At 39.4% G+C, this 102,777-nt stretch overlaps 8 protein-coding genes and 1 long non-coding RNA gene across 61 annotated transcripts; 8 read left to right on the top strand and 1 right to left on the bottom strand.

The window, feature by feature from the left end:
• Positions 1-4,018: 4,018 nt before the first annotated feature.
• Positions 4,019-5,776, top strand: gnrh2 (gonadotropin-releasing hormone 2). Its single transcript, XM_032513638.1, has 4 exons — positions 4,019-4,130; positions 4,777-4,922; positions 5,046-5,129; positions 5,529-5,776. Exons 2-4 carry the CDS (start codon positions 4,788-4,790, stop codon positions 5,565-5,567), a joined length of 258 nt encoding a protein of 85 aa, XP_032369529.1. The 5' UTR covers positions 4,019-4,130; positions 4,777-4,787; the 3' UTR covers positions 5,568-5,776.
• Positions 5,777-6,343: 567 nt separating this feature from the next.
• Positions 6,344-13,976, top strand: zmat1 (zinc finger matrin-type 1). Of its 2 annotated transcripts, none has more exons than XM_032514124.1 (7): positions 6,344-6,482; positions 9,306-9,412; positions 9,518-9,601; positions 9,916-10,051; positions 10,236-10,529; positions 12,149-12,239; positions 12,448-13,976. In XM_032514124.1, exons 1-7 carry the CDS (start codon positions 6,344-6,346, stop codon positions 13,427-13,429), a joined length of 1,833 nt encoding a protein of 610 aa, XP_032370015.1. In that variant the 3' UTR covers positions 13,430-13,976. The 2 variants fall into 2 exon arrangements, with proteins under 2 accessions (XP_032370015.1, XP_032370016.1); XM_032514125.1 differs by lacking the exon at positions 6,344-6,482 and adding an exon at positions 6,509-7,304 and having other exon boundaries at positions 12,448-13,429.
• A 3,102-nt stretch (positions 13,977-17,078) lies between these two features.
• Positions 17,079-21,779, top strand: cd8b (cd8 beta). The gene is made up of 7 exons (XM_032512887.1): positions 17,079-17,292; positions 18,534-18,890; positions 19,910-19,996; positions 20,248-20,334; positions 20,477-20,510; positions 20,632-20,683; positions 20,831-21,779. The coding sequence occupies exons 1-6, from the start codon at positions 17,244-17,246 to the stop codon at positions 20,639-20,641; spliced, it is 624 nt and encodes a 207-aa protein (XP_032368778.1). The 5' UTR covers positions 17,079-17,243; the 3' UTR covers positions 20,642-20,683; positions 20,831-21,779.
• A 6,126-nt stretch (positions 21,780-27,905) lies between these two features.
• Positions 27,906-30,233, top strand: cd8a (CD8a molecule). Of its 2 annotated transcripts, none has more exons than XM_032512885.1 (6): positions 27,906-28,169; positions 28,455-28,781; positions 28,874-28,990; positions 29,080-29,187; positions 29,410-29,449; positions 29,981-30,233. In XM_032512885.1, the coding sequence occupies exons 1-6, from the start codon at positions 28,025-28,027 to the stop codon at positions 30,030-30,032; spliced, it is 789 nt and encodes a 262-aa protein (XP_032368776.1). In that variant the 5' UTR covers positions 27,906-28,024; the 3' UTR covers positions 30,033-30,233. The 2 variants fall into 2 exon arrangements, with proteins under 2 accessions (XP_032368776.1, XP_032368777.1); XM_032512886.1 differs by having other exon boundaries at positions 27,932-28,317.
• A 1,133-nt stretch (positions 30,234-31,366) lies between these two features.
• cast (calpastatin) lies at positions 31,367-68,306 on the bottom strand. Of its 50 annotated transcripts, none has more exons than XM_032512849.1 (36): positions 62,218-62,351; positions 54,414-54,464; positions 48,598-48,666; positions 46,188-46,319; positions 45,746-45,856; positions 44,102-44,233; positions 43,410-43,547; positions 42,986-43,030; positions 42,810-42,902; positions 42,608-42,688; positions 41,896-41,934; positions 40,936-41,022; positions 40,651-40,722; positions 40,441-40,572; positions 40,293-40,352; positions 40,064-40,168; positions 39,806-39,922; positions 38,862-38,954; positions 38,653-38,772; positions 37,821-37,940; positions 37,620-37,724; positions 37,350-37,466; positions 37,142-37,234; positions 36,540-36,653; positions 36,340-36,444; positions 36,061-36,177; positions 35,502-35,615; positions 35,265-35,372; positions 35,075-35,179; positions 34,873-34,965; positions 34,621-34,665; positions 34,383-34,517; positions 33,394-33,480; positions 33,064-33,093; positions 32,668-32,773; positions 31,367-32,564 (listed from the first exon to the last, which is right to left on the bottom strand). In XM_032512849.1, exons 4-35 carry the CDS (start codon positions 46,296-46,298, stop codon positions 32,675-32,677), a joined length of 3,123 nt encoding a protein of 1,040 aa, XP_032368740.1. In that variant the 5' UTR covers positions 46,299-46,319; positions 48,598-48,666; positions 54,414-54,464; positions 62,218-62,351; the 3' UTR covers positions 31,367-32,564; positions 32,668-32,674. The 50 variants fall into 50 exon arrangements, with proteins under 50 accessions (XP_032368740.1, XP_032368738.1, XP_032368725.1 ...); XM_032512847.1 differs by lacking the exon at positions 62,218-62,351 and adding an exon at positions 56,483-56,633; XM_032512834.1 differs by lacking the exons at positions 54,414-54,464; positions 62,218-62,351 and adding an exon at positions 68,105-68,306.
• A 1,668-nt stretch (positions 68,307-69,974) lies between these two features.
• On the top strand, positions 69,975-72,792 carry LOC116687458 (uncharacterized). The gene is made up of 3 exons (XR_004331548.1): positions 69,975-70,457; positions 70,687-70,773; positions 72,462-72,792. It is a non-coding gene; the product is annotated as an uncharacterized LOC116687458 (long non-coding RNA).
• Positions 72,793-74,215: 1,423 nt separating this feature from the next.
• pcsk1 (proprotein convertase subtilisin/kexin type 1) lies at positions 74,216-88,422 on the top strand. The gene is made up of 14 exons (XM_032513927.1): positions 74,216-74,790; positions 76,165-76,269; positions 76,371-76,493; positions 79,470-79,616; positions 80,669-80,745; positions 81,513-81,601; positions 82,340-82,512; positions 82,797-83,009; positions 83,179-83,279; positions 83,375-83,608; positions 84,777-84,934; positions 85,026-85,159; positions 85,277-85,438; positions 86,190-88,422. The coding sequence occupies exons 1-14, from the start codon at positions 74,380-74,382 to the stop codon at positions 86,616-86,618; spliced, it is 2,556 nt and encodes an 851-aa protein (XP_032369818.1). The 5' UTR covers positions 74,216-74,379; the 3' UTR covers positions 86,619-88,422.
• Positions 88,423-89,635: 1,213 nt separating this feature from the next.
• Positions 89,636-92,691, top strand: LOC116688117 (globoside alpha-1,3-N-acetylgalactosaminyltransferase 1). Of its 2 annotated transcripts, XM_032513928.1 has the most exons (3): positions 89,636-89,893; positions 90,712-90,774; positions 91,121-92,691. In XM_032513928.1, the coding sequence occupies exons 1-3, from the start codon at positions 89,860-89,862 to the stop codon at positions 92,053-92,055; spliced, it is 1,032 nt and encodes a 343-aa protein (XP_032369819.1). In that variant the 5' UTR covers positions 89,636-89,859; the 3' UTR covers positions 92,056-92,691. The 2 variants fall into 2 exon arrangements, with proteins under 2 accessions (XP_032369819.1, XP_032369821.1); XM_032513930.1 differs by lacking the exon at positions 90,712-90,774 and having other exon boundaries at positions 89,686-89,893.
• A 4,123-nt stretch (positions 92,692-96,814) lies between these two features.
• On the top strand, positions 96,815-100,875 carry LOC116687608 (RNA polymerase II elongation factor ELL2-like). Its single transcript, XM_032513108.1, has 4 exons — positions 96,815-97,041; positions 98,135-98,196; positions 100,520-100,561; positions 100,752-100,875. Exons 1-4 carry the CDS (start codon positions 96,868-96,870, stop codon positions 100,873-100,875), a joined length of 402 nt encoding a protein of 133 aa, XP_032368999.1. The 5' UTR covers positions 96,815-96,867.
• Positions 100,876-102,777: the final 1,902 nt, after the last annotated feature.

Here is a 102,777-nt window from a genome sequence, read left to right as displayed (position 1 = left end):
GTCGGTGTGCAAAGAAAAGAAACAGAGTAACCAGAGAAAAGGAGAGAAAGAATTAACAGTGACTCAGAAAGCAGAAGAGAACAGTTAGAAAAGGAGAGACAGAGATGGAAGGACAGGTCCAAAACAAAAAGGTAAAACAAGTAGTGAGAATTAGGACCAAGAGCAAAGAGGCAACCAGAAAGTATTGGAGGAAAGCAAAGAAAAGGTCCAGAGCTATGCAAATAGACGGCTAAATGAAATAGACCCCCCACCAGAAAGTCCTCTGGACCAGACTGTTGAGGAGCCTACTTCAAGCAGGCGTGCCCTTGCAGCTGAGAGGGAAAGGAGAAAAACCAGGAAAAGACATTCAACGGAGATAAAGCATTGAAGAAAAGTTTAAGAATTAACAAAAGAGCAACCCAAACTAAGAAAGCAGGAATGGCGGAAAAAAAAGGGCCAGGAAGAGCCATTGGCCATGTAGATGGAGGAGATGGAAGACGAGTTGGGAGAAGTGGGGGACTCGGTTGAAGAAATGGAAGATTCGGTAGATGAAATGGAAGAGAAGACATTGAAAGGTCCTGAGGGTGCTATTGTTGACATGACTATCAGCAGTATTGAGACAGGGGATTGGCTGGCAGTGGTGTATGATGATCACTGGTGGTTGGGAAAGTCCATTGATCTAGATATAGAACGCCAAGATGTGAAAGTTGAGTTTATGCATCCTCGTGTTCCTACTGCCAATTTTCACCCAAAACATGGGAGGAGGGATGTCTGTTTTTGTCCAGTGAAAGATTTCATTTTAAAACTGACAGGGACAGCTTGTCCCGTCCAAGCAAGCCGGACCAGGGAGCTCTATGCCATAGCCCCGGATGTTATGGACTTCATAGAGCGTAGGCATGTTCAACACCTCTTGTCCAATGCCCATGTCCCACAGGTTAGATAAAGTATTACATACATTTCTAATGCTTGGCTCTAAACTGAAGGCAGTTATGAAAGATAAAATTCTCTCTATATATTTACTTACTTGTTGAGAAAAATTGAAGTAGAACTCATAGAACTTACAGTACCTACCTGAGACCCTATAGAAATAAGATTAATTACCTGTCTCAACCGATGTGTTAAAGTATAGCTACAATTTCAACAGACATTTCAACCGGTTTACTTTTACAGAAACACTGACGTTATGAGTCTTAATTCTTCACTTTTAATTTTTGCAGTGAGCCTTTGGAAGGAGTCAGGAAATAGATGGGGAGAGTTCTAGATCCTGTTATACTTCAATATTTGTACATTAACACTATTACATAACTTTCTTAGTTAGTTCTCAGCTTATTGTGTCCTCTTGCAAATCATTAGTTAGATTTAGTTTATAGATGACCAATAGAGGACCTCCAGATACATTTGCTCTTTTCTTTTGATATTAGGAACATTTTCACATTTTCATGTGTGCCTTAAATATCCTGTCACCAGATACTATAATACTTGTTTAAAGTTGGATTTACCTTTCCTTGATACTCTCTCCCTTTGCCATGTCAAAACTAGGTAAAAATCTTTAATCATTTGATTCTCAATTAGTTTGTCAACACCGTCAGTTGTGTGTCAACACCGCAGTTGTGTCTCACACCGTAAGACGGAGGTTTTTCATTTTTATAAAAAAATGTGAGTTTCTTTGTTCAACTGAGTGTGTTCATACTTAAAACATCAACTTATCTACATGCATCAGTGTCTTGGTGTGCACAAAACTACTGATTGTAATATTAAAAATGAAAAAGTGAGTAAACTAATCAAAGTAATTTAAAATGGCAAATTCCAAAACATGTCAAATAATATTAAAGTGTATACATGCAATTTATCAATTCACCTTGATAAGACACACCATTTCTACCACTTAAATACTTTACAGGGTTGTTCAGTTGATCAAACACACAAAAAAACATATTGTCAGGTGTCGACGGAGTTGACAAATGTCAAGTTACTAAGTGAGTAATGTCAATTTTATGAAAATTGGCTAAAAAAAAACCCTGTTCCTTTTCATGGTATGATAGATGAGACCCGGTGTTTATGAAGGTATCCAATTCAAAGTAATGTAGTGTAGTTTTTTGGTTTTCCATTTCAAAAGTACTTTTGTCCCTAATCTCAAGAATCAGTGATAATTATATAATGCCAAATGGCCTTTCTAAGCAAGATACTGTTCAAACCTAATAAAGAGCTTGACATTTTATAATTTGTATTTCTTATGTATTTAAATGTAATGTTTAACACAGGTGCAGTTACATTACACCTTTTCAGATAATATACCTTCAGGACAACCTGATCATTTCAGCTCAGTCTACAATGAAGACCAATGGTACAGAAGTACAAAATAATTGCTAATCCTGTACCTAATAGATGTATGGGTTTTCAATAAGTGTTTAACCCTTCACCCCTGATCAATTAATTACCCAGAGTACATTTTAGGAAACGTTACATGTAAATTAGGGTATAACCCTATTGAATGAACCTGTTATTATTTAGTTGGGCGGGGTTTTGTAAAAGTAGTATACCAACTCAGCAACACTGCTGTGATATTTCTAATTATAGACAGAGGGATAAAAAGATATCCAGTATAATCCTAAACAATGTGATTACAATTGTTCAATTTGGCATTTGCTGCTTTGACTTGGACAATTCTTTTTTTATTCTGTCTCTTGTGAGTCCCTAAGCGTTAAGGTGAAGTGACTTTTAACGTAAGTGCAATTGTGAATCACTGACTACTCCTTCAAGATGGAAGGATTGAGGATAAGGAAAACTTTGATCCACAGGTTTCTTTTACACATTAATACATTATTTAGTGTCAAGCTCAATCTGCAGAGGCCCGTATGGAGGACATCAAGAGAGGGTTAATTCAACATGCGTACCAGCAAGAGATTCACACCAGTGTGTTTATTGGTTAAAAGCTTGAAGACATTTTGGTTGAATTAATGCTGTGAATTCTCAAGACAAAATACAAGGCGACAGGATGGTCAGACCTCTGATATTAAACTTTCATGTGCAAGAAAACAAATTGCCGATAACAACATGGCCACCTATGTAACATTTGTAAAGGTTTATTCACAGACTTCTGAAGGTAATTGCTCTTGCATCACATTGACAGGTGGCCATGTCTCAACACTGACTCATCCTGGAGTCATCTCGCTTCAACCAATCAGTGGCCCCAAACAGTCCTGTGTCACAACGCTCAAGCTGGCCGTTAAACCAAGTCAACAGCAACATGTCACCCTGTCAGCCACTTCCTGAGTAAGAACTGGCTCTGCATCTAAAATAGCTTTCCTCATCAGTGGGCTGGACAGGAATCCACTGTGTTTGTTCCCGTGTCATCAGATGCCCCTCACGGAAGGGTCAACAGGGTTGAAGGGAGGATGTGGTGGGTCACAGTGGTCAAGACAGGTGCAAAAAAGAGGAAATTGTAAAATGTAATGAGTTTTACATTCTGACAAGCACCTACTGTGGTTTGAGCTGAGCAATACGGTGAAATACTATCGGACTTACATAAATGTTGGCAGGGCCCAGACTATAGAAGCCAGAAACTAGGCTAATAAACTTACAGATAACAGTTTCTTAAGTTATCTGTAAGTGGCCCTCTACTTTTACTCTATGCATTAAATAGCACTTTTGAGACATTTTCCATATTTTAGTTTCTTAAGTATTTGCTTTAATGTATCTGAGAAATTATGAATGGTCCCGTTTCTCATTATTCTTCAAATTGAATGACTTAAATCTCTTATTCAGCCAGAGTGAAAGTATTTGGACATAGATTAGGGTGATGAATGTAAGCAGATGAGCATCCCGGGGCTGTCAGTGCTGTTTGCAGGCGATAATTTGGATTGGCCATGTCTTTTTGACCTCTTGTCCCCAGGGACCGTTCATTTCACCACTGGGAACAGAGGGACCAAAGGGGACAGTGATGGGCGGGGCAATTAGGGAATGATAATGGAAATGTGTTTTGGGAGGGGTACATATATTGAAGAGGAGGATGTGTTTGAAGACAATCTCTACAGTAATACACTTGTAAAACTGTGAGATAGCTTTAGCTACTGACCAACTGAAGGGCAAGCAGAGTGAGCTTCTGGCAGGACGTCGACGGACACCTGTAGCGATAAGGTTGTGAGACTAAGGTAAGGACACTTACTTACACTTCTATATAGTTTTACTGTACTCTGTCTGAAATAGACATTGGAAATATTAGAATACATATTACACTGAATGTTGGAGACCTGAAGATTTGATATGTAAAGAAGTAGTATTTTAGTTCAGCAGATTTACATTTGTCATAAGAACTCCACGTATCTATAATTATAACAGCATAACATTGGGGAAACTGTCTATTTAAGGCAATAAACGATTAAAGACCCTTAAATAATAGCACATGTAACAATGTTTTTTTTTTAGCAAAAATGCAAACTTGCAAGAAAATAATTCAGTCTAAATGTTAAAACTCATAGCATTATTGTATCTTAGCCGAAGTGTCTTAATATTGTTGCAAAATAATTAGAGCTTTGTGGTGACAGACACCTCTGCTCTATTTACAGTATGGTCTAGTCTGTTGAGTTTTTATTGCAGGACAAACTATATCAAGGGTGCCTTTTCCCTTCAGTCTTTATGCTACACAAAAGCTATTTTCCAAATTTGAATGATGGACAATATAATATGGTATTTAAACGCTTTGCAATTTGATTTTGATTTTCTAAGTTAAATACCAAAGGATCAAAGATGATAGCCTCTTATAGTCAGAGCCAATTGGGTGTCCATCTTTTCCTTCAGGTGAGAATACCATGTGTGTGTCTCGACTGGTTTTGCTGCTTGGGCTGCTGCTATGTGTGGGGGCTCAGCTGTCCAACGCCCAGCACTGGTCCCATGGTTGGTACCCTGGAGGCAAGAGAGAGCTGGACTCTTTTGGCACGTCAGAGGTCAGGATCGGTGTTTGTGTGCCAGTTTTCTCAATCAGTGAACATTTCCCATTAAGATTGAAGATATTCTGTACATCTTTACTATTTTCTCATATTCCGGATCTCACTCTCTCTGTTTCTTAGATTTCAGAGGAGATCAAGCTGTGTGAGGCAGGAGAATGCAGCTACTTGAGACCCCAGAGGAGGAGTATTCTGAGAAACATAATTGTAAGTGAACTAATGGTACACTATTCAGTGCTGCATGGATGCAGGTTGTTTAAATAAAACTAATTTGAGCTGCCTAGTGTCCTACTGTAATCAAAAGGGGCATGTTAAACAGTTATGGTACAGCAGTAATTAGCTGATCAATAGCTTATGTGTTATTTACCAAATATAAAATCCATGTCAATATAATTTCTTTGATCAACACATGATCAGTGTTTTTCATATACACATTTGGAACAAGATAATATAATCAGATTATCTACTCTACCGTACAGGGAATCTTGATCTGTTTTGTCTTTACAAGAATGTGTATTCCCACAGACACACAAAAAGTTGACCTATAGCTATTTATTAAGTGTATTAAGCATAGTGCATCTGACTCCCATGTATTACTCTTCACAGTTGGATGCTTTAGCCAGAGAGCTCCAGAAAAGAAAGTGAAAGCTTTCCAGTCTACACTGCTTTTCTACCTGGTGACCTTCTTCTTCAGCATCCTTTTCTTGATGTGAAACAACTTTATGTTGATCATCTGATCTCTTCTATTTGTAATGTTTTCAGTTAAGTTGTTTTCCAGCATACATTTATTTCCCCTGTGGCAAACAAATGTCGACATTGTAATGTCCCATAATAAAGTATGTATTTTGATATGAACTTTTTTCATTTTTTTCTATCCAAGATTGTATATATGTGTATAGTAAAAAAAGTAAAGGAACCTTAGATGTTATAGAAGTAGCAAAAAAATAAATAAATTATGATGGATGAATTTCCTTTAGATGTTTTAGTTTCAGGATCCTGGTATTGTGAATGCTGGCTCAGTGTCTTGGTTTACCAGGACACTTGAATAGAACAAAAAAGGCCTATTGACTAAAAGCTCAGTTTATTATAGTTTAAATTGTAAAAGTATTTGTTGTTTATCAAATGGGCTACATTTTGATACTTTTCAATTTGTTTTTTTATGGTGATACCGTAGGCTACATTAAATAAAACAAACTGTAAATACACAGTACCAGTGGTTTTATAGGCTGTGTCTCGCAAATTGTCATTTTGTATGACATTTAAATTATATTTTCTAAGGATTATCCCAGTGACTTCAAGAAGAAGATTATCCATAGATTTATAATTCATCCATGCTATAGGCAGAATTTTCCTTCACAGCAAACACAGAGCCAACACAAACGTGACGTCACTGCGCAAGAACTAAACCGCTAGGGCAAAACATGGACGGCAGAAGTGTCTGTACTCCGCTGCTTGCGGAGTCAGACGCTCAAAATAACACTACTAGTACCCCTAACGCGGCTTCTGTCACAGATGCTGACAAAGTAATAAACACTAAAATAGATAGTACCCAGGTTAAAGGTGAGTTTTGTCTAGAACGTGAAAATGCAGCCGTATAGTGTCCTCTAATGCCGAGACAACGTTAGCTTTTTAGCTAACTGGCTAGGCAGCTCGAGAATCGAGTGAGCTGATTTAGCTAGCTCCTTAGCTAAATGCGCTAATGTCAACTATATAACGTTAGCTGTAACCTTAAGAGTTTGGCTCCATATTTTAAATCGGTTCGTGCGTACATGACTCGTAAACGCTATCGCCCACGTAATCCTTAGACCACCCTAAAAGTGAAACCATACAAAGTCAAGAGGTTGCTCGTCTTCCGAGGTCCGGGAATAGTTGTCCAGTTGCTAATTGTCTTGCGAACTAGCTAGTGCAAACTCAGCCCCAACCCAAGCAGCCTTTTGGTTTAAACTAATGCCAGTCACATACCAGTGGTTAATGTTAGCTAGCAGCAAGCATGTTTTGGTAGCGGAGGCCACACAATAACTAGATATACCATTATGAGTGACATTCAATTGGAGATTCTCTTGGCAACAGCTGGTCACTTAACTCGAACTAGTCAAAGCAATGGACTGCAATACACCTCTATAGGCAAAATATACTGTCTAAAAGTAGTAGAATATAGTAAAAATATATAATATTCTCAGGTTGGTGGTGAGTTTGAAGGATCTCACTCTGACGTTAAAATGGCAGTCTGTCCCTCACTTGGTGGTCTCGCTTACCAGTAGAACACTAAAACTATAAGGGTATGAATAGAAAAATCTCCTATTCAAACATTGTACACATACGTTAAGATACAGTACCCACAATCTCTGTTCTCTTGATAACTGCTACTGTGATTATCATTTGGTAAGTACAGTATTTGAAATGTATCCGCAGACATGAATATTTGGGGCTTTAACGGTATATATCAAAGTGTGTCCATGGCAGTACTTTGTTTATTTGAGCTATAGATATATTTTACATAGCTAGTCTACAGAGGAAAATGCTGTATGTTAGTGCATAATTATTGTACTGCATTACATTGGAGAAAGTTACAATTCTGCCATCACACTAGTATTTGGACTCAAGATATTTTGAAAGTATTCCATTTTCATAACCTCAGGTAAACAGCAAATAGGGCTGCAATGGTCATTTTCAGTGTTGATTAATATAACAATAGTTTTTGATAATTGGTCAGTGATTTATTCAGGGAAAATGTGTATCAGAAACAAATATATAATGTACAATTATATAAAACAAAAGCAGGCACATCTTGCATTTGTGACAGTACAAAATAGTGTTTTACTGAATAAATTAGTATAACAAGGTCATTTATTTTTTATGACTGAGTAATCAACAGATTTTTTCAGCTGTATTTACAAATTTTCAGTCACCACCAGTCATGTCCTATGATTAGCTCAATACAGCATATCAGGTCGAACCGTACAAATTATGAAGGTGTTTTAAGGTATTAATAATTGGCAGCAAGCATGTAAACAAATTGAGTTTTACATTAAAATATCAACTCATAGTAATTGATTTCATTTTAATATAATATCTAAACATGAAAATTCACCCTGCATAGTTTTGGAAAGCTAGTCAGACTCATTACCAATTATTTCCCCATACAGTTGAGCAATTATGAATAATACTCATCCATAGTGTTGTTGCAAGATGTTACACATCTAGTTTCAAGTGAAAATTAGCAGAGTACAATATACTTTATTGACGCGATCATGGCAAAGCGGCGGACCTCTTCCTGCATGGGAAGGCTGCATAAATGCAGAAGTGCAGTGGAAAATAAGTATATATCAGACATTGATTAGGTATAATTAATACAGTCAAGGATGAAACCACAATTGTCTCACATGTTAGCAATGTGCTACAAGTGTGTTTTTGTTGTATCGTACTCTAGGAGAGGAAGTGTTGAGTTGGACTAATAGTAGCAATTTATATGGCAATTTTGGAAATGTATTGATGGAAGGACATAGTTTACTGCTGTCCCAAATACTCCTTTTGATAAAAATATGTTATATATATATTATATAATGTTATACAATACATAACATCTTGCTATAAATATGGTCTCAGGGGATGGGTGCATCTCTTTCTTGCCGTTGTCATGTGCAGTATTCCTGGCCTACAAAGGCAAGGCAAGGAAGCTTTATTTGTAGCACATATGCACACATACAGCACATTTCAGCAACAGGGCAATTCAAAGTGCTTTAGATTAAAACGATAACAAAATTAAAAACGAGAATAAAAGTTACAGTACATTATATGAAATGAAACATTAAAGAGCAGTTAAAAACAGTTAAAAATATAAAAGCAGATGAAATACATGATTTTAGGCTGCTAGTATGGGACAATGTATAAGCCGTTGCTCTATTCATGTTATCCACCCGCAATCAGGATTGCTTTTTAACTCTCTATATGCTAATATAGCTTGTCATACAGTTTAACAATGCAACTTCAGTATAAGAAATGAACAATTATTTAAAGAAATGCATCATCAAAAAGAAACTGATTTTGAATGTTGAATGAGAACTTTCTCACTTTCTCATTCAGACAATGAAAATTGTAGGAATTAGCATTTATTTCTGCAGCTTTAATTTTTCAAAAAGTAATTTGTCTTCATATTTATCAAAATAAATAAGGCACAAGAGCACCAGTCTGATTTTTATGTAGTTTAACCATATGCTATCTAATATAGGTTAGCATTATATAGAACTGGGTAAGTGAACATTGAATGAACAAATAACTGTAATATAATATGTTTATTATATAGCCTGTTGTTTATCATGTTCAAATAATCTTCCATTTTATTCTGGCTCAGTTGTAACGGTAACAGTATTTTCTGCCACACAGGAGCCACGAGTGAAGAGGAGCTACTAAAGGCTCTCCTCACCGATGACTACTGCCATGTGTGTGAGGCTGTGCTGCTCTTTGAGTCTCAGCGGGTGTCCCACTATGAGGTGTTTGCTACTTTCCAGGCATTAGTCATGGAACTGCGGTTCAGTTTTATTGCCCTCACGAGGTTGGAGCCTTTGTAATAATGTCTCCTGTATCCCCGACTGCAGGGAAAAAAACACGCTCAGAGACTCAAGGTGTACCTGCAGGCCAAGAGAGGCGAAAAGATGAACAAAGAGTCCACAGCACCCCAGGTAAGCTCTCATTTAGACATTTTACACTTCACTTGTAGGTGTATTCTTGAATCTGTAACATTAAACAATGACAGAAGAATTAACATAAACCATAATGGTGCAAGCATTTCATGGTAAACATAATAAGGTCCGTAGCTTTAGTGATATCCTTTATAAAAAATATGTTCACATAAGAGTGAAGTGCACAATGAAGATCTAAAGGATCTTCTAAGACATCTTTATTGTTCTCTTTTCATTGTTTTGTTTTCAGTTTACATACTTTGTCAGGAAGCATATATCTGTCTTTTGACAAGGCTTGTGGCTGTTTTTTGCAGCGGACAATGACTACTGATAAGGACCATTTCTGTGAGCTGTGTAACATGGTGTTTAGTTCCCACGTGGTGGCAAAATCACACTATGAAGGCAAAGTCCATTCAAAAAATCTTCGTAAACAAGGCATTCAGCCCCCAGGCAAGTGTGGGTTGTGTGATGGACATGTATTGTAGTGATCAGAATTTGAATATTTACATGTTTACATAAAGAGTATAAATTAATAAATTATAAATTAAAAGTAAATTGTGTTGACAGTATGATTTAACTCTGCTCAAGTTAGCTCAAACCCAAATTAACTAAAATTGTTGATTTCTTGTTGCAGTTATAGACAGGTACACAGAGGTGCATACTTTACCAAGTCTGACTCGGGATCCTGAGGATGCTGACCAGAAATCCGCCCCAAAAGGTACCATGGAGCATCTTCTGGAACCAACAGCCACCACAACTACCCCCAGCAACGAGGTTGATCTGAAGGACCCTAACAAGTACTGTGCCCTGTGTGCTGCTTCCTTCAACAATCCCCAAATGGCTTCACAGCACTACAATGGACGAAAACACCAGAGGAATCAGGCTAGACAGGAGCTGCTCAAAGAGCTCAGCGACGATGTCCAACAGGGTAACACACACTCCTGGCTATCCGCAAAGCAGTAATACAAAGGGCATCACACCCCAGGAGTCCGGCGCAAATGCACACTCCACATAAAACGCTACATTACATAATTTCCAACAAGATCCACAGAGAACAATGAGGGCAAAACAAAATCATCCAACTGTTTTACCCAAAGATCCTCAGGTCCAGCTCAGCTAAAAACACATTTGTCGTTTGTTACAGAGGCTGTTTGTAACCGTTAGGTTAGTACAGTTAGGCTACCGACAACGTTATCTTTGCGTCACCTGTTCAGGTGATTGGATGAACCATCTGTCTATCACAAACGCCAATTATTGATTTTAATGAAAAGTTGTTGTCACACGGTGTTTGGTGTTTTAAATACCCAATGTCAGCTTCCAGGCGGCGCTGCCGGGAAAGCACTAGAATTAGGCAATGGTTAGGGTGAGGAGCCTTGAAGTCAATGGTTGCAGCGCTACCTGGAAGTCGACGTTGGGGTCTTAAAATACCATCAAGCTTGTCACACATACACTTCAACTACACCTGTGGCTGCCATTAGCTGGGCCCTGATTGGTTCGGCCTGCTGCTGTTCTAGAACAAACGCATTATTTGAAGCCTTTCAAGATGGATTTTTGTGTGATACGTGATCCATGATTCTCGCTTGATCTCATGATATCGTAAGAGTCCTGCTACCAAGCGTGGTAAATGGCTATATGTCAATGTCCTTCAATCTATCTGAGATGCTCGGAGACAAGTAAAATTACGGCCCTGTATTACCCACTGTATATAACTGAGTTAGCGTTATGGGGAGGTCATGTAGTTGCGATGAAGGTTTTGCTCAGACAGAAAATCCTTTATTTACTGTAAGAGAATATGTTACGGATGCATCGTTGCATTCCAAGTGTTGCAGACAGTAACTTAGCCTGGATGTATCGTGAGTTAGACCGGGTATCGCTGTTACTGTGTCACAAGCCAAAGTATTAACAGATTGTTGTAGCAACCAACCTAATAATAACTGAGATTAATATAGCGCATTTCATGAAACCAACGGAAGCTTTACACAGATACAGGGGGACAAGGGAAAAAATATATATAGGCCAGCACAAACGAGGACCAAAAGGAATAAAACGTCCGCTCTAAATTGAAGGGGGATGTAATTTAATTAGGTACAACCACATTTTGCAATCTAATGTTATTTTAAGAATGACATAGACATTACATACCTGAGGGCCAATTCGGGGTCAGTTTTGAATAATTTACTATCCAGTAATGGTCTCTCCGTCTGTTAAAGAGTACGGCCGAGTGTGACTTGGATTTCACCCGTCTTCTTTTACTTTCAGCTTTTAGTTATTCCTCGTTTAATTTCCTTCTGTTTTGTGATGGCCCTGCCCCAGTATCAGCCATAGCTACAGCATATAACTTCTAAAGTACAATTAGAATACCATTAGGCCTATATAAAGAAATTTCCTGCTACCCTTTACCTGGCTGGATACACTAACACAAGCTTTTCTGGTACATCTGTGACCCATCAGAGTGTGTGTTCTGTAGCGCTGTCTACCTGCCATAAATAATAAAATTTGATCATGGATGTTGTCTTACGTCCTTTCCCACCTCTATGTTGTTTACAGCCAACTCCCTGATGTGTAAGATGTGTAGCGTGCAATTTAATTCGGTGGAGATGTACCAGGCCCATGTGCATGGAAACAAACACCAGATTAGGTAAGATCAATATTTTCCTGACAAACACTGTCCACTGCCGTTGTGTCTTCATTTATACTGCACTTACCATGTAATCACTGCTACACTGTACTTCAACTTGTTTTTCTACATCTTTGGCAAAATTAAAGCTCTATTAAGTGACTTCTTTGATACTTACACCAATCAAATAGCATAGCAACCTAATTCCTGTTTACATGTTCTTGACTAGGGAGAAGAAGGTTGTTGACCTGTGCAAATCCCAACAAAAAGACTACAACACATTTGCAGACGAACTGGCAGATTACATTCAGGTTCAGAAGGTGCGTGGAATCATCCCCAAGGCCAGTCAAGTCCTCCCTCTGGGTGACACTCAAAAAGAGGATGATGAAGAGGAAGAAGAGGAAGCATTAAACAAGGGGGATATCATAGAACTGAACAAAACTATGCCCAACCTCCCTCCCGCCTCTCACCCTTCTCCTCACCCCCGCCCCAGTTGTTACTATACAGTTGAAGGGTGGTGTCCTCCATATCAGGGCCCTGCCTGGCCGTCCCGCGCCTGGGATTACAACTGCCCACCCCCAGTCCTCCCAGGCTCAGACTCTCCACTGTTCACTAGTCGGCCCACAAAGAGAAAGAGGCACAGGAAGCAGTCGAGCTCCTCCTCGCATACTACTTCATCATCATCTTACTCCTCCTCCTATAGCAGTAGCACAAGTGACAGTGAGGACAGTGAATATAGACGCAGAGGAAAGAGACGGATTAGAAGATCCAGGAGGGAAAGAGACAGGAGGCCAAGACATGAGGACTCAGACAAGGAGGAGAAGAGGAGGAAGCAACGAAGGAGGGAAAGAGATAATGACTCCGACGAGAGGAGAAGAGAGGAATCTGGAGAGTCAGAGCAAGAGAGTAGGAGAAAAAAGCGAAGAAATCACGGCGAGCGGAGAAGGCGAGAAAAGAAATCCCAGGAGGAGGACTCTGCAGCGGATGGAGGGGAAAGGGTGATGGACAATTTAATGCCAGAAGACTCAATGGGCAATAGAAAAGAGAGTGACGTGCATATTCAGGCTGTAATGAATGTTGAGCAGGGGGAAGATGGACAGGACAAGCCAGCCAAACCTAAATACAGGAAAGAGAAGAAGAAAACAAAGGAGAAAGTAGACACTAGGACAGAGGAGGAGAAGCTGTGGGATGACTCCATTCTGGGCTGCTAAACTCAAAAGGCCCTGTTAAACTTGGTCTGTTGAACTGCTGACATTTAGACATTTAAGTTATCATGAGCATGACTTTGAAAATCTCATAAACTGTCTGTTAAAATAATCTTTATAGCAGTTGACAAACAAGTTTTTACTATCTGCTCTGACAGCCCCATAGTGTTGTCCTCCATAGATGTGCTAGCTGGCTAGCCATGTTTAGCCAACTTATATTTGTAAGGAATGAATGGTTTGAATTTGGAGGGGTTTCTTAAACACATCCACAACTATAATAACTTTATTTTTCACTATGACACTTATTAATATCTTAGATTGAATTCATTTGCACATCTTTATTGACTGTTGGCTGTAATATTTAAAATGTCTTATTTGTTCACTTATCTTTTAGATTATCAAGTCCTCTTGACATCTTAATACATCAATATGTTGCTGTATTTGTGCTTCTGGCAAGGACTTGATAGATTGTGATCCCTTTAGCAGCCTGTGGTTGGCACTGTTGAGCTTCATTCAGCGTATCAGTAAAGCAAATAAAAGCCATTTGATGTTAGAAGCTTAGTCAATTTTTTTTTTTTTTTTTTTTTAAAGCTGTCTGCTTTCACTCAGAGGCACGCACTGAAAGAAGCCTATCAGAGTGCATCTCTGATAGGCTAGACAGGTTGTATGTTGTAAATAATGAAATGATAAAATTATAATAAGTTGTCTGTTTCACATCAAAACTATTTTTGAAAAAATGAGAGTTGACATTGCCCTAGTCTAGAGTGCATTGTCTGCATGTGCATGTGTTATGGATGTATTTGCACATCCAACCAGCTCACAAAGTATTTGGGGTCAGACAGGTGCAAATGTTCAAATGAGGACAGCTCTTTACAAACTAAAAAATGTATGTTCAGATGCTGTCTGTGAAGAATCGAACAAAGGCAGTCTTACGGTACTTAAATGTGACTGAAAAAATAGGTAAAGTTGTTGCAATTAATTCCTATTTCCATTTGTCTTCTTGACTCATAAGCATCCACTCAAAATATAGCTTTTTATTTAGAACATATTTCTAAATACTGTTGGTCCTGAAGAGTCTAAAGTAGTCTCACAGTCTATATGCCAAGGCTGGACCAGCCTCTGTTTGATTTTATTTATACTTATGCTTACTGTTTTTTGGACCACATAGCAAAACTTGATCAGTAAGTGCTGCGCAAGTTTCTATCTAAGGCAGTTTCAGGAATTGACAGAGGGCTTGTTTGGCTATGTTAAAAACTAGATTTCCAGGAGATTCAAGATTTAGGTTAGCACTATAGACTGATAGCAGACTAAAAACCTGCTGAAATAGGCCTTCATGTCTTTTTTGTTTTGTTTAAAGGGACATTATTTGCTTAAGATGTGTTACACTACCTGGACTAACTTTAAAGTCTGGCATTTGTGTGGTTTATTGCTGTAGGTCAGATATTTGTCTGCATTAGGATCCTGAGAGCAGAATGGTACACAATATGTGGCTTTTTGGAACAGGAGAACAGTGTCACACAATTCAAGCTGAAAAAGTGTTATTTCAAAAACATGCATGCAGCATTCAGACCAACAAAGACTTGATAGCTCCGCGATGTGTGATGAGCAGCTCTGAAGCCCCCTGAGATCTCCTGTTTTCAAAGAATCCTGCGGTCTCGTTCCCTGTCTTGCTCGAGTCTCCGACCCCCGTAGAGCTATATGGTACCCACATCCTCTCCCTTAAGACCCCCACCAGACCGTTCTACACACTAACCTTTTATGCACACAAAAAAATCCACAGAAAACGCTCTTAAGCGCAAATTAGGTTTACAATAAAACAACTTTGTCTATCCAATGCCTGAAAATCCTCTTTATTAAGGAAGGTTTGAGGCTAATCAGACATTTGGACAGTCAGTCCTCATGAAATGCCAATAAATGGGACATATTACTTTTAATGTGGAGTAAAGAACATAGAATTAGGTTTTTAAGTAAGATATCAACTGCAACAAAATCTTCACTGCCTCCCTTGACACTACCTCAGTAAGTCATTGCTGTTCATAAATCGCAGTATCGTTCACATATGGTGCAGGGTCGATGAAAAGACAGTGTCAGCCTCAGTCTTTGGAATAGCCACATAAAACTGCTTATTGAAAAATGTATTGCTACACTATCTACTTTATTAATCGATTTTTTCAGTTGTTGAAAAATTCATCAAGACAAATTTTGTTGATCAGTTTATTCTCACTTGTGCAAAAAATCCATTAATGCTGCTTTTCTCTGTTTTATATCCGTGTAAGTGAAGTGCCTTTTTTGTATCAGACTGATATTTGGCAACAATTTGAAGACGTCACCTTAGGCTCTTGGATATTGCAATGGTCACTTTCACTGATTTCTGACATGGTTAATCGATTATTAGACAAATTACTCAATGCCCAAAGTAATTTGTAGTTGCAGCCCTAACAGACTCATTCCAAAGTCAGGTGTTTCTAAAAGTCTTTTTTTCATGTCTCATATCTGTAAATGGGCGAATGAAATTGAACTGGCTTGCATGCTTAACTGTACACATCCATCTGTCACCCCTGCGTTATCACTAAAGACTGAATGAACACAGTTTTGCTACTTTTACGACACAAAAAGAAATGAGTTGGGGACATTCATTGTCAACTGGAGAAATTAATTCGGTCAGTTTCTTTAGAATTCAAGTTGAACTGAAAAATGCCATATTAAATATTAAACATATTCAGTTTGTTAAACTAATTGAAAAATATGTTCAGTCTGTTGGAATAATTCACTATGAAAGATGTCACTATTGAACTTTTGTCAATAGTTTTTTTTTCCTTAATGAATTGAAACAAATTTTGCTTTTAACAGAATAAAAGCAATAATATTACTGCAAATGATTTGTTTTGACAAAATGCTTTGCATCAGTTTGTCACACAGAAATGTAACAGGGTTACGCTGTAGTGCTTTCTTAATTGTGTCTTGATACACTTTATACCCCATATTTTCATACTATGCAAAGTTAAACAAGTGATAAGAAATAACTATAAAGCTGCATACACACACTTACATGCACCAGTGAATACCTAACAATAATTTACAGAGTTGTGGATTAGGGTTTGTTTCACTGATCCTTCGCTCCCAGTACCTGAAGTCTAGGCGCGGTACATTGGTGTACCTTCGCCGTGCTCTGCTGTGAAGCTGCATATGTAGAACTCTGCTGAGCTCTAGGTCATGCACCTGGGCAGAGGCCACAGCACTGCAAACGTCTGCTCTGTGAATAAACAACTTTTTTTATTGCTTGATATGTGGTATCATAGCTCTGATGGAACTCACAATTTCAGCTGTTTGTCATGATCACTGTTTGTTGAACGGCGTCTTTCTCTTTTAACAACCCGCATCTCTGAGTGGTAAACTTAACTTGTTGGGTATATATGGTATGTAGTTTTTAAGCAAGTCAAGAATGTCAAGACATAGGATTAGCATTGCTATGTCAGGTTTTATGCACATTTCAAATTTCAATTTGTGTGTGGTGTTGTGTGTGTGTGTGTGCGTGTGTGTGTGTGTGTGTGTGTGTGTGTGTGGTGTGTGTGTGTGTGTGTGTGTGTGTGTGTGTGTGTGTGTGTGTGTGTGTGTGTTAGTCCCTTGGCTGGTGTACGGCCCTGTCTGATAGGCTCTGTGTGTGTAACACTGGGGTGTTACCTTGACAACTCAGGGCCCTGTCAGCTCAGTTCCTCCCATCACCTCTGACAGATAGATAGCAGGAAGAGAAAGGATCCGCACCGTCCCTCAGCAATTAGTCAAGCTACACAGCTGGTACACACACTTGGGACCGGACAAAATGATTCCACTGGCATGGACACTGTTGACAGTATTGCTGTGGACATCAGGTAAGACCACTAAGTTTCTCAGATGTTTCGGAAGCCTCAAGCATTCTGAGGCGTTCTCGACATCATAACTTAGTCAGGGGCCTGTAGCGAGGGATATGTTGTCGTCCACTCTCAAACTGAAGCTGTCTGATGTTCTTACTTAAATCCTGTCTACATTTATGAAAGGCAGTCATAACCATAGTGCGTGCTGAATGAGGAATTTTGTTTTTAATAGTCCAACAGATGACACAGAAGGTTTAAACAGACTAAGTACAATGCCGTAGCTTTTATGTTAATTTGTTAGAACTGTAATGCTCAAACTGCCAGTTAATATAATTTCATACATCAAAATTAAACAATAACTGCTATTAGTTTTTGATCTTATGCAACATCAATGTAATGCGTACAATCTGGATTAAAGTTTCAGTGATGATAAATTATGAGGATAACAATACACCACCTTTTTTTTTGCTCTGCGTTAGGTGTTTAAACATTTTTTATTTACATTTATTTTGTTTTAATATATATAGCTCTATCAAGGCATTGCCATGGATTGCATATTTGTACTGTATAGGGCAACTTGTTGGATAAAGATTAAATCAATTTGGCGTGTTCTTGAACGTCACACAATTTGTGCATTCCATACATGTTGGGCAGAACGAAATTATCATCCAAAAGACGTAACAGGGAGCCATGACCTTTCGAATAATGGAAGCTTTTGCATTGCTGGTTACCTTTCAGATATTTCATAAGACTAGTGATTGCAACAGGTATTTGCCTACATACCTGACTGAAAACAAATCAAATGCCACATCAGTCTTCCTATTTAGCAATTTCAAAATGTCACCTTCACAGAGTTTAAAATATGTTTCTTCATAGTTTGGCTTTATTTCCATTCTTGCAACACTTTTGGTGATAGTTGCGTTTCTACGCTGTATTTCTAGTTATGTTTGTTCACTCGCTTGTAGCCCAAGTACTTGTCTCTGCTTTAACTTTACAATACGTTTTTATTTTGTTAAGTAGGATAGACTGCACATGCACTGTTGCCTAATGCTTTTCCTTAAACCTTTCTAAACACCAAATAATGGACAAGTTGGCTTGAGACATCCCAAAAAGTAACTTTTTCTGAAAAAAATACACAATTCTTGGGAGTTTGGGTGTTTGGCCATGACTTTGTTGTTGTGTTTTAGAGCCCTAACTTTATGAGTTGTACAAGCATGTGCCTGTTGAAATCTCAAACATCCCTCTGTTTCCACTCCTAGGTTCGAGCCATATCCTGCAGCAAGAACCCGTCAACAGACTCTATCCCAAGATCCTCAGCACAGAGGAGATTGTGTGTGACTGCGCTAACATCGCTAACATGTCCTGTGACTCTGTCTACTGGTTCCGCAGTATTTCCAACCACCGCAGATCAGAGTTCCTAGGCAAATGTACCATTGTACGTCCTACATATGGGGCTAATGTGGACAGCACACGATTCAAATTCATCTCGAAGACCCTGTCATTTACGCTACGCATCATCAATGTGACAGAAGAGGACACAGGGATTTATTCTTGTGTTCTCAAGGGCAGGAAAAACATAGAAATGTGGAAGCCTGGGACTCTTCTTCTACCGGGAGGTTTGTATCCTGAAATCTCAAGCGCTTCATTTACAGTAATCAAATATAAAGTGAAATATCAAGCTGCTGTGAGAGTTTCAGTGCATCTGTCTAAATTCAGGTGGCAAGCGAGGACTACATATTTTGGAGGCTCAGTGCAGATCTATACCAAACCTCAGCATTTGAATCTGTTGCTCCATGACATTGGGACTACAAATAATTATGTGCCGCTCTGCACCATGTTGAGTTCATCAAAGGAAGTTTGTCTCACGTCCCCCTCTTTTCTTAAGTTTTACAGTATAACTCTCCACTACTACCTGTATACTATAACTCTATGATGTGTCAACGCGGTCTCACGGCAGTTTGTGAAATAGTCACGTTATTTTACATATATTTTATCTATTCGTTTGTCAACACGGACACGATTTTCTCGTTTATTTCGTGGTGGTCACCACAAAATGGGAACGGGGTCATTTTGTGAACTGCCATGAGACTGGGCTGGATGTGTTTATCCTTTTTCTCCAGATTTATTAGTTCCGACCATAATCTTGGAGCTTCCTATAGTTTGTCTTGCAAACCTTGTGTGCAACTGTCCTATACAACCACATAGACTCAGTGGACGTTCTAAAGAACCCCAATAGCACTCAATACAGTATCTGCTGTTGTTGCTTTCGTTAAGAGTTGTACACATGTAACAGGCCTTTCCAGATGATGGATAAAATAAAAATGACATAGTTACAATAGATATATCATTGCTATTTAGATACGCATGTAGAGTCTATTCATCAATATGTGAATATATTTTAGTTGAACTGTCCACAGCCCTAATAGGCCTGTACTGGAGAGTCACATGCAGGCAAACGGCATACATCATGTATTTGTTGAAAGAATTTGTTGATGAGATCCTTGTCAGGATAGTTTTTTATGATGGGAAAATGGGGACAGGTCAGAAATTACTGGGTTCTCCTTGATTCTCTGTCTTTACACTCTTGCTTGACTGCTGTTTAGTCATTACTTGTCTTTATGGCTTTATCTGACAGTGACCCCTCCAACATTACCTCCTAAGACAAACCCCAAACCACCAGTCAAGTCAGTCTGTCGCTGCTCTAAGAAGAATTCTTCACAGGGTGAGTTATTAAGGATTTTTCATTAAAGGAAAAATAACACATGTATGCACGTTTGTGGTGGTGCGTAATTAGTATGATGCTCTGCTGCTTACAAATGTGGCGTCATATGTGTCTGATATATGAGCATTTTTGATTGCAATGATGTAAATACAACCGACTGTACTAAAAGAAGAAACTGTCTAATGATTGATTATATCACCTGGTTACAATGCAACAAGTTATGCATAAAACCGTGTATATGTTTGTTTTAGGCTGTGGCTCCTTGGTTCTGTGGCCGTTGGTTGGACTTATTGCGGCCATCGCTTTAGCTCTCATCTGCACACTGTACTACTTCAGCCGTGAGTAGTCCCTGGTCAATACAGCACATTATGCTCCCAAATGGTTGTTGAACAGCTTTGAAATGTAAGAGTTAGAAGAAATATGTATATTTGGTTGTATTTTTGAGTGTTTTCTTTTGTTTGTACACATTTTTGCTCACAGGGCTCCCCAAAAAATGTCGGCACCACTTTGTGAAGTAAGTAGATCACTACAAATGGTGAAAAGATCAGTTATTTTTTGTGTATAATGAAAAAATAATAATTTCTTTACATTTCATCCAATACTTTAATCTCTTTTTTTTGTTTTTCACCATGAAGGAGGCGATAGATGACCCACACTTCTACATCTACAGCTCATATCTGAATCAAAGTACGTACCTAATGTGTGTCATTGTATTTATTTATGTATAAAACATTTACCAAAACCTTTTCAAGGTGCGTTGGTTTCCAATGTTTATGCAGTGTATGAATATTGAAAATCTCTCACATCCACTAACACTTGCCTCTGTGATTGCAGTAGCTGGAGTGCTTCACCTGAGCTAACGTCCAGAGGAGCACGAAGAACATGAAGATCTCCTCCGCTAACAACATCCTTGTGCTGATGTCAGTTTTATTTACAGCAAAATGTGCACCAGGCAGAGAAGAGTTATATATTTCAAGAACAGCCACCATGTAAAATAGTGTTAGGGAGTGTGAACTGGTTGAAGCAGAGGTGCCAGTTCGCCTCCTGGGCACTGCTGAGGTGCCGTTGAGCAAGGCACCAAACCCCTAACACCTTACGGCTCGGGGCGCCTGTCCATGGGCAGCCCCGTCACTCTAACATCGCTCCATTTAATGCATGTGTATAGTTCCTGTTTGCATATGTGTGTATATTTCGGGCCTGGGTGTGTGTAATGTGCATAAAAAGTGAGACATTTGAATTTCCCCCAAGAGATAAATAAATTATGTCTTCTTCTTCTTCTTCTTCTTCTTCTTCTTCTTCTTCTTCTTCTTCTTCTTCTTCTATTTACTTTATTTTGTTACATATATTACAAAACAGCTCAATAGCTTCACCACGTTTAATTTTTATAAGCTCTGTGTTGTAACTTCCAATCTATAATACTTTTTGATTTGTCAATATGCAGATGACATCATCATTTAACCGGGTGTTTTTTTAATTTCAGCAGATCTATGATCTGTAGCTTTGGGTTTTAGATTATTATTATTATTAAACCAAAACCAAACTGCTCAGTATGTTTTTCTCAAAGCCCACACCTAATTTGTTTATTTATATACAAAACACATAAACCTCTAAACAGCTACATGGAAATACAATATATGTTTATTTGCTTTTAGTTATTTTTTCGGTATTTATGGTGTATTTTTGTCATTCATAGTATTGTCAAGCGTTTTGTTTTGAACTACACTGTAAAGGGGGTTTTCTGTGAGCATAATTCTGTTTAATCAATAAAATTGTATATTTTCAATCAAGTAGTGACGCTTCTTTTTATAGGCAATAAAAGTTATTGTATTATAAACAAATTCTCTTGTAACAATAATTCAGTACCTTGTTACATCCAGATAAGTGCCAAAAGGCAAAGTTAACCACAGATTAGTAAAGCTTTGACATCTTTCCTCAGGGACACGTTTGAAAGAGCAGCAAAGATCCAGGTAGAAACTCGGGGTCAGACGCTCTGTGTGTCTCCAGTGACAGCTTTGACTTGTGCTCAGATAACTAACAAGTCCCGTTTCAAAATGCTTGCAATATTGCATCGTACGTGTAAACATTTTCTGTTCTATGGAAAAGAAGAGAAAGAGGTTTGGAAGTGGGTGTTGTACATCCATTGTCAATATTGTGTTTGGCGGAAGTTGAGTAGGTGAGTGACAGGGTTTGGTTTCTTCCTTTACCTTTGATGTGTAAACTTGCATCACATTCAGTTTCTGCTAAACTGCCTCCAGTATGTGCCAACATGCCTAATTGTTATAATCCTAAATTACAGGTGACAAAGTCCTTTTATAGCAAAGTGTGTGCTGTTTCGCTCTTGCTTGCTCGCTCTCTCACACACACACACATACACATATGCACACAAGCAACACACATGCACACCTGTGCGTTCAAGGAGTGTGAAGAAACAACTGAGTTGGTGGTTGTTCGGGTCTCAGGGAGTGTGCGCGACCCTTTCCTGTGTGCTGGAGGGAGAGAAGAGACAGAACCGTGTTCACTGAGATGCTATCGCTTTGCTCAGCTTTGAGCTCTTCATCTAGTCTCTGAAACAAAAAGACCACAAAAATACCACAGACCGAACCACAAGCATTGACAGAGACACAGTGAGACAGAGAGAAAGACAGAAAGAGCTTTACAGTTTTTCAAATGAGTATTGTTCAAAAATAAAACTGAAAACTGAAAAAGACATCTGCTGTTGCAGTGTGTTTTATTAGCTACAATAAAATATTACAAAATGATATTACCAAACTGCGTTAAATTACAGTGTACATGGTTTTAACTGTGTATGTGTGTGTGTGTGTATATGTGTGTGTGTGTTTCTTTGTTCATTTTTAAATCATAAGTTACTGTTGTAGTCAATTATAAGGACAGTAAAGGAACACGTTTAATGGATTCCTGTAAATACAACATGGGTTGAGTTAAATGAACAAAATCAAACAAAAAAAGCTTCATCAACACTCATTTTCATGTAAAACTGTTTACTACATGTCTTACCACCAAGATAACAAGCAGTTACAAGCTACACTCTCAGTATAACACAATATGATGCACCAGCACCACAAAATGCAGCCTCCAAAAAGACGATAAAGGTAAATCAACATTTGAACAGTTTCAAGAGAATGGAATATTACAACTTTTATGATGGTAGGATTTTGTTTCATCATACAATTTGAGTTATGCCAGGTTTCCCTAATGAACTAACAACTGCATGTATAGTATTTGATAATCATTCTGTGTCGATGCTTCAGAAAAGAATTCTTTTGTGTTCTTCAGTTCCAGGAAACATGAACGAATGCAAACGTCAGCAGTGGATGTGTAGGACGTCTAATACATGTGATTTATTTCTTTATTTTCTGTTGCCAGAAAACAGCCGAAATGACGGTGTGCGTAATTATAACACAAGACTGTATAAATGATATACATGCAGAGACGGTAAACTGTACACAACATATTTTGTAAACCATTTGTGTGTGTTGTAGCCTGCAGCCTTCTGATAAGTATATTCCACATGTGTGGTACTACGTTATTTGTAGTTCTTCATTTTGTAAGTATGTACATATGTATATATATTTAAATAATACTTTTACATATTATAGTAGATAAAAGCATTTGTTAACATGTTACATCCTTAGAGAAAAACATGCTGTATGTATGTTAAATGCTTGTTACTTTTTATATTTATCTGTATTTATTTATTTCTCTGTGTTGCTGCAACAACCAAATGTCCTCTCTGAAAATCAATAGAAGCTTATCACATCCCTTAAAAGTTTAAAATGTTAAACAAAAATACACCCTAAACTGAAGACCAAATACTTTCTCTAAAGGTATTTTTGTTTGCTTAACACATGTCAATTCCTCTCAGAGAAACAGTACCATAAAAGACAGAGGAGCACAATATGTGGCAGATGTTTAACTGTGCATAATCAGATGTAAATACAATTTATTGTAAGCATTTTTCATTTTAATGTATAGTTATATATAACAAAAGATACTTGTGAATTCATCATGTGAGACACAGTTTGACATAACAAATTCCAAATAAATAAAGTCAAATAAAGGTATTGTAAAGTGCGGTTGCCATAGTACAAAAAACAATATTGCAGTCTAAGTGACGTTAAAATTAAACTGAATATATAATTAAATAATATAGCAAAAGTAGGTAACCATAATATAAATTATATTTACCTGTGACCATAAATAATATTGAAAAAGTAAGTACTTGCAATGGAAAAATATATATACAGATAATAAAGATAAACAGAGAGTGTGTGGAGTAATATATATATATATATATATATATATATATATACATATACATATAAAGATTACATAAAAGACGTATCAGATACATCAGTGATACGTTCTGTAAAATGCAAGTTTCACAGTTAAACAATGAAACAAGACACACCAGCATGTCAAGGACACAAACTGCACATGTGAATGCACAGCAACAATGTTGATTAATACAAATACAGTGTGGTGAAAGCCTGCAGACAACATATTGTGCATATGCAATGTCAGCTTGTGCTTCATAAGATCAACTTTCGTATATATTTTAAAGGTTTAATTTGTCACACGTTTAACAATTAAAGTCACAAATTTAACAAGATGAGTACCCTGCACACAGCATATTCACGTATGATGAAACAGTTAATTATTTCTTCTGAATAAAACAAGCATAACACATTAAACTTTTCCCAAATCCCAATTCGACATATTTTCTTCTTAGCAAAAGGTAAGTATACACATGGAAATTCTTTCCAGAAATCCACATCTACAATCCTAACAGTAAGATATGAGCAAACATGTATTTGTGTACAGGCACCTGCATGTGTTCAAACTTCCTCCATTTCCGAGCTCTCCATTTTTACTTAGTCCTCTTGTTGCTCTTGGTTTCCTTTTCATAACTTCATATGCCATTATGCCAGGAACCGCCAGTACAGCAACAGAGCAGTGACAGGTCAATAAAAGTAATGAAGAAAAGGTGAACAAGCACCAGGAATTGATGTTGATTTACTGGTATTAAAGGTATTGCTATTTTCAGATTGTAAAGAAGTCTCTACTAAATGTATTTGAATGTCAATCTAGGCAATGCTACTGTACAGAAGTAAAGTCTTTCTCACTGGCTTTCCCCGGTCACCCACTACACACACTCTCACACACACACACACACACACATACACACACACACACACAAACACGCACACACACACAGATGTCAGTTTCAGGTTGGAGACCCCCCTGTGTGACTAAGATAGGGAAGCCCATGCTGGTGTGTTTGAGAGTGACTCAAACCTGAAACAGAGAAATGGAAAGGTGAAGTGGGCTAATTGACAGCTCTTTGACTGGGTCTTCCCTATAACACAGAGCATCAACAGAATCCCCTGCTTACTGACACCTGAACCTGGTTTCCATCATGGTTTCAGTTGAAGTGAATGTCAAAATAATTGATGAATAACAAAAACCAAAGTTTAGTCAATCTGCCTCTGCATTTTGAAGAAATTGTGTGGCGAGGTGAAGAAAATGCACTATAGTACAGGTAATGAGACACAATATTGGCTCTCTCTTTCTGTCATTTTAAGTCTCCCTCTGTTGGTTTCTCTCTGTCTCTCTCCTCCCACCCATGGAACAGATAAATCGCCCACTTACCATTACCAGATCGGTGCATTTGCTTTCCATCACTGAACAGGAAATAGGACGGGCTCTCAGTTCATCTGAAGGGAGTTTCACTTCCCTTCCACTGTTAGACAAACTTTCACATAAAGTGACAGATAGCGTTCTGCTTAATTGTTGCTAGGGTAGAAGGGTAGAATGTACGTTGTTGTTGAAGAAAAATGCAATTTTACAAACTGGTTTTTATTTACATCCCTGTTGGTTATGCTAACTTTTTACTTACCAGTCCAATACAGCTTTACATGGGCCACAAAAACATCAGGTGTCCAACATGTCCAGTTACCTGAACCTGTAATGTAGTCCCTTCATTTAGAAGGTAAATGCATGCATGCAAAAAAAAAATAGTTTTCTACTTTGGCGCTCTTGCATCTTCAAACTCTGCTTTCATTTTGATCTTTGTAAATGATTTTCTTGCACTATATTAACTGTACTGTATTGCAGTGAAAAAATCTGGCCGCAGGCATATGAAAATACAAACACAACTGGCAAAGTACTCAAATCCTTTTCTGTGGTACAAATGTGGTTCCTGCTACAGTATTTGTCTCCAGGACCACATTTTGCCATGACACACACACACACACACACACATACACACACAAAACAATGCAAGTGGAATGGGTAAAAAGCTGAAATCAAATCAAAATCAAAATCAATGCCAAAAGCATTTTATTTTAAATATTTTGAGGGCCAGTTATTGCACTTCTCTGCACAGCAGTTGTTTTCCATTAGCTTTTTTTTATCCCTCAGCTGTCAAAGTTAAAACTCTGCTATGACATCACTGGTTGGGATGTGGCCAGTAATGCAACACACTTTGAAGTTTCAGGCCCTGCAGAGCAGAGCAGCAGTTTTGTGACTCATGATTCAGTGATTTACTGTTTAATCAATGACAGAGCCATAAATCCTAATTGTGCTGCCATCTAGTGGTTGAAATGTACCTCGCTGCGTTGACGTTGTGCTCCGTTGCCACTGGAATCCGTTGATTTTCATTCTTTTCGCTCGGATGTCCGTTAACTTAGACTTTTTCTGTGTTGGAATTTTAAACTCCGATGGATTTATGAGGACTATGGTTAACTGCTCCTCAGATCTCTGCAGGGTAAATCCAGACAGCTAGCTAGACTCTCTGTCCAATCTGAGCTTTCTGTTGCACGACTAAAACAACTTTTGAATGTAGGCCTACACGTGTTCCACCAAAACATGTTCCTTCCCGAGGCTATTTTACAGCACTGCAGAGGAGGGTCTGGCAAAGCAAGACTAATTTCGGACTGCGTTACATTGCGTTACACTGGGTGTCGGGTGTGGTTAGCTGTGCAACATGGATGAAACTTTTTTTGATTAGCATGCCACTGTCATACTTTTAGAAAAAAAAATATTAAAGTAGATGCTACAATTTGACAGATTTATTTCAATGCGCCAGACAGAGGGATGTAATCAGCATAACTAGACTCTTTAAACACATAACATCCCAAATGAATAAAGGTTCAAAATGAAATCTACAAAGTGAAGTTAGAAACCACTTGAAGCTACCTAAGTGTAGACCATTTCTTGATGTCCTACACTATTCTGCCTTTTGTGTTCTGAACCAGGAAACCACACCACACACAGCAGCAGGCAGGGACCTTAGAGCACATCTATTGTCTTTCTGCAGTCATTATATCAGATCAATTCAATTTTATTTATAGTATCAAATCATAACAAGAGTTTTCTCAAGACACTTTACAGAACGAACAGGTCTAGACCACACTCTAGTCTACACACTAGTTTACAAAGACCTAACAATTGCAGTAATTCCCACAAAGATCAGTGCACATTGTTTAGGATGTATAGCATTGTTTACCGTGTAAATCCCTTTACTGGTATTACTTTTCTGTAACATTGCTTGCAGTTGCCTTTTAGATTTTATTTGATTATTTTAATCTGCCACTATACTTTACCATACTTTTAATCTGTGTAGATCCATTATCTGCCTCTACAAGACGTAATTTCACCAGAAAAATCAAGGTTTTTTGGACTTCAAAAGGAAAATATCAATCCCTTCACAGCTCCTCCATGTCCCATCAAACACCGGAGGGAGGTCAAAGTCAGCAACAGAGCAGTGAGTCCCTGAAGCTCGAGGACACTTCAACAGGCCTAAATTGCGTAAAAAGACACCGTGATATTTTCACTTCCTAAAATTCACCATTTGATTTGTGCAGAAACAGTGTTGAGTTGTGTTTGTGTAAAGTGGGTTGCCACACTGACTCTTTTTACGCTTCCTACCTGCATCCTTCTCAGCCTACATACTGTGTACTGCTGCGTTTATGTGTCAGTAGCTGGTGGATAAAGTTGTGCTGTTCAATGCTTCAAACCAGACACAAAGGTGAAGTGCAGATCGGTGGGCTCCACTTCAAACATCTTGCAGACCACGACCATGCTTGCAGGAGGTCTCTGCAACACTCTGCTGCAATGATCCCATTTGACACAGCAGAGAAGAAGGTTACAGGTGGGGCGTGGTTTGATATCTCACTGAATTATCTCATAGCAGGCTCCAACAAACACCACAAAGACGCATTTAGCAGTTATTATCGTTTGCAACATTAAAATGGACCAAAAGTGGAGTCAGATTCTGGTGATTCTGGTGTTTTGTCAAAGTAAGCTTAACCTGAATTTTGAAGATTCTTCACTTTCGTGTAGCAGCTCTGTTTCTTAGTCTTTGGCTGTTTGGTTGCCTACCTAAATAACGGAGAGGTGAAAGATATAACTGATCCTATTTCATCACATCTTTTAGGAATCACTTCAGGAGTTGGTGAAGACAGAACTGTAAAGGAAGGGGAGCAGGTTGAAATCACATGTATTCCTCAGGAAGTGGGCAGCATAGTCGTCTGGTTTCGAGTTCTGGACACGTCTGGCATGGAATTCATTGCATCTTTCAGCAGCAATGGTCTCCTAAAGTCACCCGCGGCCTCCTTTCCTTCTACCTTCAGTCAGTCAAAGATTCAGCAAAATATCCTAACATTGAAGTCTTTCAGCAAATCTCGGGACAGCGGCGTTTACAACTGTGCGTCTCTCAAAGCCAATGAACTGAAATTTGGTGTAGCAACCCGACTGGTCGGAGGTGAGTTTTGTTTCGTACATTTGGTCTTATGATGATCATATGATGCATGTTTTTCAGAATCACTTTCTATCACATCGTTCTTCTCCCTTCAGAAAAAGTTGAAGTCGCAGTAGTGGAAACACCTAGTGGAAGGGCCTCTGCTGTCACCACCGAACAAAATCCATGCACAACTGCTGCGCCATGTGATTGTAACAACATTAACAAGCAAGGTAATTGTTCACAATCACAACTGTGTGTAGTGAGCCCTTATCATCTTCATATGTATGATGCTGGTGGTAAATGAGCACATGCTTTACAGGGGAAACCAGTCCTCAAATGTTTTGTACTCCAATCATACTGGGCCCATTGGCCGGCGGCTGTGGCCTTCTTCTTCTAATCCTCATCATCACCACCGTGTACTGCAACCGTAAGTTCATCGGATATCTAAAACACTGTTGCACAAAGTTTAATCTGCAGTCAATTCATGTCTTTGGGAAGCTGAAAATTATTAATTATTTTTATTTTAAGTGTTTCCCAGAATTATTCAGTCTTTTTTCAGCTTTTCTTGATTTAAAACTTGGATGATTTGGCTGTGATGTGTGTGTGTGTAATGATTTGCAACGTGTTTAATGACACTGGTTTTTTGTAGACATAAGGACCAGGAGATGCCCACACCATTACAACCGAAAGTAAGTTATTTATTTATTTTCTTTTAATCTAATATTGTCTTTCAATCTAGGGCTGTTGCCAAACTTTTAGAAATACTGAGGTCAATAGTCCAAAATTTAATGAAACGTTTTCAAGGAAATTACTCTTAAAGTCACAAGTTTTTCATGGATGTAGCAAACTAAACTACTTGAAACTACTGTCTGAACTTTGTGGTTCTTTTTAGTATTCTTCCTGGGAAATTGTAAGAACTTACTTGCCCGTAAAATTAAGTGTTTTATTTCAGAATGCTGCTTTAAAGCATTTCCAACACTGCCAGGAATATTTGGTGGAGAAATACTAAATTCTTTACCCATTTATAAAATCCAGTCTCACATGTCATAACATTTTTTTATTAAAACATTATGGAGTACATAACCTCAGTGTAGCTACAGCCCTGTGTTTCTTTTGTACTTTCGTTTTGACAACAGAACTTAGTCAATGAAATACATGATTTATTATTATTATTATTATTGATAATAATAATTTTAAATACCTTGTTTTATCTCATATAGACCACGGTCGGGAGCTCATGAAAAACTAAAAGTGGACAATCGACATGTTTAATCCGAATGGTGTAATTTCATGGACACTGCTTTAAATGGCAATTACATTACAGGCTTGTTGCAGAAATCTTTTTTCATCTTTTTTCAGTTTAATTACATTTCTGGTGAACATGTTGCTGCCAACTTAAAAAGGCTCTTTGTGAAGTGTTTAAAACGGTTCAAGGTTTCAAATTATAAAACATCTTCAAAGCTCTTAGCCGGCATATATAGTTTTAACATTGTTGTTTTACGGCTGATAACGCGGCGCTATCACAATACGATTGAACTCTTCTAATGAAATAACATGAAATGAAGTAAGCACTGATTTACATTTATTTTAAACATAATACAAAAAAATGTATATAATTATACGGTTTATAAGTATTTGAATTAAAAAATCTGAAATTATGAATTATTTTGAGTAATCAGAGGAATGTATGTTGAGTGGATGAGTTTAGTCAGGATACGGATTTGAAACCATTTCAATTTTCACTTGAAATTCAATAAAAGTGATCAATTGTATTTGCATGGAGTGTTGCATGGAATCCATCCTATTTTTGTTGGTAATTTGGTTAAAAAGAAACCAATACTTTCTGAAATAGACATTTTTAAAGGGGGTTTAATTTGACCCAAGGACAACAGGAGGGTTGTAAATATTTAATAACCACTTAAAAAAGAAGACATTGCTCTGATTTTATTTTTAGCTGGATAACTTGAAATGTTAAAACATTTCATTTAGTTAAGCTTTTGATATATTATTTAATTTTTCAAAAATGTCTTGTAATTCAAATGTCTATGGTTTCAAAGTTAGGAGGAATTGTTTTTCTTTTGTAAAATTGGATGTTCAGCATTTTAGAAATATCCCACTTTCTGAGTTTTTGTAACTTGAAAGATTTTAAAACTAAAATAAAATATATTGTCACTCAATAAACAACTAATTGTATTTGTCTTTATTCACGTTTCATTTTACATGTATGTAATTTTGTTTCGCACATCCAGCCCAAGCATTTGCATGACCCATCGTCATTCAGGGTCTCGGCACAGAAATATAAAGTTTGAGCGAAAGACATTTGTTTTGTTGTAAGCCCCCCCCCCCCCCCCCCCCCCCCCCCCCCCCCCCAGTAAAAAGGAAGTGGGCTGCTACAACTGTATGCAGAGTGAAAACACATTAAGCTTGGAGAATAGTTTCTGTTCATTCTAATACACACACACTTCCCTTGCACCTTTAAGAAAACATTATTATCATTATTATTATTATTATCATTTAGCTTTCCTTTACATTAAGGCAGTTCATGTTCGGTAAAAATTGTAGAAATCAGACTCGACAGATAGCAACTAAACCATTTACACTTTATAGATCTTATTTTATTGAATTACTCTTCCCACATCCTAAAATACCTCTCATATCGTTTGACTCACATACACACACATAACACCTTTGACATGAAAAAAAAAATGGGGGCCAGTACATTGCTTTTTAACTTTACAGTTGAAAGCCCTTTGTAAATTATACAGTGTTGTCTTATATAGAACAAAAAAATCTTTTTTTTCTTCTTCTTTTGTTTTTACAGTATACAAACAAGGGCAGTTTTAAAAGCTTGTAACCACCTTGGTTCACTAAGTGCACTTCTGGACACCAGCATATTTTTGTTACAGAAAGTCAAAGGCATTTGCAAGGGATGGATACAGAATTAAGCAGAATACCTCCTGAGAACCCTCCACATATTTAATTATGTAAACTATGTATTGTCCAAAATATAAGCAAACTAAGCTGTCCACTAGTGTCTTAATGGCATCTTACCACATCATGATAGAAAACTTGGCTTTTCTGTGTACATTCAAATTGCACAAACATCCCAATCCTACACCCACGCCCTACTGCTCCCACACAAGCTGACGGTCACCACTGGTCCAACCAACGCCACAACACCACAGAGCTTAGATTAGCAGTTTGTTGTGATATTAGTGTTTCATTGGAAACCTTTCAGCTTTAATGTAGATACAGGAGTCTGACGAGGAACGCCTTCCTTCCCTCAGCATGCTCAACACATCAACCAACAAAAGTAAAGATTTTCACTTGACTTAATCTTCTCTCATTCCCCAAAGTATCCCTCCTTACTTTACACCCGTTCACCACTCACTTTCATTTTCCATTTTGTTTTATAATCTTTTCTTTTTTTCCAATGACTGAAACCTATACCTTCTCTTCCATAAATACATGTGAAACAAAAAAGGCACCGCATGCAGAGTGTGTGTGTGTGTGTGTGTGTGTGTGTGTGTATGTGTATGTGTGTGTGTGTATGTGTGTGTGTGTGTGTGTGTGTGTGTGTGTGTGTGTGTGGTGTGTGTGTGTGTGTGTGTGTGTGTGTGTGTGTGCGTGCGTGCGTGCGTGCGTGCGTGCGTGTGTGTGTGTGTGTGTCTTATGGGTATGTCTAGGTCTGTCTTTCATCCAGTATACATTCTTGACAAGTTAGAAAAATAAAATCATTATCCAGAAAGCAGCTCCCTCACTGATGCGTCCCTGTGGCCGGGAGGACAAATTCTGCCGACAACCTGCAACATTTGACACATTCAGCAGTCAGTGGAAAGAGGTTTATTCTTATCATGTTGAGAATCTTTGATCAGGTACAATTGTAGAATAGATTGCAACGAACCTTAAGTGGTTTAGCTCTTGCCTCCCTTCTTTGTAGATGTTGGCACAACGTCTGAGCTAAGTTGATCTGATAGCTGGTCAGCGGCAGACGGCTCCTCTGCATGGTGTTTCTGAAGTACAAGGTTAAAGTTTAGCTATACTACACGCTGTATATATACAAGGAAAAGAAGAAGCAGCGTCTTTGCATCAATAATTCTATAAATTTAATGCAACTACTTTGTGGAATTAACATCAGCCAAAGCAGAGACAGCAGAAAGCATCACATGCAGCTTTGTGCAGGCTCCACCGATGGAGATTTTTTTTTGGTTTAATTACAAGTGCACCAATTTATTTTGGCCAGCATCGTGTATATTCAGCTGCATTTCTTTGTAAGTCTACATGCAGCAGGCAGTTTGCTTACTTTAGACTTTGACTTTGACTTGCTCTTGCCCTGTAACAAAGTTGGCACCTTGGTTAGGCTCAACAACTGCTTGTTGCTCCATGGGGAGGTGACCACTGATACAGTAAATGCTAGTAAACAACCTGCCAAGGGCGCCATGTAACAATGTGACTAAAAGTGTGTAACATCAGTACCTATAAACTGCCGTTAGATAGTTAGTTGTTTCCATTAAATGTCAAGCTCTACATTAACAATTGGTTTTCTTTCATTTTCTTTCAAATTTTAGTGTACTGGTAATTTCATCTTATGGAACAATCTTACATCCCGATCTCACTCGGATCTTTCTTTTACCTTTGGTTTGTCCATCTTAGATTTGAACTCTGGGGCATCTGGGAGCAGGGTGTCAGACAGGGAGTCCAGGACAGTACCAGTCATTTGCTAGGAAAGGAAATAAATAGATACACAAATAACTAAATAAATGATAAACAAACATATTAAACATGATTAGTTCAAAATGCATTCATGCACTGAACACAGTTGTTTTAAGCTTTAAAGTGTAACTTTTTGATATTAATGAATGTCCGTTACATCCAAGCCACTGCCAAATGTGTTGCTACGAAGCAAATTAAGACTATCAGCCCCACACAACTCTCTCGGTATTTCTCAATGTGGCTATGTTCAGAAGATTGTATCCTCCGGTGCCTTTCCGGCGCAGAAATTTGAGTGAAGATAATTACCTCTTCTGAAGAGTATATCATGTTTTTTAATCCTCTGTGTCCTCCTTGGCTATTAGCAACTATGTATAGGGGGGTTGGGGGCAGTGCATGATCACGTAAGACTTGTGTCATATGGACGCTCTGACAGTTTTGTCATTACTTAGAATTCCTCACGGGGGCGGCAGAAACTATGCACTATAGCTTTAAGTCACAATCTGAAACAGTTCAGCATACATAGTAAATGTCCAGCTTGCCACTTTCAATTGCTAATTTGATGTGCATTGCTGTTCTGAAGCCCCAATGTTGGTAAAGGTTGTATCTAAAGATAATCCAAAGAAATCCATTTGTTTGAGGTGATATCTGGGAAGTGCAGTACTGAAACATGACAGAAAAAGGCACTGCATAGCACCATCATAGGCCTTGTTCACAGCAGACATGTTACTGTCCTAGAAGGAACAGCACAGCTGGAACTAAAAAATATTGTTTCCCAAGAAGCCATTCCAGCGAGGCTACACGCAAAATGCCAATTTTCCCTAATTGAAATGTGACCAATATTAGTTACCAGTTACTTTTCTCACTACAACATGCCAAAAGGTGTTGCAGTTTTTTTTTTTTCTGTGCTACCTTCAGGGGCCTTGAATCCAGGACAGGAGGATCCAGCTTTATGGTGCCAGCAGGGGATGTGACTGGGGGAACGGTGGGAGCACTAGAGAAGTCACTGGACAGCACGTCCAAGGCTGCTTTTTCATCCATAGCCTTCTGCGGAAAGACAGGAACTTAAACCATCTGCATGTTGTATACTGTATCATTTAACAGTGCATGTCTGTCTAATGTCATAATCTGTAAGTGTGTGCATTTTTACCTTCTTGGGTACAGCAGCTGCTTTTGCCTGTGCTTCTGCTGTTTTCTTTAAAATTAAATTGATGAACATTAGACACACAGTAGAATTACTACTACTAACAAGCATGTCCCAGTAAACATTCAAACCAACAACCTCACACAATATTTTTGCCCCAGATTCAAAGTTAGATACGTCAAATCTAAACAAAAATGTTATGCACTTCCAACAAATAACTCCCAGCAGAACTGACGACAGTAACAGAGAGAGTAATACCTTAAGTTCTTTCTCAGTTGACCGATACTCTGGTGGCAGCGAGTCGTCTCTCTCCCCCATCTTAATCAGCTTCTCTTCGACAACCTTTTTCTCCTGCAAACAAACATACAAATCAGCTGAAGTCACTGGCAACTTTTTATCAAATCACAAATTGAAAATATTCTCTACTGTGCTGGCTATGCTCTTGAAGCACGCTGGCTACCTTGACAATGTCTTTGGCAGGAAGTGGTGCAGGTTGAGGGGCGGGTGTGATATCCTTCAAGGTGTCTGACAGAGCATCCATGGCATTGTCTGCTCCCCCGGACAGCTGAGTGCACAAATGCAGACAAAAAGGTTTTAATGTAACTTCAGGGTTTTTGAGAGTCCAAAAAAAGGCTTGAGCTGGTCTTTACCTCTTGAGCAGTTTTTGTGGGAACACAAGCAGCGGACTTCACCGTCGAAGCAGCAGTGGAGGAAACAAATTCTGCCGCTGAGGCATTCAAAGCAAAGCCTGCAGAGGGCTGAGGGAGTGACAGAATAGAGTGTGTAAAAACAATGTAGGACTCTAAATGTCTAGTTGCAAAGAGGTATATGTGCATCATATTTTATTATTTAGAGCTGCAGTCAACAGTGCTGGTTCCAGAGTGTACCTTTGCAGGAGGAGCTGAGGGGGTGATGCCAGCAGCATGGACAGCAGGAGCTGATGAAGAGGTCATGAAGCCTTCAGACAAAAGGTCCAGAGCCTCACCAGTATCCATGGTGGGCTGCAGGAGGAGGGGAGAATGAAGTGATGGGAAATGATGAGGACCTCTGATTATAATATATTCATGGGACACAGTTTTAAGGTTAAATATGGCTGAGATATTTGCCTTATCAGTGCACATAATGGTTTTTTTTCAAAACAGAAAAGAAAAAAAGTCAGTGGAGAAGAAGGAACTTTTCTAACAAATCACTTATACGGTAATTTGTCTCCCCTAAGTTGTAGGAGCAGGCCAATTTTTGAGTTCATCCTTATTAAACCGGTATATTTCCATTCCTCTTAACAACTTGATTTTTTTGGGCACTCCCTCTCTTCATTCATTCTCTAACTCGCTCAACAACTGCTGTGCTCTCTCAACCCTCTCTTTATCTCTCTCTCACAGACAGTTAGAGATACTCATTACATATCGTGCATTCAAGAGCCATAAAATGAATTTGTCCGAGTCTCACCTCAGGTTTAGGAGCAGGCAGATTTTGGGGTTTGTCCTTATTAAACCTGTATTGTGGAGGAAGTGAGTCCTCCCTCTCGCCTACAAACACACCCTTCTCCTTCTTGTGTTTGTCCTCCTGTGAAAAGGAGGATAAACAAAAAGGAACACACACATGGAAATAAACAAAAGAATGGAATTGATATAATTTGGGTTAGGGTTAGGGGTTAGGATTATGGTTAGTTCGTGTTCGTGTGTGTGTTTATGCGTGCGTGCGCGCGCGCGTGTGAGTGTGTCATACCGAGACAATGTCCTCAGGTCTGAGTTTGGGGAGTTCAGGTTTTGGTTTGTCTACGGGCAACGTGTCACCGAGAGCACTGAGAGCATCCAGAGACTGAGAGCCATCCTGATGAGAGAACAAGAAGTGTGATAGTGTTGATGGTAAGCTTAAGCTATTCATAGAAAATAAGTGAGTTAAGTAGAAAGAAGCCAAAGCTTTACCTGTGGGGCTTTCTTTGCAGAAGGAGGAGCATGCGCCTGAACTCCAGAAGCTTTTTTTGGTGCAACAAAATCTGCAGAGAGTACATCCAGAGCTGACAAATCCTCTACTTTGGTCTGAAAAACAGAGACAGCTTTCAGCTACAACAAAGTGAAAAATTTAAAAAGCACAACATGCTGTTTCAAACAAAGTCTTAAAAATGAAATGTTAGGTAATGCACTTATTTGGCTTCTTGCTGAGAGTTAGATAAGAAGACCAATGCCACTCTCCCTCTGTGAGGAGACCGTTATCTTAGCTTAGCATAGACTGGAAACAGAAGGAATCATCTAGCCTGGCTCAAAGTGTAGTTTTTACACACCGGTTTTTGTATGGGCAAAAAAAAAACTAAATCTAACATGTTAATCAGTGATCTGGTCGCTGGTAGGCTGATTTGTTTTACTTTTGGACAGAGCCAGGAAAGCTGTTTCCCTGGTTCCATTATTGATCCTAAGCTAATACAATCGGCGACTGGCTGTAGCTTCAGTTAACGTACAAACATGAGATATTGTCTTCTGACTAAGCAACCCAAAAGAATTTTGCTACAGGAACTGAATCTACAGTGCACCTTAGCTGGAGCAGCATGGACAGCAGGAGCTGAGGAAGAGGTCATGAAGCCTTCAGATAAAAGGTCCAGAGCCTCACCAGTATCCATGGGGGGCTGCAGGAGGGGAGATTGACAGATTAAATCAATAAAATGCAATTAGCATTTATTTAACATTGTTAAGAGTCAAACACCCTTAAGAATATTGAATTGATTTTTTCCCCAGTCTTACTTCAGGTTTAGAAGTCGGCAGATCTTTTAGTTCTTTTTTATTAAACCTGTAATTTGGAGGAAGTGAGTCCTCCCTTTCTCCTACAAACACGCCCTTCTCCTTCTTGTGTTTGTCCTCCTTTAAAAAAGGAAAAGAGGAGGACATAATATTGCCTGTTGAGTCTTTCTGTGAGGAGCTGACACACAAATGTTACCAATAAGCCAACAGTAGGAGGCTTTCTGCAACAAAACGCTGTGTGAACTCAGTGCCCGTGAGTGTTTGTGCTCCTACCGAGACGATGTCCTCAGGTCTGAGTTTGGGGAGTTCAGGTTTTGGTTGGTCTGCTGGCAATGTGTCACTGAGAGCGCTGAAAGGATCCAGAGACATAGAGCCATCCTGATGAGAGAACAAGAAGTGTGTTATACTGGTCTGTCAGTTTAACTATTGAAATAAAAGGTATCTCCCATTAAAGAGTGACAAGACATATCTCACCTGACCAGTCTTGATCTTGCTGTCAGTGGCGTCCTTTCCAGGAGCAGTTTTCTTTACTGGGACAGGAGCAGAAGGCGCAGGCCACACAGCCCCAGGGGGAATTGCACAGGACTCAACTTTCTACACCAGACAACAGAGAGCACATTAAACTTTACATTAATGGCTATCCGTAGCTGTATTTGTAAATTTTACAATTATATCTGTGACCAGATTTATACTGGGAGTGGATAAGGGCCTACATCAGAAGTTAGTTAACTGCCATGGATCATTGATCATTGATCTAAACTGTTGTGCTACCAACTTGGCTCTTTATGTCTGCTGATCCCTGACTGAATACTACTCTTATTATCACCCTCAGCCGTACTTTGTGATTATTTCTAAATAGAAAACGGTAGCATTCTAACATGCTAAACTAGGATTGTAAACATGCCTGGTAAAATTTATACCCTGCTTAACACCAGCATGTTATCATTGTCATTGTGAACATTTGAGCATGCTGATGTCACCATTCTGCTCCAAGAGCCACTGTGCCAAAGCACAGCCTCACAGAGCAGCTAAAACGGCAGTAGACTCATAAAGCCTTTTTGTTTTGGGCAAATCTGCATCCTGCTTTATTGCCACAAGTTCCTGTTTGCACCTGGCTTACTTTGATGCTTTTGAAAAAAATCAGAATGAGCCAAGATCTGAAGTAATCTGAAGCTCCTTAAAAGTCCATATGATGGACATTCAGTCAGTCATATGTACTTTTATCCTCAATGGACAAAGTTTTGTTTTGGATGATTAAGACCAGCCAAGAGATGCTTGCAGGGAAGGAGGCATGAGCTTGCTGTACCTTGGCAGTAGAAGAAGTAATTCCAGCCTCCAGAGAGAAATCATCCTTGACTTTCTCCATCTTAGCTTTTTTGTCAACAACAGGCGGACACACAGACACAGGAGGAACTGCAGGGGCTTTCTACAAAAAACACCAAAGACAACATTTGCTATACTATTCTTCAATTTACAATTTTGTTTGCAGTCACCAGTAACAGATCTACAATGTACCTTTGCAGGTGGAGCCTGGACAGCAGAAGCTGTTGAGGAGGTTGTGAAGCCTTCAGACAAAAAGTCCAGAGCTTCACCAGCATCTATGGTGGGCTGCAGGAGGAAGGACACAGAGGAAAGAGAGAGAGATATATTGTATATCAATGTTCTATACTACTGTATTTGTATCACAGTGATACATTAAAAAGGTACAATATGTAATGGATTTTCATAAAAAAATATGTAAACACTGATAAAAAAATTTATCTTTCTCAATCATCATTTAAATGGCCCACTATAAATGTGTGGTGGTTTCTGTATCTGTGGAGACCCTGCCCGCGGCCTGTATTTAAAAAAAAAAAAAAATTGTCAGTCGGGATGTTTTGGAGGGTCTACCTATCCCCAAGCCAATAACCAGGGGGGTCGGACTCGGACCGGGGGGGAAAAGGGAACAGAGTACCCAGGGCCCTCATGTAACAAGGGCCCAAAAAGATGCTAGAATGAATAGCTGTGGATGTGGGAAGGGGCCCATAGAAAATGCCTTTCTACAGGGCCAATAATTTTGTGCTACGCCCCTCTCTATGACAGCGTGCATGTTGTGCAGCCCTCTTTTTCCTGACTGCCGCTTTGCACCTTAGCACAGACTGACACAGACACAGAGAAACACGGACGGATGAAGCTCTGCATTCACTCATAATCCAGCACTGTGACACCTTCCCGCGGAGGGGTGTGTCTGTGTGCTTGTTTGTGCTTTAGACCATAACCGCCGTGAAAATACAGTTCCATTCCTCTTATTAACTGATTGTTTCGGCGCTCCCTCTCTTTATTCATTCTCTAGCTCACTCAACAACTGCTGCTGTCTCTCCCTCTCTTTATCTCTTATCTCTCTCTCTCACAGACAGTTAGAGATACTCATTACATATCGTGCATTTAAGAGCCATAAAGTGAATTTGCCCGAGACTCACCTCAGGTTTAGGAGCAGGCAGATTTTGGGGTTTGTCCTTATTAAACCTGTATTCTGGAGGAAGTGAGTCCTCCCTCTCTCCTACGAACACACCCTTCTCTTTCTTGTGTTTGTCCTCCTGTGAAAAGGAGAAGAATTCAGTAAATGTTTCTGGGTGGAGGTGAAATTGTTTCTTGACGGTACTGTCTATCCAAGAGGCAATCAAAGGCTGTGATAAAGTGTGAGAACAAAAACAATGTGTGGGTGTTTGTGCTCCTACCGAGACAATGTCCTCAGGTCTGAGTTTTGGGAGTTCAGGTTTTGGTTGGTCTTTTGGCAATGTGTCACTGAGAGCGCTGAAAGGATCCAGAGACAAAGAGCCACCCTGATGAGAGACAGGACAGGAAGTTAATCTACTAATCTGTCACATATTGTTTCAGGACAGAAACAAGAAAGGAAAGGGACATGGTAAAAAGTATCTAGTCCACTTAAACTCGTGTAAATCTCACCATCTTGTCTTTTTTATCTGCAAGAGGAGCAGGACACACAGCCACAGGAGGTACACTTTTCTACAACAGCCAACAGAGACAACGTTCAAGAACAACAACTTTTTTGAACAACCAAGAAGGAAGAAAAGGAGGTCTGAGCTTACTGTACCTTGGCAGTGGCAGAGGGAAGCCCAGCCTCCAGAGAGAAATCCCCCGTAGCCTTCTCTATCTTGGCTTTTTTATCAGCAGGAGGAGCAGGACACACAGCCACAGGGGGAATGGCAGCAGGGATTTGAGATTTCTGCAACAGAAACCTGACATTAGATGATAAAATTCTTAGCTCATTCAGTCAGAGACTTCATAGTTAATTTGACTTTACCTTTACAGGAGGTGGTGCAAAGTTAGCGGGGCCAGCAGATGAGGCACTGACACTCTCAACATTGTCCTTTTTCTACATATTTCATAAAGAAGAATACAAGAAGGGAATTTGTTAGCCTACTAAAAAAAGCACATTAGTACATAAGTACATTCATGGGCTCATAAGGTCTATAATAGACATGCCCATCTGGAAATTGTGAGTATGAACTGTTGTCAAGACAGTGCATGGGGAGTAAAGTTGGAGGATGGACTAGCAGCTGAGTGCTACATGCTTGAAGACTCTGACCTCTTGCTTTTTGGGTGCAGCTGGAACGGCTGAAGCCATGAATCCATCTGAAAGAGAATCCAGGGCGTCGTCTGTGCTCATTGGTTTCTAAGATAATGAAAAACAGAGTGAGTCACCACCAGATAAGAACAAACTACCTAGACGTATCAGAATTTTCAGACTAATAATCTGATTAATTTAGGAAAAAAATACTCATTGGCTAAGCAAACAAACATTTTGTTTAGCCATGTTTAACAGCAACATGATTCTCCACTAGAGGGCATGCCTGACCAAGTCAAAGGCAAAACAAAAGTGCAAACTAATGCAAACCAGATGGTACGTACCAGGGGAAAGACAGACACACCCTTCACATTCCATTGAGTCAAACAATCACTTTTGAAATTAACATTAAAATTTATGAAAATACACATTTTACACATAAAATCACTCTTATTTAGCAACAATTATGATAAACATCAAAACACAATAATTAACACTTGAAGAAAGTATTTGGGGGATCATGAGACAGAGCTAAAGAAGCTTCTACAAAATGGTAAAGTGGGATGAGGCTATGATGCAAATGTGGGTGTGTTGAGGGTGAGTAAATAGTAACCTACGTATGGATGGATATCAAAGTGTGTAACAGATGTATCAGCGTGTTAGCGCCTGGGCGTGAAGCAATGTAGTTGTGCTTGTTTGGGTTTGGTCGGACAAGAACCAACGGGCTCAAATACAGAAGGTGGGTCCTGTGCTGTTTGCTGAGACAACAGCCACCAGTGCAATGTAACATTCCACACTCTAGAGGAACCAGGAGATCATACAGTGGAAACAGTGCTTCCTGAATGTGTGTGTAATGCGACTGCATGCTCATTTGCTTACACATGTTGAAAAAGGTTTACAAAGATTGAGATTTGTACCAAAATTAGCATAATGCATGAGGTTGTAACGCCACCAAATGTGGGTTATGAAAGGTTAACTTACGGGAACGTCCTTGGGTTTAACATTTGCAGGAACTGGAGGCTAGAAAAAAAAGACTCATTTTAGATTGAAAGAAAAGAAATGAAATGTAATTCAGGAACATATTACCAAACTACCAAAAAATCCCCAATATTGTCTCCTCTAGTGGCATCTGGCCATACAGATAGGTTTGGTTCTATGCATAGAAATACAATTTTATTTCTATTAATATCAAAGAAATGAAACCATAAAATAAAAGGGTATGTCTATGGTTCTATGTGTCCAGGTTTTGAGATCTATATCTAGGGCTGAGTTTCATTTGAATTGTATTTACAATAGTTGTGCCAATATAATACATACGTTAAAAACAACATTACAGCTGGAACTATCTGATAAAATGCTGAGTAAACTAGATGAACCAGGCTTTTAGTGCCAGCTTTTTGTACTTGAGTTTTCTTTTTTCAATGCTAAAGACATATTTCTGTTGGTACCAAAATCTTGATGATATTTGACACTCAGCCCTTTACATCTCCACCCTATAAGGGGGTGCATGTAGTTTGTGGTGCTCACAGCATCAAAAATTAAATTTCAAAACTTCCCCAATACTCTACTTCCTACTGAAGAAATAGTCCTATTATGTACGTATTGACAGTTAATGGGACAAAAAAACACACTCGGCTGGCGGTTTGGCAAAAATAATTAGTGAAGAAGCGATGACAAGGCAGGAAGAACTGACCATATTTTCAAATCTGTAGCCTGGAGGCAGCGTGCTCTCTTTTTCTCCACACTTCTGATCCTTCTTAGAAATGACTTCATGCTGTGACATATGCAACACAAACAGTTACTCAGAGCAGATGCATGCCGCAGCTCAGTGCAATCACATACCTGCTCAGTTTACATACACACACACACACACACATGCGTGCACACTGCTGTACCTCTTTGACTTCTGGCCCGCTGTATACGGGCTGTTTGGGTTTAAAATCCTCAGCTGATGGCAGTATGCTGGCCAGGGCATCCAATGGATCCACCTGCGCATGCAACACAACTTAGCACACTTGAGCAAGCAACATGCTTTTCAAATCAAACTCATACAGCTTCGCTAAGTATTTACCTCTTTGGCTCCTTTAGCTGTTGCGGGAGGAACCTCTACCTGCACCTGCAACACAGATCCAGGATCAGAGCATTGACCTCAAGGATATCAATCATGCAACACATGGACATTGATAGCGTGGTATTTACAGTTTGTGTGATTGTGCTAATACTCATGAAACTGCTGAGTTGACTGAAAATTCATCAATGTGCGTCGAGCCAAACCTCACTTTTGAAAATATTATTCATCATATCACCCAAATAGACATTTTCCCTAAATTTGACACCAGTCAAAAATCTTACAAGGCCCAAATGGCACAGTAGTGGTCTATTCAACCAGAGCACCAATAAAAGCATTTTAAGAAATATATCCATTGATATTGGACAGACAGGAAATACACCAAATAATGTATCAGCCTCCACCCGTTGGTTTCAGGATCGTCTACCTTCGTTTGTGTCGGTTTAGCTTCTTTCTTCCCCTGCACAGATACATTTCCAGCTGCAGTCACGGCAACTGGCTCTGATGTTTTAGCAGGATCAACTTTATGCACATCCGCTTTGACGGTTGTGGTGGCAGTGGCACTCTAAAATACAATGCATTTCAATCTATTATAAGCAAAGTACATGTCAAGTGAAAATACAGGTCCCCTGTACATGCACAAAGTCGGTAAAACACCCAAAGAGACAAAAGACAGGACAACGAGTGACTGTTTCCAACAAAAGTGATCCTCCACCAGTTTGATGACAGATTAGTTTTAGTGTCAGTAGTTGATTGGCAATGAAACTGGTGCTAGAAGACCTCTTCTCTCCAATTGTTTCTCCCGCTGACTCATTTCTGATGTGTGTTGAGACGTGTTGCAAGTGGACAAGTGTGCACTTTTTGCAAAAAAACAAGTTAAGGCATGTGAAGCAAAGGGCTGCAGAGTAAAGAACACAAGTCCTTTATTCTTCCCAACTGGTCCTCTCCAAGCAAACCGCATCCAAAGCAAGTATCTGAGTGTTATCAGGCAAAGAGAGTAATAAAAACCCGAAAAGAGCCTGCAACACAGTTGAGATGTGGCAGAAGGAAAGCCTTGAAGAGTACACCTTGATGGAGTCACGATAAAGCGTCTGAGAAGCCTGTAGCAGTTGAGTCTACCTTGGCTGTGCTTTTGGGTGACTCCTTGGGTTGGGTCACAGCAGTGGTCGCTGCGATGCTAGCGGCTGCAGCCACTCCACCAGCAGGAGATGGACCTGTAGCTGGGGCTTTGACTTGGGAGACAGCCGCAGTCTACAAATATGCAGCTAAATGATTACTCAAAAACACAAGGATGGAAGATTCACAGCACTTCTAAATCCAGTAAACATATTGACAAGAGATATGGACGACGTTTTAACAGTGTTTAGCAGCAGGACAGGAGAAAATGTACAATGATCTCTGGTCAGATCTGCCAGTGTATTCTGACTAAAGCCAGAATACTCACTTCAAATCTGCTGAGTTATTAACCCCTCAGGTCTAGTGAGACATATCTGACCATTTATCAGTTTAATTGGTTAAATTATGGTGCTTTTTTTGTGGTTTAGCCCTTTGAAAACAAATGTTGTAGCCTATAGTTACAGTACTGCTGACCTTTTTCTAATGTCTAAAGTGATTTTTTTTGGCCAATAGTCCAGTAGATAACAAGAGCCTTGAAACTTATCAGCAGTGTTAAGATGTATAAATACATTGGGCGTTAAGATACATATATTCGCATTGAACCGTTGGGTATGAGGCTTTCGATTAGGTACGCATTACAAACCGAAAGATTCGTTGGACCAATCCAATTTAATTTGGACAAAAAAGAGCTTTGGGGGAAATATAATGTTCTCAGTGCCGCTGTACACAACAAGGCAGCCCACATGACATAACAGACAACGTGCTGTCTGCCCCTCCCACTTACCAAGTACTGACTCTAGAGGCATAGTGAGAGAAACAAAGGGTCTCCACTGTGCTTTAGGCCTACAACTGGGTTTTTTGTTTACATTTTGGGATTTAATTTCTGAGTGAGATAGTGTGTGGGCCCACAGAACATTGTTGATGTTCACATGTTAAAGATGTATTTGTGATGCATGATTTCAGAGAGAATTGAAGATAATTACGAGCAACAACTATCTTTGAGTTTATTAATACTGGGTGCTATTATTTATCTGCATTTATTTTGTAATTGATCCAAAGGCATAATGTTTTGTGTACCTTTTTACTAATACCTAACTAAATTGGTCTTATTGTATTCAAAGTACTTGGTTGTTCATTAAAGCCAATTCATGTTTTAGAACTGTTTAATAGGTCATTTTATTATACTTGCTTAATCTCATTGGAGTCACCTAGTCTGGCTATCACCAGACCAAGCCAAGCTCAATAGATTTTTAGATTGAGCTGCAGGGTGAAATCAAATCAAATCAAATTGCCGGCAGAGTGGGCGGGGTTTATCCAGTCTAGTAGTCACCCACAGTTATTTTTAATTTCAGAAAATTGACCCATTGTACTACATAGAGAAGATTTACATAGCTACGTAGGGCGGGTGTTACTTGTGAATTTAAAAAGGCTGTTCTTAAGCAGCTGACAGGCAAATTGTGTTTGTTGGAGTTTCCCACAAGCACATGGCTTGACCAACAGGGACTCACAAGACATAAACAGCAACACAACCGCAATAAGAATTAGGGTTGATAAAAATTAAGGAAAGCACCTGCAAGCTGCCTAGCTTAAAATGATCAGCAGTAATGTAAATAAAAAGAAAAGCACCGACCATGAGAATACCATTACCTTTGACATCCCTTTAGGACTGCCCCTCGCCCCCGCTGATGTCATGTCAACAAAGGTTGCCCCAGCGGATGGCATATCAATAACAGTAGCACCTGCTGGCGTAGTGTTAGTCTACAAACCAAGGAGCCAAGAAACCAAGAAAGTCATGGGAAAGTTATTCAGCTTCACAGTCTGTGATGAGCATTCATCCCAAGCGTGATGATATGACAGCTCATTTATGTGATACAGCAAGTGTTCAGCTTCTGAAAGGTCAAGATGTTTGGGGGGCTGAACCAGAGAGACACAGAGGAGGTAAAAACATGTTTTTGCCCAGATGAAAAGAAGATGAAGCCAGTGATGAAGAGATGTGAGCTGTGTCACAATGAGGACACGCTCAGAGTGCAGAAGAACACCAAACAGCCAAAAGCCCCATCCACTTAATTTAGTTATCCAGTCCGTCTACCTGTGGCTTGGCTATTCCTGCTGTCCCAATTGAAGCACTTCCTCCTGTTGTGACACCACTCTGTGTGGCTCCACCTGTTGCTGTGGTAACCAGCCCAGGCTTTGTAGCCATGGAGGATCCTGACGATGCCTTCTGCAATGCATCGAGTGTGCAAAAGTTGATTATCTACCTTTATTACAGCTCACTGGATGCTGGATATATACATACATACATACATATATATATAAATATATATATATACACACATATATATATATATATGCATACATATATATATATACATACATTATATATATATATATATATATATATATATATGCATACATATATATATATATATATGCATACATATATATACATATACATATATATATATATATATGTTTATGGTAACTGCTAATGTATTTACAGTTTCATGACTAAATTAAATACATTTTTAAAAGGGGCAATCCAATATAACGATTTTACACACTGATGTCAGTTTACTTGTCCTGAGTACTACTCAGTCTGTGTAAACGGCTGTATAATGTCTTCTGTGGCTCCAATGGAAGCTCAGAAAATTACCCTGCTGACATCCCCTTGACATCATCAGGATTATCTCGATTTGGGGCAAAAACACACTTAAAGGTTTTATACAAATTTATAACTGAAATAATCTGTTACAAACTAGGGGCAATATGTTTGATACAGGTGGATGTTTGCCAGCCAGGGAGCACTGAACCCATTTCTGCTATTGGTTGCCTTATGGAAAATGTAGGATGTAGTGATTCTTCTACAGCAGTCTGACAACAACCATCTGACAATTATTATTTGGACAGTTTCCTGTAACAAGCTGATTATTTGTTATTATATTATCCATAGAATAGATATTATATACTTAATTAGTAGTAAATAATATTAATAACTTAATCATCAGCATCCTTGTGATGATTAAAGTTAATAATCAGAGCTCCTGATCATTTTCACCATAGAAACATCAAGCTGCTGCTCTACATAGTAAGCTCGTTGAGCGAGTTGTTAATGCTGAATATTTTTAAAATACGATGTCTGTGGCGTATGTGGTGATGTCAAGCCAAATGACCTCTATAATGTAGATGTGTGTTCCCGTAATAGGCTGTTTTAATCAGGACCACAACTTTTTACTTGAATTTAATATAACTTGTGTTAGCAAGCAGAAGCTAAAAGACCAACCAGAAATGGAACAGGCCATACATGGACATTACTAAAATACTTTAAATCAGAATATCTTCACCTATGATGCTTCCATTTTGAACATTCATTTTAGATCTGTACTTAACTTTATGGAAGTGTAACATTAAATCACTGTAGTGCCCCTTACATTGAAAAAAGAGGAAAAGATACTTCTTTGGATGGCCTTTATTGATGCACCATACATAGTGGTTGTTTCTATGGCTCCACCGTATGCACATACACTGCACTGCTCATTTACACCGCTACTGATACGTGAGCAGCTGCATTCCACTATGGCAAAGTAGGAATGAAAAGGGGCATCAAGGTCTATCCTAGTTCTAGCCTTTAAATAACTTGGTAAGTTTAAAACATGTCTTTGTCTCACAATATACTATTTTCTGCACACAGACACTTTTTAAAGTTCAAATTTTAGCCACAGTGCTGCCCCAGTGTGTAATTTCCCATAGGATGCCCGGTCGTCTGGGTGCAAGAGAGGCATGCATGTAACACAACAGCATCGACTTCTGTTGTGTGGGAGCCGATCCCACCACATTAATCAATTGTATGAACCCAACCCACATACCTTCCAACTTAATGCATTATAGACCAGTTTGTCCTGTTGTTGTCTGCTACTAATTGCACTAGGCAAATATTTGTTAAATTACAGTTCATGCCAAATAAAGTCTTTGTTGAAGTTTGCCAAGGGTTTTCTAGCGACAGAATTAGTGCTGGTATGTTGAAAAAGACCTGTAGTCATAAACTGTTTCATAGTCAAAATTCATTGTCAAAATTCCTGAGTTCTTGATTAACATACTGGTGAATTACTTTAACATGTCCAGTTCAATTTAACAAAGATTTAAGAGCTATTGTAACATTTGGAAATTACTCCAATCCACAACCCATCAAACGGAACATGATGGTTCAATCACTTCAATCTATTATTTAAGAGCAGTATTAAGGGGTTAAACTGCTTCCCATTGAGAAACTGGGTGTTACCTCTCTTGTGCTTATATGGAAGGAAACGGAAAGTTTTCTTTTCTGTGTTCTACTGCTTGGCCAGCTTAACCTTTTCCGTCACTCTACTTAAAACTACTGAAAACATGAAGCTGGAACAGGAGATAGAGTAACAATACTACACATAGTCCAGATAATGAGTAGGTCAGAGGTCAGGCAAACAACAATACACTGTTACAGGGCATTGAAGAGAAGTGTTGGATACCTCAAACTGTGCAGGCTTCACCGTGGGGACCTGGGCTGCCAGTTTGGGTGTGGCCTGGCTAGGCTGTGACTAGAGAGAGACAAATAGAGAGAAGAGAGAGAGAGAGAAAGAGAGAAAGAGAGAAAGAGAGAGAGAGGTTACTTAAAATCTACCAAGAAACCAGCATAATCATTTCAAGATTTACACAGAGCAATGTTGGTTTCACAACAGCCAACATTTGTGGAGAAACAAAACACACCATGCAGCTCATTTCTGGATGGAGAAGAAAAACATGTTTGTCAACACTGGTTTAAACTTTCACTTTTAAGGAAAAGATAGAGAAAGACAGAAAAGGACAGAGATAGAGAGGTAACAATATATTACAATGCCCACCAACACATCCATCATACTGCAGTCAGAGGTATTTGATTTAAGTGCTACGTACATTCCAAACTGAAGGGTGTGACTGTTTGACACCAGAGTGCAAAGGCTGAGTATTGTTGTTGTTGTCTGCGGTCGCCTTAGCAACCAACAACAGTAACAAAAAATGTAGGATTCACAAATTTCTCTTAAGCTGACGTCAGAGAGTGTACAATTATCATTGAGATAATTCCCATCAGTCTAGAAAGAGACTCAACGAGGTTAGCCCTTAAATTGGTCCAACCAAATGCAGCCATTTGGCAAACTTACATGGCAGTGATCTGTGCTGCACTGCACTTCCTCACACTAACTAGTGCATCAAACTGTGTCAGTGTTGCTGTCATCTCAGACTTCCGCTTGATAAGATTTGAGTTTTGTTTTAGCTGATGCTATTTTTGGTTCAGTCACAAAAAATATGCTAAAGATCCAATTCATCTGTTAATTGGCCTGGTCATCAAACTGCTGCCACAAACAATATTTTTTACTCAGAAAAGATACATATAAAGTTCATCAGGAAGGATATTATTAAGTCTATTTTTAAATGATGGTAAATTAAGCATACAAGCTTGGTTACTTTACCTATTGGAAGTGTCTTAGTTAGTCTGTTACCTTTTCCCGCTTTGTAGTTTATTACAGCCATTCCTAATGTTTTATTGTTAAGGTGTATCATACAGTTTACAATCTCAATATAAAAATTAAAAAAAGCATTAAACCAGCAACCTACTTTTACAGACAGTAGTTAATTTGTTTATTACTGTAACAGGTGCAACGATATAAAACAAAACAAAACAAATCTAGCGCATTGACCTCATTCAGGGAACAGGGGACATACTCTTTTCTGTCTAAAGGAAAGTCCTCACTCACAAGGACAGAACAATTACATAACTTATATTTATTTGCAGTGTAAAGGAGGGAACTACAAATATTAAGTTTACATTTAACTGTATTTATCATTAATATCATTATGTGTAGAAGGGTGTAAGGGTGTAAGGGTGTGACGGTTCACAAAATTCACGGTTCGGTAAGAGACATTGGTGTCATGGTTTGATACGTTTTTGATACAGCAAACAGAAAAGAAATGCCAGTGAAACTAACTTGACAGCTGGTGCTGTGGACAATTGGATCTCTATTTGGGCTTTTCTTTTTTGTACAAAGCGACAATTACGGTCTGGTCTAAATGGGCCCTAAGAATTTTGCTTAGGGCCCCAGGGAAGTCAGGACTGGTACTGATCATGCAATGTTGTGGGGTTATCTGGATATTATCACACAGGCTGTCAGTCACTGCACTGCAAAACATCCTGTAATTTACTGTACATGTTACATCATTTTGTGTGTGCCTTATAAGTTTCAAATTAAAAGTATTCTGGACAGGTGCAGTAGAGCCCCAAGACAAGAAACTATGTCTACCATTTATCATTATCCCATGTCTACGCACCTATAAGTCTCTGAGTGAGTTAACCTGTTAAGCCAGCTGTGTGTCACGTTTTACAGTTACACTGAGCTGGCAGGATGGAGGGTAAAGTCAAGTTATATGTCTGTGAATGACGACAGTGAGTGAAGGTTAACATAGACGAACAAGAGCTGGGACAAGACAGAGACAGAGAGCATTGTGAATTACACCGTTCTGAACCATTGGCAATCTGGGACCTCTAATTCAGAAATGACTGCAACTAAGTCAATGATTTTCTCACACACTGATATTAGTGTACATTTAACACAACTAAGATCACAACCCAGGTTTATTAGAAGGAGAAGGAGTGAGAGGACCAATATTACAGCAAATAAATATTAATTAACAATTGCTCCTACCTGTCCTATTTTAATTCCTTTTTTTCTCTTTTGACATATTTTTTTCTGTTTAGAAATAATTATTATTAGACTGACTGTTGGAGGGTCAACATAATGCTGTTTAGAGAGAGAATAAGGAGGAAGTGGCAAAAAGGAGGAAGTGAGGGTCACAAGCAGCCAGGGCATCCCATGTCATGTTGCTTCTGTTAATGCAGGAAATTTTGATTAATGCACATGCTAAGTTACCACAAAAATAACCGAAAGAAAGGAAGCAGAGTAGTGCTGCATGCTGGGTGGTAATGCATGATAAGTCAGATGTGTTTTGGAGGTCAAATTTGTATGTGAAACAAAAACCTACTAGCTAAGGTATTTTCATTACAAAATTATGAAACTAATGTTGGAAATGTTTTAAATTATGGAGCATCAAGTCTCACATTGGAACATTGTATGATCACACTAGACCTGGATAATGCTCGAATTCTGATAGTGGTGCTATTATACAATTATTTTAGTATTAATACCAAAACATTACTTCTGTTGATACCGTAAATTGATGATATAAACATGTGTTTCTACAAGACGCTTTTTATTGTTTTCATTTGAAGCAGTGAACAGTGCAACATAATAGGAAATGCTGCTTTATTTGCTGAGTTAGATGAAATGATACCTTTCTGTATGGTAAATATGAAGCCACAACTGGCAGCCGGATAGCTTAACTTAGCATAAAAACTGGAAACAGGGGAAAACGACTAGCCCGGCTGCCCTGCCATGGGTACAACATCGACATCATTTAAAGATACACTGAAGCAGTCATTTAATTTGAATAAAGGGCTTGTGGTCACAGTGGTGTGATACCTTCTTGACATAACATGTCAGATTACTCATTGGAAATAAATATATCATGTCCCTGTGACCAAATGAATGACATCATTACTTACTTTGCTCTATTCTTTACCTTTACAGAAAAGCTCTTGAAGACCATTTCCAAACTTAATTTTGAATTTGCAATGGATTATTTGCTATTTAGTCATATGAGAGCATGCATGCCACTAACAATGTGCAAGACCCAAACAATGGAAACATGTGTTTACCTGCTGATCTCAAGGTAATGTGACATTGCTTTTTTAGTTTTTGACCCCCCTGCATTAATTAGCATCTACTGTAAATGCATTTGCATAACCTTCAGTATAGTCTCGCTTTGCCAGACCTTCCTCCACAGCACTGCGAAGGAGGGTCTGGCTAGTCCACACAGCATTCTGGGATGGGAGAAAAAAACATGCTCTGGTTTATTTGCATGTCTTTAAACAAATGGCTAAGCGCAACACAGAGCCCCGGTGCCTCTGTAAAGGAGCCTCAGGAAGGAATTTGTTTTGGTGGAACAATGTATACGTTCAAAAGTTGTTTTAGTTGAGCAACAGAAAACTCAGATTGGACAGACAGTCTAGCTAGCTGTCTGGATTTGCCCTGCAGAGATGTGAGGAGCAGTTTACCAATGTCCTCATAAATTGGCTGGAATTTAAAATTCCAACAAAAAGAAATCATAAGGTAATATACATCCAGTCGAAAGAAGGACAAACAGTGGAATTTCCAGCGGCAACAGAGCAATCCCGGAAGTTGAAGTTCGTGAATAGGCTTTCTTCTGGGAGGAGATCTACTTTGAAACAAAACAAAGAATAAACGTCTCCCCAGAGGCTCGGTCTGGCATCAAAACCTTTGTACAAGTCCCCCACCAGCCCTGCCTTCAGATGCCACATAAGAAAAGACAGGTTGGGCAGCACATAAAGCATATCATCCAGATATACTTTTCCAATAGGCAAACAATTATTTAATTCACTGCCTATTAGGGGAACAATGCACTGTATAACAGACAGGAGGGGCACTACAAAGTGTGTTTACAAGATGACTCTTGCTGTATCAAATTATAAAAATTATCAATAATACATCATTTTAGAACAAAGTTTTCTCAGAAAATGTATATGCTATGCCTATATACGTTATATGGATAACGGTAAGAAAAGTAATTAAACTGTAATCAAGTTTAGTTAAGAATTTATTATCTACTCCTTCAGTTTCAGTTGTATGTCTAAAGCTAAATCTGAGGGGTTTTTATGACAACAAACGGAACTCTTTGCTCACCTGTGACCCATCTAAACACTTTGCAAGCTTTCTGTGTTTTGTAACTCCATACTGCAGCATTCCTACATTCCTCATGCAGGCTGTTCCCTGCTAGATAACAGACCAGTCCCTTGACCGACAAAATACAAACAGCACACATACAGTATAGTGCAAGCTAAAGCTTTTAGCACATGCCTCATGTATTTTGTTATTATGCTTCCATCACCTCTGGGAGAATTTAAAAAAAGAAATCTAAAAGCTGGCCCTACCACCAGGTTATGCTTCTGCTCTGTAATATTTATCACAATCCCTAAATTTAGGTACAGATACCAAAACAACTAGTGTTTTCCTACAAAACAACTATTTTAATTTAACAAAAGAAGCCAAAGTTCTGAACTTATCCAATGTTAAATGATGTAACACAACCTTAAACAAAAGTACAAAAGTAAACAAGGCATTAACTCTCATCATAAAAATTCAATATCAAGGGTTGGGGGAAAAAAGAAAAATGCTCATAGGTCTGTTGTTAGTAGCCAATGAAATGATTACGAGGAACTGACTTAAACCCCACCCACCCACCCTAGACCAATGGACCCAAAGAGTCAAAGCTGTCACTATTGTAAGGAAAATATATCAGCAGAATTACAATTCAGGATGGACATTTATTTAGAGAGGTGGTCGACTGACATACAGTATACGGCAATTGAATAGTGTTGAATTAGAACTTGACGCTTGGAATTAGGAAAGTAATCTCTTACATCTTGTGTGTCCGTGGTGTCGATTTTTGTGTATATAAGTGCATGTCAATACTACCTGTTTTTGTAACATACTGTGTGAGATGCTTTGTCAAAGAGCTTGTTGTAATTAACGTTCAAAAAACGTTTTCGCTACTTCACTTTTTTTTCCGACATTTGGATCTAAGGACACATTTAGATTTGTAGCAATAATGTCATGAGGTTTAATAACCAGGCCTACCCATGAGGCTTAGCCATGCAGTAGCTGTGCCATCAAAATGTCATGCTAGCTGCAGCGTTTGTTGATGCATTCTAATAGCATAAACTGTTTAAACAAAAACGGGGGTCAGATTTAGTCAGGAAGTGCATTAATAAATACCAACTGACCATTGGATTTGGACAGAAAATCATTAAGACTTTGTCATCATCTTTAGTTTTTCACAGAAACCCACATTAGGGGAACAGAAGATAGCCTCAAATAGTACGTGACTTTGGCTTTGATTTACACATCAGGACTTTTCTCACACGGCCAAGATGAAGAGCCATACATGGGGTGGACAAAGTAACAAAAACACTTTACAATCTAATGTATCCTATTAAACCCCTGCAGCAAATGTTACCTTTATGGTGCTATTGCGGTGTTGCAGACACTGTAATTCAATACTGCAGATTGTATTGTCACTATGCTATGCAGCATGGTTCAGTGTTCCTGTTATTCTGTCCAGCCCCTGTACAATAAACATGTGAAAATGGTAGACATTTCACACAGTTGTAGGATACATGGTAGAAATTTTGTCAGGGTAAGGCAAGGGGCCGATAGTTGCCGTGTATCTGTTTTTTAAAGGACATATAAACAGCAGTTAAACAGAAATCACAGCTGGCAGACACATAGAAAGACTGTGAACTAGAGCAGTTGTAGACTGAAACATATAAGCACAATGATAAATATGAACACATACCATTGATGATATGTGCACAGAGAGCCTGTTGTATATTCTCAATCAATGGCATTACAAGTCACCAGGATTTTAAGACCATGTCCGGCTCATTCAGATGTACAACGAAGCAAGTGATCAAACAGTTTATGGGACTGACAGCGAGACGGAAACTCTGTTCATCAAAAACTGAGAAGCCACACAGCCAAGTTTTAAAAAATCTGACAGTGAGACATAAATCCTAAAACCCAAAACCCACTTTATTTGAGCTACTTGACCATATCTCCTGTGGTGAGACACATGGTGACACCAACACTCACACCTTCTGCATACACATAGACTAAAGTCACAAAGCTTTGGCTTTTGTAGCAGCAACCAGTGAGGACAACACTGAATGACGTAGTTGGGAATAGGACATCATGGTAACATCTTGGTCATTCTGGGAGAGCTATGGTGCGTGTGATCAAAATAGACAAGATTTCAGAGTGTGCATGATGGCAGCAGAGTGCCATTTGAAACCACTGCTGATTTTAAACTGGCATTCATGCAGGTTGACACATCATCTAAGATGAAAAGTGTCGACACTCTCCAGCTTTGCCGCTTGAGTCCTTGGCCAGTTTTAGATGGCTACGATGCCATCCGGGGACCCGCTCCCTGCATGATTCATTTAACTCACCAAGTATTTGTTCAGTCAGAACTAAAGAAACAATGCAGTATATCCAGGCATTACCTAGCAACAGTTTTCAAAGCAGTAGCTTGTGCCTGTAATGAAAACTGATGACTAATGCTGGGCCCCACCCAACAAGCCACAAACATGTAGACCGTCAATATGGCTGGAAGCAGCTTCTTAGCTTTAGCTATGATTTCATTATAGCACTGTCAACATGACTAAAGGGTCAGTAGTAATAATACGGATAACCTCGGCTCAGTGGGGGAAATGATGAAAAATGCAGTCAGTGTTACAAGTATAAATGTGGAGCAGAGGTCTAAAAGTACCAACGAAGCTAATTGCTGTCGTCTGACTAAAGTTCCAGTGCAGAGCTGCATAAAGAGTGAATATTTTTGCTGTAGGGAAGATCTTATGATGAGCAAACAGAGAGCTTGGTAAACTCAAGATTGATGTTATGAGTCACATCTACTGTCATATGCTACTTGTGCAAACATTGTGCTGTTAATACGTTTTACAATCCCATGAAAGACAGAAGAAATAAAAAACTTTAACAGCACTGTACTGGTTTCATGTATTAGTTTCTCACATTGTACGCTGCTTCATTCCGTGCAGGGTGAATATACTGTATACTGTTACTTCTCTCTAAAATATATTGTTGCAACTAAGAAACCAGGGTAGAAGCACATACAGTGATCTTCTATTTCACAGCTTTTGTTCTATATTTGTCCATCATGTTCACACTGACGAACATACTTTAAAAAAACAAATCCACAATAACCAACAAACCCTAGTTTATAGAAGTCTGGATACTGTTAGATCATTTTGTTTAAAGCCCCATTAGGAGTTGTCAGATCCTGATGCCGTATTAATTATTTTGAAACATTAGTGCAGTGCACTCACAATATATACAGATGATTATTTATTGTTTATTTTGTTGTAACCTTGGCGACAACTGCTCTCTGGGTCCTTAAAATGATACCACTAACAAAGAGTTCTTCAGTCTTCTGCCAACTCTTTTCTTAACTTGACACGCGAAAGGCAGCAAACCTGATCACCAAAAACTGCTCTCACACAACTACAACATGGCGAACTGCTGGATGCCAACACATGAACGATAAGCCTCCAACCATCTGATTTTAACCACAGCAGTAATTCGAAAGGTATCAGTCAGACAGGAAGCCCTTCCACACACAGACATTTACAAAAGTGCAAGCATGAAGGGGAAATGCAGTCCAGATACATACCATAGGTCTGGTTGTGAGTGTGTTTCCTCTATATATGCTGCTGTGTATACTACCAAGATGCTCTCTTGAGGCTGGTTTACCTGATATTCTTGCTGTGGAAACACTTTGTGTGAAGCACTCGCATATTCATACACACACACATGTAAACATACAGAAAAACTTGCTGCTCCTCCTTCATGAAAGGGGCACAACAAGCCTGTGCTGCTCTGGCTCCACCTTCTCAGTCACAAGGCAGAAGAGCAAGTTCGGTCAGATTGGACAGTCGGACAAACAAAGACCCACCCACTGCTCACAGCCTGCCAGGAAAAATAACCAAGTCTGCTTTGGGGAAACTTTGGGCTGGGTCGGGGCAGGCTTTAAGAGGAGGGATGTTGCAGTATGATAACAGACAAGATGGCGTTCACCTAGATATTCACAGTAACAGTTACAGGGAGAGTGGATGAAGGATGAAGCTGTGATGATGAGGCAGAAGTGGATTTGCTGCAGCAGTCTGGGTGTGCCTGAGAGACTCACTGCTTAGGAATCTAGACTGCAGAGCCAGAGTGCGTGAAAAACTGTAAATTAAAGAAAGATCCAATTGGGCAGAAAACATTCAGACATGTTTTCTCTGGACTTTCACAACTTTTAGTAAATTCATCTTTGTTCAAGTAACCCCTGAACAAAGGAACAGACAGTAAACACAGCTTGTGGATGGCAGCCAGAGGTTATGTAAGAATTTTATAAAAACACAGTACTTTTCAGATTAAGCATAAACCACAAAACATGTCAAATATGTTAAAGGGTTGAGGACTTTGGAGAAGAGCACCCCCCTGTGTCTAAAATACTCATAGCACTTAGATGAAAATGAATAGAGAGTTGTCTGAAGTCATCTGAAACTGCTCTGTGGGCTCACTGTGTCTGCCAACTTGTGTATCAGTCTGTTGTGTTATGTTGAATGGACACAAGACTGGCCTATACTGTATTTGTGCCACAGGCCTTTTGTCTCTGCACTAGAACACTGCCATAACTAATGCAAAGCAAAGGAACAATTTGAATATTACTCAAACTGTCCTTGGTTATGCATTTGTTGTTTTTTAAAACAAAGAAACAAAGAGAAGAAAAAACATTTCAGTGTTGTTTTGTGATATTTGCGCTGGGTTTAGCAAATAATTTGGCATGGCATTTATTATTTACATCACCCCACATTGAACTGTTAAGAATCCATATTTATTCTCTTGGAAGCATTTCTGAACATAAATAAAATTGCTTTAAAGGGTAGCTACGATTTTTCAACCTGGACCCTGTTTTATACTGTGTTTTTGTGTCTAAGTAACTTATGGGAACAACAATCTTTGACATTGGTCCAGTATTAAGTATGCGGTCGCCAGCAGCAAAGCTAGAATGTAAGTTAATAGAGCAACTGTTCAGCTTGTATTTACCAGTTCTACTTATCTTGTGTTCATTTAAATTACAATTGATCAATACTTGTCATTATAGTTATTACTGTAAAGTCTTAATTTAGCTGTAGCCTGCTTTTCCCAGTGTTTAGTTTGAGTTAACTTATTATTTTATGTTATTTTAGATTGAATAAAGCTGTCAGCTAGCGGTTAGCCAAATTAGCTGTCACGGTGGAGGCTAACGGCAGATCGCTACAACTACGACCGGAAGCGTGGAACAGATTGTGCAGTGGGATAAATCCTCGTAAAACAGGATTATCATTTGCACATGCATGAACATCCTGCACATACGCATGATGGATCGTGCAGGCAGCACAGATCTGGTACCGACAGCCAGACTGACTTGCAGAGCAAATCTCAAATTTTCCAGAAGTTTGTCAGGGTTTTCCCAGGCTACAAATATGCTCGACGTGTTGCACAATCCCTGCCCTGGCATCTCCGTGGCCGAAATGTGTGTCTGTTGGACCATTCAAAATGAACTTCTCTAACAGCTTTGCCCTGACTGACTCCACAAACACAACAGACCCTTCCCCCTTGCCTTTGTGTCTTTGACTCTGTGAGTGTTTATGTGTGTGAGACAGAGCTGGCATGTTTTATGCATTCCTATACTAGATCCAAATGCCTTACTTGGTAACCCCTGGTATCACTTATCTTTGTTGACAACTAATGAGCTAATGCAGACCGTGCAAACCCACCCATCCAGGCAAATTGGCCTATCACAGCTGGGAACGGGGGGATTCTACTCTGAATCTCTGATTCTGGTTTTAGGAGCTCACAGGAAAAGTGAGAGGCTGTAACCTATCATGTTTCTTTAAACAAAGTCTGTGGGAAAATACAGAACTGGTGTATATTTTTGCTGGCATGAGATCATAGTGAAAACATTTCACATTGTAAACTTACTGGGAGAATTTAGGGAGTTTTTACTGTTTTGCCAAAAAGTTCTGGAGGTTATAAAAGAGTGTGCGAATTTGTAAAAAGAACAGTACCTGCCGGAAGGATTACTGTACAAGATGTTTTCACATTTGATTTGTTTAACTATCTTCACTAAAAATGAGTATTCATGTTTTTAGTTTGACTAAAAACACTGGAAAGTATCCATCTAATCTAACACACACTTTTATCTTCAGCATATCAAAAAATGATTGCATCTAGTTTCCTTGACATTAAGTTAAAGTAGTCTGTTTCATCTAATGAATCTTTGAAATGCAAAACTGTCTACATCAAACTTATGTGTTGTTCATACAGGATTCCATTACTGTGAATATCTTTATTTTTGTTAAAGGTTCCATATCACTCTGTGGTAATGCATTTTAAGGTGCAGGCTATTGACTGGTGTTTTATTCAAGAGTGGTGGAAGTGCTTGGAAATCTAAGATAGGAAAGTCGGCTGTTGAACAGCACTGCCTGTATCGCAAAGCTGAAATCAAAATCAAACCCAGAGAACACACATGGGCTATGAGAAAAGGGTTAATGCAGATGTTCCAGCTCCATTCAATAGAAATCACTTCTTTTTAATTAATTATTTGATTGTTGAGTAGTGACTTCAGTGCATCAATGTCAAATAGTGACCCCTGTGAAACTCTATTATTGACAATGTGTGCATCCACCCCCCTACAACCACCACCACACTTAACAGTAAACTATAGCTGCATGGCATGTCCATGTACCATCTCTAAATTTAGCACAGCACTTTCCTGCTGGTTTGTTGACCCACATTTCCACAAACTAGAAACACACAAAAATAGGCCCTTTCTCTACTGCGCTTTGAGTAGTTGTTAAGACTAGAAAAGCGCTATATAAATACAGTCCATTTACTTCCATCTACTAACCTACAGTATTGTTTAGCACCAAACTCTTTACCTTACATTAAAGTATAGAACAAAATATAATATATTTAATATATAAAATAAATAACATCAAGACATGGTTGGAAATAGTTATCAACTTCAACTTTCCACTTCCAAGTGAGCAATACTAAGAATCTAAATCATTATATCACATTACAATTTCCAGTTAGCGTCAGACTGCTGGGTCTTCTGTCTTACTTGTTGGGACAAACGTCACTGTATGTAGCTACGAGCCCAAGCTTTTCCTCGAGCATGGTATATGTAAACAGACAGCGAAACAAATGTTCAGAGAGAGTTTGGTGCTGAACAACAACGTCTCACTAAAGCACATTCTCAGCTTAGCCCAGAGGCCTGGAAACGCTCCCTGAATTGCTTTTATATAACTGGCGTGACTCAAGCCAAACTGACAGTGAAGTGAGAAATCTGACGAGTCCTGACGAGTCCTAAGTAATAGTGCACAGGCTTCCAATGGGATAGAAAACAATATTTAAAAAACACATCTAACAGAAAATGGAAGGCTATTATTTAGCTGTGCAGGATATGTGTCAACAATTAAATGTCTGTGTACTTATGTTCATGAACACAACATGCTTTGGCTCACTTTCTTCTACAAACACATCACAAGAACTCATCAAGAATTCATTGTAAAGAAGCATCTCATCAACACAGCTGATGTCTTCCTGCCTTTAGAAACATTTTTTTTTTTTAGCTTTGCTTTTGTAAGTGGCTCAAAATAGCAGAGAGTTATAGTAAATTGCTGTTGATGACATCTGAACTTTAGCACCCAGACACCTTGTGACATGATGCACATCACACAGGCTCCAGGTAGTCTGTGGTGATTTATATTTTATATATTATAATCAAGAAACAAATTAAGAAATTCAAGTTTGGATATGTTGTTTCCTGCGCACTATGTTGTACTGAAGCACAACTTTGTGCTTTATACAATAAAACCAACCAGTGTCAGAACCTCCCTCAAGACCTAGCAGTATGTAAAGCAGTTAGAATTAGTTCCAACTGCAACAATAAAATACTCTTTACATGTACAATTATCATAATACACCTATTATATAATAATAATAATAATAATAATAATATAAACCTGCAGATTCGGGTGACACCTGTCACACTGTCGTATTGTTACTATAAAAATATCTATTATAGCTGCTTTAAGTGAGTCATTTTGAATTCTGAATGTGCAATTGTTGCCTGAAATTGAGTAATTTAACACTGTGGTATTTCTAGTTTTACCTAAGTGAAGGACTTTAAAAACTTTAAAAACATTAAAACTCTATTAAAACAGTGCTACTGTACTTACAATACTACTTAGTGTAGAGGTATTCAACATATTGTTCTCAGTAGGTTTTGAAATATGCTGCACATGATATGTATTGGAAATCAGTTACAAATCTGCAGTGTTGAAATAGCTGTTAGTAGTATCACAGCATGCAAACACAGGTGTCAAACATCTACTCAGCTTGTCTGTTTGCTATCTCTACTGTCTTCTCATTTTTAGACTTTGCTCTGCATGTCCAGTCAATGTATCATTTCTCAGTGGCCATTTCCTGTCAGCCTAAGACGGACGACAGTGAGTTGGGGAGGAAGCAGACTGCTGCAGCAGCTGAGAATTTTTGACCCAAAACACAACAATGAAAACCTTCCAACTAAAAATCTGAAGGCTAGCTGTGTGCACTCCTCCTCCCAGGAAACATATTCACCTTTAACACATAGAGTGACTCAGAGCAAAGTAACAAAGCCCTGATAACAAAGAACTGACATCAATAAAGCCAATGTAGACCTGTCATATTTCATAGTCGCTTTGTCTGCACAACATGTAAAAATGTAACTAAAGATAGTGGCACTGAGGTTACAGGACCTACAGTCCATTTAAATTCCAAGTTGTGCAAAAGAAAAAACAACAAGAACACTAAGCTTATTCCAGCTACATACCGTTTAATATTGCTTCATCTGCCACTGCAGATTATCACAGGAGAATGCTATTTGGGCGAGACCTACAAAATACCAAACTTGATGTTTATTGTCAGTAAATCCAGGACACATATCTCTTGTAACAATCATCACTAACAGGGGTCTATCAGTTTTCCCTGTTGATTGTACTTGTAGCAACAGGTTGTAAACAATGCAGGCCTTGTCCCAGCTTTGGTTTTATTATACTACTACAAAACTCACACTGTTGTTCTGAACTCGCACAGGCTTTCCTGGAGCCTCACATTCCAGCAGAGAGAGAAAGAGAGAGAGAGTAACAGACATTCAACACACAAAAATACAGGACAACCTGGACTAACTAAACAACAGCTGCAAACAGAGCATTAATACATGAAGCTTGATACTATCAAGCTGACTTTCATTTACAAAACACACGTGAATACTTTTGGGTTAGTTGCTTATCAGAAAACCATGGCACAAACACACACATAGAAACATGCACAAACCTGCTCCTCCACGGACACATCTTGCAGGGCCTGGCCCTCCCGTGGGCCTCGGATCCAGCTCAATATCTGGCCCATGTTGGCTGAAAGTGCCTATGAGCGTGTGTGAGTGTATGTCTGTCGGCCTCTGCCTTGTCTGTTGGTTTGCTGCATTTTTTCCAACTCAGGGAGGGAGGGAGGGAAAGAGAGAGAGAGAGAAAGAGAGAGAGAGAGAGAGAGAGAGAGAGAGAGAGGAGAGAGAGAGAGAGAGGGGGAGGGCGAAGGGACCGAAGGGGGGCGTGTTCTGGGAGCAGAGAGGGGCAGTGGAGGAAAGGCTCAGAAGTGGAAGTCACAAGAGGCTGGGCCGTAACTCTCTGGGTTATAAAGGGAAGTGACCTGACCATGGGCTGACACCCACCTGATAAGGGGCAACATCTGAGCTGCTTTCAACATACAAAAATACACGCACCCACACGCACCCACACGCACACAGACACACACGCACACAGCACACACACACACACACACACACACACACACACACACACACACACACAGGCAGGTGTGTAAAACTATGCAACTTTTCAGAGCCACTTATCAACAAGCACACACCCAGATTTATGATGATATATAGTCATTAAGCACACACAGGCATAGAAGCACATATATAATTATGTACTGTACACACACACAATAAAAGATTGTTCAACCAGCCTGGCTGCCTAATTGCCTGTGAGAATGAAGGGAAAGGCCAGAGTTTTATTACATCAGGGTGAACTATCTGAGACAACTTTCAACCTCATCCTATATTGCAATGACGTCATCACTTCTTGAGGATAACCGCAGGGAATGATAATGATTTAATCCTGGTTGTTTCAACATCTGGTCACCAGGTGAGAATTATCAATAAAGACACTGACTGTGACAATGAAAGATTGTCTATCTGTGGCAAATTGTATCATGATTTACGTGCATCAAAACAGCTGGGACAAAATATTTATTTGTGAAACCAGAATGTAGGGAGTGTTTCTACAGAACACATGACTAATGCATTTACTGGGTGTTGGCTTTCTTAACCTTCACCTTCCATAATTTTAAGATGTTTCACTTGAACTTTTTGAACAGCATACTCAGCAAACTACAGAAGTGGGAAGACAGCACTACATTCTACAATACCAAAAACACGAATACAGTGTTTATGTGGGAGAAAATTTACAAGAGGCAATGCATGTGCAAAGTACAATAATCGTTTTGAGCCTTTTTCTCCTAGCAATGACTTGGGTGTATTGCACATCCCTTTGTGCAGTTCTTGGGTGGGGTGTGCAGACAATACAGTTTTTGAGAGAGTGAATGTGATAAAATCAGCCTTTCACTTAAGAATGTTTTAGTAGCACACCTCAGCAAAATATGAAAATAATGTACTGTCCTATTTGAGTTTAAACCAGCCAAGATATGAAACACCTGTTGTGGCAGCACACAGGTTGAATGGTTACTAAAACTACTCTTCCTTGTTGCATGTGACATAAAAGGGTTTAAGGATGCCACATTTAATTCAACCTTTAACATCACTGTAAGTGCATTACTGAATACACTGAATGGCAAGAAACCCCATCCCTTAGATTTCTTACAGAATCAAACATATATACATAACTTAATACTAACAGACATGGAAGATTAAAGAAAACACCAGAGGGCCAATCTTTTACGTTGATTAAATATGAGAATCTGCTGAAGCATAACAGGAAAAGCTCGGGAGCAGCACAACTCATTTTACATTTAATGAACACTCAATTTAGGAGAGAATTAAGAAGGCAGTACACTGGAACCACAATGTGTTATTGTGTAGTACTGTCCCAACTCTCTGAAGTTCCTGTCCTCCTGAAGGTGTATTTAAACTCATGCTGGAGCAAGTGGTTGTGACAGCTCATGGAGACAATAAAGATACTTTAGAACACCTAATGCAGTATTTGTATCACAAATCATTCTCGGAGCCATAACTCAGTCAAACTAAATTTCAGCCATGTATTATGTATACATATATTTGTCCTGTGCTGTAAACCTATGGACATGCAGGCAAAAAACTCTGGTGGTGGAGGTGGGGGTTCAAGGATCAGTTCAATTTTGTCTGATGGTAGGCCCACATCGTCAGACTTTTAAAACCTCTGCTGTATTCCATCTGATAAACCAGTGTGCTTACACCAAAGGAATGTTGTCATACATGTTTGCTTTTCTATACCTTTTCTGTATCCAATGACTTACACAGATATACAGCTGCCACACAGCCCTGCAGTAGTACTACACGTTGCAATGTACATGCACTTCTGCAAATGCCCAAGCAGGCTTGCACATGTGTGTGTACACATGCACACACAGGCTTTTGTACCCCCCCGCAGCATGACACACCTTTGCTGATGTGAAGTGCCAAATGACCCAGCCTGTAAAACTAACTGGTTTTACAGGCTAAAAAAGAGGTCTTGTACTGTAACCTCCCAAAGCCTAGTAGTAGGACTAGTATCACTAGTGTGACCTGTGTTGTGTGTTTCACCTGACCTGTGACTAGAGCTTGCCAGATTTGCACACAAAGATTCAGTTAAGTGACAGGAACAAGTGATAACATGAGTGTTATCTGAGATAGAGCTGCTCGATTATGGAATAAAAATCCTAATCACGATTAGGTTTGTCAATATTAAAATCACTGTTATTTAACACGATTACTCATTGACTTTTGGAAATATGTTGCATCTACAGTCAAACAAATCAATAGGGAAAACACTTTGAACTGTGATATTGTATATATACAGTATATACTGTGTATATTTAATATTTTTCCTGTTTTAACTTTTTTTCCATTCAGGACACAAGACAAAATTCCAGTTTACTTACACATTTTAATGTGCAAAATAACTGTTTTGATTGAAAATGAATGGAGGAAATGCCAGATGTTGTCATAAACATTTGTGCGAGTGCCAGGCCAAATAAGTGTGCATATGTAACTGGACTCCGATGCTAAACTGGCTCTCTTCTTTATATTTAGACCCGTGTCGTACTCTATAGTCACCACTATATCCACCACAGCACAACGCAGACATCTACAAACTCTGCCCATGGCTACCTCACACACTGGGTGGGTCACCTACACAGGCTCCTGTTCCCAGAGGGATTGCAGGGCTTGGCACAAACTAGGCAGGCAGTGTATGAGGCTTAACAACTCTGCAGCCATTTGCAAATACATAACTGTAAACATTTACAGAATTTTAAAAAGATATTAAAAAAAAACAACAACAACCAAAAAACATACATATACACTTTCTATAAAGATAAAGAGGAATTCCTGGTAACAATACATGTGACTTTTAGTTAAGATAAAAGTATTTCAGGAATTTCTGGGTTTACTGCACCTCTTCAACAAAAGAGTGAGCACAAATAGTTTTCTTGGGCGGCAGCTTTACAGACAAGCAGGTCTAATCTGATCAGCCAGCATCTGCAAACTCAGCAGGGGGAGACAAACACAAAGTTCCTTTACATACTGTAAACCGTATACAGTATACTGCAATCCAGCATGGGCCTTTCCCTTCAGAACTATGCCCACACATCTACAGTTATGCAAGTAAGTCACAAAGTTGCTTACCTTTCTGACCTGTGGCTCCATTTTAGGTCCTAAAATTCTTATGACCACATACATCATAAAGTTTCTTTTTCTATTTCCAACTTATTTCATAAGTTAAGTCAAATTGGGAAATATAACACATTTAGGGAAAAATAATGCCTATTAAAGTCAATCTTGCAAGAAGTGTGTGTGTGTGTGGGTGCAGGAGGAGTCAGTATCTATGAGACAGCAGGAGGTAATGGTAGTACCTTGCTATAGTCAGACCCTGCGCTGGGATTGTAGGTTGAAGACCTGCTAAATGGACTTCAAGTACAAAAACAGCTGCTACTCGTTGCTACACACACAAACACATACATGCACCAGCTTGTGCTGAGTGAGTTCATGCCAGTAAGTACAATGGAAGGTCTGTACAGGATGCTGTTATTTCAACCTATTGTGTTGGGGGTTTACACATGTACAAGTCTTATCATCTTGTTGCTATTCTTGCTTTATCTAACATTTTTTTGTGAAAGTCTAATGCTACATAACAATCAAAACGCAAACTTTGGTCAAATAGGCATTTTATTATATTTAGGTATATTTGTAAGTAATATGTATTTTATTCGCATAATACATTGAGTTGAAACAGTAACATTAAGACACTGCAGTGCATTTTACATCTGATCCCCACTTCGAGGAATAACAGGAACTAATTCATTGTGCGTTTAATTCAAGTGTGCGTGTTGAAGCCTTTCTCAGTTTAAACAGTCACACACCCTCATATCTAAGCCCTGTAACAAAGGGCCTTACAATCATTTATTTGAATTCAAAGATTATCTTGTGCAGTCCAGGCCAAGTTTTAAAGAGCATTCAGCAGCTCATACACCTTCAGACAAGTTGTTCAGGTTTACAACAGTTAACAGCTAAATTAAAACATGCAGTGTATCTACCAGTGCCAAGCTTAACTTAAGAGCAATAAAAGTGTAATGCCAGAGGGTCAAATAGAAGAGAGAGGAGGGTGAAAAGTAGCAGATGTACTCACAAGACTCATCCAGTATGCTGCATACGCCATGAGGGATCAGCAGGCGAGAACACTGCTCCGAAATAAAGGTTTTACCCTACACTGCCACTCTCTACTGTCTTCCTAAACAGTGAGCCACTCCCCATACACTTCAGCAATGACCACTGAAGCAGATAGAGATAGACCTACAGTGTATAAGTACTAGTTCTACTGGTATAGCCTATTAAAATGGTTGGCTTTTATACATAAACAAAGAAGAATCAAGCGCAACCTGCATTTAAATTATGTAAATACCACATGGTCACTCCCATCACCTCTCACATATTTTCAAAAAAGGAGCTTGACAGAGTTGTATCGTGATAGTTCCCAGGAACAACGCATGACGGGGGGGGTGGCAAAAGTGCTGCGATTAAGCCGCGGATCACACTAAATCAAGCTGAACTTTTTCAGTTATCCTGGAAATCTTTATTCTACTTTCGTGCCCCAGATATTCTTTGCATCACTGTACAATAGTGTTTTCTGATGGGTGTGTTCCCACTGTCTCTCTCAGTGGGGTCGAAAATCAAACGGTTCCACTTAGCTCCCCCTAGAGGCCTGGAGAACTTCCCCTCGGTAATCTGGATGCAGCGGTGTTTTTTTGTTGCATTTGTTTTTGGGGATTGTGTGCTTTTTTATTTTTTGCATTGTGTCTGTTTTTGCATATGTGTTTGGTTGTGTTGTGTGTATGTGCAGTGCGTTTGCGAAATGCTGCGCACGTATTGTCACATTTATGATGCGGTTTTCTTAATTTGCTTGTGTTTTGTCTTTTTGCGTGTTTCATTAGGTTGCAGTGCATTTGCCCCTTTCGGCCACCGTACAAAGACATATATGGATTGACCGATGATGCGGACAGACAATGTAGTCTGTCTTGCTCAACAGATACGTTTCTGGGATCAAGCCTGTTACCTGGCGTCATGTCCCTCCCCTCTTGCTATCGCCGATATCGCCCTGGACGGTTGTGATTGGTTTAAAGAAATACAAACAAGTCAAAGCGGTTTTCCCCCTTTTGCAAAATAGATTGGTGACGTAACCAGACCATACGCAGTGCTGACCCAGGGCTGTGGAGATGTAAAACATAATAAAAAGTATGTATATATATATATATATATATAAAAGCATAGAGAATGAGGCCTACCTGTGCACGTAGCCTACAGACTTTTTGGTGTTCTGGAGATTATTTGCATCTGTAGCCTAAACACATTTTAAACTTAATAACATAGGCCTAACATTTACTCCGTCATGCAATGAAAGAAAACAACACTTACTTCTTTTTCCTCTTTGGTGGTTTTATTGTGGCTATGTCTTCTCTTTTTGTGTGGCATCTTCGCAACACGAGTGGATCAACTTTTTAGTTTCCTGCTGCGCCCTCAGAGCTCTGTTGGGAATATAGTGTACGGGCTGATCTGCGACACTTGCAGCAAAAGAACTTGCCCCTCCCGCTGAGAAAATGTACGTCTTTGATGACTGATCGTAGCTGGCTCAAGAAAATATTTTCGCAAGAGGTGTGTGTGTGTGTGTGTGTATGTTTAACAAGTAAGGTCTTGCACTTCATCAGTTTTTTTTCTAGATGATGTTCAACTACTGGTGCAGAAACTGTATGGTAGGTAGTGAAATACAAATTTGACACCAATTTGATCTGATGAGAGGATGAAAGGGTCAGTTTGCACTATGTCCGTCCATATAAACTGCATTCACTGTGGGATTCAGCGCATGTGGAGAGATAGCAGTGGATTTTTCAGCTTGAAATCAACACAGGAAGACATACGGGTGTTTGTTTTTTTGCATGACGGGACACGCCCCACAGACCAGTGAAGCGTTGACTCACCGCTAGTGTTTTCCTTTTCCTCTGAGAGAGGGCCTTCATTTAGCACACGCTGCCCTCTGGTGGATAAAACACAAAGCCACGGTAGGCCCCATGACTGACTGGAAAAAAGCTTCTAATAAAATCCACAATTTTCTAAGTCTGATTTTATATTTATCTATGCTCATACATCAGCATTTATTTGTTGATTATATTTTGTATTATTACATTACAATTATTAAATTATCAAATGAATGTAGTGGAGTGGAAGTATAAAATAGCAGAGAACTAAAGGAGACGTAGCTCAAAAAAGTAGTAAAAAGTACAGCACCTAGTTGAGTAAATGTGCTTAGTCATTTTTAACCTCTGTTCTACATTCATATACTTCCACATCTTAGAAATTATGTTTTGAAACATGCACATACCCACTGTTTTCGTATTTTTATAATGCTGTGTTTATGTCACTGCAATGTCAGTCTAATTAGAATTTCTGCAGATGATTGGAATTGTAAAATAAATGTGTTATAAACAATTGTGACCACTTAGTTTCTGGTTTATTTTTTGACATATTTATTCCTAATTGTTTCTTACCATAGCTGTTCTATTTCTATTAGCAATACATCTTTACAAAAAATTGATATGAGTAGGCCTATATCTTTGAGATTTTAGATTAATGACATATGTATGATGTTGTCTGTAAAAAGATAGTTTTGTCATTGTTGTGGTTGTCATGTATACAGTTGTCAGAACAGCATTACTGAATTGATTGACGTGTTAACTGATAATGGCAGGTTGAAAGAAACCAGAGCAGAAGAGACAAAAGAAGTCAGGTAAAACTAATTCAGCTCTGATCAGCACACTTCCTGTCTGAATGGTGCACTTCCTGCGAACACACAGACTTGTCCATTGTCCTTTATCTGTTTTCAGTAGAGATAGCCCTGATGTCAGTGATAGCCTACTTGGTGGACGAAAGTAATGACTATTATGTCTGAGTATGGACAGTGTGCATCACAGGCCGGTATAAGATTCTGACGGTATGATAACCTTCAGCAAAAATGTCACGGTTCACGGTATTGCAATTATAGCTAAATGTTTTTAGGGCTGTCAGCATTTAAACGCATTAATCGCGATTGTATTCATCAGGTTAATCACGTGCACCAAATATTCTTTACACCGTCACTGGTGCTGTTACCGAATAATCATTGCTACGAAGAATCGCTACGCTCTAGAATCTTTCGCTGCTACTATTTTGACCCTTTGAGGCACCTTTACTTGTTGTCAAGCTGCTACAGATACTTCCTACCTCCTGCTGCAGCCATGGAGATGAACAGCACAGTTCTAAATGGCGCGTTTTACTTAAAACAGATACGGCTGCTGTCGACGAGTCAAAAGCAATATGCACTTTGTGTGAAATGGAACGAAAATATCAGCGAAGCGCTTCAGGTTTAAGCTACCTTTAGCGAGCTAAGCAGCCACAGCTAATTTGGTTGATGCTAGCGGACTCAGCTCTATTTGGGAGAGTGTACGTCGCCACCGACGTGGACGAAACCAAATCGAAAAAATTTACTGAAGCGCTTGCGAATTGAGTGGCAACCATAGACCGTTAAGATTATATTGAAATTGTGTGCATGCGTTTTTGCTGTATAATGTATCTGTACCTTTTTAAAAAGCAAGCAATTTTTCCGAAGACTTTGATTGTGTTACCTCAGTCTCGCTGCGCATCTTTTTAGTTGAAATAATCAAATAGCCTTAATCTAAAGTCGAGTTCATAAAGTAACTTTCTTTGCATTTATTTGATTCCCAATCAAGATACACTGGTAAGAATTGGTTTACATGGATAATACAGACATAAAAACAGTTATGAAATGCAAAATAATTGAGTTTTAATCATGTGATAAAACGTGATGGCGATAAACTATTGAAATTCAGCGATTGATTGCAGCTAAGAAAAAATGAATTGTTTGACAGCCCTAGTTTTCTTTTTTAAAATGTCTGGTTAAAAAATAACTTTTCTTAACCCTTCAACACAATGTATTTTATTTTTAGACACACCACAATGGCAAGGAGACGGATGACTAAACTTCCCCCTCTGTCCTTGACCACTCATAAGAAACATCTAATACCTCAGGAATGGTATGACACCTGAAACTTTTACTTTTTCAAACCGTGCTATACAGGTGCCTTGTAACCGGCCCATGCCTAGTGTGCATCACTCTGATGCCATTCAGAGACAAAGTCCATCTGACATTCACACTTCCTGATAAGAGCATGAACCTCGTCACATCCCCACAGGAATAAACAGTCTGTCACCTGCAAAAGGAATGTCAATCTGGATGACACCAGAACAGCATTTTTAAAGCATCTTCTGATAACAGATGACATTTGATTGAGCTTTGTTGACGTGATTGAATGAAGCAGTTATAACCTTTTGCTAGTTTTGTTTCAGTATTACTCATATTTACAACAACTGACACATAAATACAGCCAGTTACTGAACAAACTGTAGACTCCTTCTGCTGCTTCTTTGCTATAATAACGGACTTCTCAATGACAGCTGGTACAAAGGTAGTCAAAAAACATCTAAATTCACTGTCAGCTATCACTAGAAGAGCAATACATCTGAATGGATCAGTGGCAATTTTAATAAAAATTCCAAATTGCATCAAAGTGCACATTACATTTTTTTATTTTAGAATTGTATTGTGTTTAAGCACACTTTGAAGTAATCTATGATACTGTAGGTATACGTCCATATGTGTATCTATCACTGTATGTGTTAATATACTGTAAGTTCACATTTTTTATTTCCTTATATTATTGTTTCACCATTTCATTACTAAATTTCTACAAAGGGCTGTCCTATTTTTTATTTTTATTCTTGTTTTAACTGGCATGTGAAGCACATTTATAAATGCCTGTGTGAGAATTGCTAGGCTATATAAAGTTTATTACTCTTAGTATTTATACAGAAATCCTTCTCTTCTCAGGCTAAATGTATCAAACAATTATGTGATTGTTCTCTAGGCATAGTTTACTTCATTTATTTATGTATTTATTTTTATGCTTGAATGGCTTTTGTTCACCCTCTGGAACCTTGCACCTGGAATAAAATTTCCTTCAGATTGTGACATTTTTATGAAAGCATGCTGATTTTAAAGCGATTTTAAGCAATTCAATTTTAAATAACTGTATCATACACAATTCAACATCAGTGTTCCACAGATCTTATAACATAGTAACTCTTGTTTTATAAATTGTCACACATTTTCCTTCTGCTGTCCATATCATGATTGATTGTTGAGTGTCAAAGGCAGCAGATTTCACAGGGATAGAGGGTGACATGGGAGTTTTATCAGTCCCTTTCACTGAATTTTATTATCAGACTTTTTTAATTTTATGGCTTTAGAATTGGAAAATGTACTATGCCTTGCAAAAACTGAATATAATATCCATACAAAACCTGACAATAATGTATCGGCAAATAATTGTGAAAATTGTGAAGAAGCTACAAAATACAGTAATTGTCACTGATCCGTAAACGTACTCTGAGATCAGTGGGAAGTGCAGTTGAAGTCCTCCCCTCTACCGTATTTGCCACATCTTATTGATTTTGGTTAAGTTACTGTCTGGTGAGGTGGCTGCAGTCACTGGAGCTTCATTTGCGTCATCCTCCAGCTAAAAGCCGGGGCTTTCCTTCACCGCCCGTCTCTGGAGCTGGAAAAATAATTAGCTGACAAAACACACTTAGACCTTTGACCTCATTTGACAAAACTGATGTGTGTGTTGCTTTTTGTGCATTGGTGTGTGTGTGGTCCTCACAGGGAAATAAGGAAGGCCTAATGAGTATCTCAGACCACTGTGTTATAGACCCCATCACAGCTCAGCGATAAGGACAGAGGTTACTCAGAATCAAGGACAACAAAGCCAAAGATCCACTGCCCTGTAATGAAACCATGAAGTCCTGCAACAAAGACTGTCCATTTTGCCAGTTCGGTGGCTCTTTAGCTGTGTGTTTCTGTGTGCCTGAATGAGTTCCTTGGTCAAAGCAAACAGTTGTTGCTAGGTAAACATGGATTAAACTCCACATCTGGTGCAGACTTGTTTGCACATGGCCAGGTGACTCAAGGTATCAGTCATTATCAGTTCTGACAAGTTTACCTCACAATAGCTAACAAGCGCACTCTATTTTTAGGCAAACATTGTACATCTGCATTAAACTGAAGAGTCCCTTTGTATAATCTGGCTGTTATTGTTGTGTTTATTTGTGTTTCATTTTTAACATTGTGTCCCAAAGGAAAAACTAACATCCACTCTTACAACTCTGCATCATTGTAGGCCTACACCTGTGATGTCACAGCACGATAATCCAGGAAAAGATCCAGTTTTAATCAGGAAACAACTCAAACATTATGTGATGCTGACAACATGTATGAAATTAATTCTGAACAACCCAACAGTATTCCTTCTGGAAATAAGTGAACCAAAAATCGTGATCCATAACCGTCAATGCTGCATGATGACCTCTTTAAAAGCATGTTTCACTATCCTTGAAATACATTTATCACTGTCATGTCACATTATTGTCACAAAGTAGATAGATAATATAGATGCCATCTTTTTTCTACAAATCCCTATATTCATATTTTGTCATATTATATTTTGAATGGCTCAACGTAAAATAGGCTTAGGCATCTTTTTATTGACCTTTTTTGATTAAATATCGATTTACAAATATACACGTGTTTCAAGTCAAGCTAAATTTAGTAAAGCTCAATCAATGGCCAACTGATCATGCATTTTATTATTAAAATGTGCGTTTCTTACTCTGCTAAAAGTCCAAATGTTTGCTGTGAAAACAGCCTTTTAAGAGTGCACTAAACTTAGCCTCTCTAAGTTTGTTAAAAATATTGACAGCTTATTATCCATTCATCCGTCTTCGTCCGCTTATCCGGTGTTGGTTTGCTTACTATCATTCTCTGCAACTATTTTACTTTCTTTTCTTACACTATATTTAAGAGATTTGTCTTTTTTTACGTATAGGTTTGAATGCATTGTTTTGCACTGTGGTATTACTACTTTTTTTTTCAGTGAAGGATGTGAACACTCCACTGCTTGCCTGTGAGTAGAACACATTTTCATTATGATGTATTGTTGTAATTGACATCTCAGCTGCTGGATTGACACATTTCTCTTCACATCATCTGATCTGCGGTGTGTGCGAGGAGCTGTCCGTGGTGCTGAATCCCCCCCCCCCCCCCCCCCCGTCTCATTCTCTCTTTTCTGGTGACGTGGACACATGAGCCTGATGCCAGAAAGAGAGAGAGAGAGAGAGAGATGTAGCCTATTATTGATTGAGACAGATTTGCCTTATCGATAAGCTTTAGCACGACATAGCAAAAGAGCAATAGGGCTTTGGTCTCGCGCAGGTAACCAGTGAATGAAGGATGCGGTAGGGAGACATCCGCCTCATGATGCTAAACATGTATAAGCACTGCTTTAGGATTCATTTAATTGCTGTGTTTCTTCCCCGTGTCTTCTCGTCCTTCAGGGACAAACAGTGGGATATTTTAGTCGCCCTCCTCCCCTTCACCACCAGGTAGGCAACTCGAACTCACATCTTATCAGGTGGTGGGTGCCAAACTGACGTCAGAGCAACCGTAATGTGACGTGTGTACACCCCCCATTGCGACCACACACACACACACACACACACACACAACGCACAAACCAGCCCTCCCCATGCCCAGTATTTCCTCTCCTCGGCAGACGAATAACGCACAGTTTCTCGCTCCCTCTATCTCAGCCAGCTGTTTCTTAAGGGATAGGCTAACCAGAAAACAAGGGAATCGCTTTCTTATCACAACAAAACATTTCGGAGTTATATCTGATTTCTTTGGAGCATCTAAGCTGTTTGTAGGCTACATATTTGTTTTTTTCTCATCTGGTCGAATTTCCTCTGAGATGGAAGTGAGATGTCGTCCAGCGGTGATGTGTTGTGTTTTCGCCATCCTCTTGTCCGTGGTTCCCCGGTCGCTGGAGTCCTCTTACAGGGACAGACAGTACCTGAACGAGTGGGCAGTGGAGATCCCAGGGGGACTGGCCGCTGCAGAGGGGATCGCCAGAGAGCTGGACTACAAACTGGTCCGACAGGTAGGCACCGAATGTCCCGGAGCGGCTACCAAAACCAAAGCACCCGTTTAGACATCAACAAAAAAAAAAGTTGTGTGTGCAGGCAGTTGTAATGGATATTCTTTATTTGGTGTAATATCAAAGCAAACTTGGGCCTGAATAATGTCTCATTTTAATATCAAACATCTAATTTAACAGCAACCCAATAGAAACCATAAAAGCAGGGTAACTCATGAAATGTAAATGAAGCCTGCAGCCTACAATATTAGCTGTGGAGCCAACCAATAACGTTATCAATTTTTAGGATTTGCACATTAGAAGACCATTTCACTGGAAACTCATTGCTTTTATTGTGACCCAAAAGCAATTAGTAGCCTACATTTTCAGCATCCTGCTAAATTAAAGAAGGATTTAATCAATCCATGACTCACTGTTGACACATTTCTGATAACTCTGGTTTTCATTTCCCTGTACGTCCCTATCTTTCCCATCATTTTACAATGACTGATGCTGTCTTCTCCTATACAACATGGGTCTGAATCATAAGGGCAGCTCACTAATATGAAACCTGTAGTTCAACAGCTCTGAACAGCAGCAGCCAATGATTATCTAGGCTGTCATGGTTAAAAACGGCACACTATATGCCGTTTTCTTTCACTGTGTTAGAACTTTAATTACTTAAATATAGTTTTTTATATTATATTACATTCATTTAAAAACACTTCTGTATAAAGAGCTGCATGTCATAAAAAATGTCAACTGTGGAATGGACACATTGTGACTTTACCTAACATATTTTACTGCTTAGCAATCCATGACATTAATGTGGTTATAACACACTGTACGTTTGCCAAAGTACATGTAAAGCATCCATAAAACAAAGCATACATTAATTCACACTGTCCTTGGTTTGTATTCAGTTATAATTAATTAAAATAAAATGTGAAAATGCTCTATGTCTGCTATAATCTGATTTCCAACCAGGGGCATCTGACTGGGGGGGAAAAGGGGACTGAGTACCTAGGTCCCTCATGTGAAGAGGGCCCAAAAAGATGGTAGAATGAATAGTTGTGGATGTGGATCATATAGAAAATGCCTTTCTAGAGGGCCCAGGATTTTGTGCTATGTGCTATTTGTGCTGTTTCCGACTATGTAGTTTACAATCCACTTAATAAAAAATACCCCACTGTGTATCATTGATAAAATAAAGGTAGCAGTTGAGATGAACACTGTAGTGAAATATTTTACTGTCTGAATGTAACTGTTTTCATTGTTGCTCCCCCAAAAAATGGAAATCCTGAAGCTTAATAATGTTTTAAGACTTTTGTCCAGATGGCTGGTATTATGTCATTTCCTATCAAATGTTCAGCCTGTCTCATGATTTCCTCTCTGCAGATTGGGGCCCTGGAAGACCATTTCTTGTTCAAACACCGCAATCATCCTAGCAGAATGAAACGAAGCGCCAGCCACATCACCAGGCGGCTGTCGGAGGATGATCGGGTGAGTGGCCACTTTTAGCTATCAGCTTGTCTTGCTCTGTGCACAATCAGTTCGTCTCAGTTTAAAAGATCAAATAAATGTGTCCTTTTATCTGTGTTTAGGTGCTGTGGGCAGAGCAGCAGTATGAGAAACGACGCAGCAAGCGAGCATCCCTCAGGGAGTGTAGGGACTGCCCAGTGGATAAGCTGTTTGACGATCCCATGTGGAACCAGCAGTGGTACCTGGTGAGTCTCCAATAAGGCTTGAATCTTACATACAACACAAAGCAGCAGATGAGAATTGAGAAAGTAGGAAAAGTGCTCTTTCTGGTTTTAAAGATCTTTCTATTTAGGAAATATTTGAACACTGTACTTTCCAGAGTTCCCAAAAACACAGATTTAAATTGATGTTCAGGCTGCTGGTCATATGTTGTGCACTTCTGTTGTGTCTGGTTGAACCCTCTGTTTGCAAGTAGCTGGTCTGTCCTCCCCTGAGACTCTCCGAAGCCTTTCGGCTGCTGGACAGCTCCACACTTTTCACTGCTCTGTCCTCACAGGGACCTCATGCCTCTGAGTGCGCGTGCAGTTTATGTGTGCGTTAGCAATGTATGTGCATTTGTACGTGCACAGGGCTGTGTCAGTAAGTCCGTATGCATGCATGCAAGCATGCTTGCAGAAATGCAAAAATGAAAATAACATGAAAACAATTAAACAATAGCACGCTATTATGCAATTCTAGTCAAAAAGAGCCATTTGCTTAATTGGTAACAGTCTGTGTGGAGATGAGAGGGGTTGAGGGACTATAATCCAGCAGGATGGAGTAGAGTAGAGCGCCGTGCATTATGACCCTGAACAGGACGTTTTAGCCCATCAGAGAACAGTAGATTGTCACAGCTGTGCACCCCCTTCCAGATCCATTATTAACACATTCACTTTATCCAGAATGTAGGCTGACCCCGCCATTTACCACTTTGAATGATGTCTTTACTGACTTTGATCCACAAGCTTGGATTGAACTCAGCAACTGTTTCATTGACAGTTGATATAACAGTGGATGGATGCATTTCAGGGAAAATGGAGTGATTATGTTGGATACTGCTTGTAAATGTTTTTTATCATACCAGTTTAAATAAAATAATTAATAATGATTAACTACTTGATTTTTTTTTTTAGTTCGGAACTCCATCATCAAGCTTAATTCTGACCAATTATCACAATATGTTGCTGTGATATAATATAATTTTCAACAAAATTTGAATGCCAACATACCAAATATTTAATTTGACTTACTAAAATTACTGTAATATTTAGTCTGATTAGTTACCAAATTGATCAAGCGGAGAATTGATATGACAAAAAATCAAGATGAAAATGTGTGTTCCATCAATGTTTGTGTGTGCATTCGGAAAAACGAAAGAGATTCTCATCTACGTTCTCTCTGCTTCCACTTCTCTGCACCTGCGTTAACCAAACATGAGTCACACACTTATGGGGAATAAGAAAACAAATTGAGGTGAATCATTTTTTCCAATGAGGGATGATGAGACTAATGTAATTGGCATTAAAGTGCCGCTTAGTGTGTTTCCACATCAGCCCTTGTCTGTGTCACTGGAAGAGATTTACATCATATTACAGTAAAGTTCATATAAAGCATTGTGATTAATTCTCCTTGTCTGTCCAGCAAGGACATAAGCTATGTAGAAACAGGTAAAACATTGAAAAGAAAAAAAGGTTACAGGTGTGTCCTTCGAACCAACCACCTGCCAACCTCTAGTATTTGCACATAAAGACGCACAAATGACAATGAGGAAGGGGGAGAGGTTAGAAGACAGTGACATTTGCAGTGTGGTGGGGTGGGGGGGGGGGGATGGAGAGCTAGGCCTGAGACTGGATGAGTATATCCATCTATCACCAGTGAGTGCCTGATAATTTCATCAAGAAGTGACTCATACTTGAAATTCCTCCTGCCTGCCTGCATGGTTGTGTGGAGTGTTTTGTGTGTGTGTGTGTGTGTGTGTGTGTGTGTGTGTGTGTGTGTGTGTTGTGTGTGTGTGTGTGTGTGTGTGTGTGTGTGAGAGAGAGAGAGAGAGAGAGGAGAGGGGAGCGCATTCATTGCTGTGCAAGTGTCAGTCTCTGTTAATTGTGCATCGAGGGATCTCATTGTGATCTGGCATGTGTGTCCACTCACTTGTTTTATATGCGAAGCTGCAGAGAGACTTGCATAAGCTGCTGTGTGTGTGTGTGTTTTCTGTGTACCAATAAAATCTATGCGTGGCAGGCCACTGAGAGCCCCCTCAGCTGCTGCCACTGTCAACAACTGAGTCATTTGGTGTTACACCAAAACAGCCAAGCTGTAGATATGAGCTGGTCGGGCATGAAATCCTCTTTAGCAAATTGCTATTATTACACAATGTGTTAAAGTACGACATCTGCGGTGTATTTACATTGAGATTTTTGTTGTATTTGCTGTCAACTGGAAGTGATACTGTCAAAGAGAAAGGGAGGTAAAGATGTGAGAAGATGGAGTGAAAACAGGGAGTCAAAGTGGGAGCCAAGGAGAGGGAAAAAAGGGTGATACATCAGAGGAATGAGTCACGTCTTGGGGTGGCATTCCGCAGTGTCTGTGCATAATGCGCAAAGAGCGAAAGAGCAAAGTGAGATTTTTTTTAGTCCTAGCTGTCTCCATCTCTGAATCATGCTCCCCAAGCAAGCAGGCATAGACCCTGCTCACGCTCCCTCACTCCCTGCTGATTTTCTTTTTAAAACAGGCTCTCTCACTCTACATGTAATATTCTACAGCCTCAGAGATGGATTTCTTAACAATCTGACAGGGTGATGAAATGTGAGTCGAGCCAGGAGAACTGTGGCTTGAAACACAGCACATGTTGAGGCTGTGCTTAGGCATCTTGTAGATGAAATTAATTGGTAGAGTTGCTGTATTATTAGACAACACAAAATACATGCAATCATTTTGACCGTCTGGCAGCAATCTGCCTACAAATGGGAGGGCCTTAGGAGAGGACTTAAGCCCCAACAAGCCAACAATTAAGTACTGAATTTCTGTAAAGGTCAGTGGAAGAACAGACAGGTTTAAAGAGCTGGAGGACTTTGGCTGACCTTTTTAACATATGTGATAAAAAGCCTGTTTGGAGCTTTAGAGATTATCCATGCACAATTTAGGTTGAATAACAGAAATGTTGTACTTTTGTCCCTATCTTCCAGCAAGACACACGGACTTCTTCTTCACTGCCGAAGCTGGACCTGCATGTGATTCCTGTGTGGCAGAAAGGCATCACAGGAAAAGGAGTGGTCATCACCGTTCTGGATGACGGGTTGGAGTGGAACCACACAGACATCTACTCCAACTACGTAAGATACCGTTTCCATGGAGACAGCCTCTGTCGTCTAGGTCTGCCGTTGCCATAGCAACGCTGCTGGTGACACCTTACAAGGCAATTCATAAAGACAGTAATAGATCTTCTAGATGATAATGCTTGCATCCAAAGAGCTTTTTGGTTTTTGATTCCTGAATGCAAATTGGGCATTTTGCTGTGATGCTAATTTTAATTTCAATGACTCCTTGCATTAAGGGATGCAGAATGGAAAATATTTTGTTTTTTTTACAGTCCAAACGGGTATGCAGATAATAACAAGCTAGTGAAAGGGGGTGTGACTGAATGGGAGCTCAACAAGGTTTCATTTTGGCATAGTTTCCCCGGTTGAGAGGAACTGTAAACGCCTTAAAAAGCCCTATCTGTGGTTTGGTTTCAAACAGAGCGGATGCTCTCAGAAGCCGCTGCCTTGCCTATGCAAAAGAACGGAAGAGGAAGAGAGGGATTGAGAAGGAGAGAAGGAGAGAAAAAAATCATGTATGACAACAGGGCTGATGGAAACAACTCACACTGTAATTAAGTTAATGCTGATTAATCAAAGAAGCTCAATCATCCGAGACGCTCATCCCTATCAATCAAGGCATATGAGCGGCTCACATTTGCATAACTTAATCGCCGTAATTCTAAAATGACAGTCACAGGCATCTGATTTAAATCAGATATTAAAGCTGTTAAACCAGAAACTGAAAGTAAGCATTCATTCTCATTTCCTCTTTAATAAAAAGATAATTTGTACATTTAATTATATTTTATAGTGTGGTAGAATGATGGGGAAGACAAAAGCTGAGGAAAGACACAACTTTCCATACTACATACATTGTAGCAGTATGTCAAACTAGAACACAACCCCTCAGGCAAAAACACCTTTTCAAGTAATTAGCATGTTTTAAAAAGATCTTTGTCGACAAGTACCATTATATCCTCATTGTCATTCAATTTCATGACAGCAGATTGGCTTTGACAAATGTTTAAGGCCTTCGTCACTGATGTTCTCTGAACTCAGCCTATTTCTGTCTGTTGTTTTTAAAGGATGCAGCAGCCAGCTACGATTTCAACGACAACGACCCGGACCCCTTCCCCAGATACGACTCCACTAATGAAAACAAGTGAGTTAACTGTTGAGATGTGACATTCTCACTTTACCTGGGCTTTTTGTGACTTGGACTTGATTATTACTGGGCGCGTCCCATTGTAATAATAAATAAGAGTTATGAAGGCACAAAGTAGTATATTAAGCAGACTCTGCCAAAAGATTGGAAGACTCAGGATTCAGTTTACTGTGTCTTGTGCTTCTCTGCTCCAAGTGTACATACATACAAACATACCTGAAGTTAATGACTCATCCTCTGCAAGGTGTCACACACACACACACACATACACACACACACACACACACACTTCTCTCTGCCAACAGCACTGTGCTCTTTTGTTATCAGTATACTTAACAGTTCAAAGCCTACAATTCCAGATGGATGATTACAGAGCTACACAACCAGAGACCCTCAATGACCCTGTCATTACGATATTATCTACATTAAACATGACCTTTTTACTAGAGTAGTTAGGCAATCAAACATTAAAGTGGCCTTTTGTAATGAGTTCTGCATTGTATGAAATAATAAGGGCAGGTCAAAACAGTTCAAAATAACCATTAGGGAAACACAATGCAGTGAGATTCCTGCCAAAAGCAGCACAGCAAAAACTTTCATTTGTATGTAAATGTGTGCGCGTATACGTTTGGACAATATACACAAAATCATGCCCGATTACTGACTTGATGAATGTATGGAATTTATGCTGGATTGGTGAAAAAAAAACCACAATTTCTTGTTTCAATTAAGAGTTTAATAAAAACATGTAATTTGGTTCATAGACATGGGACTAGGTGTGCTGGGGAGATCGCTATGCAGGCAGACAACAATAAATGTGGTGTTGGGGTGGCATACAACTCCAAGGTTGGAGGTAAGAGCTTCTTTTTTTGTAAATAACTATTTTTGAGCATGCTACATCACAATAAAGCTGTGTCTGTGGGAAATAAGAGACTGGTGACTGAGAGTAAAATTGTTATAGTTCTGGTTGCTGTCACTGCTATGTGGGATTTAATTGATTATTAATCAAATCAGTGTAAAAGATCATGAAAAATAGAAGCATGAACTCTGAGAGCCTTTGTTTTCATACTAATGGTAGAATTGATACAGTAAGCAGGCAGTGATACAGGTGCAGCAGCAGCATTGGTAAGGCAGAGATGGGGAAATTTGCAGCTTAAAGTGAGGGGGTGTGTTTGGTAACTGATACGGAGAGTAAGGCATGTCACGTGTGTGTACATCGGTGCAAGTTCAAGTTAACTGCCTAAACTAGCTTGCAGGCATCGCCCCATAAGGGAAAGAAGGTGGAGACCTGATTTGTTTACAAGATAGCTGCATATCATTACTCTCCAAAATTACTGAGCTCTAATCCACCCAAACAATAGATTTACAATCCACGGGCTGCAACATCTGAAGGGCCAGGGTGTTTTTTAGTGCATCTTAAAATATGAGCCGCTAGAGCTTGCTGCTCTAAAACTCGAGACTTTAAATGAAGGGCTTTACTGCATTTCATTTCCTCTTTCTGAGTTAGTGGATTACAACATTTGATATCAACTTTACTTCATCCTTACAATGTGGTCAAAAAATGATGATGTTCCTGCATCTCTCTGCTCAGGGATTCGTATGCTGGATGGGATTGTGACTGATGCCATCGAGGCCAGCTCTATTGGGTTCAATCCAAACCATGTTGACATCTACAGTGCCAGCTGGGGACCCAACGATGATGGCAAGACAGTGGAGGGCCCTGGCCGCCTGGCCCAGAAGGCATTTGAATATGGCATCCAGAAGGTAAATGAGAAGAGAGGCAGTTTTTGTTCACACTCAGCTGATGGGATCTTAGACTGAGATTCCTAATGGGAGCCGTTGTCTGCAGCATTGATGGGAATTAGTACAGAATAAATAAGCATAATGTATTCAGCTGCTACAAATAAAGCCATAGGTCAGTGTACACAAAGATCTACATTAGACATTGACTATTTTATGCTTGAGTTACTTAGAAGTATCAGAATCAGGCAGTGTCTGAAACATATCTAGTGTTTCATGTCATCTTCATCTCACTCTGTCTTCCAAAGGGTCGTGGTGGAAAAGGCTCTATCTTTGTTTGGGCATCAGGTAATGGTGGGCGCCAGGGTGATAACTGTGACTGTGACGGTTACACAGACAGCATCTACACCATCTCAATCAGCAGTGCCTCCCAGCAGGGCCTGTCCCCGTGGTACGCTGAGAAGTGCTCCTCCACTCTGGCTACAGCATACAGCAGTGGAGACTACACCGACCAGAGGATTGTAAGTAACTACACCTGGCATGATATTTTGTTATGCTGTGTTTTTATGTTGTTATATTATGTTACATTATGTCATGTCCAGTAACTTTAAGTAGTCTTGTCATGTTATTGAATGTTGTCCTAATACTTAAATTTCTTTTTCATGTTGCACTTTGCCTGCTTGCTTTCAGACGAGTGCTGATCTGCACAATGAGTGCACTCAGACTCACACTGGAACATCGGCCTCTGCCCCCCTGGCTGCTGGTATATTTGCCCTGGCACTGGAACAAAAGTATGCAATACTGCAAATTGAACACCTTTGTCCCATGTGATCTTCACAATGAAATCTACAATGGTCTTCCTCCCTATCTGTCTTCCCTCCCTCAGCCCAGATCTTACCTGGAGAGACCTGCAGCACATTGTGGTCTGGACCTCAGAGTTCGATCCTTTGGCCAATAACCCAGGCTGGAAGAAGAACGGAGCGGGGCTGATGGTCAACAGCCGCTTCGGCTTCGGTCTTCTCAATGCTAAAGCACTGGTGGACCTCGCTGACCCAGCCTCTTGGAAGCATGTGCCTGAAAAGAAGCAATGCATCGTCAGGGATGATTCTTTCCAGCCCAGGTATGTGAAGGTTTTACAACTGCTCTCTTCTAGCTTTTGATTTTTGTGTGTTGCTTTGCCAATGACCCATGATTTCTGGCCACTGTTTTTTTTATATGATACACATAGCTACACAATACAGCTTATCTCCCATATATGGGGTTGTAACCAGTATACATAATAATGGTGTGGTATAATTTGTGACCCAAAACTCTTAAAATTCACTGTTACAGTCTACACTTACATTTTCCCATTTTGATAAAGTATCTAATTTAAGAGTTTCCTTCTGTCTTGACATTTTAAGTCCTACAAAGCAAACAGATGATCTGTGTTATTAAAGACGCATCTGTTGCTTTGACTGGACTCATGAGGTTGACAGGTCTTAAGCCTGGGAGGTCTTCCTGTGCCATTAAAATGAATCAAAATTCATTTATAAAAGAATTCATGACTTTCATTCATAATGGCAGCTGAGAGCATTTAAATTTGAGGTAAATTATCAATTCTTAATACTTTAATTGTTATCAATGGGATTAAATAACTAAACAAACCCACAAACTGCAAACAAACTACCGGAATTATCCACCCCCCCCCCCCCCCCCCCTTCTCAACAGATGTTCTGTTAGCATTCCTTTATGGGTTAATAAACCAAGATTGAGGGCTAATGCTCAGCTGCTATACTTTTTTATCCTTGAAACAGCCTTTTGATTTCACATTGTTACACCAGTAGACATGCAGCCAGCTGTGTTCCTTAAAGTGTCTGTTTTGCAATTTGTTTTGGATTATAAGACTCAATAGCGCCAACACCCAGATTCCCCATTACCTTGCTACATCCCTGTCTAATCCTGTGGATTTGGCTCTACATTTCTGTCAATGCTTAGTGGTCTACAACCCCCTCCAGCTTTATGCCAGCTTGAACACGGAAATCCTTTCATTCTTGTCTGGGAGAGATGGGGATTAACTGTTTTTGCAAATGAATGACCAAAGTTGTCTGTGCATCTTATGTACGCTGGTGATGTCTTAGATATTTCCAAAATGTGGGATTGTCATTGAACTATGTAATGTGTCTAGTAGTTGTAGCAGTAGTTGTTTTTTTTCCACTCTGCTGCGGTTTACCAGACCTACAAACAGTAATGAGAAAATGCGAGCTGTTTGTGTGTCTCATTCCCTGCTATTTTAATGCATCCCACAGGAAGCTGAAAGCAGCAGGGGAGATCACTATAGAGATTCCAACCAAAGCCTGCGCAGGGCAGGAGAACGCAGTCCGCTCATTGGAGCATGTGCAGGTGGAAGCCAGTATTGAATACACTAGGAGAGGGGACCTACACATAACACTCACCTCCCCAGCCGGTTAGAGACGTGCGCACACACACACACACACATATATTTGAGTGAATTAACCAAGTTCTCAACTGATCTATCTGTTATGGGTTTCCATCAGGCACAAGCACAGTGTTGCTGGCTGAGCGGGAGAGGGACACATCCTCTAATGGCTTCAGGAACTGGGACTTCATGTCTGTCCATACATGGGGAGAAGATCCTGCTGGTACATGGACCCTAAAGATCATAGATACTGTGAGTTACACACATATTGGTTGATATAAGATATTTGATTATTTGTTGTTTGTTTGTACAATTGCTGAGCTTCTGCCAGTTTTTCCTGAGATCCAAAAACATTATTTTTGCTCACAGTCAGGCCGTATGCAGAACGAAGGTCAGATTTTGGACTGGAAGCTGATTCTTCATGGGACGTCAGAGAAGCCAGAGCACATGAAGAAACCTAGAGTGTACATTCCCTACAATGCTGTGCAGAATGACCGCCGTGGTGTGGAACATATGGATGACATGATGGAAGTGAGTACAAGGCAATAGCATGTAAAGCTAAAGGTTAACGACAAAATAAACACTTTTATTTATTTTTTTTGGGACAAAATAATAGCCTGGTTTAGATGTAGAGGAATGTGTCATATCATATAGAAGTTGTGTCATGTTATAGAGAATTAGACTGAGAATTAGAAACTTGATAACAAAAGGAAAAGTTAAGTGATATTATCACATTATCATTCTCCCAGCTCCATGAGGCTGTATATAGACAAAGCAGTGCTTTGAGCTAAAAGCTAAACGTACAGCATGCTAAAATGCTCACAGTGGCAACGCTAACATGCTGCTTTTAAGCAGATATAATGACCATGTTACCATCCCAGTATAACATGTTAGCATGCTGTAATTTGTCCATTAGCATGAAACTAAAAGTAAATCTGAGGCTGATGCAGATGTCATTAGTTCATTTGAAATGAATTCAAGGACAGAGCAAATGTGATTGTTGGAAATAATAATATTATATACATTGCGGTGTTAGTACAGTAAGCACAGTTTATAGCTGTTTTTTTATGTGCTCTCCAGGACATTTCAAATAAAACAATAACTATGAGGTTAAAGAGTTGACTTTCAGTTTGATCATGTTATTTCCATATTTTGTGAACAGTGTAGAAATTGCAGCAAATATAAGCAGCAACTCAATATATTTATGTGTACACACTGAATCAAGTTTATCACTTTTCACCTACCAATAACCTGCCTCTTCTATGTCTGTCTGTTGATACAGGAGCCCACTCAGGCCTATCCACCTCCAAAGACTGAGACTGCACAAGATTCCCTTCCTTCCAACCCAGAGAAGGGCCCCAGAAAGCCTTTAAATCCACCCTACTCCCCCTCCATGGCCCTGCTGCGTCTTCTTCAGACGGCCTTTAACAGGCAGACCCCTGCCCTGCAGCAGCCCCAGTCCGTAGCCAAGACCTCCTCCACCTGGAAGAAGCAGCAGTCGGGCCAGAGCCTCTCTCCTCCTGCAACAAGACTCCCCTCTCAGTCATTGTACCAGGCTCTGGACATGATCAACAAGTACCAGGGCCGGGCCCCCGCGGACAGTGTCTACAGTGACTACACTGATGGCTTCTACAGCACCAAGCCGTACAGGCACAGAGATGACCGACTGCTGCAGGCCCTGTTTGAGATGATAGATGATGACCGCAATTGAAAGCCTTGAGGAAAGGGGAGGAGGAGAAGAGGGAAGAGGAAAAGAAAGATATTAGATTAGGGGGATGCATGGTTATGTGTTGGTTGTTGAGCAGAGGAACAAGGCAAAGAGAAGAGAGGAAGCAGAGGGATGGGATTGGGCATTGGATCAGTGGAGGAGAAGAGAAAAAATACAGTGAAGTGAACTCTTCCACTTAGTTCTGTAGTCCCCCCCCACCACCAAAAAAGAAATGCTGCATATCTCACCTCTTTACCTTCATTTGCCAATCACCATTAATCTATTAATTCAGTCAGTCAAGAAATAACTCCAGTCCACACGTGATTCAAAAGTTGTTTAGGGCCTCTCTGCTACAAAATGTATCTCCATGTAGTGCAAGTGAAAGCATTTCAATCATAAGAAAAGAGGGGAAAGCCTTGTCTCTCTTCTCTTCACTGCCTGCTTAAGCATGCCACCTTTAGAATATCGTTTTTGTAAAAGTATCTCTATATAATCTATATATTATACAAAGACAACAATTGTAATATGGTTTTGAAAACACATCTAAAATCTTTACTTTCCAAGAGACCTTTTCCTTTTCAATTCATATTGCATAGGTTTTATTTTCAATATCTTTCACACTATTATGGAACACCAACTCACTTTAGAAGAAAACAATCATCTTTAAAATACTGACCTAAAGTCATGAAATTAAAGTCAGCATACATTCAAAATGAAGCAAAATTCAAAATCAATCCGCAATTTAATATGTTTGACCTGTGTTGACAAAAGATGTATTCTCAGGGTGTCAACAGAGCTCAAGAAAGTAACAAAATCCTATTCTGGCCTCTTCTAAGTATTAAGAGAATTATATAGTGTAAAAAGATGATATACTATAAAAGTATGCAGATGAGACTATATAGTTGTACAAATACACTATTATAAAAGACAAAACATAAGCAACCTCTACTCTGGTAATGGTAACAACGGATAGGATTACTTTCAGTTGGAGAGTAGCGATACATTCAAAGTGGAGGAAAATTACAGATTAATCTTCTTTGTGCTATTTGTTTAATTTTGTATAAGTACAATGCTGCATTAAATGAAATATTTTTCTAAGGATCCTCATAGTTTATGGAAATAATATATACAGTATCGAACCCTTGAACAGTTTATTTTCTTGTGGCATAGTTCACTTAATATCTGAAAAATCAAATGAGCACTGCCAAAATATTTGCTGTCAAAAAGCTTCCGTGTATTTCAGTGAAGGTGCGAGTGGCTAACATGTTGTTAATCATCTGCAATATGCCAACAACAAACAGTTCCTTGAGTCGTTGACAGAGTATTGCATTAAAATGACTTCTCTGGCATTATTTATTTGATATTAATGGACCTATTACACTTCAGAAAATGACCAGGAACTCTGTAGAATAGGGGGCTCTGCACCAAAACCTTCAAGCACATTCATCTTTAACGCCTTAATATATGCTGTAATAAATGTGCATACTCATTACCACATGGTGTAGAAGTGTTTATGACATGAATAGCTATGAATTCCCTATGCAGAGTCTCCAACCTTCAGCTTGGAACTGCCTGCCCCGCTTCTCTGCCAACAAGGTGTCAGGAAAAAGACAATGTTTGGGGCAATGCTTCACTAGCACCCTGTAATGTATCCATTCTTTAGTGTAGCCCGTGCTGTTTACTTTATGTTCTGGTTTTTGACTGACGCTTCAGTCTAAAGTTGTTTACACAAACCAATATCATGTTGCAATTTCTTTATGGATGTACAAAAAATAATGACATTTATCTTAATAAACTGCAAAGTGACCTCGTGAGTGTGTTTGAGCCTCTGGCAGCACTAAAGTAACAAACTGTGGTATAATGAAAATGTAGTGCTTTGTGAGAAATTTAAATTAGTTTGAATTAAAGTTTTAGTACTTTCAATGGTCTACAGAGCCAACTCAATTAAAAAAAAATCCCATGTGTAGAACGTAAAAACAAAGATGATTTTGTCAAGAAACGACAACAAGCGTTGGGAGCAGATGCATTAGTGAGCAGGCATTTGGCTAAATGGATGACAGTGTTGGCCTAGAAGGTCGGTCCATTTTGTTGGTCTACACTGAAATATCTCAATAACTAGGCGATGGATTGTCATGACATTTTGTAGACATTTGACACGTATACCAGATGCTGAATCCTAATGACATTTGTGACTCACTTCATCTAGCCCTAATATCAGGTGAACTTCAGCATGCTAGCATTGTTTATTGTGAGAATGTTATCATGCTGATGATGTCAGTAATTTTAATATTGTGGATCGTCCCCAAGCTTGAGAAAAATTGAAGTTGAATATCACTCAGTCCTAAAAAACTTTTTAGATCTTTTAAATAATGAAACACAATGTTCACAATCACTCAAACACATTCATCAAATTTCATCACAAAGAGTTCAACAACTAAATAAGGATCCACTTGAAGGCTTTTTATTGATAAAAACATATCGTTGACACTATTGTACAATGTGTCTCTTAATATCCATACAGAATATAGCATGATTATAGATACTGTATATTAGAAACTTTAAAAAAAATGTTTTCTCCTGACTGGTATGTTAAATATTTCCTATTTGGTGCCTCCACCTTGTGGACAGAAAGAGTAGGACAACTCCCTGTTGACACATTGCAGCCTAGTTTAAAATACAGATGTCTGCCTGCTTCCTACTGACTCTTCTCTATACAGGACCATGAAACACTTAAAATCATGTGTGAAGTAGGACTCCTTGTAAGGGAAATGCATTTGAGGAAAATATGAGCATTTATTGAGGTTGCCCTAGAGTTTTTGAGTGATTAACTATTGTCAAGCGTTAATTGTCATTCTTCCAACATGAGGGGGAAGAAAGCATGTTTAAATCTACTTTCCTCTTTACTATATATTAAGCTCTATCAGGTCTTATTCTCCACTCCTCAGCTCCTCCTATTACTTCAGACTCTACACACATCTGGTTGCTTTGGTTTTTTTCCAAACTTGAATGCTGTAAAAGAATGAGGGGGAAGGAGGGGAAAGAAGATATGTGAAGAAAGGGGAGTGGAAAAGGACATGAAAGAAAATAATCACTGGCGGAAAAACAGTGAGTTAAACGGCACATTTCCAGGAATTTGAGAGAGTTTGAGCAGAAGAGAAACAGAGAGAGAGAGAGAGAAAAGCAGAATTTGTTTATAGTGACCTAAGGCAAAGGTTGGTGTGTTTATCCACCAGCAGGTCACAATATGGCGCTATTCCCATTCTTCAAGAAGCCCGCAGGTCAGTACAACCTCAGCCACTGCTCCACCTCTTCTGCTTGTGTCATATCAGGTTGTTGTCCCCTCACTTGTCATTGATTTGTGACTGCTGTACTTGTACAAGCTAAGTTAAAACACTACAGCTTGTATTAGAGGTTTTTATGTGTAATGTGATCCTGGAAATATGTCCAGAATTGCAAAAATATGTTAATTCAAGAACTTTTGTACATTTGTCCCACATTTCTTGATTGGTGTACACATCAGGTGAATGTAAAGTGGAGAATATGAAGATAAACATCGATCTGCATTCACTTTGGCTTAAACTTCTATCGCATGTAACGTGTAACTTTTGGTTCAGAGTCAATCTCGTCTTCTAAATCTCTGACAGCCCAGTCTGCCTTCTGGTGTATTTCTTTTTGACACAATTTTATGTTGAATATACCAGTTGTCACTGCTTGTTCATTTGCTACATCTTTTGTTTCTTATCTTGTCTTTTTACTAAACCTCCTCAAAATCAGAACCACATTTTAAGCACTGTGCTTATCTAATTGTAGGTTAATAGTTAACCGTAATCTTTCAACCTCTTTGCTTTGACATCCTTCCACAGACAGTTACCGCATACATTTAATGCATACACATTATTTGGCCTATTAAGATCAAGTGTGTTATATCTAATGTGTATACAGCCTATAAACATCAAATTCTTTTCATATATGAGCTTGAGTCTTTTTACCAGGGTTTAAAGGACATCTATAAGTGATTAATGCTTACTCAAAGAACATAACAACATGTACTGGTTTTATATAATTGCATAAACATGTGTGTTTGTCCTTCAAACAGGACCAGTCAGAGTGACCAGAATACAACTGGTTCTGTACTGTTTTCTCCTGTCTCTTTTCATATGTAAGTGTACAGAATTACTTGTTTTACTCTAACACTGTAACACTTAGTCCCAGGACACTAAATGCACATAGAAAAATGTGCTTGTGGTAATGTAAATGTATACCACAACCTTGTTGTCGCATGCTATTAAGCTCCTGCCCTGTCCTGTTCAAAAAGGTCTATTTTTTTGCATTTTGTCGGGATTGTGATTGATTATTATAAATATTCCAGACACAGACATATATTGAATGTTAAAAAGTAGCAGAAATAAGGCATGTCTGGTCTGTCTAGTCTACCATGTCTCACACACAAAACAACTACTGTGGTTTTAAAATTAAAATAATAAAAACATGTTTTGCCCCTTCAGACTTCCTCCATGGACGGAAAGCCATTGTCAGTGTGGAGGCATTTCATCCTATCTTTCATGCCTTGGGAATGGACAGGGGAAGAGTAATGACAGACATGACAGTCATCAAGGCAACACCGCCACAAACTCCTCTGGAGACCCCATGGGGTGCTCCTTTAGTGTGGGGTGACACCCGTAAATCAACTTGGCGCAGGGCTGAATTTGCAAAACAGAAAACCCATACAGGTCTGCTGGCCGTCGTGCTGGGAACTTATGCCCAATTTGTTCAGCGGTTCCTCTCATCAGCTGAAACTCACTTTCTCCCTGGTCAAATGGTCACCTACTATATTCTCACAGACAATCCCCGCTCTCTGGATCCCCCTATCAAGTTGGGGCCAAAACGACAGCTGAAGGTGGTTCCTGTTGCAGAGCTGCCTGGTTGGGACCGACTGGCCCGTCGCCGGATGACCCTGCTTGCTGAAGCTATCAAGAACCCAATCGGCAGCGAGGTTGAATACATCTTCTGTGCTGACATTGATCAGGAGTTTGTGGCCCCTGTGGGAGAGGAAATCCTAGGAGACTTGGTAGCCACATTGCACCCAGAGCTCTATGGGATGCCACGAAATGCATTTCCTTACGAAGTTGAAGAGGTCTCATCCGCTTGTGTGGAGGAGAAGGAAGGAGACTACTACTACACCTCTGAGTTGTATGGGGGGTTGGTTTCTGAGATGTACAGACTGGCTCGGGCCTGTTCTTTGCTTATTATGCAGGACCAGGCTAACGGGGTAATGGCCAGGGGCCTCGAGGAGAGCTACTTGAACCGCTACTTGATTGACCACAGACCAACCTGTGTGCTGTCCCCAGAGTACAGCTGGTGGGGCTCGAACCTGGCTCCTGATATGCTTGTACAGAGACTTGTCTCTTTGGGAAGAAACCAGAAAAGAAAATCAATGTAAAATGAGGGACAGAATGCATTGAAGTGTGGATACAGATTTCATTCCCACATAAAGAAAACTGTTTTTGGTTTAATAATTTCCTTTCTGAGAAGGTCTCTGCTCAAAGAGAAAGCACATATTCCAATCGTCTTCATTCAATTCATAATTTACATTTCATTTTCTGTTCTATTAGCCAATAAATGTAACCTGCAATCACACAGAAGCAAACTGCCTAATCTGCTCTCAATTAAAGGCCCATTTGAGTGAACAGGATCTCTGCGTGCTATCTTCTCCACAGCAGACAAAAAAGAAATTGACCTGTCTCTTTAAACAAACCACTGTGCTCTCCATTAATGTCAGCCTCGGAGATACGGCTTTAGTGGCTTTGTGGTCAGCAGCGATAAGAGTCAACAGTGTAAGAGCACACTTTCTCTGCAGTGACCAATCATTAAGTGGAAGAGCTGCTGTTTCAAGGTCTTTAAATACCAGGTGGGGGAGAAATGGATACAACAAGAAGGTGTTTCTCCAGGTTACATGTGTATAGAAACTTCAGCAAAAGCTAACATAGTTTTAAAATGGGTGAAACTGTTTTAGTTTCAATAAAATTAAAAACTGTTATTTTCCCCATTATCTGTTGGAGTAAAAGGTAAAGTCAAATGAATTTGAGTCTGTCTATTTCTTTATCACACACACATGCTCCCACATTCACTCTGCTTTTTTTCCTTGTGCTGTGTTTTAATGGGAGGGTTAAACAGCAGCAGATGGCTTTTTCTCACTGCCAACAGAGTCTGTCCTCAGGGTCAGATCGCCACGTAAACTCCATAGACTGTAGAAATAAGGTAAACTTCAGATAATCTGAAGAAAATATTTATTTTTTGTTATTTCTCTACAAAAATCTAAATTTCCACTGTCACTTGCCCCACAGATGTCTTAATGTGGGCCCATTATCACTTTTTACATGTCATTCAGGTTATACAATTTATTCAAATTTGAACCAAATTTGATATATGATATATGAATATATATATATATCATATTTATACATATATATATTATATATATATAATGTATATACTGTGTGTATATATACTGTATATATAAAAAAACAAAGCAAATCTATATTTAGGAGCATTTGCAGATCATATTGTGCTATTAGGGTATTATGAGACAGAAAGCATATGCTTGTCTCATAACACCCAAATTCCACATAACAGCATGCACGTATAGCACAATATGATCTGCAGATGCTCCTATATATAGATTTGCTTTGGTTTTGTTATGAATGCCTCAGTCATCTATATAAAGACCTTTTACATAGGCTACCTGATCCCTGCTGACTACCCCTTTTTTTAATGCCATAATGGAAAGCAGTTTTAAGAATACTTGGCTTAATCCCTGTCATGTGGTGTCACTGGTGTTAAAGGAGCCTATTAGCAATATATAAACTAATGCAGAGGAAGAGGTGGTAATCCTTGACATACACAAAACCTATATGCATGTAATGCACGCAACTCTTACATTTTAATGTGTGTTGAAAGATATAATGTCCCTGGTGCAAATGTAGAGGCCAAACAGACTTCTATGTTGCTATACAGAAGGGATGATATTTGAGGACATTTGTCAATGGCATATGCGGGAGCAAAGTAAAGTAAAGTAAAGGAAGTAAAGTTGATGTACCTGGCATTTCGTGATCATTAAGCGTGTCTTTTCTAAATATTAAGACAACACATTATTGACAGCCCTTGGCCATTGGGGGAATATAAAAGTAATTTGTGGGTGAGCGAAGACATTTTATTTGCATAACACAAGTGTAATTTATTAAGTTTGGGTGACGCTAAATGAAACATTTTGCCTATGGGCTGCTCTGAATAATACAGCCATATAGTAAGGTGGATTTTCAACAATACATAGGTGCAGCATGAGTTTATTCTGATTATTCCATGAGTGACTTACCATAATACTATAAACATTGATGCTACACCTCATTTTATACAGCAGGGGAGAACATGGTGACTGAACAAACGAGTAGACTAAGGTAAGTCCTCTTTTTCTTGAGAATATTTGTGCTGTAAATCTATGAAAAGCTAAAGCTATGTTTCAACAATGTAAAGGTTTAGCATATTAAGGTGAACTTTAATATTGAACCAATTCCATTCTCTAGTTATGCAAATATCCAATTTTTGGTTCTTATCTGCTACATATATCCCACAAACCTAATTCCGAGATACTTTGATTAGTTTAATAAATACCTCAACAGGCCGAGATGTCTTGAATAAGTCGTGATGTCAGTGTGATGTTCACTGTGTGATAAACTGGTAATGTGAATAGAAAGCTAATACAATTATTATCACCAATCATTAGCAGTATCTGCATTAACTGTTTCTCAACCCAGCAGAAACACCTGAACCTAAAACCAGACACAGAGCAGCAAAGTTTAACAAAAACAAAAGACTCAGTTCATCTCTTTAGCAAGAATAGTTGGTGTTCATCAGAGTTGCTTTTCATTCACAGCAGAAAAAGGGCATCTTTATCACTGTTACTGTTACTGTTACTGAGACTCCAGACTTAAAGACTCTGATAAGCACCTAAATCGGAGTCTGGCCAAATAATCCACCTATCAATGATTAACCTCTGTAGTTATTCAAAATTGCTTGTAAGGTAGAGGGATATCCCTGGTATTACACTGTGATGAAAAGTAATTTAGAAAAAAAAGAATCATGGAGTGGCAAAGGAGCCTATTACATTACCTCTGTGTGTTTTTTTAACAATACATATTTACATACATACACCATTCAAATACATTTGAAAGATAACTGTCAGTAGTCTATTTTCATTGCAAACTGATAAAACAATTAAATAAGGGTTTTGCAGTTAAGTAATCCATAGTCTTCTTGTGTTTAATGTTTGGCCCTACGCAAAGGATGTGTAATTTTAAAGTATTCTTCTCTTGAGCTTTCATCATGTAACCCTTTCATGGCCTCTGTAAACAAAGCTCTAAAATGAATGAGTCCAATCCACTCAAAGGCTTTATATAATTGTTTACACAGTAGACAACCTGTCACACAAACCAGAACACTTCTGGAGTTAAACAGACTTAAAAATTGGCACGTTTTTAAACCAAGAAAAGGCTCAATACAGGATATGTAACATTCTGAAAAAAAGTTGTTTACAGTAACTACTGTAAATGAAGGGTACTTAATGATCACAACATTGAATGTTGTTTTAGATTTTGCATTCCACACATGTATTCATCTTTAAATTGGTGTGGGGCAGTTAATTTTGACAAATAGAAGAAGTAATTTGTTGATGGGTTTATTTGCAGGAAGTCTTGTATCTTGTATGTGCGTGTGTGTGTGTGTGTGTATGTGAGTGTGTGCGTGTGTGAGTGTGTGTCTGCGTGTGTGTATGCGTGCGTGCGTGTGTGACTTGTCAGGGGAATGGGTGGAGTGAAAAACTAATGTTAATCTGCTGGATTCACACAGGCCTTTCCCCCACCCTGCTCAAGGCTTCTCCACACCAAAACATGCTGCCCTAATCACCAGGTCAAGGGGACTGCCACTGAGAGATAGTGGAGGTGCAGCTCACAGGGGACCATTACTTGTGACCATTGCGCAGATGTCACATAATGTCCCATTTTATTAAAGGGAGCCACATGAAAGATAATAGGCCAACATTATAAAGTACATTATAAAGTACATTTTGTGATGACCTGATTATATCTGTCTTATATGTCAGCAAGCAATGCATCATCAAGGCTGTGTTGTAGATGTTGATGAAAGCTTTTTACCCTTGCACAGTTAACCATATGCTGTGCACCTATCCATATGATGCAAATTGCACACAAATTTGGGTAAGATGATTGCAGAAGTGACACTGAGCTGTGTTTTTGTTTATTACTTTTAAAGAAATGGCATAGCCGATTTTGAAAACAAATCCAGTGTGGCAGGGTTTACATTTTTATGATGTAAATTGAGGGAGCAAAAACGGTATCCGCTCCATATATCGGCTCAAGAAAATTGTCAGCCTGTATCGTCATTGGCTGAGGCTGATGAAAAGAAAATCGGTATCGGCATCAGTACTAAAAAATTCATATCGGTTGATCCCTAATGTATTGCACTGCTTGCTAAAATGCATTTGAACAAAACTGAGTTCACTGAAGTATAGCCTACACAAGCTACATTTAACAGTTTCAGCAGGCTAGAATTAGTTCTAGCATGTCAGCAAAAACACAGCAGGCAGAGGCAGTATTGCCAAGAGGTAACTACATGTATGTGTGTGTGTGTGTGTGTGTGTGTGTGTGTGTGTGTGTGTGTGTGTGTGTGTGTGTGTGTGTGTGTGTGTGTACGCGTGTGTGCGTGTACGCGCGCTTGAGAAAGAGACCATGGGAAACTAGAAACTATAGTTACTAGAAGGTTTCCTCTAATAAGCCTTTAAAAAACAAATGTGACAACATAAACCCAGTTTTAAGTAGCCTAAATCATATATTCTAAAGCAAGTGTTGGAATAAGTTGCTAAGATCTTTGACAGTATTAAAAAAAAAAGTAAAAGTAGAATCATAACAGTGTAGAAATACTCTTTTAAGAGTCCATACTGGTACACTAGAAATACTCAAGTGGGTCCTAAAGTATGTCTACCTCTAAATTCTTAACTACTTTCCACCACAGTCTAAAGCACAATGATACGTGCTATAACGTTACTGTAAGTTTACTGTGGTTGAAAAGTGAAAAACTAACAAGGTAGCAAGTCAAGACCAATCCACTACTTTCAGCCCTGTGGGCAGCCGCTGTAGTCCCTCCCCGGGCCAGAGTGAGCACGGGGAGCCTGGGCTGCTAAATGCTCCAGCCTCAAAGGGACGATGGTGGAGGGCTGGTAAAGATGGCGGCGCTCTCCGAGGATGGGAGATACGGATTAAATTGTGGCCAACAGAGCGCAGATAGAGTCACCGTATTACACGTCAAATTGACCGAGACAGCGCTGAGAGCAATAGAGAGCTACCAAAATTGTATGGTGAGTGAAACGGCCGTTTATTTCAGTATAAATGAGCCAGGACTGTCGGGCTGACACAGCTTCTCTCAGCTGGGAAGCCCAGCTGCCACGCACAGCTAAAGCTACAAAGTTAGCTAAGCTGTTGACAGAGCGACTTTTTGCTTGTTTTTTGATTGTATTATTCTTGTGTCATTAAATTAACCAACAGAAGAAGGTAAATTAGGCCTTGGCCTTATGCTCTGGTCTGTTTTTAAGAACTGACAAATGTTATTTAACCTAGATACTCTGTTGGTAAAGTTACACCGATAAGACAGCGTTAGCTCTTTAGTGCGAGTCCCCTGTACTGTACTAGCTAGCCAAGTCCATTTTTTATTTCCAAACTAACCTTACTTTGACCAAATTAGGAAAGATGTAATTTAATATCGACGAATACATTCGTCACCAGACAAGTTCAGTAAACTGAGAGTTTGAAGTAAAAGCTTAACTAACTAACATGAACTTCCATTCGACGAGGTTGTTTGCGTCACAGTGGCAGGGATAACATATGCGGATAAATTAACGTAACTTGATAACAAGTTAGTGGCGTTTCAAACATTTCTGTGACTGGTCAGCTTACCATATGGTTAGAAGTTTTAGCTAGTTGGACAAAGTCTCATCACAACCTGGGAGGGGTATGAAGCTCACAGTCAGGCTTATCCCTTTACAGCCATTTAACTTAATTATAAAATGTTGCAGTCAAACGAGCCACCACACTGTAGCTACAGGATGTATACCGCTAAGTTATGAGCATGCGTCTCAAAGGTGTACACGAGACAAGTATGGAATTTGGGCTTATTTGCCTAATTGTTGAAATGTTTTGCATACTTCTATTTACTTCAAGTTGCATTAGAGGAGTTGGCCAACAGTTACAATATGGTATCTGATATCAATAAAACCTAATTTGTTTTTAAGATAATTGTTCTTGCTATCAGTGTCGTTTTGTTCATATACTTCATAGCTCTGGCCAAACTACCACATCAAATGTACTGTATTTCACCCCTGAGCTTGACACCACCATGTAATTTTGAAACTTTTGAAGCTGAGTGTGCTAATACGTCCCTGCGTACCTGTGCAGATTAAATATAACTTTAATCTTAAACTGTTCAAATGTTGTAATCTTGTAGAAGTGCTAGACAGGTAAACTAATCTGGACATCTGCAGACTTGAGTTGCAGAGGCCTGAAGCCAAGTTACCTGACCTTAAGTCTGCCAACAACAGCGCCATTACATAACACTCTGACCGGGCCTAGGTCTCTGCTCAGGGCTGATGCACCGTAGCATAGCATGGTGCTGTAGTGTTCATAGGTCTCTGTGACTGCTTTTTATGGCACATGGTCTGTGTCTGTATGCCACACACTACTCACATCCATGTATGTGAAACCTTTGCTCACTGCCAGCACCATTTAATTAAATGAAAGGTGGATCTATAACACAGTTTAAAGTGATTATTTAGTTAACCTAGTTTCAGACAACTGGAAAACCAGGTCGTTACTCAGTTGAAGGAATTCTTTTGTGACAGCTCATGCTACAACCTTATTGGATGTGGTAATGTTGGTCTGTACGCTGCATTGAACGGCAGCCTGCAATCTCTTGCTGACTGAGCAGCCAAAAACTGCCTGCTTTTTGTTTCTCTCCCTCTCAGTAATGTGTGTTGTAGCTCAACCAGTCATCGAACTATAGAAGCTGGCTATCTTTGTCTTTCTGTTGTGATGTGAAAAGTGATCAGAACTGTGTGTGAGGACTTGTGTGAGTAGGTGTATAGATAGTGGGGGAGGGAGTCAGTCGTTAGCTTGGAGTAACAACCATGACATGGTTCTCCTTAAGTCTGAAACAATTAAACATTTTTGTCAAAGATTATCTGCATCTTCTTTAATGTATGAGTTATTGAGCATATTTTAATGTCTAAGAATGAAGAGAAGCTGTTAATAAAATGCACATTCCACTTAAACCAGTTGATGCAACATTTTAAGAAGTCAAATGATCTATAATCTAGCCAACTGGTTTCTTGGCTTTAGCTGTGTGAAGAAGCAGGTCCTGTGCAATCCCATCCTAACGTATACTGAACCAGAGCAGCCACTGCATATTTGTGGCTGTCAACTCAATTTAGAGCAGCCACCAACACAAACCTGCAAACCTACACAAAGCAAACATTTTTAAAATATCTTCTTTAAAATATTTGCTGTATTTGAGTGTTGTCCAAAATCCGCTGCTTATGTTCAGATGAAAGTGACAATTTTACTTACCACCCTAAAAGAAGATACAGGTAAAGTTGACTTAAATGGTGCCAGTGGACTGTCATTTGTGGCTGACAGTTAACCATGGTTTCTGTTGCCAGACTGCCAGTTTCAGATGAACAGAAAGAAACTGCAACTATTTTTCTATTGATTGTTGACTGGGTAAACCCCCCCCCCCCCCACCCCCCACCTCACAACTTTACTTTTGACCTGACACGCTACTGGCGGTTAACAATGACGATGGCACCAATGCAGCTCTTGTTTACATTTCGAACTAGTGCCACCAAACACCACCAAGCGACACCACTGGTGATTAAAAGAGAAACGTTGATGCCGCTGCACTGCTGTCACTGGTCTTGGTCGATTGGTTGACAGTGCACCAAACCCACAAGAGTCATTTGAACTTGCAGTTGGTTTCCGCCTCGTTGATGCAGAGATCACGCGTCACACTCCCTAGGACCAATGTCAACTCTGAATTGCATGTTCCGCTTGGCAGATAATAGCCTGTGACATGCCAACCAATTATTCAGCTTGCTTGCTGGTAAGCAATTAGATCGTCATTTTTTTTTAAACCAAAACACTGAAAAATTCCTGAGCTCAAGCATCTCAAATGTGAGGAAGGTTGTTAACTGAATGTATTCAGGTTTTAGACTGGTTGTCAGACAAAACAAGCATATGACATCACCTTTTGGTTTAGAAAACTTTCATGGGGATTATTTTCTGCCATTTTATGCCGGCTGCAACCGACATGTAGACATATTCTCTAGACAGACGTATTCTTAGTTCATATTACTGACAAAGCACAACACTATTAACAGATTCAAAGTCCCATGAAAATGAGAGATTGTCTTTCTGCAATGCTGGCTCTTCAGTTTTTCTCCTTTTGCATCATGAATACATATTAGGCCTACCCTGTCGTTTTTAGTTTTTTTTAACTCTCACACAGGCACAGAAAGTCCCCTTGCTCCCGGCTGTAGTCTTAAACAATTTTTAAAGTGCAAACATTATAGAGTATTGTCAGTGCTAGGTTGCAATGCCGGTTTTGTGACGGACCCAAGGCCTTGCGGTTCTACCCAAATTTTGGAATTCTGAATTCAGTCTTAGTAGGCATTCTAGCCCACTATTTTTTAATGTAGTATTCCCAATTTTTATCCCCGGGTATTCTCTCCAAACCTTTACTTTTCCAACTTTTGGTGGGGGATGAACTGTTGTTTTTTTTACTTTCAGAATGTCCCTTCTTTCAGCAGCAAACAATCAAGGGCCCCAAGGGAAAGTATCTAAACTAATCTTTTCAGGTGGTTAGCAACAAGTTTAATTTTGTATCCATTAATGACCGTTACTTATGTAAACGCCTAAATTTACTGTTTTTGCTTGTGTTCAAAGTTGTTGATGTGTATAGATACTGTAACTTGTTTTTCCCTTTTTTTTCTTTTTTTTTTTTGTGTTTTGAATTTTTACAGCGCATTAAAATTCCCAAGACCGATTCCTCTTCAGACACCTTCCACAATTTTGATTTCTACCTGTCTAATGTGGGCAAGGACAACCCTCAGGGAAGCTTTGAGTGCCCACGAGTGTCGGGGTAAGGAAACCATGGTCACGAAAAAACTGTCTTACCCAATTGCTAGAAGGTAATCATTTCTTGCCAAAAATTTCCTCTATCCCCCTCTTTGTTCCAGTGGGGGGCCCCCCGGGCGTTGGCCCCTGCGGGACAAGGTCACGTGGCCCCCAAAAATACCCTACAGGTCCCCGGGAACCATGACCCGGGGCCGGGGGAACACTGAACTTTGGCCAAAGTCTTAACCCTGGGGGCCAGTACAGAGGTAGGCCCTCACAATCCATTTCTGCTGTCCCCACAGGCAGATGCCGGGTTTGTCGGGCACAGAATACTTTAGTTCCTAAAAGCCTTCCCTCTTTAAAATTTTTGGCCCATTTTTTAAGGGACTGAATAGGGATAGCTGATGGCCAACCCTTCCAAAGCTTATTGCGACTGACTCCATTTTGCCTTCCGGGGGTTTTCCAGTTTAGAGTTGATGAAAGGCCCCAAAGGGTTTTGTTTGAAAGCTTTCTGTTTTAGGATTTGCAGCCTGCCAAATTTTTTTAAAAGTGTTCTGGTTTTAGCACAATAGTAGATATTTTTGGTTTTTGGGGGGGGGGGGGGGGGGTTGTTATGGTTTTTGGGTGTCTAGGGGGTCATGGTTGTGTGTTATTGAGCTATTGGTGCAAGAAAATTTCCAAGAGGATCAAAAAAATTTATCGGGGGGTGACCTTACCCCCCAGTAAGAGGGGGGCCCCCAAATGTAGGCTGCTCCTGCAGCCCCCCGGGGATAAGTCCAAACCGCGGCCCTTTGCGGGGGCCATCCCCCACTCTCCCTCTCCCACCTTCCGTCTATCCACGTCACTATCTAAAAAGGGGAAACAATACCCCCACAAATAATTTCTAATAATAAAAATGTCTTTCTAAACTGTATCACTTGCAACAATGTAGAATTTATTAGTACCAAAACATGGTATTAAAAGGGTCCTGGGGCTAAAAATCGCATCATGTTGCAGCCTCTCCCCTGCTCTGGGTCAGGGTTGAGCTCTTCCACACAAATATACACACACAAAGTGATGTCAGCGGACAGCCAATCACAGAGGCCGTTGTAGAGACAACTACTGTTGTTGCCAGTGGGGAACCGTCAGGGCCCTGAGACAAAAATAATATTTAAAAAGACCTCCAGTTGTAAAAAATGTTTATCAATTCAGAATTTGACAATTGACATATAAACACAACATTTTTGAGGAAATAACCGCTTCAAACCTGACTATTCAGTTTGTTTGGAAATGTTAAGGGTTAAATGAACTGTCAACGTATCAGAATTTTGCTGACTTTGCTGTTGCTAGGAAGAAAATGTAATGCTTTCAGCTCTTGATTGGTGGTCCACCTATGAATTTTCAGAGCAATCGAGAGACTAATTTCAGTTGACAGTCAAATTGACCAGTCATGTCTTTATTCTAAATTGGCAGGCTTTGTTATTACCTTTTATGACAAGTTCTGCCTGCTGTGAGAGACAGGAATCACAAGCTCGCACCGTCGATAGCTAGCCTGTTGGTTCAAAATGAAAGCCGGTAGTAACGTTGCAAATGGTGAGGAGGACCATAGCTGTTGTTGCAGATTTGTTATCCAAGCCAATTTCAAGATTAACTTTAATTGAAAAGTTGGAGTTAACTGAATAATACTCTCAAATAAACCATAACATACAATACATGTATATATTTAATAGGCCGCTGTACCAATCTAATATCATCATTTGTTAACAATATTGCTTGTTTGTAGTTGTGGGTTCCAAAATGCAGCGATAGCTGTTAGATGTAAATGGTTTGAAGTGGATGTTGCCAATGATTGTTTGGCTGTGTGCACGCTGTCATGATGTGAAGGCTCATACAATTTAGTTGGTTTTGTGTGGTAGGAGAGGGTGGCTGTCATGCGTTTTGCACCCCAGCTA

Source organism: Etheostoma spectabile, chromosome 4 (genome assembly GCF_008692095.1).
Source record: "Etheostoma spectabile isolate EspeVRDwgs_2016 chromosome 4, UIUC_Espe_1.0, whole genome shotgun sequence".
In the NCBI taxonomy this organism is placed as follows: domain Eukaryota; kingdom Metazoa; phylum Chordata; class Actinopteri; order Perciformes; family Percidae; genus Etheostoma; species Etheostoma spectabile.
Note: the sequence above shows the minus strand (reverse complement) of the source record. Positions and strands in the feature narration are given on the sequence as shown.

Bases quoted from the DNA above. Each gene is read 5' to 3' on its own strand.
- cast (XM_032512833.1), bottom strand. From the start codon at position 62,292: ATGGGCCAGATATTGAGCTGGATCCGAGGCCCACGGGAGGGCCAGGCC. The intron at 38,773-38,861 runs GTACATTGTAGA...TGTTTTTTGTAG, and splicing joins TCCAGGCTCCACCTGCAAAG to AAAGCCCCTGCAGTTCCTCC. The intron at 36,178-36,339 runs GTATGACACACT...TCCTTTTCACAG, and splicing joins GACCTGAGGACATTGTCTCG to GAGGACAAACACAAGAAGGA.
- pcsk1 (XM_032513927.1), top strand. From the start codon at position 74,380: ATGCCCAGTATTTCCTCTCCTCGGCAGACGAATAACGCACAGTTTCTC. The intron at 81,602-82,339 runs GTAAGAGCTTCT...CTCTCTGCTCAG, and splicing joins ATACAACTCCAAGGTTGGAG to GGATTCGTATGCTGGATGGG. The intron at 83,280-83,374 runs GTATGCAATACT...TCCCTCCCTCAG, and splicing joins GCCCTGGCACTGGAACAAAA to CCCAGATCTTACCTGGAGAG.
- gnrh2 (XM_032513638.1), top strand. From the start codon at position 4,788: ATGTGTGTGTCTCGACTGGTTTTGCTGCTTGGGCTGCTGCTATGTGTG. The intron at 4,923-5,045 runs GTCAGGATCGGT...TCTGTTTCTTAG, and splicing joins ACTCTTTTGGCACGTCAGAG to ATTTCAGAGGAGATCAAGCT. The intron at 5,130-5,528 runs GTAAGTGAACTA...TACTCTTCACAG, and splicing joins GTATTCTGAGAAACATAATT to TTGGATGCTTTAGCCAGAGA.
- cd8b (XM_032512887.1), top strand. From the start codon at position 17,244: ATGATTCCACTGGCATGGACACTGTTGACAGTATTGCTGTGGACATCA. The intron at 18,891-19,909 runs GTTTGTATCCTG...TTTATCTGACAG, and splicing joins GACTCTTCTTCTACCGGGAG to TGACCCCTCCAACATTACCT. The intron at 20,335-20,476 runs GTGAGTAGTCCC...TTTTGCTCACAG, and splicing joins CACACTGTACTACTTCAGCC to GGCTCCCCAAAAAATGTCGG.
- cd8a (XM_032512885.1), top strand. From the start codon at position 28,025: ATGCTTCAAACCAGACACAAAGGTGAAGTGCAGATCGGTGGGCTCCAC. The intron at 28,170-28,454 runs GTGGGGCGTGGT...CACATCTTTTAG, and splicing joins AGCAGAGAAGAAGGTTACAG to GAATCACTTCAGGAGTTGGT. The intron at 29,188-29,409 runs GTAAGTTCATCG...GGTTTTTTGTAG, and splicing joins CACCACCGTGTACTGCAACC to ACATAAGGACCAGGAGATGC.
- zmat1 (XM_032514124.1), top strand. From the start codon at position 6,344: ATGGACGGCAGAAGTGTCTGTACTCCGCTGCTTGCGGAGTCAGACGCT. The intron at 10,530-12,148 runs GTAACACACACT...TGTTGTTTACAG, and splicing joins CAGCGACGATGTCCAACAGG to CCAACTCCCTGATGTGTAAG. The intron at 12,240-12,447 runs GTAAGATCAATA...GTTCTTGACTAG, and splicing joins GGAAACAAACACCAGATTAG to GGAGAAGAAGGTTGTTGACC.
- LOC116688117 (XM_032513928.1), top strand. From the start codon at position 89,860: ATGGCGCTATTCCCATTCTTCAAGAAGCCCGCAG. The intron at 89,894-90,711 runs GTCAGTACAACC...TCCTTCAAACAG, and splicing joins ATTCTTCAAGAAGCCCGCAG to GACCAGTCAGAGTGACCAGA. The intron at 90,775-91,120 runs GTAAGTGTACAG...TTGCCCCTTCAG, and splicing joins TCTCCTGTCTCTTTTCATAT to ACTTCCTCCATGGACGGAAA.
- LOC116687608 (XM_032513108.1), top strand. From the start codon at position 96,868: ATGCTCCAGCCTCAAAGGGACGATGGTGGAGGGCTGGTAAAGATGGCG. The intron at 98,197-100,519 runs GTAAACTAATCT...TTTTACTTTCAG, and splicing joins CTTGTAGAAGTGCTAGACAG to AATGTCCCTTCTTTCAGCAG. The intron at 100,562-100,751 runs GAAAGTATCTAA...TGAATTTTTACA, and splicing joins AACAATCAAGGGCCCCAAGG to GCGCATTAAAATTCCCAAGA.